General features: G+C 46.7%; 3 protein-coding genes, 2 long non-coding RNA genes and 2 pseudogenes across 25 annotated transcripts; 2 read left to right on the top strand and 5 right to left on the bottom strand.

Annotated features, from left to right (window-relative positions):
* Positions 1-18,980: 18,980 nt before the first annotated feature.
* On the bottom strand, positions 18,981-19,620 carry LOC144365902 (uncharacterized). Its single transcript, XR_013424631.1, has 2 exons — positions 19,380-19,620; positions 18,981-19,211 (listed from the first exon to the last, which is right to left on the bottom strand). It is a non-coding gene; the product is annotated as an uncharacterized LOC144365902 (long non-coding RNA).
* Positions 19,621-60,006: 40,386 nt separating this feature from the next.
* Positions 60,007-62,406, bottom strand: LOC144366289 (uncharacterized). Its single transcript, XR_013425308.1, has 2 exons — positions 62,291-62,406; positions 60,007-60,369 (listed from the first exon to the last, which is right to left on the bottom strand). It is a non-coding gene; the product is annotated as an uncharacterized LOC144366289 (long non-coding RNA).
* An 872-nt stretch (positions 62,407-63,278) lies between these two features.
* LOC144366288 (uncharacterized) lies at positions 63,279-71,477 on the bottom strand. Its single transcript, XM_078020372.1, has 8 exons — positions 70,020-71,477; positions 68,327-68,535; positions 67,885-68,090; positions 66,698-66,812; positions 65,275-65,390; positions 64,878-65,108; positions 63,955-64,069; positions 63,279-63,760 (listed from the first exon to the last, which is right to left on the bottom strand). The coding sequence occupies exons 1-8, from the start codon at positions 70,394-70,396 to the stop codon at positions 63,600-63,602; spliced, it is 1,530 nt and encodes a 509-aa protein (XP_077876498.1). The 5' UTR covers positions 70,397-71,477; the 3' UTR covers positions 63,279-63,599.
* Positions 71,478-75,161: 3,684 nt separating this feature from the next.
* LOC144365795 (thymidylate synthase-like) lies at positions 75,162-86,164 on the top strand. Its single transcript, XM_078018543.1, has 7 exons — positions 75,162-75,354; positions 78,853-78,926; positions 80,186-80,360; positions 82,965-83,066; positions 83,822-83,997; positions 84,376-84,447; positions 85,778-86,164. Exons 1-7 carry the CDS (start codon positions 75,162-75,164, stop codon positions 85,913-85,915), a joined length of 930 nt encoding a protein of 309 aa, XP_077874669.1. The 3' UTR covers positions 85,916-86,164.
* LOC144366287 (mitochondrial enolase superfamily member 1-like) lies at positions 85,547-120,467 on the bottom strand. Of its 20 annotated transcripts, none has more exons than XM_078020354.1 (10): positions 120,089-120,464; positions 116,055-116,234; positions 107,592-107,663; positions 105,162-105,275; positions 104,753-104,779; positions 103,130-103,202; positions 95,960-103,011; positions 91,075-94,158; positions 87,837-90,783; positions 85,547-87,316 (listed from the first exon to the last, which is right to left on the bottom strand). In XM_078020354.1, the coding sequence occupies exons 1-7, from the start codon at positions 120,170-120,172 to the stop codon at positions 102,962-102,964; spliced, it is 600 nt and encodes a 199-aa protein (XP_077876480.1). In that variant the 5' UTR covers positions 120,173-120,464; the 3' UTR covers positions 85,547-87,316; positions 87,837-90,783; positions 91,075-94,158; positions 95,960-102,961. The 20 variants fall into 20 exon arrangements, with proteins under 20 accessions (XP_077876480.1, XP_077876485.1, XP_077876481.1 ...); XM_078020359.1 differs by having other exon boundaries at positions 87,837-87,918; XM_078020355.1 differs by having other exon boundaries at positions 87,837-91,204; positions 91,902-94,158.
* A 3,625-nt stretch (positions 120,468-124,092) lies between these two features.
* On the top strand, positions 124,093-124,296 carry LOC144366412 (small nucleolar RNA U3; annotated as a pseudogene).
* Positions 124,297-131,081: 6,785 nt separating this feature from the next.
* On the bottom strand, positions 131,082-141,317 carry LOC144365794 (tyrosine-protein kinase Yes-like; annotated as a pseudogene). Its single transcript, XR_013424555.1, has 4 exons — positions 141,306-141,317; positions 139,975-140,146; positions 138,358-138,489; positions 131,082-133,632 (listed from the first exon to the last, which is right to left on the bottom strand). The product of XR_013424555.1 is annotated as a tyrosine-protein kinase Yes-like (transcript).
* Between the last annotated feature and the right edge of the window lie 1,055 nt (positions 141,318-142,372).

Genomic DNA, 142,372 nt, shown 5'->3' with positions numbered 1-142,372 from the left:
TGACCTCTCCATGGCTGACCCACAAGGTTCATTCCAGCCTTCCTGCCTGTGAGTCTGTAACCTCCTCCTACCAGGAGAGATCCAGCTCTCACCCTCGGCCGTTCTCTTATTTATTCCGCTGACAGTTTAAATTCCACAGTGTTGGGTGCTGGATTCTGTTGTATTCTTTTAAATATTGCTGCTTTGTTCTGGGATGTGGTCGAATTATTTGGAATTGGTTTGCTGTTGTCAAGGCTTTTGAGCTGCTTGGAAACAACTTGCAATTAGACTAGGCCTAATCCAGAAGGTTCCCCAGGGGTCGGAGGTCTTTTCTCTCACCCCAGCTCACAGGATCTCTGCATGTCTCTCTGTGACCTCCCTCCCTCCTCTTCATCATTTTGCCCCCCAGATTTTAGTTGCTCCACCTTCCTGAACTCCATTCTGTGTCCTGGACTCAGTGGGACTAACAAGCTTGACTGGCCTGCTCCCTCCTTCCTGGCGCTCTGGCCTCGCAGTGCTCTTCAGGCAGGACCCGGGCGGTCACAGGACCCTCGTCCTTTGTTTGCCTTCGCCTGGGGATCATGGTCCTGCACCACCTATCGTCCAATTCTGAATTCCATTGATTCATGCATTTTTTTGCTCATGTTTCTGGTACTTTAAGGGGAGAGAGTAAATCTGGCACTTGTTGCATCATGTCTGGAAGCAAAAGCCCCAACGCTGTTGTAAATGCCCGCAACATGGCAGTAAATAAACAGACACAAACTCCCTGCCTTGGTGAGCACGCGAGCTAGCTCTCTCTATTTTTTTTTTTTTTGAAAATTTTTTAGTTGTTGGTGGACCTTATTTTATCTACACACAGTGCTAAGAATCGAACCCAGCGCCTCACACATGCTAGCCCCAGCCCTGTCTCTCTCTTTGCACTAGGGATTGAAGCCAGGGGTTTGTATGTGAGGCAGACCCTTTATCATGGAGCACATCCCAGCCCGGGGACCTTGCTTTCTTTCTTTCTTTTTTTTTTTTTTTAATGGGCCAAGGACCTGAACAGACACTTCTCAGAGGAAGACATACAATCAATCCACAAGCACATGAGAAAATGCTCACCATCTCTAGCAATCAGAGAAATGCAAATCAAAACCACCCTAAGATACCATTTCACTCCTGTAAGATTGGCAGCCATTATGAAGTCAAACAACAATAAGTGTTGGCGAGGATGTGGGGAAAAGGGCACACTTGTTCACTGCTGGTGGGACTGCAAAATGGTGAGGCCAATTTGGAAAGCAGTATGGAGATTCCTGGGAAAGCTGGGAATGGATCCACCATTTGACCCAGCTATTGCCCTTCTTGGACTATTCCCTGAGGACCTTAAAAGAGCACACTATACGGATACGGCCACATCAATGATTATAGCAGCACAATTCACAATAGCTAGACTGTGGAACCAACCTAGATGCCCTTCAATAGATGAGTGGATAAAAAAATTGTGGCAGCTATACACAATGGAGTATTATGCAGCACTAAGAAACGACAAAATCATAGAATTTGCAGGGAAATGGATGGCATTAGAGCAGATTATGCTAAGTGAAGCTAGCCAAGCCCTAAAAAACAAACGTCAAATGTCTTCTTTGATATAAAGAGAGACACTAAGAATAGAACAGGAAGGAAGAGCATGAGGAAAAGACTACCAGTAAACTAAGACGAATGGGGGGAGAGAAAGGAAGAGAGAAGGGAAAACATATGGAAATGGTAGGAGACCTTCAGTGATACACAAAATTATAAGAGGTTATGAGGGGCAAGGGGGTGGGGGGGAAAAAGGGGGAGAGAATTGAACAACAGCAGAGGAGGTAGAGAGGGAAGATGGGAGGGGAGGGGAGGGGAGGGGGGATAGTAGGGGATAGGAAAGGTAGCAGAATACAACAGTCACTAATATGCCATTATGTAAAAATGTGAGTATGTAACAGAAGTGAGTCTGTATTATGTATTTGGGGAGTTCAAAACCCAATTGAGTCGAATGTATGAAAGATGATATGTCTTGAGCTCTGTAATGTTTTGAACAATCAATAAAAAAAAAAAGAAAAAAAATATTTATTTTTTAGTGTAGTTGGACACAATATCTTTATTTTTATTTATTTATTTTTATGTGGTGCTGAGGATCGAACCCAGGGCCTCACACCTGCTAGGCAAGCGCTCTGCCACTAAGCTACAATCCCAGCCCAAGGGGACTTTGCTTTCTGATGGTCAGCAACATTTTAGTGCAGGGGTCTAAAGACGTCTATAAGAAGCCAGATAGAAGGTATTTAGGGTTTGTGGGCTGAGAGGCAACGTGGAGTTACCACCCCGCACTGACATCTGCAGTACTCTGAGCAGCAATGAGGGTGCCACAGACAGTCCGTGGTGGCTGCTCAGCTCTACCATCTCAGCGCAAAAGCAGCCGCGGCATGTGAATGAGTGAGGACAGCTGTGTTCCAATAAAACTTTATGAATATTGGAATCTGGATCCCATGTCATTGTCACATGTCACAAAATATTACTCTTCTTTTGATTACTTTTTAGCCATTTAAAAATGTAAAAGTCATTCTTAGCTCCCCTGCCAAACACGAAGAGATGGTGAGTATATTCCACAGGCTACAGCTTGCCGACCTCTGATCCAGCGGAGGAGACAGACAGCAATCAACTCACAGGAACTGGGTGCATGGTGTTTAGAGAATAATAAGAGTCAAAAAGGAAAAGGAAGAGATGGAAGGAAGGAAGGAAAGAAGGAAAGAACCAGGCAGTGGTGCACACCTCTAGTCCCAGATGCTCAGGAGGCTGAGGCAGGAGGATTGCAAGTTCAAGACCAGCCTCCGCCACTTATCAAAGCCTTAAGCAACTTAGTGAGACCCTGTCTCAACCTACAAAGGGCTGGGGATGTGGCTCAAAGGTAGAGCACCCTTGGGTATAATTCTCAGAAAGAATGAAAGAAAGAAGCAAAATGAAAAGGAAATAAATTAAATGAAAGAGGGACCGTGAAACCTTCCACCAAGTATCCCAGAAACATCTGAGAAGGTGACTTTTCTGTCAAAACCAGAGGAAGGTGCAAGAAGGAGCTACATGGTGTTTACAGTAAGCAAAAGGTCTGTTTGGTGTCAGTCTAGACCACGGCCCTGACCAAGCTGAGCTTCCTGAGAAAACGGACACTGTCTTTGTCCTCAGCCCCAAAACACTGCCCTGGTGCAAAGTGGAAAGAAATACCTGCACACAGGGTGCCATACTTGACTGACCAGGTGAGTCCCTAGGCAGGTGATGTCAGCAGAGCTGGGCTGGGACACGACTCGGCCTTCTTCCTGCTGTGCAATCTGGGGCGAGCTCCTTCACCTCTCTGAGCCTCAGTTTCCTCCCCAGTGAAATGAAGTCCACCAGCGGCAGTGGGGTTTGTATGAAGAGGGCAGGTGGAAGGTGCCTGACCCGGCCAGGTGCTGGGTAACTGTCAGCTGCCGTATCCACAAGACAGAACCTCTGCCCTGGGGTGACCCTGAGTTGGGTGTGTGAAGCCATAGGCCCGAGTTCCCTGTACCACATCCACTGCCTCCTTCCTGAGGCCTTGGACTCTTTGCATCTGGACCCAGAGGACAGGGACCTCTCCACTCCACTGCAGGGGCCACCATGTGTGACTGTGTGGAGGGCGTGGAGTCCAGAGCCCCAACCTCCAGCCCTGAAGCCCGAGCGAGTCACGCCAGCTGCCTGGACAGAGACCCTCCAAGGAGGAAGAGAGCAAGGAGCGCTGTCACGGCCCCCGCTGAGCCCCGGCTGAGCACCAGGAGGGGAAAGGGGCCTCCCGAGTGGCCGAGCCCCAGTCTTAACCAGCTCGCTCGTCCACGGCCACCCAGCCAGCTTTCACCCACTGGCAGGGGCTGGGGGCCAGTTGACAGTCTCTCTGTTGCCACTTCCCAGGGAGTGACTCTCGATTATTGGAATCAGAGATCGCCACCCTCACAGAAGCCCTGGTCACTGTCACTGCACCTGCCCCCACGGCCCCCAGAGGCCCATTCCTGCCTGGTCTCCCTTCCTCGTCTGTAACCTCCACAGGGACTCGAGCCTCCAGAAGGCAGCACCCCCCCCCCGGGAGGGGGGTCCCATTTGTCACATGTCTGCAGCCTCTGGGACAGTCAGGGAGGTTAAGGTGCCCAGAATATAGTGTTAAATGGATGCAGTCACAGAACCCTGGAGGGCACTGGTGCCCTGGTGGGGCTGAGACCACGCAGGGCAGGGGCTGCTGAGGGCACAGGGAGCTGGAGGTAGAGCAAGGCTCCTACTCTGGGCTTGTTTCCCTGGAGCAGAGGACACATCAGGACGATGAGGGTGTCCTCTGCCCTTGTGGTGGGCTGTTGGGGTGCTGGGCTGCAGCAGCCACTCAATGGGCTGAGGCCGGAGGTGGCAGGGACAACCTCGTCAGAGCCACGGAGCCTGCCACGCGCAGGGGGCCTGCGGCCCAGCAGACCCAACTGACCCAGCGCCTGGCGCCCGGCAGGGGGCTGCCTTTGCTCTTACTGTGACTACGGCTCCGTTGGCCCTCGGGGTTGTTCTGGGGCTCAGGGGCCACCGCGTGTGACTGTGTTCTGCTCTCTGAGAGCCTACAACACAGTGTAAAAGGTGAGCGGCTCATTTTACTGCTGTTACCAATAACAATACCATGAATCTGTGATTTTATCAACCTCCTTCCATAGGGTAGAAGTGCCTTCCCATCCGTCCTCACTGGCAAGAGGTGGGAGGGTGAGGAAGACTCCTGCTGGCCCTTGCGCACCTGGGGAGGTGTCGCGACTCAGCCGGGATGCTGCCTGGTGCACTGGCCAAAGTCCCACCCAAGTCCCCCAAAGCTTGGCTCACTCTTTCAAGACAGGCCCAGGGGCACACGCCTGTAATCCAGTGGCTCTAGAGGCTGAGGCAGGAGGATCACAAGTCCAAAGCCAACCTCAGCAATTTAGAGAGGCCCTAAGCAACTCAGTGAGACCCTGTCTCAAAATATAAAAAGGGGCTGGAGATGTGTCTCAGTGGTTGAGAGCCCCTGGGTTCAACTCTCAATACCAAAAAAAAAAAAAAAAGAAAAGCCAGACCCAGGGAGGGACAAGTCAAGGACAGACAAGGCTGGTTTGGGTCTGATGCTGTCAAATTCACACGCCTGGCCATTGGCCAGCCCTTGGACCAGGCGATAGAATACAAAAGGGACTCTGTCCGTAGGAGCCACACGTGGCGGTTACATTCCCAGCCCCAAATCCTTCCTCCACTGGTCCTGGGCTGCAGCTGAGCCACCTCTGTCCATGTCCTATTGTCTCCCCTGGGGCTCAGCCAGTGTCCCGACTGCCAGGAGAAAGTACTGAGAGAGGAGTGGGATTGCCAACCCTGGACATCACAGGGCCATCAGAGGGGCCCAAAGTCAGCTAGGAATACCGGCAGGCCAATAAGTCTGGCATTTCCTGAGCACCCCTGAGCCAGGCTCTGTGCCGGGCACCTGGGCTGGAGGTAGGGGCAGGTCCCTACTCATACTGAGCTCAGGAGCGGTCTCACCCTGAGGCAAGACTCCAGCAGTTCCCTGTGGCCACTGAGGAGACTAGGACACCAGAGGACTGGGGTGACCATCAGGATGCTTCTGGAGGAGGTGACCACTGAGCTGGCCAGAAGGACAGGCAGAGTTACTAAGGGTAAGAAGAGGAGAAAGGAGGCCCAGGCAAAGCCGGTGCTCGTCTGTGAAGCGAATCACGGCCTATCTCTAAAGGTCGCTGTGGGTTGAAAGAGAAGGGAGGGGAAAGTTCTTTTTAAACCTCAGGACACATTTTGGTAACTTTTATTTATGATGCATGGGGTCCTCCGTCCCCAGCTTCCTCTGTCAGACCCCAGGATGCCCAGGACTCACAGTGCTATGGTTCATGCCCACTTGGAAAGTTGGGCCTGTAGGAGTCCTCTAGGCCACGAGGCTCAGCCCAGCACCCACACCAGCTGCTAGACAAAGGACGATGCCGAGTCCCCTGTGGCCAGACTTGAACCTGAGCCCTGTGCCTAACTGGCCCCAACTCTGCCCGCCTCCTGGCTCAAGGCCTTTTTGCTTCTTGCCCCATTTCTATCCTTAGCTTCATCATCACACTGGACACTTGTAGCCAAATGGTCAGTTCTTCGGCCTTGATGTTCCCCTACAAGCATGACCAGCATCTCTGCTTCCTGCCTTGAGACACGCAGGGAGAAATACTCCCTATGGTTCTGTTCAGCTGTCATCGTGACAGCCATCACCACCACCATCACCACAGCCAAGACCACCGACATCACCACAGCCATAACCAGCACCAGCATCAGAGCCAAGACCAGGATCTCCACACCTCCACCATCACCAGGGTCGCCTCCATCACCACACCATCTCCACAGCCCATTCCGTCATCATCACCGTAACCATAACCAGCACCGGCACCACAGCCAATACTACCACCAACACCAGGATCACTGCCCCAGGGAGCCACTGTCACAGGCCCGATCCCTGCTTCCTGGTTTCCAAATCTGAGACCAGTGCCACTGTCAGGACAAGCCTGTGGATGAATCCTTGCTTTCCTGCCACTTGTGCCCAAGCCCTGGGCTCCCCGCACCCCGGGTACATTTGCCTCTGAGCCCTCCTGGTTGGTTCCTTGGCATGGAGTGCACTTCCCCTGGTCACCTCCGTGGTGATGACTTCCACGAGGTGCTTCTTGCCCCCGTCTGGGCCGTGGGCCGAGAGGCCCTCCTCTGCTCCCCTCCCTCACTTGGAGCACCGAGGGGTTCACAGTCGTGCAGCCTGTCCCTCTGCCCCACTGGATGCTGGGCTCCTCGTCAGCGTTTTGCATCCAGGAGAACGAGTGCCCTCATTGGTGCAGGCCTGGCTCAGAGGAGGGGCTCAAGAAGCATCAGCTGAACCCACGGAGGAGTGTGAGGTAAATGCTCATGAAACACTGCAATTCATGAAGCAAGAGCTCTGGGCAGGGAAGAGACGGAAGGCTCTGCTCATCAGGGGGTGCCGAGCAGAGCCATGGGAAGCGGACGGTGGGGGGACCAGGGTGGGGGGCCCAATACGACTTCCTGGGGAGAACGAGCCAGACACACTGTGCCAGCCAAGGACGCATCTCAGACCACAGCCACAGGGGCCGGGGTGAGGGGAGTGGGGTCAGGGGTCAACTGCCCACCAGCCTGGCCCTCTCCTCTAGGACCCCTAACCTGGGGGAGGTGGAGGAGGAGGTGGACCAGCCCCTGGTGCCCGGCGCAGGGTGGCCTCTGCTCGACCCCTTTAAGACAGCCCACGTGGCTTCCCTTTGCTTGTTGAAACTGTTGGGTTTTCGGACAGGACAGGGGAGGGGGGCGGGGGGGAGGTCACACCTGTTGTGGAACTTGAGAGAAGGCTTATTTATAAATGTTCAGGGCTCGGGATTCTTGTGGAGCTGAGGTCCGGAGGGGAAGGTCACCAAAATGCTTGTTTATAAAAGCAACAGCAACTGGAGCACCATAAACGGGCTAAACGACGAAATTAACAAGCCAGCGATGCGGGGCATGCGCGGCAGGGCTGGGCCTCTGCTGGCCCGGGTGCCACCACTGGGCAGAGCCCCAGGCTGCCTCCAAGCCAGGTCCCTCCCTGCCCTGGCTGTCCTGCCTGCCCCCCAGCCCCAGCCAGGCCCCGGGGCCACCCCCACCCCAGGCCGTCCCCGTTGTGCCCCCACCCGGGTGCGTCTCAAGTGGCCACCCTCCAGGGCACAGTTCTTGCTGCGCCATCCTGGTGAGGGCTGCTGCTCCATCCCCCCCAGGTGGGCACTTCTGTGCCCTCCGAGACCCGCCAAAGTAGCAGGTTTGTGCTGGATCAGGAGTGGTTTTCTTTTTCTTTTCTTTTTTCTATTTTAGCTCACACAGTCCAGACTCCGGCCTGCAGCCTGCCCGGGGGCGGGGAGTGGGGTGGACGTAGAGGCCCCTGGAGTGGCAGAGGGTGGGCATTGCCCCTGTGCTCACTCCTTCCTGGGACTCTCTGTCCAATTCCCAGTTTCAGGAAAGCTGTGTTCTCCGTGGGTGACTGATGGCTGAACAGGTGGCTTCTGGGGTAGAGAGTGTCAAGTGAACAGAGCGAGAAGTGGCCCTTTTACGGTTCACTTTCGCTGCCGGCCCGACCTTGGCTGCTGACAGCTCAGGGGCCTCCCCCTGGCGAGGGCGTGTGTCAGGCCGCCCACCCCCAGACACCACCCTGGCCCTCTGGCCCAGCAGCCAGGGCAGGCTGCACACGTCCCCGGACGTGGGGACAGCTGAGAGGGAAACTGAGCCCTGCCCTCCTCCACACACTAACATGCATGCACACGCTGCCCACGTGGTCGCAGGCACTTGGGGACGGTCACGTGAGGAGGGCACTCGTTCTCCTGGATGCAAAATACCTGCCCCCACCTCCCAATCCCCCATCCATTCAACAAGTGTTGGCAGAGTACCCCGTGTCTGACCCGTGCGCAGGCTCCCTGGGCCCCAGCCATGGCCGCTCATCTCTGGCCCATGCACAGGGACCCCACCGGCTTGCACTGCTCTCTCCAAACCCTCCCTCTTGTTTCCAGATAGGCAGCTCTTTCTGTCTTGCTCTCTCCCTCTTCCTCTTTCTGTCTGTACCTCTCTTTCTATCTCTCCTCCCCCTCTGGCTCAGCCTCTCTCTCTCTCTCTCTCTCAGAACACCCACCCCAGTACATGGCCTCTGTACACTGGACAGCCCGTCCTCCGGCGTCAACGTCGCCGTCAGATCTATTTTCTGCTTCGGCCTCACCACTCAGAATTTCTGAGAGGAGCCCTGCTTCGCCCTGGGCCCTCGCTGTGGGCCTGTGAACAAGGCGGCCAGCTCTCTGGGTGTCTGGGGACCACAGAGGACTCCTTCCCCTGCCTGGAGACACAGGTTGGACCGCTCGGAGGGCTCCTGGCATGGGTCGGAGCTGCTGCCGGCCTCTCACCCTCTCTAGCACTGGGTCCCGTGAAGCCCTGGGTGGGAGATCTGGGTGACCCGGCACCGAGAGGATCACAGCAGTGGACCAGGGCTGCGGGGCGCCGGGGCCAGATTCTTTGTTGTCATCCTTGGCTCCTAGAATTCATGCCCAAGAGGATGTGCACTCTGGAAGCCTGCTTCACACCAGGGTCTGGGACCCCTTCATACAGAAGGGATGAGGAGGGCCACTCACTGCCCTAGGGACACTTCAGCTCTAAGGATGGGGGGGTGAGGCTGCCAGGAGGTGAGGAGTCCCAGGCACCTGGGTGGAAAATGGGTACACCCAGGTTCCCGTCAGCTCTTCTCACCAGGCCCTGAATCTATGGGGAGGCAGGGAAGGTCATTCCAGTGACTGAATGGGGACAAGACCTGGGCAGGGCAGGGCAGGGCTGGGCAGACAGCGTGTGACAAGTATGTTGTTCCTGAGGCTCAAGAAAGAGGCAGTGAGGGTCCAGGGGACTCTCCCCACCTGATCCCCAATTCACATGCTCTTTGTCCCCCACTCTTCTGCATGCACCCCATTCCATCACTTACTCTTTGGGCAAATATTTATTGAGCACTACTATGTGCCAGCACCATTCCAGGTACCCAGGTAAAACCCCAGTCCAGAGAGAAGGGCGGCAGTGACCCAGAAAACAAACCTTGCCTTAGGAATGAGGGTGCTGGAGGAAGCAGGGGCCAGCTGCAGTGTAGGTGGACAGGGCTCCTCAATGGAAGGTGGCAGAAGGCTCATGACCCTCCCTCCAGCCAGGATCACTGGCACATGATCCCAGCAACTCTGGAGGCTGAGGCAGGAGGATTGCAGGTTCGAGGCCAGCCTCAGCAACTTAACAAGATCCTGTCTCAAGATAAGAATAAAAATGACTGGCCTCCTCCATTGTGAAAGCACCTCCTCTCCAGATAGGAAGCCAGGAGCCCCCACTCTATCTCATCATGGACTGTGGGCAGACCCGTTGTGAGTTAACAGTTACAGAAGCTTCAGTGCTTAACTCGCTGGAAGATCAACCTGTCTCATACGAACCCTGACATTCACCTCTTTGTGTGTGATCTCATTTTAATGGACAGAACAATCTAGAGGCAGGCACTGGTAAAGCAAAACCTTTAAAGATGAGGAAACTGAAGCTCAGCGAGGTGGAGTGTTTGGTGTAATGTCGCAGAACTTGTGGAGCCAGGACCAGGGCTTGTGGGCAACCCCCTCTCCAGACTCCCTTTCCCCTTTCAACTGTCTCTGGCCCTAGAAAAGGAGGGCGCAGCCTCTGCCTTGGGGGTAGAGCAGAAGGAATTGGAGGAAGAAGGGCCCCCCCTTGTCTAGGGCACCTGTCCCCTGTGAAGCCGTGGACCACAGGCCACATGATTCTCTAAGTGTTCTCAGCTGGCTGTGACTCCGGCCCCCACCCCTTCCTGGCCCGTGGCCCTCCGGGCACTCTGGGTACTGGGAAGCCCCACCCAGGCCCCCTGCCATTGTCCTCTCCAGACGCCAACAGCACTCGCAGGGCAATTACTCTCAGCCCCCTGCCCGAAGCTGTCATGGAGGTCCCCATTCCCAGTGATTTGGGGGGAAGGGGGTTATTACAACTCACAAAACCTTAAATTAAGAATGAATAAGAGAAGCGTCGCATGCCACTTCTGAAAGCCTGCCAGCCCAGGCTGGGCGGGTGACGGGTGTATTATGCTCTGCGTGGTCGACAGAGGAACTGGTGGATGAGTGGAGAGCTGAGACGGAAGTCTCAGCTGGGACCTGTCCTGGCACGGGCCTGGCACATGCCCAGAGTTTTGCCTGCTGGGTGTGGACAGCTAGACCCCAGACATCTCCCACGGCTGTCGGTCTGCACAAGGCCCATGTGGGACTCCCTGTGGACTTGGGAGGGACGGTGGGTGTGGTCGGGGTCTCCCTGGCAGGTCAAAGCAGAGCTTGAGGAGCCAGCTGGGGCAAAAGCAAGAAGGGCAGGAGCCCAGGTAGAGGGACCAGTTTGTGCCAAAGTCCTGGGGTGGGAGAGTCATGGTACATGGCAGGTAAAGAGCGGGAAATACATCTGGAGAGGAGCGAGGAGAGGGCAGCCCCGGGGGCCATGTGCCATGTGGCTGCCTGTGTCTGTGTTCCTTGGTGGTGCTGGAGATGGAACCCAGGGCCTTGGCTTGCTTGGCAAGCTCTGAGCCGCACCCCAGCCCTGCACTGGTGTTAAGCAAGATCTCTCTGGCCGCAGTGTAGACAGCAGACTGGAGGCTTTGTGGACATTTCTGGAGGTCCATGTCGTGGGCCTGGAGAGATGGTGGTGGTAGCTTGCACGGGGGGGGGGGGCATGGGGAGAAGCAAACAGACTGGAAGAGGTGATGTTGGGGATGCATCTGTCATGGTGATGGGGCTGAAGGAAGGGGTGGTGGAAGGGACGAAAGTTGGACTTGGGACTCATGAAGCTTAGAGAATGGTGGGGCCACTTACCTGAATGGGAAAACAGGGAAAGGGACAGATTTGGGGGTGAAAGAAGATAAAAGGTTCAGGTTTGGATACAGACCCCCTCCCTTCCTGAGCCCACTTCCTGCCGGCCACGCCTGGCTCATGCGGTGCTGTGGGATGGGGGTCTGAGGCTTGGTTCTGCTGCTTCCCAGCTGTGTCACTGGCCTGTCCCTTGACCACCACAGGCATTAGTTCCATCCAGGGCAGGCCAGCTTGTGAGCCCTGAGAACAGACAGGAAGCATTCTGGGACGTGCAAAGCATTACACAAGTGTACTGTGCCCATGCAGCTGACCACTCGTTCTATGGCCCACAATGCGGCTCTCATCCTCCTCGGGCCTCAGTGTCCCCAACTTGGGTCTGGAATCAAAGACTCAAAACGGGCTTTGCTTCCCTTGGAAAGGTGCAAGGTCCCAGGATGTAGCCCCCCCCCCCCGGCCACCACCAGGAAAGAAAGGGACATCTCAGCCCAGGCTCAGGGGCTCTCCAGAAAGTCAGGCCCGGCCTGTCACTCATGCTTGGCTGAGCAGGAGGGTGCCACCCACGGGCCGACCGGCCTTCTCCTCCTTCAGAGCTTGGGGGGTGAAGGTGGGAGGCCTGAGCCTCTCTCCTCCCAAGCCCCTCTCTTATTCTCAGGCTGGCCCTGTGCCTCCTACAGCCCAGGTGAAGTGGCTGGTGGTCAGGCCAGCAACCCAGTCCTCCAGGGTCCTCTGCATTCCTAGTTTCTTCCCTCCTGCACATGCCTCTCAGGCCGACGACTCAGCCCTGAGCTGGGCAAAGCAGCGGCTTCAAGGTCAGTGGAGATGAGATCACAGGCATGGAAAAGTTGGAGACCCCCACCAGCCCCCAAAGGAGCAGAGGCCAGAGAGGGGTCCCCCTAAAGCCCTATGACCCTGTGCTGCAGGGACATGGGGGAAGGAAGGAGAGAGCAGCCCCCTTCCCCCAGCCAGCAGCCCTGGGCCGCCACTCATATATCTGTCCCTGGATAATGTATATCCAGCTTATGGAAAATATTCATAATGCTCCTTACACCAAACTGGCCCCCTTCCATAGTGCGTGATCTAAAATTAAATCCATTTCAAATATACAGTAGATCGAGTCAAGCTAATATAAATGAAACATGATTAATAGGTAGAGCACTGTCCTCCTCAGCAGGCACGTGGGGGCGAGGCTGGGGCCATCTCGCCTCTCCTTCCCTCACAACCCCCAAGACCCACCCCCCAGGCCTCCAAGCCCTGTCTTCATCCCCAACTCCCCTCCCTCTGAATCTTGAGTAAGGACCAATCCTGGGATTTGCTCAAACTGTGAAGGGCAAGTGTCAGGCGGTTAGACTAGGGTGGACTTCAGTCTCAACACAGCGATGCCCGGTCAGCGTGACTTCACCTCTCAGGCCCAGTTTTCTCATCTGTGCTATGGGCTGCTACAGGTCCCGCTTGCTAGGATTTCTGTATTAAGTGAGGGGAGAATGTGCATAAGGTGCCCCATGAAGATGGCAGGAACTGTTAAGTTCACCCCCAGAGGTCGGCTCCCTCTCCCCCTCCCCAGCCCCCATTAGGAGTGGGGATCTAATGCAAATCAAAACCACCCTAAGATACCATCTCACTCCAGTAAGATTGGCAGCCACTATGAAGTCAAACAACAACAAATGCTGGCGAGGATGTGGAGAAAAGGGTACTCTTGTACATTGCTGGTGGGACTGCAAATTGGTGCGGCCAATTTGGAAAGCAGTTTGGAGATTCCTGGGAAAGCTGGGAATGGAACCACCATTTGACCCTGCTATTGCCCTTCTCGGACTATTCCCTGAAGACCTTAAAAGAGCATGCTACAGGGATGCTGCCATATCGATGTTCATAGCAGCACAATTCACAATAGCTAGACTGTGGAACCAACCCAGATGCCCTTCAATAGATGAATGGATAAAAAAAATGTGGCATCTTTACACAATGGAGTACTATGCAGCAATAAAAAATGACAAAATCATAGAATTTGCAGGGAAATGGATGGCACTAGAGCAGATTATGCTTAGTGAAGCTAGTCAATCCCTAAAAAACAAATACCAAATGTCTTCTTTGATATAATGAGAGCAACCATGAACAGAGCAAGGAGGAAGAGCAGGAAGAAAAGACTAACATTTAACAGAGTCATGAGATGGGAGAGAAAGGGAGAGAAAAGGGAAATTGCATGGAAATGAAGGGAGACCCTCATTGCTACACAAAATTACATATAAGAGGTTGTGAGGGGAATGGGAAAATAAACAAGGAGAGTAATGAATTACAGTAGATGGGGTAGAGAGAGAAGAAGGGAGGGGAGGGGAGGGGGGATAGTACGGGATAGGAAAGGTAGCAGAATACAACAATTACTAATTGGGCATTATGTAAAACTGTGGATGTATAACCGATGTGATTCTGCATTTGGGGTAAAATTGGGAGTTCATAACCCACTTCAATCTAATGTATGAAATATGATATGTCAAGAGCTTTGTAATGTTGTGAACAACCAATAAAAAAAAAAAAAAAAAAAAGAAAAAAAAAGAAAAAATAAAAAAATAAAAAAAAAAAAAAAGGAGTGGGGATCTGTCCCCCGCGGGCCCCCATCAGCCGGCAGAACAAGGGCCAGCCAGAATTCCTGCCATTGCAGGGATACGCTGGGTGGGTTATTTTTAGTGGATTGGCAAGTGACTCTGTTACTGACCAAATGTTCCCACACTGGGGACAGACTCTGCTAAGAGGGCACTTGTGGGCTGATGCGAGGTGGGAGGGGTGTTTGCAGTCTGTCTCCAGGGACTTCATACGTGTCCTTATGACACACTCATGTGAACGCAGGTTCCATGGCCAGGGCGGGAGGGAGAACGGGAAGCCCTAGGGTGGCTCAGGGAAGCCTGCTCCCCGGGCCTTTCTCCGCTTCCCATCCAGGCCCTTGAATGTCTTGCACTTAGGATGCTCCTGGGTGTGGAACAAGTAACAATGTCACCTTCAGAGAGCTCTCCACGTCCCTCCTTCAGAAAAGCCCCCGGTTCCACTGGTGGGGTGTGAGCGCGCACACGTGTGTGCGCCCGCGCATGCGCCTGTCTGCTCCTGCCCTTCCGGCAATGTCTTGCTGCTGGTCTGGGTGCCCCTTCCTGCCCCCCTGGGCCCCTGGGTCTCAGGTTTCTGGCTCTTTCAGCTGCACACTACAGTGCCCATCGCCGTGTTCCAAACTCCGTGACCTTCCCCAACCTGGGAACCCCGGCTTTTGTGCAAGCCCACGAGAATCACAGGGTGTCGTCATCCATCCATCCATCCATCCACTCACCCCTGTGCAGTTTCTTTCCTCTCCTCCCCGAGATTGCATGAGGGAGAGCCCCGCGGGGTGGGAGGGCGTGCGGCTGCCTTTTTCCTCGCCATTGGCCATTTGCTGCCTGCTTCACCAGGCGTGTGGGGCGCATGTTTGCATAAAGTGGATGCGGGCTGCAATTCCGTGGTGAATTCTATGAATACTAATCTGCTACTACCCTTGACCTTGGGGTCACCGAAAGATCAAAACCAAACCATTTAATATTTTCCTTTTGCAGATCAATAGAAGCATAAATTCCCCCTCAATGACAAGTATAATTTCAAACAGATCTATAGAAGGCGCGCCTGCGTTTCAGCCGAGGACGCTCACCGCCGGCTTCGCCTTTTGGGGAGCAGACGAGGAGTTTCTTGCCTTTTCTCCCATTGAATTTCGTTTTGCCTTTTTTTTATGGCTCTGAAATGCTATTTTCAGCAGCTGCTGTCATATAAATATCTCTTGTTTTTCTTCTCCTCTTTCCCTCCTGGTGAAAAGGGCAGGGGACCTATTGAAAATTCCGCTTTATCTCTTTCAGTCGGGTTCAAGTACAGGTCGAATAATCGATCCCTCCTCCTTTTCTTTTTTAAGTTTCCTGTCGTTCTTTTGGCCAGATCAGCAGTGGAGAGAAATCAGGAGGGCAGCTTGCTTCATGTAGATCTTCTCAGAATGTCTCTACTGCTGCGTTTGTGGGCATGGTGGCGTGTGCAGGAGTGTGATTGCAAGTGTGTGTGTGTGTGTGTGTGTGTGTGTGTGTGTGTGTACCTTTGTGCACCTCACAATACTCATTCCAGTGCAAACTCTTGCACAGAACTTGAAGAGGGAGAAAACAAAGATCACCAAAAAGGAAAAAGTTAAAGGCTAAGATGGGCACTGTTAACCCTTGCAGGGCTCCAGTCAGAGTCAAGGTAGGGCTGGGACCACTTCCCAGCTGGACCCGCTGTCCTTCCTTCTGCCAACCACGTGGCCACTCTGCGAGCGCCTGCCCAAAGCTGCTGAGCCTTTTTTTTTTTTTTTAAATACAACTCTGAGAAGGGAAAAAAGATGTGAAAAGAAGAAAGAGGGGAAAACAGGAGGCGGGTTAGGAGGAAGCAAAAGAAAAGAGAAAGAGAATTAAACCATTAATCTGCCTGGATTTTCCACTTCACAGAGTAATCAGTTTGGAAGTGACTGAAATAAAGTGGAATGTACGATTGCCACCACTTCCTCCCTCCAGTCCACATTTCTTATTTACAGAGAAGCCAGGAGCCAGGGAGACATCCTCCCTGCCCCACACAAAGGCCCCAGTGTCATCTCCAGGAGAGGACAAGGACCCCAGCCCTCAGCCTCAGCTGCCCGCTGCCTCAACACCAGTGTGGCATCTGCCCTGAGCTGGAGGTGCAAAGCCAAGATGATTTAATTTATAGAAAGGACAAGGATGTCGTGTAGCAGATTTAATCATCGGAGAGTTAAAAAAAAAAATAAGGACCAGGCTAATGTCGTAATTTACATTTCAGGATAATAAAGAGAGAAAGACAGAAAAGGAAGGGGCCTATAGCCCGCAAGAGGGAGCGAGGAGGGGAGGCCGGCCAGGGGGCCATGGGAGCCCAATAGATTTGCCTGGAACACCAATAAATTTAAAAACAAACCCAGAAAGCTAAAGACAGCCCCTGGAATGCTCTGGGAGAATGCACCATCGATTTTAGACTTGATCTGCATTTTGTATTTTAATAATGCTCTCTCTGTCTTTCCTTTTCTCTCTCTCTCCCTCTCTCCTTCTCTCTCTCTCACTCTCTCTCTCTTTTGCAAAATATAAAAGCTGATCTGATAAATATTAATTTGAACCATCATAATGTATTTGAAAATTCCAGCTAAAATGTCACCACATGGAACATTAATGTAATATTTCAAGGCCCTGAGAGCAATACTCATATTGATTGCATTTATTTCACTCCAGGGAGGAGAGATAATTCTTCAATGTGGGACACATCTGGGAGCCAAGAAGGCAGAGGCTGAGGGAGAAATGCAAAATTATATATGGTCATAAAAAATACAAAACAGAAAATCTTCCCCAAAACTCTGTCCTCCCCGGTGGCATCCCACACCCAAACTTGCCGTTCTCAGTTCCCAGCATAGCATGGGGCAGCAGGAAGGGCAGTTGCCCAGGTGCCTCTGGGGCCGAGGTTGCAGGACAGAAGTGGAGCTGTCTCTCCTGACCCTACACATAGGCCCTGCCTTGGGGCTGTTGAGGGCTCATGGGAAGGTGCTGGGGTCCAGCTGGGCTGGACAGACGGAGGGACTGATCCAGCTGGGGCCTCTCCTGGTTGAGCTGCTGAGCTGTGGATGTACAAGAGCTACGAGGTCTAGAGAGTCGGGAGAGAAGAAGGAAGGAAGAGGAAGGAGGGTAGAGAAGAGGAGGGGAGGCTTCGAAGACCAGGAGGAAGGAAAGAAAGAAGAAAAAGAGGAAAGACTCCAAGACACGGGGAAGGGAGAAGAGAGAAGAGAGGCTGGCAGCATTGAGAAAGGAGAGGCAGGGGAGAGGAAAGAGGACAGAGGGACAGAGAGAGGAGACAGAGAAGGAATGGGAGAGGAGGAGGAGGAAGGGGGCGGAGGTGGGGAGGCACGGGTCTGGAGTCCCAGTTCCTCTTCACTGTCATTAAGGATATTGATGTGCTCAGGCGTCAACGAGTCTTTGTACAAGTGAAAGGAAACCCGATGCTGGTGGTGACCCTGAGCCCACGCCCTCTGTTTCCCCGGCCCCCCTGCCCCAGAGCTGAGGGCTGGGGGGTGGGCAGCAGCGCCCCCATTCAGGCTGAGCGCCACAATCCCAAGTCCCCCCAGCCCAGCGCCGGAAGCAGGAGTGGGAAAGGGGCACCCAGAACCTGCTCTCGCGTCCTGTGCCCAGTGCTCAGGGGTGGACTGGCACCGGCAGCACCTGTGGCCTACAGAGTGGCTGGGGGATGGGGTGTCACCATTGCCAGGCCTCAGTCCACTTTGGGCTCATCAAGACCCTCCTCCCTGCTTCTTGGGTGGGGGTGGGTTGGGGAAAGCTGACCTTTACAGCACCCCTAGAAAGGCAGGATGAGGCAGGGAGAGACCCCAGAGACCCAGGGACTAGTCAGGCTCATTTTTGTCATTCAGGTCCCTGCACAAATGTCGCCTTCTGGGAAAGCCCTCCCTGACCATCCGGGAGATCCCCACACACACACCAGAGTTTTATTTTCCGCAGAGCGCTCTTCCCTAGAATTATCTTAATTATCTGTTTGCACGCTTTTCTTTTTTTTTTTTTTTTTTTTTTTTTTTTTTATAAAGTAACTGAGAGTCTTATTTTATACAGAGATATTTATGGACAAGAAGGAATGTAACAGGATGCCTTGCTGTTATAAAATATATTAAGGACAAGCAAATCAGACAGTTGTCATCTGTCTTCCTCCCTACTTGGAGATTAAGTTCTGAAAGGGAAGGACCGAGCCTACCTTGCTCACCACCCGGTCCCCACATCGCACCCCTGGTGCGAGACGTTAGCTGACTTGGTGGAAGGAAGGAAAGATGGAGGATGGACGGACCGATGGATGGATGAACGGACGGACGGACGCTAAACCTCTGCCCTCACTGAACCAGCCCCTTGGCCAGAGCCCCCTCCGGGACGATGTGACCCAGCGTCGCCCCCACCCGGGGCCGCTCCCCGCCCCCGCCCTCGCCCCCGCCACCGCCCGAGGCTGCGCGCCCCCCGCCTCCCGGAGCCGTCATTCGCGGAGCTGCCACAATATTGTGAAGGCTCCGCGCTCCCGCTCCGCGGAGCCCGCAGCCCGCAGCCCGCGCGGGGGAAGGCGAGGGAGGCGGGCGGGCGCGGCGATGAATAATGCACGACCAAGGCGCCCCCTACCGGCGGCCGCGGGCGGCGCGGGACACGGCCCGCCGCGCCCGGACCCAGCCCGGACCGGGACCGGCAGGTGCTTCGCCCGAGGAGCGCGCCGCCCGCCGGCGCCAGCCCCGGGGACTGCCTCGCGCCCACCGCAAGGCCGAGTTCGGGGAGGTGGGGAGGCTGCGCAGAGCCCTGCAGGCCCCAGTAGCCCCGGGTGCGGTGGAATGGGATGGGGAAGGCCACCCGCTCTCACCAGGGCCTGGGGCTGGGCGGAGAGTGCAGCCTCCGGCGAGGACAAGCCTGGACAGTGCCGCAGCGAGAGGACCGACAGCGGGGCCTAATGCGTTTATACAAAGGAGTGCGAACGATTTCGCAAGTGTTTGCAAGTTTCTGTGGAGTATTTACAACACTGAGATATGTTTGGGCTTTTCTTTTTTTAAGTTAAAATACTCTACAGGAAAGCCCACTATACGTGGACATCTGCCATTTGACGTCCTCCACGTGTCTTCCCCAGGGCTTCTTGGGAGGCCGCCTCCCGGGAGGTCAGGTGGCAGAGGATGGGGTGGGGCTGATGGTCACGACCAGCATGCTTGTGATCTCCGGGGTCCATGGCTCCGATCGCTGCTCTCCACGCTGCCACCACCTCCTAAAAGGCGGGTAACAAGAAGGAGGTAGAGGTCCCACCTACCCTCAGGGGCTGTTTACCTCCCAATCCCACAGGTCCCTTAGGAAGTTAGGCTGTGGCCTTATGGCTTCTCAGTAAGAACAATTTCTAATGACACCCCCAACCCCAGTGGGCCCTGCTGTCACCGACCTGACCACTGCCCAGGCTTAATAAGTCAGTGGGGAGAGGTGACATCACAGAGGCTGGGAAGCCTCTCCAGGCCATCTGCTGAGCACCTGGTGAATGCTGGCTCACACTGGGATCTCTAGTCCCAGCAGCTCTGCAAATTAGGGCCCTGAGCCCTGGGATACAGGTCAGAAACCAAGGCTCAGAGAGGTATGGTCATGGGCTCAGGAACACACAGCTCAGACTTAAACAGGGCCTTCTCCTCTCAGAGTCCAAGGCTGGAACAGGAAGGAGGAATTCCATCCTTCCACACCCCCCACCCCCACCCCCCCACCCCCCACCCCCCCCACCCCCCCACCCCCCCCCACCCCCCCACCCCCCGCCCAGACTACTGTGTGTTGGGCCCTGGACCCCTCCCCTGGAAGTCAGGCCACCCCTCCACCCCTGCCCATCAGAGCAGCACTAATCTGGGTCACTAGAAATGAGATACAAATCCCACTGCCCTGGAAGCCAGTCTGACAATGTAAGTGCATACGATGGACCCCACACATGGGAAACTCGTGGTCCCCAATCATTTCCCAAATAGTTTTGCCTCTTAGGGAGACAGCCGTTCAGGTGATACCTGGCAAACACTTAGCAACCTTTGCCCTGGACTCCTGCTCCCTCCACCAGGCCTGGAGCCCAGCCTGGCTGCCTCTGCTCTGCTCCCCAGCTGAGACGGTGACCACTCAGAGCCTCTGTTTTGTCATCCTTGTACCTTGCCACTGGGGCTGCGGGGGCCAGACGAGACTTGGGATGAGCAGGGGCTCTGTAAGGCAGCCCAGGGTCCCCCCGGGTAGTTTTGGTGTAAGACAGGATTCTCACCCCTCCCAGGTTAAGGTGGCTTTTAAAATTTGAGTTTCCCCAAAGCAGACCAAGGATTTGTGGGTGTTTATTTAGAAAGGACCCCAAGGAAAATGGAGGGAGACGCCTGGCATGTCAAGCAGCAGTCTCAGGAGCAACGAGGCTTCCCTGTCCCGGGTCCCACAGGACTGCAGAGCACACCTGCAGGCTGTCCCCAGCCAGGGCCGCTGGATGTTTTCCCACCGACTCCCACCCGTCATTGGTTGAAGGTCGCAGGGGCCAAGCTCATGCTTATAGCTAGAGAGATGTCCTTGGAGTAGAGTCAGAAGCTGAAGGTAGCCTCTGGGACCAAACAAAGGACATGAGGGGGGTTCGTGCGCACTCTGGTCGCACCTCCCTGCCAGCTACCTGATCATCGCTGCACCCCTACCCCAGGCCTCGCACAGGCTCTGCAGCCTCAGCCCTGCCTGCCAGAAGGGAGGAGCGAACTCTCCTGTCCAGAGAATGAGCTGAGAGAGAGGTGGGCGCTGGCCTTTCAGCAGCCCAGGGACAGTGATTCAGTCTGGTGGCTGAGACAGCTTCCTGGAGGTGGTGACATTCTTTTTTTTTTGGCAGAACCATGAAACAGGGAGTCAGTTCTCTGTGCCTAGAGGGACCTCATCCCCCACCCTCCCCTGCTCCCCCAAGCTCCCCTGACTGTGGCAGCTGATGGGGGCCTGGAGCCAGGGGTGGGCCTGCCCAGGCCACTCAACCTGGACCCCGGGCTGCACTCATCCTGCCTCTGGTGCTTCTGCGCAGGGAGACTTTCTTTCCTGGGGAGGGCATTCTGGACCTGAGAGGCTACCTGAGACTAGCCAGCAGGCACTTTGCAGAATGTCCAGGGTCTTACTTAAAATATGGACACAGACCCATCCAGATCCCCCAACTCAGAGTCCCCAGGCAGGCGTTGGAGCTCCTGCACACCTAGCCAAGCCCCAGGCCTCCTCGGGCAGCCCGTGGACTTGGGTCCCTGCTCCAGCCGAGGTAGTGGTCACCCGGCACATACCTCACGGGAGGCACCACCAGACACTTCCTGTGGTTGTGACTCTGGAGGGCATCCCTACCGCCCTGGGCTTCCCTGCGGGGTCACCCTTAATCACCCCTCCCTGTCCGGAACCTGGGGAGCTGGGGTCACACTGGAGAGTCAGAGGAGGCAGCTCCCCAGCCGTCAGCTTCTGGGCGCTCCCTCCGCAGAGACCTAGGACCTCTGTTCTGAGAGCATGGGGGCTTCTCCACACAGTCTGTGACCTCCCGTTCATTCATATGCATGGATCAAATTTTGGAAATGCAATTAATTACCTGTTGTTGTGTCTGCTTTAATTATTATCATGTTTCCTGTGCACTTTACACAGCTGAATAAACAGTTGGGGAAACAAGCCGGGGGTGGGGTCAGGGCTCAAGAGGAGCTGCTGTCTGCCCCCAGCCCAGGGAAGCACCCTCGCCTGGCCTTCATGGGTGCGTCCCTTCATTTGCCCCTTCTTTGTTCATTCATTCGCTTGTCCCGTGAGTCACTGATCCATTCACTCGGTTCCTCATTCATCCAGATAATCATTTACTCATCCATTCATTTATTCACTTACTCAGGGAATATTTATCAGCAAACCAATGTGACCGGCTTGAGGACAGGTGCTAGGAAGCAGTAATAAACAAAAGGACAAGGTCTGACCATCTGGTGGAGAAGACAGACAAAAACACAGGCAATGGTTACAATAGAGCTGGGGCAGTCAGGGAGGACTTCTTGGGGGAGGCGATCTAGATGTATGTTTATTCATCCATTGAGCAGAGCAGGAGTAGGAAAGGACAAAAGATGAAAGGCTGGGTCCCAAGGAGTCGAGACCTAGGAACAAAACACCCAGCAGCCACGGGATCACAACTGGTGGAGAGATGACCCGAGGCAGGTGGGAGCACTGAGGCTGGAGGAATATCCAGGGAGGTTTTTCTGCAGAGGATGCATGGAGCAGATCTTCTAGGACCCAATAAGGCGAACAATCTGAGTGTCCCCGAGGACAGACTCAGGCCCTACCCCGGCTTGTCACAGGTGCTGGCCACAGTGGTGGGCGGAGGAAGTTGACAAGAGCTAGTGACTCAGCCTCTGGTTCTCGCCTGCTAGGGCTGGTGCTTGGTAAAAGAGCAGAAGTTCATCGGCTAGAGGGGGGCACTCTGAAATGAGCCCGCATGTGTCGGGGCAGGAGGGAGCCAGCGTGCCCGGGAGCAGGAGAAGCTGGCATCTGGCAGGATGTGGTGCCTTAGGCCCCCGGGGTGAGAAATGAGGCGGCCAGATCACTGTGGGGCCGCAGCAGAGGAGGAGCCTGAGCGAAATCCGAAAGCAGCTGGGAGCCATGGAGGGTCTGTAAGCTGGGGAGGCACCTTCAGAATCCAGCATCTGTCATTGTTCACAAATGCATTGCGGGGACTGCGCAATGAGCCCCGGCTCTGCTGGGCAGAACCAGTAACCAGGAGGGAGGCAGAAGGGCCTTGGGGCCAGACCCAATGGTAAGGGTCATCAGGGCGGCCACCCCAGGTGTCTGGGAGGCTGGGAGAGCAGGTTGGATTTGGGAAAGAAAAATTAAAAGCCAACAAGGCCTCATATTTATCAAGTCCTGCCTCTCCAGGTGCTCCGCCTGCGCTATCCCATTAATAACCGCAATAGCAGGAGCAGCGGCCGCTTAATAACCAACGCTTATTTTGTGCCAGCTTTTTTCTGTTCTGTGTGCTTCTAGCCACATTAATTCCTTTCATGGTCACAATGGCCTTAGGAGGTGGCTGTTAGGATCCTTATTCCCATTTGACAGAGAAGGACATGGAGGCTCAGACGCTGAGCGGCTTCTCCAAGGAACAAGTGGCTGCAGCAGGCTGTGAGCTCAGACCCTCCTACCTCTGTGGTCAATGCTGCCTCATTCCACCCTGCTGTCCATCAGAAGATGGGCGGAGGCAGGGAGGAGGGGCGGGCGTGGCCGGGGCAGGGCCTCCGTGGTGCCCGGCTCCCTTCTCTCCCCGTAGGCAGCCTGAAGCTGCTCCCTTCTCCTCCGCAGGCTGAGCTGGTGTTTTATGAACCTAGAACCGCAGCAAGATTCTCCTATTAATTTATTGGTATTGCTAATTAAACATCATATTCGCAAATGTAAATTTCCTAATGGCCTCCCTTCCACTTCCCAAGTTTCCTAAAAGAGCTTTCTAGTTATGGTTGTCAATTACATCTCACCCAGTGCTGGGTTGTGGCCGGTGCCAGGGTCACTGGGTCTGGATGGGGCCTCTGGACAGGGTCTGGCTGGGGCCTTTCTGGACCGCAGGGGAGAATGGGGACCCGGGGAAGCTGGGGAGGGAACAGCGGAGCCCCAGCCTGGCAGCAGCTGCGTCTCCCTAACACGCCCTCGTCAGGGACACACTTTCTTCTTACCTCTGACATGGCTGCTGGCCTGGGCCCGTGGCTAGTTGCAGGGCTGTGTCAGGGGGGCCAGGCTAGGGTGGGGAGGTGGGGGAGGACAGAATCACAGGACGATGGGAGAAGGAGTTAGTATCAGTGCTCAGAGAGGCCTTGGAGATGTTCCCATCCAACCCAGCTTTTCAAAAATGGGGACACTAAGGCACAGGAGGAGGAGGAGGTGGTTAGAGACTTTAGGACTGCCTCTGATCTCTTTCAAAAATATGATGAGCTGTGTCTCCTCACTCCAGAAAAGTGCATCATTGCAAGGCCCCTGTTCTCAGCCATAGTGAGCCCCTTCTGCAATTCGGTCACTGCATAGCGTTTGAAGGCCATGCTTCTTGGATCCAAAAATGTGGTTTTTGAATCCCACAGTCAGCAAGTTCTCGGGCTCTCTGGATCTCAGTCTCCTCATCTGGAAAATGGGGACAGCAGTCTGTCTTTCCCAGAGCTGCCCAGAGGATCACCTGGCAAAGCATGTAAGTTATCCAAAATGCATGGAGGACCCCAGGATGGGCCTTGTCACAACAGCTGACTTCTAACTCAGTGGGCAGAGGCACTCTGGCCAGTCCTCAGCCAGCCTACCAGGTGGACCCTGGAAGGGTGGGAGCCGGTAAGGCCGCATGGCCTGGGCTCAGCCTCATCCTAGGGAAAATGGTCACCTTTTGCTCTGCACAGCCCCGAAACATCACGTGCATCGTTTCCATAATCCAACAGGCACCCGCTGTCCCTGCCTCTCTTACAGATGGGGAAACTGAGGCCTCCTGAGGTCAGTGGCTGGCCTGGCCTGGGGCAACTGCTCTGCTCTGCCTCTGCTGAGCAGTACCACAAAACATAAGAACAAGCGTAGAGGAGCTGCAGGGAGCCAGTCCTGGTGGGCCGCGTTCCTGCCAGGAGACCTCCAGCATGACCCTGTGCCTCGGGCCTCAGGTGTCACCAGAGACATGTCGGCACTGCCCTTTCCAGACAACTACAGCCCATGTCCCCTCCCAACACCCAAGCACAGGCCCTGGTGAGAGGGCAGGAGAGGGAGCTTGTGGGGAGACCATGTCAGGGGGCCAGGGCACTGGCTGGGACCCTGAGGATGCAGAAGACCCTCCTGTCCCCCTGCCCCTGGTGGCTCTGGGAAAAGCCAGGGTGGGCAGCCGCGGGGAGTGAGGGCACCGCCCAGGACCGGGGTGTGCGCAGCCCTCGGTCCGCTCCTGCGGGAGTGACACGGCTTCTGTGTGTCAGTATCTTCAGGGAGTGGAGGGTCATCTGAGTGTTTTGGTTGCTGCCTGGGAATCTCCATTAGGGAAAGATTTAAAAATACACTCTGTTGTTGTTTATTATTCATGGTAATGACACGGAGCGAGGCTGGCCTTCAGCTCCCCGTATCCCGGGCTTGTGATGTGCTGGGACTGAGCAGCCGCCCCAAGGCCCAGAGTGGAGGCTGAGCCTGGCTCCTGGCACGTCACTGACCCCAGGGTGTCCTGACTTAAAAAATATATATTATTTCTATTGTGGAAAAACACACAGAACAACACATGGAACAAGTGAGCCAGCGGGACCATTTGAAAGTGTCCGTCTCGGTGGCACCGAGTGCATCCACGATGTTATGCAACCATCTCGTTCCAGAGGCTTTTCATCGCCCCAAAAGGAAACCTCGTGCCCACGAAGCGATCATTCCCCACCTTCCCCTCCTCCAGCCCCCAGGCAGCCGCTGATCTGCTTTCTGTCTCGGTGGATTTGCGTGTTGTGGAGACTTCACACAAATGGAGTCTACCACGCCGGGTCTTTGGTGTCTGGCCTCCTTCACAGCCTTCTGCCTCGGAGGCTCACTCGGTGTGGGCTTTGGGGTGTTGCCATATTTTGGCGACTGTAATTAATAAGCCTAGAGCCTCCTGGACTCTGGGCAGGGGTTAAGATTCTGGGGAAGCAGCCGGCATGAGGACACCCATGTATTCTGGCACGAGGTGTCCAGACTCCAGACCTCCCAGCTCAGGGCCTGGAGGACCCCCTGGCCACTCTCCCTGCCCAGGTGGGCTCCCAAGGACCCTTCTCTGGACCCAGTCCTGAGCCCCAGGGAAACCATCTGCAGCTTGAAAGGTGCAGACTCCTCAAGATGGGAAGAAGAGGGGCTGAGGAGCACCCCCAGACTGGCCGCCTGCTTGGAGGGCAAAGGCTGGGCGGGATGATGGTCCAGGGACTCTGCTCCGGTGGACGATCACAAAGGCACATGGCAGGACCTGTGCAGATCATCAGAGAGGCCCGAGGCCTTGCTGCTGTCCAGCTCGGTCCCCACCCAGGAGCGTTCCAGAGCTGGGGAAGCTGAGGCCCAGGAGGAGAACGCGTCTTAGCAGCACCGCGGCTTCACGGCCGCCGATGACTGGCGCTCCCCAGGTGCCCGGCAGTGTGCTCAGTATGGGCTCCGCAGGTGACACCACTTATGGGGGGGTGCTCTATTGTTACCCCCACTTACAGAACCTGGTGGCTCAGAAGTGGACCCTTTGTATACAGTGCGGGAGAGACACGGACGCTCTCAGACCTCACCAAAGGGAATCGGAGACTTTCGCGGCTCGGCCGGCACCATTGTAGCCGGTGACAGCTGTCCTCAAGGTCAACGCTGGTTATCCTCTCCTGGGGGTCAGCACCCCTGCACTCTCTTGCTGGATTCTCCAGCCCTACCCTGTTTATTATTCATGGTAATGATACGGAGCGAGGCCCGGCTGGCTGGGAAAGTGCACACACCATGACAAGTGCCCAGGCCTTGCTCCTTGGTAACTATCCCCCCACCGCGTGCCCATCTGTAAAAAGGGAAGTCCTGCTAACACCGACTGGAGGACTGGCCTGAGAGTCAAATGAATGCGGGGCGCCGTAGCTCATGCCCGTAATCCCAACAACTGGGGAGGCTGAGGCAGGAGGATCGCAAGTTCCAGTCCAGCCTCAACAACTTAGCAAGGCGAGACCCTGTCTCAAAATAAATAAATTAGTCAAAAGGGCTGCGGATGTAGTTCAGTAGTAAAGCGCCCAGGGTTCAATCCCCAGACCAAAAATAAAGAAAGAAAGTCGAAGGACCTTGTCTATGAGGTCAGCATGGAGGTCCATAGCAGCGAGCGCTACAAAAACTACAAGGACACACACATACTGAGCCTCCACCCCCGGCCTCCTCTCCAGCCCTAGGTCGGAAGAGCAGGACCCCTCCTTACCAGAGATCAGGGAGCCCGGTGCTGCCCCCTGGGATCCGCCGCCAGAAGCAGCAGCGCCCAGTGCCCGTGGTCTCCCTGGGACAATCGGAGAGGACTCCACCTTAATTCCACCTCCATCAGACCTCCACCAGGAGACACGACCCTTTCACCTCATCAATATTCAAGAGCTTAACAAAAAAAGCTATAACTAGGGAAGTCAGAAATAATGGAATGCAGTATTGATTATTTTATGGTGCGATTAGGGGTAATTACATCTCTCAAATTTTATTTTAATGTTACTTTCTACTACTTTTAGCCTTTTAAAATTATCCCAAACATCCCCATTTAATGGGACACACATGCCTTCAATTTCAATGTGAAATACTTTTTTTCTGCTAAAGTATGACCTCAATATATTTGAAAACATAAATTACACTATGTATAAACCATAAAAAATGAATGATGAATTTAATTCTGGTGAAGCGTGAGGGAATGAGGAGGCGGGCGGGCGGAGGCACTATTTATCCAGGGCGGAGGGGACAGTCAGAGGCAGGAAGGGACAGCAGAGCCAGAAGGAGTGCCTGACCTTCAGGGGCACTGGAAACCGGCCTCAGAGCTCTGGAGGGCACAGGCCGAGGGACACTCGAGGCCGTCCGCCCTAGTGCCCTCCCTCGGCTCTGGTGAGCTGGAGGCCAGCTTCTCCACCACCCTCCCTGGGGAGCGAGTGTCCGCTGCAGATGCAAAGCGCGGTCTGGCTCGCGCCCCCCAGCCAGACTCGTGTGCCCCTCATGGGCAGTGTGCCGAGGCCACTAAGGCACGACCGCTCCATTTCACAGATGCGCCAACGAAGGAGACTGGGTGACAAAGCGATGCAGTGCCGGGAGCCACAAAGAGCCTGTGGCAGCCACCCACATCCCTATGCTTGTCCCTGGGCACATCAGGACCGAGAGCTGTGTTGTTAGAACAGACTGGGAGCCAGACAGCCCTGGGCTCAAATCCTGACCCTTCTAGCAGCAGTTGGACCCTGAAGCCCTCCCCACCCCCCCCACCCCTTGTTATTTTTGCTCCTCCCCCGTCTGCCATCCCTGTGCCCGGGGCATTGGGGGTGCGTGGAGGGTTTGGACCCGGGATGGGTTTTCAAACGTGAGTAGGGATTTCTCCTGAGCCCTCTAAGCTGGGCCTCCAAACCTCGCCCCCTGGCTTTCCTGGTTGCTCCTCTGCCCCTTCCCCTCGGGTGACTGGGAGCTCAGAACTCAGGGGACCCTCCTCTCCCCTTACCCCAAGAGCCCTGGAGCAGGGCAGGGGTCCCCAGTCCTTGCTCCCTGTTGTTGAACCTGGCAGTGGAGGGCCGCAGGACCTGCTTCCCTGAGAATGGCTCGCTCCAGTCCTCAGCCCTCCAGCCGCCCCTGGCTCCTGCAGGAGACCTCTCCTGGCTGGTCTCCTGGCCGCCAGGCCCCTGCCCTCCCCCGCCCTCCCCCTCCCCCGCCTTTTCCTCCTCACCCTCTGGGATTTGGAGGACTTGCCCCTGGGAGTCTGGCCACTCACTCCCAGGGCGACCTCACCCAGCTCAGAGCTTCAATCACCACCCAACGCACACTCAGTGCGAGCCGCTTAGGCAATTAGATTTTTTTTTTTTTTGGTAGACACATTTTAAAAAGTGAAACTAACTTAAATACTGTATTTCATCTTGCCAAATGCATCCAAAATATTATCTACTTGTGATCAACATAAAAAATCACTTTCGAGCGACTGCACTTTTTTCCATCCTAAGCCTGTGAAATCCGAGGTGTGTCTTACACTCAGCGAGACATCTCCACCACCAGACTGGCTGCATTTCAAGTGCTCAGAAGCCACACGTGGCTCACAGCTGCCTTATGGGGCAGGAAATGTGACTAGAGTGACCCTTTCCAAAGCAGATCTGCAGCCCTGCTGGGCCTCTGCTGCCATCAGTTCCTGACCTCCTGCCCTTTCGGAAGTCTCCTGGGCCGCTCAAACCCCAGTTACAGAGCTGGGCTCCTGAGGACTCCTTACTTTTCCCCAAATCCAGTCACCCCTAGTGCAGTTCCGCCTTCAAAACCACCTAGGGTCCGCCCAGTCCCTTCCTCCTCCACTGCCCTCCACCTCTCTCCTTGACCTCCTCCTGGGCCTCCCCACACACATGCCCTCTTGCCCTCGGCTCCACCCAGATCCCAGACTGGTCCAGTGAAAGCAGAAACTGACTCCCATCACACCTCTGCTCAGGACCTTCCTGTGACCCTCAGGGTCAAAGTTCAAGTTCAAGCCCAAATGCTCCCCCCCCCACCCCCCCGTTCTTGACCAAACCACTTTGATTGGCGACTTTAAGGCACAATATGTCTCACCTGGTTGTCATGGACAGTTGAGTCCACGCTTTCAGCCCTTCCTCCGGGGGAACCTAACTGTTCCTCTGTCCACTAGGAGGGACTGGGATATGGAAGGTGACCCCGCAGAGTATCTGGTCATGCCCAAAGCACCACAGAATCCAAAATCGCATGGTTGTGCTGAAGGCCTTGATACAGGCACCTGGGTTCTGGTCAGCTGGGGGACGGTCTATACCAGGTGATGCTCCCACCATCAGCGTGACAGACTCCACTGCCTCTGGTGGCCCTGCACAGCCGCTGCAGAGGGGTGGCCTCCAAATAAACAGAGGGGTGGCCGCCCAGGCCACAGCCCACATGCTAGCCAACCGCACCCACAAGTCCACATGTTAGAGCGCAAAACACAGCCGCACAAACACCTCCCTTCTCTGGCCCTGCACTGTCTGCTCTGGGCCCCAGAGAGCCCTCCCACTTCTAGCCACAGGCCAGCTGCCCCTTCGCCCTCGAGTTTTTGCTGAAATGTCACCTTTTCTGACTATTTAAAGTGGCCGTTTCTCTCCCTGTCTCCCGACGGCTCCTCCATAGCCCTGGGTAGTGCTCAGAACTTGCAAATGTCACATAACTCAGCCACATACCTCCTGGGCCTGGAGGACCTACTGCCTCGGCAGCCAGCACTGAGCTCCATGAGGCCAGGAACTTGCTCTTTTGTCTGCTTTGTCCGCTGATGCATCCCAGGTCCTCATGCGTGGTGCCTGCCATGTGTGAGGCCGCCATAAATATTTGATAGATAAATGAATACACATTTTCTCTCTCTCAAGTGGATAGCCATTTGAACCAAGACCATTTATCGAATTCTTCTGAACTGCAAGGTCATCTTTGTCATAAACTAAACTTTGATATCAACATCGGTCTCTTCCTGCCCACTGATGGATGCATCTAGCCTCAAACACAGGTTCCACCATCTCCCTGACGTCGGCTCCCTCGTACTTACGTCCAACTGCAAGGAGTATTCTCCTTTGACAGAATTTTTCATTGCTTCTTTTTCGTAGGATCTACAAGCAGACTATCACATTTGATAAACATTTATGTGGGGAAATTCACAAAAAATTGCATTTGACTTGTTAGTTTAAGAAAAATTAACTTGCCAGGCATGATGAGACACACCTGTAATTCCAGGAACTTGGGAGCCCGAGAAAGGAGGTTCATAAGTTCAAGGCCAGTCTCAACAACTTAGTAAGGCCCTGTCTCAAAATAAAAAAGAACGGGGGGTGCATCTTAGTGGTAAAGTGGCCCTGGATTCAATCTCTAGTGTAAAAGAAAGGAAGGAAAAAAATTAGTTGTTCTATCTTAATATTGTTATTGCATCCTAAAATAATCTCTCCAGTTCTTTTCTTTTTATTCTTTTTTGGTACTGGGGATTGAACCCAGGGGTTCTTTACCCTGAGTTCATCTCCAACCCTTCCTATTTTTTTATTTTGAGACAAGGTCTCACTAAGCTGCGTAGGGCCTCGCTAAGTTGCTGAGGCTGGCCTGGAATTCATTTCTTTTTTAACATAAAAACATTAGAGGGCTGGAGCTGTGGCTCAGTGGTAGAGCATTTGCCTAGCACATGTGAGGCCCTGAATTTGATCCTCAGCACCACATAAAAAGAAATAAAATAAAGGTATTGTGTCCAACTACAACTACAAATAAATATTAAAAAAAAAAAAAAACAAACATTAGAGCCAGGTATGGTGGTGCACACCTGGAACCCCAGTGGCTCCGAAGGCTGTGGCAGGAGGATTGCAGGTTTGAGGCCAGCCTCAGCAATTTAGTGAGTCCCTGTCTCAAAATAAAAAATAAAAAGGACAAGGGTTGTGGCTCCATGGTTAAGCACCCCTGGGATCAATTCCTGGTACCCTTGACTCCCCAAAAAGACCATCCAAGTAAAATAATTTGCAATATTAAGCAGGAAAACTAAGCTACAACCCAAGAGTCAAATAGGAAAAGAGAGTCATGCTATTTTTTACAACATCAAAACTATGTAGCAACAGGCCATGGGAAAATTATTCTTCTCTAGCATATATAAAAACACGAGAAGATGGACTAAAGGTGAAAAGAGGGAAATCTCACGGAAATTGAAATAAAAATGGCCAATGATCACGAGGAAAAAATCTACACTCAGGAGCCATCAGGTGAACAAATATTAAAACAATGGAGTCTGTCTGTCTGTCTATCTATCTATCTATCTATCTGTCTGTCTTTTTGACTAACGAAAAATGTGATGGGTGCATGGCTTAGTGGTAGAGCACTTGCCTAGCATGTGTGAGGTTCACTGCATAGCCATGTGAAAGAGAGAGAGAGAAAGAGAGAGAGAGAGAGAGAGAGAGAGAGAGAGAGAGAGAGAGAGAGAGAGAGGGAGGGAGGGAGGGAGGATGTATCGTATCTAGTATTGGTAAAGACTGAATTGAAAGGACACTCTGGGACTGGGGTTGTGGCTCAGTGGTAGAGCACTTGCCCATCATGTGTGAGGCCCTGGGTTCAATACTCAGCACCACATAAAAATAAATAAATAGAATAAAGGTATTGTGAAAAAAATTCAAAAAAAAAAGGGGGGGGCCCTCTTGGGCTGGGGCTGTAGCTCGGTGGTAGAGAACTGGGTAGCAGCCTTTGAGGCCCTGGGTTCTGTTCCCAGTGCAGAAAAAATAAACAAGGACTCCCAAAGGAGGGGCCACTCTTCCACAACGTTGGTGAAGGTATGTGAGTTAAACTTTTTTAGAATAGTTTACTAATACGTGTGTGTGTCTGTGTGTGTGTGTGTGTGTGTGTGTGTGTGTGTGGTGCTGGGACTGAAGCCAGGGCCTTGTACGTGTAGGCCCCAGCCCTGTTCATAGCTTATCAAAATTCAATTTTTGATCCAGGAATTCTACTCCTAGGGCTCTCTTTTCCAGAAAGACTCATCTGGGTGCACAGAGATGTGTGTAAGGATGTTTATTATTTATTACCTTGTCTTTTTGTAATGGAAAATGTTTAAAAAAAACACACACACACAAATGTCCATCAATCAGAGCTTGGATAAAGAGAGCAAAGCCACACTGTGAAACCTTGAATAGCTACTTAAGAATAGCGAGGTAGATCTATAAAACTCAGAAAGACCTCTAGAGCACCTGGCAAGTGCAAAGACGCAGGGCAGAACATTAAATGTGCTGTTACCACTTATATAAAACATAATTAAGGTATCTGAAAAACGGGCAAAAGATTTGAACACTTCTCCAAAGAAGATGTACGGATGTCCAATAAGCACACGGAGATGTGTTCGACATCATTCATTAGCCATCGGGGAAACGCACAGCAAAACCACAGCGAGACCCCACTTCATACCCACTCGAAGAACTCAAATCAAAAAAACTATAACAGCAAGTGCGGGGTGGAGAGGGACATGGGACCGTCATGCAATGCTTGTGGGATTGAAGGAGGTACAACCACTTTGGAAAACAGCCTGCCTGGTGGTCCTTAAAACATTAAGTATTCGTAGGGCTGGGATTGTGGCTCAGCGGTAGAGCACTCGCCCAGCATGGGCAGGACCCGGGTTCGATCCTCAGCACCACATAAAAATAAAGGCATTGTGTTATGTCCATCTACACCTAAAAATATAATAAATGTTTTCCTTATATACATGTTCATAAAAGCATTGCTTCTAATCGCCAAAGCATGGGGATGACCCAAACACCCACTGACAGGGACATGGATAAATGCAGTGCATCCACAGAGTGGACAGGGCTGGGTAGGACTGGGGGCGGTGGCGCCCACCTGTAATCCCAGCAGCTTGGGAGGCTGAGGCAGGAGGATCACGAATTCAAAGCCAGCCTCCACAACTTGGCAAGGCCCTAAGCAACTTAATGAGATCCTGTCTCAAAATAAAATCTTAAAAAGGGCTAGGGATGTGGCTCAGTTCAATCTCTAGTACCAAAAACAAAAACAGGAGCCGACAGGATTTGGCAGCGTCAACACTGGAACACGGACACGTGCTTCAACACGGGGAACCTGGAAAACACCACACTCAAGTGCAAAAGCCAGGTCAAGACTGCACTGTGCACGGTCCATCTACAGGAAATGCACCGAGTAGGCAAGTCCGCAGGGACAGGATGGGTGTGCCGTTGCCCGGGACAACAAAGGCCATGGGAAGCCGTCCTGGGGATTCTGTGACAGGTGATGAAAATGTCCTAACATCTGTGTGTGGCCAGGATGATCCCACAACTCCCAATACACCAAAAACCACGGAATTGCGCACTTTGGAGAGGTGAACTGATAGTGTGTAAATCATATCCCAACAAAGTTATTTTTTTAAAAAAGGAGCATTAAGATGCTGACATCTCATGTGTCCCTGTGGTCGATCACAGTGGGGAGTGGGATCCTAGCACCCCCACCCGCCAACACCCTCCTTTAAACCCCAGGGTGAACCCTCCATGAGCAGCAAAATACCTCGAATTCCGAGAAGCCAGAACGCGTGTTCCTGACTTTGTCCTTGCTCCAACAGGGCTCAGCTCAGCAGTTTTGAAATTCTTAGGTACTTATCTTGAGTTGGTTCCCCCCGCGCCCCCTGAAGTTTGGGAGGGATTCATTCTTGCTCTCCTTGGGTCCTAGCCCTGGTGACAGGGCCAGCGACCGTGGCCTGGTCCCAGTCCGGAACTCCCGGGCTCCGCTGAGGTCCCAGGACCGCCCTGCGGGGTCGCGGGCTGCGCATGGATCGATGGCGCGGGGCAGCGCTTGCCGGCGCATTAGCGCGGGGCCTCTCCGGACGCGGCCGGCGGCCCATTAGACGCCCGCGCTGCCCCGCGACCACCCGCGGCCCGGGCCGGCTGGCTCCAGCGAGGCGGAGAGGCTGCAGCCCCTCGGTGGCCTGGGGTCCCCTCCAGCCCCTTCACTCTCGCCTGCCTCTGCACCTCCCGGTCGACCCCCAGCAGTCCCCCCACCCCCTGTGGAAGTCTTTGGCTCCCCGTGTGTCCCGGGGATCACAGACTGACCGCCCTAAGTGGTCTGGGAGCCCCAAAGGGCTGCTCCTGCCTCAATCTTCCTGGCCACCGGCGCCTGCGACGAGGAAATGAACACCAAACTGGTCAGGAGGCCAAATCTGCGGAGCCCAGCAGATCTCTGGACCGGGAGCTCTTCAGCCTCCCTTCTCCTTGGGTAGCAGGAGAGTGTTGGGCAAAATCAGGTTGAATTAATAGCTGGGTGACCGAGGACAGACCGTGTAACCTCGCCGGGCCTCTGTTTCCTCATCTGCAGGTTCATAAAGTCCTGGCTGTATCCTAGTTCCTGCCCCTGCAGGAGACCTCAGGGCTGCAAAGGGCCCCCAGTCTCCAGTGGGGGGTGGGTACAGGAAACAGCCCTTCCTTAGGTGCTGCCCCTTGGGTAGGTTCCTGGAAGCGGGTCCTTAGTACTGCCATCTCATGTGGGCACCTCCCCTGATGCCAGACCCTCCCCTCCTCTCCTCCTGAACAGCCCCCGGCTCACCTCAGGCGGTGGGAACTGCCCCCATCTCCAGGCCCTCAGCTCCATTTTCCTCCCTGCCCCTCCCCCAGCTCCCACCCGGCCTCTGCCAACTCCGTGGTCAACCCCTGGAAAACAGTGCCTGCGCCTGCTTCCCAGGAACCACAGGTCCTCCCGCCCTGGAGCATGCACCACGCAGCTGCCCACTGTGACACCCATGTCCCATGTTTTCACACAGCTGCAAACAGGGTCAGTTCCCAGCCCCTGGTTCACCCCCCATCAGCACGCTGGGCCCAGGGGCCACTCGGTCCTCCTGGGGACCTTCCTTCCTCATCTCCCAGCTGTCCCTTTCCAGTCTCCCCTGCACCTCCTCTTCCTAGTCCCCCATAAACACCAGAGGCCTTGGGAGTCTTCATCCTTCGGAGTCTGCAGCCCTCCCCTGGCCCCCAGAGCCTCGGCTCTCTAAACACCGGTATCTGTTGACAGTTCCCAAATTTACATCTGGCGCTGCAACTCCTGCTGGCCCCCGTGCTGATGGGCATCCCCTCTGGGACAGGAGACAGGGCTGCTCCAGCTCAGCAGCTCCTTGCTGGCTGGGACAAAGTGACTTCCTTAAGTGGAGCCAAAGCTGTTTTTAAAACGTGGTACTGCGTTTCATTGTGCCCAGCCTTAGGCAGATGGCCAGGAGTAAGCAGAGAGCCCCGAGGGCTCCCCAGCAAACTGGCGGCCCCAGGCCAGCCCTTGTGTGAAGTGGGCGGGGCCCTGGCTCTGGGGTTTGATCAGCGGCCTCCAGGCTAAACCCCACAAAATGACAGTTCCATCAATCAGCTTCTTGTTAAGTCCCAGGCCAGAGCATCCACCCCACCAGAAGCAGCCAGACTGCCGAGCATGGCTGGCCCCCGCTGCTGAGCCTCGCCTGGGCCTGGAGAGCTTCCTGTGAGGGGCATCCTGGCCAGACTCATCTCATGCACATTCGTGCTCACTTATACCCAGGCTCTAAGTCAACGGTCACGCTCCGAACACTTCCTGGGAGATGCTGTGGCAGGATTAGAGTTGGGTCAGAGTGGAAATCAGGCTCCCAAGAGAGGCTGGTGAGCCAGAGGAGCAACCTCAGGGGACCCTTGAGTGTGACCGCAGCAGAACAAGTCCTTCACAGGGGTGCAGGATCTGGAAGCTATTCAGGTCTATGAGCAGAAAGAAACACACTTGTGCTGCCCTTGTGCAATCCATAACCTGTGCAACCATACATGGAAGTCTATCAGGGATCCTGACAGCAGAAGCTGGATCACATCACTGCTCTGCCTCCATGGCTCCCACCTGCCTCAGAGAAAGGCTCAAGTCCTTCCAGTGGCCACAGAGCCCTTCTGTGTGCACCTCCTCCACCGTCTCTCTGGCTTCACCTCCTCATACTCTCTCCCTTTCACTCTCCTGCCCCACTAGCCTCCTTGCTGTTCCTTAGACAGTCAGCCATTGTTGCCTCAGGGCCTCTGCACTTACAGCCTCTCTGCTTGGAGTGCTGTCTCTGCAGAGCTGAGTGCTCTCTTATTATTTCCTTATGTTGTGTTCTTCGCAGGGGGCCCTTTATGCCTCCCTATTTTATTTTTATTTTTAAATATTTATTCTTAAGTGTTAGATGGACACAATATCTTTATTTTACTTTTATGTGTTGCTGAGGATCAAACCCAGTGCCTCGTACATGCTAGGCGAGCTACCATTGAGCCACAACCCCAGCCCCTGTCTCCCTGTTTTAAAGCGACACCCAGGTACTCCTGCATTCCTCTGCCTCTTTTCTGTTGCTTTTTTTGCTGGAAGACTTTTAAACAGTCTGAAGATCTGCCTGGTTGAGTTTTCGGTCACCTCCGCTAGAAGGTGGGCAGAGCTTTGTATCTGTCTGGCTCACAGCTGTACCCCTGTCCTCTGCAGCTGTGCCCGGGGCTATGTTAGGTTCTCAGTAAATATCATTGAGTGAATGAAGACACCGTTGGGGCAATTCACTTAATTTCCTTGACCCTCCGTTTGTCCATCTGTATAATGGAAATTAGATCAGTACGTATCCCGTGGACTTGTAAATCTCAACCACAGCTCTGCTGTCCCCAGAGCTGGCCAGGTGTGTGAAGTACCCACATTCCCTATCGCTATTTTATAACGTTGACTCTATAGTGCTGCTTCTTTCCATTTTTAGTAAAGAAATAGAGATGGTTCTGATGATGGGCAAAAATTTACATATAATAGTGTTCTTCCTGGTGTCCTTTTAAGAGTAAAAAGTTGGAAGGAATCTAAATTTCTGAGAAGAAGGGATTTGTTAAATAAAATATGGTCCACCCTTTGAAGGAACACCTGACAGACAGTCATTAAAATTCAAGTTCTCAAAGAATATTTAATGGCCTGAGAAAATGTCCAGAGCATACTACTAAGTGGAAAAGTGGAGTATAATTCTTAAATCAAACAGTGCACACCTGGCTGCTTGTTTTACGGTTATTCTTTAGGTTGCACATATATCCTTCTGCGTGGAACAAGTCATTCATAACAATGCAGGAGAAAGCAAGACAGAGCACTGTGTGATCCCAGTTCAGACTTACGCGCATTCAGGTATTCCTCTTGCACGTTCATAGGAAGAAAGACTGGGGCCTAGGGGTGCAGCTCCGTGGTGGGGCGCTTGCCTGGCGCGTGAGGCCCTGGGTTCCACCCCCAGCACTGCAGAAGAGAAGGACTGAGAAGTGGAGCGGTGCTGACAGCGAGTCTTCCTGAGAAATAATCTCGAAAGACTGAACCCTTCTTTTCTTTCCATCATTTCCCAGATTTGTTAAAATGAACATGGAATCTCCAAGGAAAAGGGAGATTTTAAGGACTTAGGTCAGCATTTTCCAAACACTAGTCCCCCAGTGCATTAACAAGATTCCCAGGGGACAGGGACGCTTGGCCATGGTGGGGTGAGGATGTGAGCCAGAGCAAAGCCAGGCCGTTAGAGACCTCCTTCTCCCACTTTTCCGGAATATTGCCTGAGAGCAGTGCAGTGGAGACAGTGACCCAGGGAAACTCACGCTTCCAGAAAGCTCTCTGGAAAGAGAATCCCCAGCAGCAGTAGTAGCCATGGGAACCAGCTCTAAAGAGAAGGGTGGAGAGGTTCAGCCAGTTGGTGGAAAAGTTCAAGACAAAATTCTCCTTCCAGAATTTGGAGACACTAGAGGAGTCCTACAGGACCCAGGGTATGTCTTAGAGATGGTGACGTTCTAGGAAAGTTTGTAGGTTGAAGTGATCACTGTTGAAATAGCCCCCTCTGAAGCTGGCCCTGCCACGGGCGTTCTGAAGCCTATCGACAGGTCACTGATTCCCACGTCCCCTGTTATAAGAAACCAGTGAGGCCTAAACTAGGAAGAGAGCAGAGAGGCCCAGAAGTTGGGTCTGTGGGCTGCTCTGACCCATCACTGCAGCGTCCACTGTGGCTCCCAGAAGACCGTGTTTCTCCCGAGCACAGGGAGGCCCCATCCCCTGCTGCAGAATAGCTCATGGGGGTTCTGGGAGTTAAGTGGCTGGGGATGCTTGGGTCCCACCCTTTCCAAGGAAGCGGCCGCTAGGGGCTGCCCTGGACTCTCCCGCCTTCTTTGGACAGCACTGGAGCGTAGGCCTGCAATTCTCTCTTGGGTCCCCTCTGCAAGCTCTGTCCATCCAGGAAGCCCGACCTCTGCACTGACCCCAACCCCAGGTATCCTCAGGACTGCTGGAAGGACGCTGGGCGCTCCGTTGAGCTCCAGCCACGTGCATGGAGTCTTCAGACGAGCCGGAGATGGGGGGCCTCCCAGTACCGCCCATGACCCACCATGAGAGCAGATTGTTTTGGATGCCTCTCTGTGTGGGTGATCTGTCCTCCCAGCTGACCTGTAAGGTCCCTGGAAAAGAGGCTGGCTTTGGGGACTTCCTTGGCTCTCCCACAGCACCCAGCACAGCCTGAACTAGTGCAAAGTCTTCATCTGAAACCCATGCTCAGGACCCCGTTCCTGCTCCAGAGGCTCCTCCCTCCCTCACCCAAGCCCAGGCCCCAGCTTCCCCAGACTCCTCACAGGATCCCACCCCCAAATTTCTGGTCTCCCCTACCCCAGGAAGATCTGCTTCTTTGGTGACCTGCTGGTCCCCTCCTCCAGGAAGCCCCCCGACTCTGGGTCAGGGCTGAGGCAATCCCCTTGTCCAGCATTGCTAGAAAGAGCTGCACCCCCTCACATGCCATGCCCCAAAGTGCAGGGACAGATGTGATCCACAGAGGCCGGGACCTGTTCTTCTGCGGCCTCCTGACTCCAGGGTGCTGGGGTCCTCCCTGAGTCATTCCCTTTCCTGGGTCTTGGGCTGCCCACCACTCCAGGAGGGATGGGAAAACGGTCCTGTAGTCTCCTGTCCTGCTGGAGCTGCTGCTGCCTGAGCTGCCCTGGGGCTGTCCTGGGAGGTATTTCCTGGTGCCCTGAGCTGACTGAGGCACCAAGGCCACACGGCACTCCGGGTGAGCTGCTCACTTGTGTGTCTTTGGGCCTGGAAGACCGGGTCCTGGGCGCCTATGAGAGAGAGCACAGGCATGCACCTGAGCAGATCCTGGACACACCTGGGCTATATGTCGCATGGCTCAGAGCTCCTGTGTCCCCTGAGTCCCTAGTGAGCTCTCTGGACCTCTGGGCCTGACACAACAGGGTTCCGGCCCAGTCGGGGGCTGCTCCACTCCCTGCCCAGGGGCTCTGCAAAACTCAGACCAAGGAGGACTGAGGCCCCTTCGGACACTCTCTCCCCTCCAGGTGAGCTGCCAGTCACCCTCTAAGGGACTGCCACAGCCCGAGGCGTCAGAGGCCCCTCAGTGCTGCTGGGCACCCCCAATGCCCTGATTCACAGCTCTTCCTGAGCCCCCTCAGCCAGGCCAAGCAGCCGGGGAACACCCCGCACGGTGCCCAGAGGGACCCAGCTTTGACTCACAGCCACGCGCAAATGGAGTGAGGAGCCCCTGGCGCCCGGCTCCCCACCCCCACCCTCGGGGCTGCTCTTCCCGCAAAATCAATCATCCTGCCACTGGGTTTGCGGGAAGTGGGGGGCAGGCAGGAGGGCTCTCAGGGTGCTGGATCCCGTGCAGGGTGGTGGCCCGGGTGGCTGGTGTGGATGGGCACCTGTCACAGCGCTCCCAGAGGACCCCCACCTGGAGCTCTGGATCCCTTCCCAGTTGGCTAAACCAGGCCCAGGGGTGGGAGGGTGGGGTGGTGGGAGTTCCCGGGGGTGCTGCCAAGGGTGGGGCAGACCCAGCCCTGGATGCAGAGCAGCCCCTGGGGGCAGTGGTGAAGGGTGGGAGTAACCAGCCCACGTTGTGTTAAGTGTCTCTGGAGCAGAAGGGTGGACTCCGCCCAGTCATTCACTGATCCAAGAACCTCCCCACGTCCTGCCAGACAGTGGAGTGCTAGGACCTGGGGCTGTGACTGTGGGTGTGGGTGGGCTGGGCCATGAGGAAGAGCCCCCAGACCTTCCTGGTTGGCAGCCACTGCCTGGCTTCCACCATTAGAGCCACCCCTCCCCCGCAGAGGGCCTCCTACACCCTCTGCCCCGCGCACTGTTGATAATGACAGCTAAGGCCTCATATTTGCACGGGGCTTTAGCAGGGAAAATCTGCCCATGAGTGTGGGCTGGGAGCATGCAGGCTTTATCATCTTTTTTTTTTTTTTTTTTTTTTTTTTAAAGAGAGAGAAAAAGAGAGAGAGAGAGAGGTTTTTTTAATATTTATTTCTTAGTTTTCGGCGGACACAACATCTTTGATCGAACCCGGGCCGCACGCATGCCAGGCAAGTGCGCTACCGCTTGAGCCACATCTCCAGCCCCAGGCTTTATCATCTTCACCACCATTGGACAGATGAAGATACTGAAGTTGAGAAAATTTGGCCTGTTTGAACCAATAAGCAAACAGCCACAGGCTGAGGCAGTTAGAGGTGCCCCGGGTAGGCGCTGGGCATGTGGTGGGAGCTGCAAGGTCTCCAGGATGTCCTGGGCAGAGCACTGCCCCAGGAGCCCTGCAGCCTGGCAGACCCTGGCCCCTGATGGGCCTTCGAAGCCAGCTCTGCTCTCCTGGGCCTCTACTTCCCAGTCTGTAAAATGGAGGTAACCACCCTTGCCCTGGCCCGCAGGGGTGTTGCGGGGTGCAAACCAGGGCTACTGGTTGGGAGCAGGCTTTGGAAACTGCAGGGAGCTGCCAGGGACCAGGCGTCACCAGCCCACGTCTGCCCTGCAGCGAGACAACTCCGTGCCAGCCCAGGAAGAGGCAGCCCAGCTGGACCCTGGGTCTAGAACCTGGCACCCTGCCGGACTCAGAGCTCCAGAGCCACACAGCTCTGGGCCCCATGGTGAGCCAGGCTGTGAGCCCGTGGGACCCGGGGACAGGGCCGGGCAGCCCAGGATCACCAGAGGCCCCACCCCGCCAGGATTGGGAAGGGGCGGGCAGGCCAGGCTGCCAATGTGCGTATTAGCCGGTGTGAAATAATTTGATGGTGCTGATAAAGGCTGTGCCGCCTGGGGCCCCTGAGCGCCACCCAGCACCCCCGCTCCGGCCAGCCGGGCTCCCCATTCTCAGGTGATGAAATCCCAGCTCGGTGGGGCTGGCTGGTACTGCAGTTACCAAATCGCTGTAATTGAGATTAATTTGGGGGCCAATTGGGTCAGCCCTTGCAGGCACCCATTAATTAGTGAAGGAGGCTCAGAGCTCCAACAGCTGGGCCCCGCACCCAGCGGGGCTGGAGCCACTGGATAGGGGGCGCTGAGATGCCCAGCTGGGTACATGTGCCAAGGGAGGGGGCCAGCTGGACAGAACCTCCCCCGACCTCCGCCTGCTCTTGCTGAGTGCCCCCTCCCACACCCAGGAGCTGAGCGGGCAGCCGGCCCTTGACGTGGGTCCAAAGGCGGCTCTGGGTCTCCAAGGGTTAAAAGGCTCCTGCCGAGGGTGGGGAGGGGGAGGGGTGCTTGGAGGCTCCTTGGACATCAAACAGCTCTTGCAAAACTTCTAGATGAGTTAAGTGCAAATGAATTTGAAACAGACAATGAGGTTCCCTTCAGAGACACCTGGGCAGAAAAAATGAAGGGGAAAGCGCCCCAGGGAGAGCTCATTTGGAGGCTTTATTTTCCCCCTGAACCCCAAACACCCAGAGAAAAACAAACCCACCCGTCTACCCTGGGTGCCAGAGGCTAGCGGCGCACCCTGACTCAGGGCTGGGCTGGCAGTGGGCTGGGCACACACGTGAGGCCTGGGCACACTCGTGGAGTAGAGAGAAGCAGCACATACCTGTGTGCAGAGCTGGAAGCTGGGCACACGCGTGCGGAGGTGGCACCAGTCCTGGGTGGAGCAGGGCCCAGCTGAGAGGCTGAGGGCAGTGGGCGTGGGCAAACGTGGAGTGGAGGGCTGCTGGGGGGGGCAGGAGGGCAGGGGCTACTTGGGGAGGCACAGAGCCTCAGGGCCACCTGCACCTCCTGGTCACCTACGTGCTCCCGTCCCCTACCCACTCCCCATCCCATCCTGCCGGTGGCCAGGCAGGTGAGGTGTCAGAGTTGGAGCCTGGAGACATCCCCCCCCACACTCACCCAACTTGCTCCAAGTAATTGCCCTGGTGTTTTATTTTTCTTCTGTGAATCTCACGAGGGACAAAATCAGGTTTCGTCACCAGGAACCGGCCCCTACTTCCACCCACTCTGAAGCCTTGCCCCACCCCACCCCAAGGACTGAGGACCTGGGGCCAGAGGCAGCTGGGGCCTGGTCCAGGGTGGCATCAGGAAGCTATGGATCCTAGGAGTGTCCCTATCAGTGACCTGCACCCCCTGGACCCAGGCATGTGAGGGGGGGGGGGGCCTAATGGAGCACCTCCTCACTGCCACGCATTTGCAATTCATGGCTCCGGCAGAGATTGCATTAGGGCCTGGCTGTCACTTGTGATGAATGTCGCTTGTTTTCCAGAAAAAAAACAGGCCCTGGATGTAGAGTGACAGGGCCTCAGGAGGCACCGGCCCTGCCCATCTGAGGATCTGAGCCAGCAGCCTCTGTGGCCACAGAACTTGATGCCTGGCAGTCCTCAGGGTCCCACAGTGTGTGGGAGATCCCTATCCTGGCCACCAAGCCCTCCATGCTCCTGTTCCACGGGGTCCTTGTGACAACCCTGCGGCGGAGGGAAGGCGAATGAACGTGTGTGGGCTGGAGGGGGACTGGAGAGAGGAGCAGGGGCCAAGGTGCCGAGAGTTCCTGAGGGGAAGGTCTGGGAGGTCACTGGGTGGTCAGTTGGAAGGGGAGCAAGGGATGAGGAGCAGCCCCAGGGATCCAGAGCTGCTGTCTGCCCAGGCTCTGGAGTCCCTGGTGTCTGAGACACTAACTTTGATGGGGACAGAGGGAGTGACTGGGACACAGGAAATAGCTGGAGATCTCAGCTTTTCAAAGAGCCAGTCTCCCCCGGCCTTTTGGAACAGCTGAGACTGGGTAGGCCTCCTCGGTGACCTGCATGGCTCAAGAAGCTCACAATGGCTCCCAATTTCCCAGTTTCCCAAATTTTATTCCTATTCCATTCGGGGGGCTCCTCAGGCCCGTTCACTGGAAAAAGCAGAATAGCCCACCTGGGGCCACTTTACCTGGCACCTTTTCATCTCTGTGGCTTCACAAAATTCAGGCAGAAGGAGGGGAAATAGGTGATGCTAACCCACTCGTCACCCATGAGGAAACTGACCTGAGGCTCCGTCCTCAGCTCGGGGCTCTGCTGCGTTCATTCCCTGAAACCCTGGGCCAGGCACCTGCTCGGAGGGCAAACGGGTGAATCTGAATGAAGGAAGGAGCCACCGCCTTGGGGTTGCAGAACCTGTGGGCTGCTCCAGAGGCTGAGCCCCCCGAGCTCCTTCTCTGGACCTCCCTGCCGCCCTGTGCCTGTTCTGGAACAGGCAACACACAGCCTTGTGGGTGATCCTGCTGCAAGCCTGCGTGAGGACCAGGGCAAAAACCTGGCTCTCACCCAACCAGAGCCCAGGTTCACGACACCCAGCCCCAGCCCCAGCCCCGCCGAGGGTCCTGGGTAACGCTGATCAGAAAACGGGTGGGAGTTGGACCCAGCGTGAGCTGGCCTGGATCTCACCTGCGCACCTGACAGCCTCCTAGTGAAGGCTTGGCCTCTGCTGTGCTCTTCCCTTTTTGGGCCACCCCCGTGAGGCCTCTCCCCAGTTAGAGTTCCTGTCCCATGTGGAAGTCTCATCTAGAAAGCCAGCCCCCCACTTCTGACCGCTGCCCACCCACCCATCTGTCCCAGGGCTCCAAAGGCACCCCCCACTCTCAGGCTAACACTTGGGTTTCCCCTAGCAACTAGTCCAGGGTCTAGCCCTGGACCCACTCGACTGACCCTCACACCGACCCTGCCCATTGACCAGGGACCAGAGAAGTTTCCAGAATCCAAATGTGCTGAGTCCCTGCCCCTTCCCTCCTAGGAGCAGATGTCTCCCTGGGACAAGAGCAGCTGAGCAGAATTCTGGAGCATCCAGAGCCCAAGGCTCAGAGCCAACATCTTGCCCACCCTCCAAGTGCACCTGCCCAAGCAAAAAAGGAAGCCAGACAACAAGAACATCCGTTCTACAGGGAGCTGGGTTCAAATCCCCACGTTATCCCTTACCAGCTGTGTGACCTTGGACAAACTGCTTCCCTTCTCTGAGCTTCAGTTTTCTCAGTTGTGAGATGAGCAGGACTATGTCTCACATCACACAGTGGCTCTGGGGCTCCTTGGGCTGAACATGAAGCGCCCGCCACCCAGTAGGTCCTTGGTAAGTTGGGTGGGTGACCCCATAGACTAGGTGTGCAGTTGGCTGCCCCGAGTCAATGCACGCCGACCTTCCAGTCCCCCTAGACCCATCCACTCTTGTCATCAACCCCGACTGCTGTGCCACCTCTGCCATCTGTCCGCATTGGCTGCCACTTGCCACCACCGGGGCACCGGGAGATGCCCCAGGGCCTTGCCATGCCCCACCACAGCCTGCCCTCCTGCCTTCAGGCTCCCAGAGGAGAGGGCTCCAGCAGCTCCCCATCCCCGACCGAGGGCACCCCTTTATCCTCAGGGCTGGGCCTACTGCACCCCAGGGGCTCCTCACAAAGCCCTGGGGCCCCCTGGGGAGCAGGCTAGAAACCCCTGGGCTCCCAGAGCATCGCCGCCCGCTCCCCTCCGCGGGGACCTACCACATCCTGCCGCAGCCCTGTGTGCATTTCCTCAGGCCAAGGATTGCTTTTTAAATAAATCTAAAAAACTCCGCTTTCTCCTTGGCAGGTTCATTTTAAGTCATTTTATCTCTTTCCCCCCTATATTTTCCCCAAATAATGTGATTAAGTGACTCAGCGCCGGCTGCCTCTGGCAGGCCCGGCCTCTAATTCAGTTTGAGGACGGCCACCTTTGACCCCACTCTACTCTGGCTAAGAGGACACTTAAGCGCCCACCGCTTCCTACCCAAGGAGCGGGTGGGGGCGGCGGGGGCGAGGGGGGGAAGCGAAACAAACTTTCACATAAAATTATGGTATATGGATAATTGAGAAGTTTAAAAACATGAATCTAATTGTACGGTCCCCAGAGAAACCCATATCGAGCCACCCTATAAGAGGCCTGGAATCTCCCGATGATGATTTATTGCTAAATCCTAGTATTTTTCAATACATTATAGTTTTTAAATTGTGTTTAAATTGAGTGTAGAGGAGCAGAGGCCATTAGGAGATGCAGAAACGATGATTATATTTAAATATTCATGCACGCAGTACCTTATTATTGAATCTGAACACTAACAAAATCAATATTAAGTGCGGTTTGACATGAATTTATTTATGAATTTCAACTTTCTAAGTACTGTATTTTTTCACTCAAAAATTGTGAGGATAATGTAGTAATGATATCAAAACACAGTGACAGGGAGCATTAGCTGGGGAGGTTATAAACCTCTGGATTAGGGGGCCCCAGATTGCCCTCAAAAGTGCTTAGTATACAAAACCCAATTCTTTTTTTTTTTTTTCCTCTCTGTTTCTGAATCGCGCTAACCCACATACACTCCGGAGAAGGCGGGCTGCGGAGGGTGGGGGTGGAAGCCAGGCTGTGTGCCGGTGGCAGGCGGATCCTCGGGCACTCGGCTCCTAGGAGGCTGGGGTGCAGGGAATGGGGTTCTCGGCCAGGTTCCCCCAGCTACAGCCCCAGAAGGGGCCCCCTCTGGCCTGGGGGGTCTCAGAGTCACTTCCTGATAAACCGGTTGTAAGTTGGAAATATCCCAAGCTGAGAACACGCCGCGTACCCAAGAGCCCAGCCAGCAGTGCCCAAGAGCCCATCCAGCAGCGCGACACGCCAAGAGCCTCAGTCCACGCGCTGCCTGGCAGGGGATAGGCTCCTACCTGGTGGGGGCCAGCGGAGGACCTGTGCGTCACTCTGTGCGGGGTGTGCTCCTCCCTGGGGTGACAGACAAGGCTGATGGCTTTCCCACAGCCTTTTTCCTGTCTGTAGAATCCTTTTACGTATTCTGGAAGGAATCCGTTGCTGGGTATGTGTATGGCCCACGTCTTCCTCCGCTCGCTGGCTTGGGTTCTGCCCTCTTCCTGGTCTTTTGACAAACAGAGGCTCTTATTGACGTCCAGTTGATCTTTTCTTCTTCTTGGTTAGAAGTTTTTAAGTTTCGTTTTGGGGAACCTCTGCCTGTGTCTAGACCCACTTCTCCGATCCTGGCTGCTTCTCCCTTGGTGGGTCCAGCCACAGCACTGTGCATTGGTGGCTCTGAAGTGGGGGACAAAGGCCAAGACACTTGTCCCCAAACGGAAAGCCCTGACCCAGCCTGGAGGGCAGAGCAGACCACAGACCTGGAACATGGGCTCTTCTGTGGCAGATCCCGGGCGTGCGTGGGGTCACATTCTGGGCTCTAGTTTGTCCCAGTGGCCTGTCCTTGACCTGTGCCCCTCCTAACAGCTATAGCTTTAGAGGAAACTCGTTGTCCTTTAGGGTGATCTTGACTATTTTTGTCCACATTCACTTCCATACACATTTTAAAACACATTTGCTATTTTTAACAAAGTTGAGTCCGTGGCCGTAGACACCTGTGCAGGTGACCACTGTCCTCATGCTGGTTATCTTCTCAGTCCTCAAACCTGGCACGTTCCTCTGTTGAAGGAGGCCTTTAATTCTCTCAGTGACCCAGGGACTTGGAGCCTGATCCTGCTGACAGCACTGGCTCTCACCTGGGCCTGGGGATGTCCAGCAGGGAGCTCGGCCCAGGACAGAGGCTGGCGTCTCTGCCTTCCTGCGCCGCTGTCCCCTTCGCTCTCGTGAACTTTGGGTCCAAGGCCTGCTGAAGTCTGCGTGTTAATCCCTCGATGACAGCCGGACAAGGTTGACTCACTCTGAATTCACCTGCTCTCCCTCCCTGCCCCTCAAGGCTGAAGATGCCGAGATAGTCCAAGTTTGACAGGGACGCCATCATTGAAGGACTATCAACCACCAGCCTTTACAATGTCTCGTCCAGACCTCCAGGCCAGAACTAGCGTCTCCAGTCACTGCCCTCCACCTGAAGGAGGACCAGGCACTGCCCCTCCACACTCGGCGTCCCTCCTCTGGCTTCTTTTCACCCCTAGTCGATCCCCTCCCGGCCCATCTCGGGTCTCAGGAGCAGCGAGCCTCGTAGGCATCATCTCCCTGCACCAACAAGAGCCCACAGAGCCAGAGGTCACCGTGGACCAGAGCACAGCACGGCCAAGATTGCTGGACACACGTATCTCGCGTCCCCCCTGTGTCCGCCAGCTAGCCACTGAGACCAAACACCTGAACAGGCACGCTCAGGGGAGACTTACCTGGCTCATGGTTTCAGTCCAGGTCGGTTGAGTCCACTGCTCTGGCCGGAGGTGAGGCGGAGCGTCTTGGCGGAAGGACATGGCAGAGGAAGGTGGCTCACCTCATGGCAGCAGAAAGGTGGGGAGGGGCCAGGGACGAGACGTCAAGAAATGCCCCTCCAGGGAGCCCTGGGAGAGCCCCTTCCTCCATGAGGTCCCACCTCTCCATAGTGCTGCAGCCGAGTGAGACAGGCCGTCAGGGCAGAGGGTAACTGAGTCAGGTCCCATCAGGAGGCCCGTTTGGCGGAGTCCAGGAAGTTAGAGACTGTCCCCTGAGGGACTGAATGACTCAGAGCCCTCCGCCACCCTCTCAAGACAACTTGCCCTGCTCCAACCTGTGGTAGCTGACCTGCCCCAGGAACGGCCCCTCCCACAGGGAGCGTAAAGTGGTGACATAATGGGCCTGGGCTGCTCCTTCTCCTCCCCCTTCAGCCCACCTGTGGCCACCTGTGGCCACCCACCCAGCACTCCTGGGCCTAGTCACAGGGAGAAGACAGGGGAAGAGGGAGTGGAACAAAAGAAGCCTAGGACATTTAAAAAGGCGGAATGCCTTCCTCCTGGGGACACGGGACACCAGCTATGGCCCCTTCTCCTACCTGGGAGAAGGCTGTGTGACCCCTTTGTGAATAAACCCTGCTTTATGAGCTTGCTCGGAGTGCTTCTCTAATGGGCGGACTTCAACACGTGAGCACACAGAACTCGTGGATAACCGGCCGCATCAGTGCCATCAAACGACTCCCTCGGTGGATTAATCCATCGATGAGGTCATCTCCCAAGAGCCCCACTTTTAAACACTGCTTCCTTGGAAATCAAGCCTTTGGTGCTGTTTAACATCCAGACCCTACAATTCTGTGCCTGGCCGAAGGCTCATGTCCATCTCCCAACACAAAATGCCTCTAGTCCCTTTCCTAGTCCTCGAGGTCTCAGCAGTTACAGGGCTGCTCAGAACTCCAAGTCCAAAGTCTCCTCTGAGACTAAAGGGAAGCCGCTATCTGTGAGCCCCTGGAGCAAGAGGGAAACAAGCCACAAACTTCCCACACGCAAAGTTGGGATGGGCACAGGGAAAACTTCCCCATTCCAAAAGAAAGAAATGGGGGCATTGAGAGGCGGACGGAATCCAAGCAAGAAAGCGAACGTTAATCCTGAGCTGCATGCCCAGCATCCAGCCTTGGCGGTGAGAGGCGGGTCCCAAGGGGCTGGGGGACCTCCATGGCCTTGCTGGCCGCCACCCACATGGCCTCTTCTCACTCTCTGCCCCTTTTCTTGGCGGCTGTCCCACATTCCTGGTGTCTCCAAACTCCTGGGATTTCCATTGCAGCTTCTGCCTCACCCTCACAGCTCCCATGATGTGCCCTCAAGGGCCACCCACAGGATGCTGGTCCTGCCACACACTGCCTGTCCTCCCAGGCAATCCCCTGAAATCCTGGTGGCAGCCCTCATGACCCCGTAAGACCTGCATTCTTCATGCCAGCAATACCAGCACCCAAGGACCACCCCAAGGCCCACTGCTGGCATGAACAGTCGCCGAGCCCCTTTGGACCACACGCTCTGTTGGGAGTTTCCCTAAGAACTCCTGGGCCTTTCAGATAAGGGGCCAATGTAACATGGCGGCGGGCAAATTGCCAGTGGGCGGATAACAAGTTGTTTTTAAAATCTTCTAATTGGCCCTCCCGTCTTCCGCGCTCGTGGACAGCTCGTGCCCCCCATGAATCTTGTGCAGGGCGGACGTGCGTGCACCGTAGGTGATGACTTGACCTTTACTGTGATGGGCCCTGGGGGCTTCCTGGTTTAAGATCACCGACTCTCACTTCCTATATAAGCTAGCACCTGCTTGCAGTCAAGTGCTTCATTGTTGTCACTGCCACCTATGTGTGCGTTTTAATCTCCGAGGACGACGAGCCTGGGCTTTTCACGCTTTGCCTGGGTAGCTGAGTATGGGGAGAAGCTTTCTGGGTGGCCATATTCTCCTCTCTTCTCAGAGCAAACTCTTTCAAATGAACTCCCATCTGTATCCCCTTGAGCCTCAGATGGTGGGGTCTTGCTGTTTCCTGAGATGACATCAGGCATCTTCCTATTGTCTGTGTTCAAAAAACTTCACTTTTTTTTTTTTTTAGTGGCAGTAATCTTTTTGGCAATCACACCCTCCTTTTCTCCAAATTTAAACATCTTCCTTTTCTGGCAACACTGTGAGTTTTTCAAAAATTTCTGCTCTGTTTTTGCTACCAATGATCACAGTAAAGCTGGCTAAAACCCACCAGCAATGCACACGCCTGCCAGAGTGCCGTGCTGCCTTGAAATTTCTTCCACCTGATTAATTGATCCGTCATCTTAAAGCTCAGCCTCATACAACCTAATGAAGTTGACAAGACTTAGACAATGTCCCCCCAGCATGTGGCACTGACCTCTAGTCCAATCTCAACGGAGTCTGCATTCCCATCTGAGACTTAATGAGCTCTGTCTTTACTGTCCATATTTCTATCAGCCTCTGGTCTTCCAGCTTCCCACCAGAATGGCCCACTGAGCTCTCCTACCACATTCTGGGCATTTTCTAGACTACATCTCCAGACCTTTCTAAATGTCTTCCACAGTCCAGTTCCAAACACTTCTGAGCAACATGGGTTGGGTAGAAGTGACTGCAGCCCCACTTCTGGTACCATCTTTGTATGTCAGTCAGTTTTTCATTGCTGTGACCAAAATATCTGAGGAGGAGGAGGACAATTAAAGGAGGAAAGATTTACTTTGTCTCATGGTTTCAGAGGTTTCAGTTCAAAGCTGGTGCCATTGTTTGGGACTGAGGAGAGGCAGAACCTTACGGTGGACAGGCATGGCAGAGGGAAGCCACTTACCTCATAGCCATAGGAGGCAGAGAGAGGTGGGGAGAGAGGAGGAAGGGGCCAGGAGGGCCCACCCCTGGAGGAAGTGGGTTCCACTTCCTATCACTGCCACCTCCTCTCAAAAACACCACCAAATCATGACTCTCTTAATGGATTAATCCACTGATGAGGTCAGAGCTGTCATTGTCCAATCACTTCTCCAGATTCTCACCTCTGGACATGGTTTCACTGAGTACCAAGTTTATGACATATGAAACACAGGTGGAGATTCCAGATTCAAATGATAACCCCCCCATGCCTTTGCTCTTGCCGAATGTAACCCCCAAATTTTTGTTGGCACCTTGGAGGCAGATTTTAGGTTACTAGACCCTGGTTTTCCATGGCGCTGGCCACGCTGAGAATGAACCCCGTGTTTCTTTTACCACCACTCACTTCTTGTTGTCCTTTTGGGACCCACAGAACCAGACTTCCGGCCAGTTCTATGATAAGGTCAGTGATATTTTATAGATTTTTTGTAGAGGTCATCGTACACTTTTTGTTAGGTTAATTCCTAGTATATTTGGTTTGTAACAGTTTTCACTTTCAACTTTATTTAATAATATGTTTCATGCTGTTATCCATTCTCACTTTTGATACTTTGGGCTTGGGATGTGGCCCAAGCGGTAACGAGCTCGCCTGGCATGCACGGGGCGCTGGGTTCGATCCTCAGCACCACATAAAAATAAAAATAAAAAGATGTTGTGTCCACCGAAAACTGAAAAATAAATACTAAAAAATTCTCTCTCTCTCTCTCTCTCTCTCTCTCTCTCTCTCTTAAAAAATATCGGTTTTATATATAGGAATTTGTAGATTCACTTTTGATTCCAACGATTTGCCTGTCTTTTATTGTGGATTTTTTTCTACATACAATGATGTCCCCATAATGACAGTTTTATTCCCCCTTTTCAATTATTTTTTGCATTGGATAAAATCTCACCACGTTTTCCTTTGTTCCCACATTCAAGGCAGAAGGCTGCTGTGACCTTGGGAGTCTGAGGATTTCTCCTCCAGGAAGCCCTCAGTGCTGTGGCCACCCCAGCGGGGGGTCCTCTAATTCTACTCAACTCTGACGCCGTCTACCTGGAGGGGCATCAAGTCCCACAGGTTGGGGGCTCAGTCCCAAGACTCCCACCACCTCAGGTGCTAAGGAAAGCCCAGTGGTTCTACCTGGGCTTCTAACTGACCTGCAAGTTGGGGTTCCTGCCAACCCCTCTTTGGATTCATCAAGTGGCTCGGGTGGCTCACAGGCCTCAGGGCCACACTTAGCTTTGCTGGTTGGGTACAAAGGATACGATGGAGAGGTGCACAGGGCGTGGCAGGGCGGAGGGGCTTGCATCTTCCACGCCTTCCTGGGCGCCACCCTCCAGGACTGTCCACCGACCCAGCTACCCAGAGGTTCTGCAAACACGGTCCTTTCAGTTTCCACGGAGACCTTGTTCATACACGTGACTGACTGGACCTCTGGTGTTGGGATCAGCTCCCTCCTCATCCTCCTCCCCTTCCTGCAAGACTCAAGCCTTCAGCCTACCCCTGGGTTAGACCCCATCCGGCCACAAGGTCCACAGAGGCCACCAGCTATTACAAAAGGCCACTCCAGATGTTTCTTTCTTCTGGATGAATGTCTAGGAGGGACATTTTTGGTCATGTTGTGAGAATACATTCAACTAACTTCTCGGGGACCTGCCTAACAGTACCCCACATGGCTGTGCCATTCACCACCCCTGCTGGCACCCCTCCTCCTGACACTGCAGGACATGGCGTGTCCTTGGTTTGATGAGGTGGAGCGAGCAGTGGGGCTTCACCTGGCCCTTCCCTGATGACTGGTCAGGTTGAGCTGCTTTTTAGGTGCCTGTAGCTCACTCTTGGGTCAGTTTTCAACATGCAGTGTCTGACCCTTGGCTTTCTGAGTCGGAGTGATGTTTGTGTCCTCCAAAGTCTGTCTGTCTGTGCCTGATCCAGGTGACAGCATTAAGGGGCACCCAGGTGAAAAGAGCGGGGCCTCATGGGTGGGATCCGAGGCCCAGGGGGCCGGTTTGTCCCTCTGCCTGTCAGAAAGCTCCTGAGAGATGCTGCCCACGAGGTGAGCCCTCTCCAGATGCAGGACCGGCCAGTGCTTGGCTCTGGCAATTCCTAAGTCCAGAACCCCAGGGACGGACCAGGGATTCTGTATACCAAACGGAGAGGACCGAGCCGTGTTGTTAAGGTTTTCTGCACACCTTTTTTCTCGTGATATTTCTTGATAATATTTTATTAATCATTAATACGAGAGAGGGGTGGAGAGAGAGAACGAGCTAGAAAAGAACATAACAATATTCATCTCCACACTCAAAGGGAGACAATCTTTCTTTTTTTCTTGTTTTTATTAGTGCATTACAGTCACACATAGTCGTGGGGTTTATTTTGACATAATTGTTCTCGCACGGAATGTCATTTGCTCCATTTCAAATTACTTCCCCTGCCGCCCCGGCTCTCTGTTCCCTCCTCTACTGACTGCATTCTGCTTTCCATTTGTGGCTTTTTATTTTATTTTTTAAAAATTTTTATTTTTTAGTTGTAGTTGGACACAATACACTTATTTTATTTATTTATGTTTATGTGGTGCTGAGGATCGCACCCAGGGCCTCACACATGCGAGGCGAGCCCTCTACCATTGAGCCCCAGCCCAGCCTCATTTGTTGCTTTTTAAACTGTTGCTTTACAGATAAACGTAAGTGTGCCCTTTCACAGGGCTGTACTTATACGTACCCAACATAATTCAGTCCGTTTCATCCCTCAGCTCCCCCTCCCCCAAGCCCCTCCTTCCACTCACTCATCTTCTATTTTTACGGGATCCCTCCTCCTCCTCCTTGAAAATGTCCTTACTTCTTTCCCACTTTCCTAGGAGAGAAAAAAATCTGACCCTCGGCTTCCTGAGTCTAGCTTATCTCACCTACCTCGATGGTCTCCTGTTCATCCAGCTATGACAAATGCCGTGGTCTCATTCTTCTTTATAACTGAATAAACCTCCATTGCTTTCTCTGAGGGGGTGGGGGTGCATGCCTGTAATCCCAGCAACTTGGGAGGCTGAAACAGGAGGGTCACTAGTTCAAGGCCAGCATGAGCAGCTTAGGAGGAGCCTGTCTCACAAAGTAAAATGTGCTGGGGAAGTTCCGTTCAGTGATGAAGTGTCTTGGGTTCAGTCCCCAGTAGAAACAACAACAAAAAATCAAATGCCAAACAAATCCAAGAACAAATAAAAAGCTACAAAACAAAACAAAAAACAACCCCACCCCCCAAACCTCCCTTGTGTAAATATAACACGTTTTCTTTATCCATTCATCTGTTGGCGGGCAGCTGGGCTGGTTCCATCCTCGACTGCTGTAAACTGCAGCTCTATAATCATGGGTCTGCATGTGTCACTATAATATGCTGATTTGAGTTCTTTTGAATAAATAGCAAAGAGTGAGATAGCTGTTAGATGGAGGTTCATTCCTAGATGTTTGAGGAATCTCCAGCCAACAATGGATGAGTGCAATGCCCCCTGTGCTCTCCAGCACGTGTTATTATCTGTGTTCCTGGTGATAACCATGCTAACTGGTGAGAGGAATTTCAGTGCAGTTCTATCTGCACGTCCCTGATTGCCAGGGATGTTGGGTGTTTTGTCATAGATTTATCAGACTCTTGTCTTTCTGGTTTTGAGAAATGTCTGTTTATTTCTTTTGCCCATTTATGAATTGTGTTACTTGGGAATTCTGGGCATTAGGTTTTAAGTTCTCTATGTGTCTGGCTATCAGTCCCCTGTTGGAGCAGTAGCTGGGACACATCTTCTCATGTTCTGTGGCCTCTCTTTGCACTCTGAATCGTTTCCTTTGCTGTGCGGAGGCATTTTTACTTTGATTCTCTCCCACTTCTGATCCTCGGTTTTGGTTCTGGAGCTCTGGGGTCCTCCTAGGCGGTCATTGCCTGTGCTGACATGTCGGGTGCTGAGCCTACATCGTCTTCCCACGGTCGCAGAGTCCCTGGTCTGTTTCCTAGGGCTTTGTTCTACTTTGAGTTGGCTTTGTTCAGGGTGAGAGAGAGGGATCTAGTCTAATTCCTCTACCCGTGGATAGCCAGTTTCCCCAGCACCATCTGATAAAAGGCTGCCCAACATCTGTTTGGGCACCTTTGTTGGGAATCAGATGACTCTCCCTGGGTGGATTTGTCCCTGGTCTTCTTGTTCCACTGTCCTCCTGTCTGTCTTGGTGACTACGGCTCAGGGGTAGGACTTGAGATCAGCTGTGTGACTCCACATTGTTTTTGGTTTTGCTTAGGATTGCTTTGACTACTCTGGGTCTTTCACTCTTCCATGTGAATTATAGAATCCTTCTTTTTTCTAGTTCTGGGAGAATGCTATTGGTATTTTGGTGGTGATTGCACTGAGAAGCTTTTGTTAATGCGGCCATTTTAACAATATTGATTCTGCCCATCCGTAAGTATGGCAGTTTGTCCATCTCTAAGGTCTTCTTCAAGTTCTCTCTTCAGTGTTCTACAGTTTTCATTGTCGAGGTTTTTTGCCTCCTGGGTGAGATTTATTTCCAACTTTGTTATTATTATTATTTTAGATTATTGTGAATGAAATGGGTTTTCTTGATTTCTTTCTCAGTAGATTCATTATTGGAGAATAGAAAAAACTACTGATTTTTCTCTGTTGATCTTGAATGCTGCTGCTTTGCTGAATTAGTTTATCAGCTCCAAAAGTCTCCTGGGGAGTTTTTAGGTCTTCAAATAGAGGACCATGTTATCGTCAAAGAGGAGAATTTGATTTATTCTTTTTCCATTTGTATCCCTTTAATTCCCTCTCCTGCCTGATAGCTCTGCTAAAGTTTCAAGTATATATTAGCAGGAGTTGGGAGAGTGGACATCCTTGTCTTGTTCCTGATTTTAGCGAAAGTGTCTTCAGTGATGTGGACTTTGGGTTTCTGGTAAGTAGCCTTTCTGGTATTGAGGCAGGCTCCTTCTGTTCCTAGTTTCTCCAGGGAAGCTGTTGTATTGTGATCCCCACTGCAGAATTCCCTGTATTGTCATTTTCTTAAAAAGGACTTTTGAAGGGTAGAAATTTGATTTGGAATAAGTCTTTTTAAGAATTTTTATTTTGAAAGGGGGTCTCACTTAGTTGTGCCTCAGCCTTGAAATCCTCCAGCCTGAGGCTCCATGGTAGCTGGGATTTATGATTCTGATTTATGCTTTTATTCTTTTTATGTAAGAAATTTTCTCTAGTTGATGATGATTTTCTTCCATGCTCTAGAAGTTTTTTAATTTTAGTCTTACATTGATCCGGGGATCTGTATCCAGTTAATCCACATTCTCACCAGCATTTGGCAGTTGTTTTTTTAGATTTTCACGATTCTAACAGGTGAATCACATTCCAATAGTGGTATCTCGTTGTTTTCATGTGCAATTCCCGTAACTCTTTATAATCAGGTGTTCATTTTCTTATGCTCAGGTTTTAAGAATTCTTTGCAGATTTTGGTCAACAGTACTTCATCAGATAATTTTTTCATTATTTTCACAGGCCTGTGGTTTGTATTCTTATTCTCAAAGTGTCTTCCACAGAGTAAAATAATTAATTTTAGTGAAATCCCATTTATCAATCACTTTTTCATGGAATTAGCTTGTGTTGTATCTGAATCTCATTCCAAGAACCAGGCCTCCGGAGCCTCTCCTCTGTTACGTCCTAGAGTGTGATTCTGTGACTCACAGGCGTATAATCCTGTTTGGGTTAGCCTTTGTGAAAGACATAGTTCTGTGTTCTGGGCTGTGTGGGTGTCCAGTGCAGCACCAGGAAGGACGACCCAGCCCCTTCGAGGTGCCTCTGCCACTCTGCCAAGTCTCCCTACGTGTTTGTGCAGGCCTGCCTCTGGGATCTCGTGTCCCGTTGGGGAGTTCCTTTATCACTTCCCAGTTCCACACTGTCTCGATGACTGTGCACTTAGAGCGAGACTTGGAGTTAGATGGCATTAGTCCTCCACTGTCCTCTTTTTCAGTGTTATTTGGCTGCTATGGCTTTGGCCTTCCTGTGTCAGCTTTAGCACGACTTTCCAGGGCTTTGGTTGAGATTGCATTGCACCTACAGATGGAATGAAAAAAAGAAGAGATAAACAAAACTTCAATACTGAGTCTTCCACATGAACATGAAAGATCTCTCCATCTACTGAGACTTTTTTCATTTCTTTTATCACAATTTTGTAGTTTTCCTTGTATAGAACTCATATATATTTGATTAGATTTATGTGTAAGTATTCTGTTTATTGAGTGCTAACATAAATACTGTTTTTATTTTTATATTTCTACGATCATAGATGAGATATTGAAAAAGCAGTTGACTTTTGTATATTAATCTTGTATTCTGCCACTTCAGTACAATCACTTATTAATTTCAGAAGTGTGTGTGTGTGTGTGTGTGTGTGTGTGTGTGTGTGTTCAGTTTTGGGGATTTTCCACCTAGATGCTCACATCATTTCTAAATGAAAACATCCTTATATCTTCCCAACGTACACATTGGCTTCCTTTTCTTGTCTTGTTGCCTCAGCAGAGATCGCTAGTTCAATTCTGAACATGAGTGATGGGACGGGACCTCCTTGCTTCTTCCTGATCTTCTCATCACCAACTTGGTGTTAGCTGTGGGCTTGTTGTACATGGGCTTTCTCAAGTTGAGGAAGTTCCTCTCTATTCCTAATTTGCTGAGAGTTTTTTTCTTTTTCTTTCTATGAGTGGTTTTGAGTCATCAGGTCCCTTCTCTGCACCTGTGGAGGGGACGATGCTCATATGGTAGGTTCGGTTCACTGAGCCGGCCCTGTGGGTCTGGAGTCAATCCCACGTGGTCGTGGTTTAGACTTCCTTCTACACGTTGTGAGATCTGGTTTGCTGATACTTTGTCGGGGAGTTTTACGTACATGTTTTAGCAGCTTCCTTTTCTTGGAAGGTCCTTGGTTTTGATACCAGGCGGTTGCTTCACAAAATGAATCCTTCTTGCATTTCCTGGAGGAGATTGTGGGGAGCTGGTATCATTTTCTCCTTAATTATTTGATGGGATTTGCTAGCGAAGTGTCTGAGACTGGGTTGGAATTATTGGTTCCACTTCTTTAATAACTCTGTTTGGATATGTATTTTTGTGTGAGCCGTGGTGGACTGTGTTGGAAAACAGGTCCATTTCACCCAGACCATCAACTTCCTGGTGTGCAGTGATCGTCATGGCCTTTATCATCTTTCACTGCGCGTGCTCCAGAACTGACCGCCCTCTTTTACTGGTGACTTAATGACCCGTGTCTGTCTTCAACTGGTTCCTTTAGAATGAAGAGTACCCCTTCAGAGATCAGCAGCGACCCAAGTCACAGGTCCTGGGCTGCTTGGCACGGCCAGAGGCCATACAAAGATCTATAAGCAAGTGGCAAGGGGGTGCATATGGGAGGACATATGGACCCTGGGCACCATGTGGGTCTGGTGAAACTTTGCATCTGGTCAACGGCCACCTGTGTGAGTGCTTGGGAGGGCTGCCGGTGGGTAGGAAGGGGTTCAGAAAAGGGGTGCTTCAGAACTGGGGTTCCGACGTTGGCCAGGGTGGCACAGTGGGTCTCACGTCAAGACAAGACTGTCTGCCACGGCAGCGGGGGAGCAGGGGCCCATCTCACACCTCCTCTCCCTCTGTCGTCTTGGTCCGGTGGAGACTCTTGTGTGCTAATCCTGTATCTTGCCACCTTCCTGAATGTGTGTTTTTGTAGCCTCCCTAGGGTTTTCTGGGGGCTTATGACTTACAAATAGAGATAGTTGTGGTTCTCTCTTCCCAACCTGGAGACCCTTGTTTCTTTTTCTTGCACAGATACTTTGGCAGCCCCTCTGGTGGTGACGGTGAATAGGATGGTGAGAGTCTGACTTTTTTCTGAATTCAGGGGGAAACATTCAGTCTTTCACCACTAATTCTAATGTCATCTGTGGACTTTTGGTAGATTTCCTTTATCTGATTGAGGTAGTTTCCTTCTGTTTCTAGTTTCTTGAGTTTTTAGCCATGAAATGGGGTTGAACGATGTCAAGGGCTTTCCTTTGTGTATTGAAGTCACTGTGCTGTTCTGTCCCCCCTTCTGTTCAGTTGTGTCACGTTAATGACGCTCCATGTTCCCACATTAAGCCAAGCGCGTCTCCAGGGTGAGTCCACCCGTTCTGACTAGGCAACTCTCTGGTTTTTGTCATGATTTTGACTCCCAATTTTTTGCTTCTTGTTCTTAGGAGTAACTTGGAATCTGACCAGCTGAGAAGGTCCGTTCTCCAAAGTCTCACTGACATCCATTTGTCACACTTGTTTACCACATACAGTTGAAGTGCAGGTGCCCACATGAGTGAACTGTTTTAGATCAATGGCACAAAAGCTTCAATGTGAAAGCATGCCTGTCACCTGTAAGAAGCAGTTTTGCTTTCTTCTAGCTCACACAGGAAAAACACCATGTGCCCACTTACAACAAAGTTAGTCCTGCAAGTTAAAACTGCTTGCAGCAAATGGCTTCCATTCCCCACTTGCAGCCATCAGTGGTTGACAGATGGCACAGAGGCTTCAATGTGAAACTGTGAATGCCAATCATTACAAGTGCTTCTGACACTCTAGTTCAACCAGGGACAGCCTAAAGTGCTCAACGAGAACACACTTTGTTCCTGCAAGTGGAAGCAGCTTGCACGAACTGCTTCAGTTAGAAAATTCCAAGTTCTCAGCAACCACATTCAGAGCACAGTTCTGGCCCCATGGAAAATGGGTCCTACCAAGAGGATCCCGTACCTATGATCACCTTCATAAAGTAGCTTCCCAACTTCTGTGTGGAAGTGTGTTTCTCCTTGGCCCTTACACTGTTGTGGAGACCACTAGGAGTTCAGCTTTGTGCAGGATCATCTGACCTGGACTTTTTGCAAAACCTGTACAGCCCTCACACATGCTCAGATGCTACAGGACTTTTCAGACCAGTCCAGGCAATAGTAGGCATCCATTCATTGTCTGCAGTCTACAAATTCCTAGATGCATGGCATTCATTACCATCAAATGCAGAATTTTCATCAAAAACTATATATATATATATATATCATTCCAATCTGAATCAAGAAAATCGGAAATATCCTCAAATCCAAAGAGTGGATCCCCATTGTGATGCTACCAGTGGAAAATTCCACAGCTGACCTCATGGGATGGTTCACAGTCAAAACACAGCTGCATGAAAAATATTACATGACATGACCTCCCTGCTATGTGAAAAGTGGCATGTGAAGTACACATGTATGTCTTCCTCAGACATGGGTTCATTTGCAAGATACCTTGGGCAATTAAAAATACCCCAAAATAGGAGAAATCAGAACCACGTCTCCAAAGTATTTCAGCAGGGACCAACTCCATCTGTCTATCTATCTCTCAGTGAGTGTGTGCGCTCTTGTGTGTGTTTGTGTGTTTTTGTTTGTGTTTGTACCATGATAGCTGATACTTCTTTGCCCTTATTGGAAAACTGACTCAGATAATGCCATCTGCCAAACTCCTAAATACCGAAGTTCTTGCTGATAGAATGAAACATTCCTTCCTGTTGGTTTGGATGTGTCCGTTAGGAAACACTGCTACATTTAGTATACTCAAATCATCAGAGTAGATTAGGTAACAAAAACATATATATTTTAAAATAATAATATATTAATGGAAACAAAAAATACAGGATAGAGTAACAACTGTGTTACTAACAAGGTCAAAGACAATGGCAAACTATAGATTCAAACTTTGAAGCAAATAGTAATCAATGTAAATATTCCTGGGCTGCCTCAGTGCCGCCCAGGCACACAGCAGCAAATTTTTGCAAGCATCCTCAGGAGGGCTGGAGCCTTCTTTGCAGGACGAGAGGGAGGTTGAGGCTGGATCCATTCATCATTCTTTTGGGAGAGGCTCCTTTTCCTCAGCACGAAGTTGGATTTTTTGTGAGGATTCTTGGCATAAAATACGTTGGCCTGCGCTGGAATCCTCAGCTCTGGGGAGAGAGGGGTGTACAAAAAGAAGGTGGCACTCAGGAGGTGCTCCCTAGGACACCCCAACATCTGAGAGCCTGTGCCAGAAAAGGCCAGAGCCACACACCTGAGAGCTCTCCAATTCAGCACCAATACCAACAAGACAGCCTCCACAGTCCTCCCTGAGGAATAACTAGGCAGAGCACTTCAACACACCTAATGTCTGTCCTACCAAAGGCTTTGGAATCCAGAACATCTCAGGTCCTCTTGCATCTGCCAAAGCACACCACTAGATTTACATCTGAAATCTCCCACAAAAGGCTTCTGTGCCGAAGATTCAGTCCCCACATGAGCCATCTTCATAGGTGGGTTTGGAGGGAAGCATTGAATGGTGAGTGCTCTGATGTCAACATGAAATTCTCATTCAAGATGAATACACTACTGGGAGGTGGGAGGGACTGGAAGAAAGGTTGAGCATGGTTGGAGGAAGACCTAAACAGGGTTGCGCCCTGGGCAACAGTACCTTGTTCCTGTTGGCTCCACTGAATCCTCATTCTCCAAGTAGAGGTCCTCCTCCTCCTCTCCATCTTTCTCTCTCTCCCTCTCTGCCACCCTCGTTCTCTCTCTCCCAGTCTATGCCTTTGTGGCAAGGGCTGAGGAGCTCTCCACTGCCACACACTAGAGCTTTATGGACAGCCTCAGTGCACAACCAAAGAGAAAGCTATGAAACCCAGAGAAAAGGCCTAGGATTCCTCCTCTGAGTTATTTTCCTCAAGTATGGCCACAGTGAGGACAGGCTGACCAGCACGGATACCACATTAGAGCCATGCTTCTGTGTTGGTGGAGCCTGCCTCCATGTGAACCAGGCTTCTGAGAATGGAGGCCACATTCCAAATGCTGCCCTACTGAGAACAATGGTTCCAAAGACCAGCAAAGGGACTGCTTCCCTCCAACATGGTGTATGGCCCAGTGGTGCCATGACCCCGAGTGGGGGAATACAACAGCCCGCTTCTCCTTCCTCTGAACACCTCTTTCCTGTCACCCTCCTCTAACCTAGAGCCTGTTATCCATCCCTTCTGGGTTGGATGTGGGGATCTCTGCTATGAATTTCTTAGGCTACCAAGGCCCCACACAGACTTCCTCTTCCATAGACTCTACTAACCTAACAGAAGGTTAAGATAGGAGACAAGTGATCCTAGAACTCATTGGGATGGTGGTCTTCAGTGTACATAGGCTGGGATAATGGATGCTGTGGTGTTTGGCTCACAAAAACCAACCAACCAACCAACAAAAAAGCACTGGCATTATTATCAGATGAGCTCTGTGGCTACGTGCTCAGGAAGCCCTCATCTGACTTTAGTTAGGGATCACAACCCGGCTATTGTGATCACTCCTTGGCAAGTGGACTCAGGTGCGGAAGACCATGGAATTTATGCAAAAACAAATGATTCAGGCTGTCTCCCAGGCTGTGTTTTCTTCCCAATTTCATCCTGTTACTGCTTGCTAGAATCCTGGCAATGCTCTGCCCAGGCAGTGGATTTCTGGTCACACAGAAGGCTTTCAATAGTACTGCTTCAGTCCACAAAATGCCAGTTCCATCGTTAGCCCATGCATTCCCACGTTTCTTTGAAACCACTCCTATCCCAGACCATGAAAGTATACTGCTCCTGGAAAGAGGCTTTCCTCCTCACTCCTCAATGATGTCAGCTTTGTATGCTTGTTTATGTCCTGGGCAGGTCACCTGGTGGGGAGCCGCAATATCCACTGGGGTACACTATTAGACCTCAAGAACTTCCATCAGCAGAAGTGCAGTTGTCTTTGTGCAAGAACCCAACACACCCTGTTGGAGTATTCTTGGGGATAAGAGACTACTCTTTGGTGCTAAGAGTTGACCTGAGTCCACATCCTGACCCTTACTCTCTGCCATTTGATTGTCTCACTTACTCTGACGGTGAGAGATGATTTGGCCCAGCTCATAATCCTCCGGTTTCTCCTGAGTAAGCAAGTGTAGGTCGAGGGCGCTGCAGATGACGACAGGAGCCCTATCCTGGCAGGTCACCTGGAGCAGCATGGGAGACAGGCCTTCAGGAAATGGGCCTTGAAGTGACTACTCAAGGGCAGTGGGCAGGGTCATTCTGGAGGCACCTCCACTCTAAATACAAGGGCAACATCCATGACCCTACTACCTGAGGGTGACCTCCTGCGCATCGTGTAGGCTCTTCCCATAGGCTACTAGCCCAATCCTTGTACATAGGACTTCCTGGGCTTGCCATTGCTCTTTGTGGAGCTGCACTCCTCTCGAAGTGAAAGGACTCAACTACTTGCATACAGATGCAATCTCATCCCACAAGTTGGGAGGAATGGGACAATAGCCTCCAAGATCCCAGGTCTGCCCGAGGATGCAGGCGGCATTGGGAATGGCCTAGGCACAAAACCTAGAGGCTTTGGTCTGGATTGCCAGGGCCAAAAACAGACCCAGGAACATGACCACACACAGGAGTGCTGAAACATAGCCAAAAGAGCTCCTGGCCTCCAGAGGCTCAGTGCTGGCTGGGATGTAGGAGGGCACCTCATCTGGCAAGGGTGGTCATTGGGTTACCTGGACATTTAGTGTGCTTGCTCCACATCCATATCGACTCTGCAGAGAGATTCTCTCAGCTCCTTGTTCAAGGAACATGCAGAACCTCACACTGCTGTCCTCCTCAATAGATGTCAGCATCCCATACAAGGGAACCTGCAACCTAGGTCCTATCCTATTCTCATCTGTCACCCATACCTGCCCCTGCCCTTCTGGACTGCATGCTACAACCTGACACACAGACTCCCTCAGACATGGCAGTGGACAAGCTGCTGCTCTCCCTCATCTCAGCTCCAGCCCTTCACACTGACCTCTCCTTTCTTGATTCCCCTCTATCCTCCTGATCATCCAGAAGCTCCAAATTTAAGAGGGCATGAGTAGTCTATGGTATTGGACCAGTGTCTGTTCCCCACCCAGGTGTAAGCACCAGGGGACACCCCTGCTCCCAGGCTTACCAAAACAGTCTTGGCCATCTTTGGACTTTGTGTTTCTAAGTGAACACGAATTAAGCAGGTGTCTCCCACCTGCTTGTGGGAAAGCGGCCTGGAGGACTTGCAGGTTGATTCTGAGAACTGTGGGGGATGGAACATCAACAAACCCAGAAACAGAAAGCCACCCCAGCCTGTCAGTTGGCTCTATGGGCTTCTAGCACATATGTCCAGGTGCTCAGGCTTCTTATATTCCCAGGTGGGAGTGGAATGGCAGCACAAGTACAGCTTGAATAAGGTAGGTGTTTACCTCCTTTCCCTTGACCTGGGGGCGTTTCCTCACGATGAAATATTTTATTCCCGGATTCATGGACAGACACACCAGTGAGTGGTCAGAGACCTTGATTTCTGCAGAGCAAAGTGGAGAGAATTGTTAGGTGGCACTCAAGGATTATACCACAAAACACCCACAACCCCTGAGAGTCTCTGCCAGGCCCACCACACTTTGGTATTTTGGGGACAAGGCCCACTTTCTCTTGGCTGTGAGTTATCCTGAGCCCACTGTGGATCATGTCTCCCCACTGTCTGATTTTCCTACTTACTCTCATCCTCAGACATCATACTCAGCAGCTCAAAGTTGTCCACATCCTCATGCTGCAACAAATTTTGGTCCAAGGCCCTGCGGATGAGGCTTGTCACCGTCTCCTGACAGGTCACCTGGATCAGGGTGGGACAAATGTCATCAGAGAATGGCTTTTAGAGGAGCTACCCAGAAGACTGTGGTCAAACATTCAGGAGAAAAAGAGGCAGATGCACTGAAAATTTTGGTCCTGACTGCCACTACACAAAACAGACTCAGATACAAGAGTGTGCACTTGAGTGCTTCATGAGAGCTTTGAAAGGCCCTGGCCTCTGGAAGCTCGGTGCGGGTCTGGTTGTAATGATGTACTGGACTCAGCACTGTCAGTCACTGAACATGTCTCCTCTGCAGCTGGACACCTGCAGCATTAGTGTGTCTACTGCACATCCATAGAAATTCTGCCCAGAACCCCTTTAGCTCCATATTTACATACATGCAAAGGCTAACATTCTGAAGCTTTGGCATGACCCCCCAGGTGATCCCGACCCCAAATTCCTACACCTAGTCATGCTAAGGAGGTTCTTTTCCCTGCCACCAGGAACACATTTCCTCCTACACATGTGACAAATCACTGCCACCTCCTCTGCTCCAACCTCACTCATTGAGAATACCAAGTTCTAGGCACTGCAGCCTACACCCTAGACATATCTCTGCCTTCATCTGTCCACAGCACTTCCGTCTGCACTTCTGGCCTGCAAATGCAAAACCCACAATACACAGGCCCACTCACCACTGGAGCTGGGCATGCTGATGCTCTCCCTCCTCAGGTCAAGCCCTTAAGACAGACCTCTCTCTTCTTTATTTCCCACCATAGCCCCAGGGTTGGCTGTGTCTCCTGCCTTCCGCTGTGTGGACACCCAGAGGCAGCCCTGCTGTCGGGCTTACCAGGATGCACTTTGTCTCCCTCAGGCTCTGTCCCTCTAGGAGGACGTGAACAAAGTGGCTGTCTTCCACCTGCTCGCTGGAGTGAAGCAGTGAGGAGCTGCTACTGGTGACTTTTCTCATGCAGCACTCATTGCTTTGGGTGGCCTGGGGCAATGATCCTGCAGCCACTGTAGAGCTGCTGCTCACAGCTGCTGGGGTCCTGGATGCCACTGCCACAGAAGGCTCCAAGAACTGTGGGGGATGACAACATCAGCAAAGCCCAGCAACTGCACCCCACCCAGCCTGGCAGTTGGTTCTGTGGGCATTCTACAACATCCATTTAGAACCTGAGGTTCTTGACCCCTTGGAGGATGTGGAGTAGCACCAGGAGTAAAGACTGAAGAAGGTGGCTGTTTACCTCATTTGGCTTGACCGTCAACGACTTGCTGGCAGCTGTTTCCCGAAGAATAAAGTTATAATCCACTCCTCCATCCAGGTCGTAATATACTTTCCCATCAGCAGGGATCCTCAGCTCTGGAGAGGCAGGGGCAGAGGCATGGTAGGTGACAATCAAGGAATATACTACCCAACATCCCCCACAACTGAGAACCTCTGCCAGCTCAGGTCTCACACACAGACCTGAGAGCCCCCGAATCCAGCTACTGTTCCACCAAAGACTCCCCACTGATTCCTCCCTGAGGACCCTCTATGCACAGGAGGTCCCCTACAGGAACACCTTTCAAGGAAATAGCCCCTTGTACCCCAGACCCTCTTAGTTCATGTTGGACCCACCAAAGACAAACAGCTAGACTTTGTATCTGGATTGGTCCCCAAAGACTCATGTGTTCAAGGTTTTCTCCCCACTGCAGCAATGATCACAGGTGGGTTTGGGGAAAAGCACTTGATGGTGGGTGCCTCCACCTTGCCAGTGGATTCATCCACTCATACAAAGCTACACTAATTTGAGGGTGTGGTTTGCAGGTGTGTTGAGCGTGGGTGGAGGATGTCCACAGCAGGGCTGTGCCATCCAGAGCAATATATTTCTCTTGAGTTCCCCACTTCTGCATTTCCTCCTCATGAGTATAATTCTCATTCACATTTTTAATCAATTTATTGTTATACTTCTTGTTTGGCTTGTGTTTCTCCTTCTTGTTCTTGTTCTTCTTCATCTTCTCCTCATGCTTCTTCTAATAGTCATCTTGACCTTCTTATTCATGGTCTCTTCCTTCAACTTATTTTTATTTTTCTATTCCTCCTTCTCCTCCTCCTCGTCCTCCTCCTCGTCCTCCTCTTCCTCCCCCTCCTCATCCTCCTCCTCCTCCTTCTTCTTTCCTCCCTCCTTCCCCCCTCTCTCTCTCCAAGAAGGGTTTACAAGCTGTGAAGGGTTCTATTCTACCACACACTTCTCTCTAGAAATGGCCTCTGGTCCTAAGTGGACTCAGTTTGCAAGGAATAGAAAGATTGGAAGCCAGAAATGATTGTTCATTGAACTGCTTTTCTCATGTACTCGTCTAGGTCAGGAAAGGCTGCCAAAGTAGGTATCTTGTGGTTGTCTGTCTTCTTTAACACAAGACAAAGAAGCCTGTGTTCTTGGCCCCTTGTGGATAATAGCTTTGCAATGCCTCCTCAGGCCAAGGAAAGAACACATGATAGGCAGGTCCACAGCCCCTGGAGAACATGAAGAACCTGCAGATTTATGCCCCATCATTACACTTTGTTTTGTGCACAAGTCCCACCATACTCTTCCTGGGCATTGGGTCAATGCACACTGTGTTTTGGCTCCCAGTTATCCTGAGCCCACTGTGACTCACTGCTCCCTACCCTCTGATGGTTCCACTTACTCTGATGGTTCGAGACAATTTGCAGAAGTTCGTAGTTTTCAGGATCCTCCTGCTGGAGCAAGTGTGCATCTAATGCCCTGCGGATGATGACTTGAGTGCTGTCCTGGCAGGTCACCTGAGCAGGGTTGGAGAAAGCTCATCAGAGAGGGAATTTGGAAGTAGCTACCCAGAGGACAGTGCTCAAGGACAATCAGAGACAAGAGAGCTCTCAACACAAGGGCACCATCTTGTTACCCTGCTACCTGAGGCCTTCATGTGATCATGTGGGGTCTTCCTATGAGCCTCTAGTCCAATCTTGGTACAAGAGTTTGCTTCAATTTGCTATGCCCTACAGGGACAAGGGAATAAGGACCAAAAGGCTTTGTACAGACACACTCTACTCCCATCAAGATGGGAGGAATGGTCCAGTGGATTTCCATATCCCTGCTCTGGTCTGGGATGCAGTTGCATTTTTGTGTGGACCAGGCACAAACCCTAGGTGTTTTGGTCCTGACAGCCAGGGCACAACACACACTAGGACTCTTTAATGATAGGCATGGAAGCTGCTGGGCTCGAGAGTGTCAGTGCTTGCTGGGGTGTCAGGAGGTTTGGACTCAGCAGGTGCCGTGGTTCAACATGGTTCCCCTGGAGGTGGACACCAGAGTCTCATGATGGATACTCCACACCCAGGAAAATTCTGCAGAGAGAGCCGCTAAATCTCTATTCACATACATGCAAACTAGGACACTAATGGGCCCCTCCTAGTCCCCCAGTTGTCTGTGACCCACACCTACCCACCCTAATCATTCTACAATGGCTCCCTTCCCTTCAACCAGCAACATATCCCCTCCCACACACAAGAAAATGACTGCCAACTCCTCTGCTTCAACCTCCACGGTTCAATATACTCCTCCTCAATACCAAGATCAGTAGAGGATGGCCTGTACCCTCGATATTTCTCTGACCTCCTCTGAACCCAGCACTCACTCCTGCACTTCTGACCTGCACACCCCAAAACACTCAGGCCCACTCGCACCCAGACCTGGCATGCTGCTGCTCTCCCGCCTCCCTCTTCCTCATTTTATGCTCTCCTTCCTGACCTTCCAGAAGCTCTAGTTCAAGAAGACAGGCCTAGTCCAAGGTGTTTGCTGTGGACTCGGTCTTCCCCACTGTGGGCTCCCAGGAGACTCCCCTGCTCGAAGACTCACCAGGATGCTCCTATACTGTGTTGTCCTTTCATTTTCCAGGTAGACGTGAATGAGGCACCTGCCTCTCACCCGCCTGTTGTACTGGGGCTGTGGGGAGTACCGAGTGGAGACCCCTGATGTCCTGGACTCTGCCTCTGCCCCTTCCCTGGAAGAAGGCTCTGGCTCTGGGGTTGGCTGAGGAGCCGTGACAGAAACTGAGCTTGTAGCTAGAGGAGAAAAGATGCCAACATGACTGCCTTGCCCTGACCTTCCCACAGACAGACAATACCCCTGCTGCCAGGAAGAACTCAGGCCCTTAGCCCACACAGGACCTCTTTGCAGACTGGGGTCACTTCCTGAATGGACAAAGGCTTATCCTAATTTCCAGCCCAACACCAGGCATACAGACTCCCTGCAGTGGGACAAGAGTCAGACCTCTCCTCATATACCCTTAGGTACTCACCCCGGTCCGCCTGGCTCTCAGGCGCTGCCTGGCTTGATATGCCATCTTCAGTTGTGGCCAGGAGGTGGTATGTTTGATGCTCCAGGTACAAACCAACCAGCAAGAGCCCCATATATGGCAGCAGCTGCTGCAGACTCAGAGAGCCTGGAGGCTGATGGGAAGCCTCGGTGTAGAAGTTAATCCAGGTCCCCAGGAAGGAAGGTGAGGCACTGTGGGGAGGCAGGTGTGGAGTCAGCAAAACCCTGGCCTTGCCTTCGCCATGGCCTCCAGAGAAAACCTCTGACCCTACACTTCTGAACTGTCCCTGGTTCTGAACACACCAGTCCACCTCAGACCAGACACAGTGGCTGTACAGGCAGGGACAGGACAGGTTGCCACAGGCAAAGAACCTTCAACGAAGGAGCGTTAGATCCATGATATGACCAGCTCTCCCCTCCTCTGGGCAGGCCTGACACTCTTCTTCCTCTTGGCTACGTGCTCTCCAACCTGGAATGCACCTTCCAGGAGTCTCTGTCCTCCTGCCCACTCTTCTCAGGGCTCAAGAGACACCTCCTCCCCTGGCGTGGGCTGCAATGCTACCTCATTCTCTGTGAGCTCTCACTGAGTCCCCCTGAGTAGCGGTGGACCTCTATTTTCCCATGAGTGCAGACCACATCTCTGTGGCCCTGGGGGAGAACAGGGAGGTGTGGTGTGGGGGGATCCATTGTCCCAGGGGCTTCCCCAGTGGACCATGACTACCTACAACTCCCCGCCTTACCCCTCCTACTGTTGAAGCCCCACACCTTACACTGCAGGCAGAACACAGAATTGGGGAGAGCAGTCTTTCCTCAGCCTTCCCAAGTCAAATCACCTTGCAGGTCCCTATTCTGGAAACAGGAGCCCACCCTCTTGACCCCAAGCCCATTCTATGTTGAAGTTGGTCCAGGGGTCCACCATAGTCACTTAAGAGGACAACGTGAAGTTATGCCTCATGGAGTCAGGGATGCAGTCACATGTAGGATATGTACTCATGGCACCTGCGGTTTTAGGCTGACCCCCATGAAAAGGGACACAATGGCGGTCATTTGCACTCCATTTTTCACTGAATTATGAAATGTGACTGGAAACGTGTTTTCACACAGTGGGTGCTTTCTCCATGTTCATCAGTGAATGAGCCCAAACTGCTGATTCCCACATCTCTCTGGGTGTGGGAGCTGCCATGTCCAAAGCCCCTGTCCAGCTATGTCCCAGCTAGAACGCTCTGTCCCACTATGTATACTAACATGTATTTATTAACCCAAAAGTGCTTTTCCCAAGGCCCGAGTTTTGAGACGCTTCTGGCACAGATCTACGTTCTTCAAGAAGCCAATATCACACCAGAAAGACCACCTGGCCTCGCTGAGTCCACCTGGGAATGAGCTCAGTGCACACCATTGAGCTGTGGTGCCAGGTGTGTGGGGACTGCTCCACAGACCTCTGTGGATCAGCTGGAGTCAGGATGGTTTCTCTGCCTAAGAGGGAAAGTTCACTCCCCTTGCAAGGCTGTGGCAGGCACCTCCAGGACTCGTCACATTCGGGGCTGAAATTCCACTATGAGTGTGGTCCTCTATCTCATTAGGTATCACAAACCTTTGGGTCCCTGAGAGGTACATGGCAGCCCCAAGACCCAGGCATGAGGGGGCTACACACTTGGGCTTGGTGGTCTGGTGCTTACCTTGGGAACAAGAGATCCAGCACCTGCTGGGTGGGGATGGAATCCCAGGAGATTAACCCCATGTTGCTGCTGAAATGTAGGTTCCTCCCACAAATGACAGGCACGAGCTCATTCCTAAGCTGGTCCTGCCTGTAAGGTTCAAGGCTCTGTACCCTGAAGGGCTCCTCCGTGTTCTGATCATTTTCACCCTGGGTTGGGACCAAGAATGGTGGGTTCAAAATGGAAATGGTGACAAACAGAAAAATGACTTGTGCCAATACACTAGAGTCAAAGCACAATGGGACAGTTCCCATCAGTACAAACACACACACACCACACACACACACACACACACACACACACACACACACACAGTCAGAATAGGAGTCCTGGGCCATTCATCAGGGATCAGACTAGAGGGCCTGCTGGGCTCACCTGCCCTGTGCTACTCACTGTTACTCTTGAGCTCCTCTGCGACAATTGCCAGAGGATCTGGCGTCTAAGTTGAAGCCTCATCCAGTGCATCCACAAAAGGGCTAGTTGGCCCCCCTGAGATTCCTGGGAGCCTGAGGCTCGGCATTGTTTGCAAGGACAGGGGAACATCCTTCTCACTCCAGTTTCTCCAACCAAATGAGCTCGGTCAGTTAAGTGGGTGCCTGGATACCAGGGTTCCATGTTCTGTTTGATCCATTGTCAAGGCAATGATGTCATTTCCTGTGCCCATACCTGAGCCTCTTTTCACATAAGATCACTTTCAAAAGCCCTATGGGCTGCTGATTTCTCCTCCATGCCTACCCATCTCAGGTGTGCATGTGTTCACCAACAAGTACCCAAATACCCCCACCAGCATCTGCCCTGCTTGGTGCCTCTAGAGTTCCAGCTTGGAGCCTTCAAAAATGCATTCACAACCAGTCCTTCCCTCTCAGCAGCCTTTGGACCCTGGTCCCATCATTGTGCAACTCATGGTGTGCCCAGTCTTTTCTAGAAAGTAGGGTAGCATCTAATCAGGGATTGGTGTCTCTGATTCATACATAGCATATGGTTTCTATGAAATCCAGTGAGGGAGCAGGAGTAACGAAGCTGATTGCACAGATGACCTCAGGGAATACTGACAGGCCAAATGAAAAATATGTTCCAGCTAACCATTGGTATTTGGGCTTCTCAGCCCAGTCCTGTTTTTAAAAAAGGTGCAGACGGGCAGTGTTCATTAAAAAAATGTCTACCATTTAAAAGTGGGTAATTTAAATGGCATCTAGTTACACATCTGCTAGAATGGTCTGGCAACATATGAATTTCATTCTAACAACAACAACAAAACATAGAAAAAAACATAGACATAAAGATAAAACCTTGTCTTCATCAGGATGCCTAGAAATAGGTTTTATTTGGCTCATGCAAATATCTTTCAATAGAACTTCTAATTTCTGAATGAACTCATTCAATTTTATAATGTCTGAAACCCTCTGTGAGCATGGGAAGCACTGCTGACAAGACACCAGAGGGCCAGAGCACTTGTGCCCCCTACAGGGGTATCTCTTGGCTATCACCAAAGACCGTTCCCCTCCCGGGGCAGCTGAGAGCAAGCTGGGCCTTGGAGCAAGGATTAGTGTTTAGGTATAGACTATGCAAGCAAAGGACAATGTCTTTAATAAAACTAAAATTAAAAAGTCACATTGAAAAATTTTTAAAAAGAAGAAGAAAATAAGGTCAAGTAGAGGAACAGGCAGAGGCATCCAGAGGAAGCCCATTTTCACAGGAGAAAATCCCCCAGTGAAAAGCATCAGAATAGATACCAAGAAAAATACCAACAAAAATAGTGTGCTCCCACTATGTATCTACTCCACATGCAAAAGTTAGAAAGCTAGATAATACAATCCTGGCCACAGGTAGAGCTATTCAGAAGAGCCACCTGGCAGTGCTTAGTCAAAGAAGTAAACATGCACACTTTGATCTAGAAATGCCACCTGTGTGTAAACCAGGTGGTGCTTAAGCAGTTTCACAAGGGGACATGCACAGGGAAATTTATCCTCAGGTTCCTTATAGAGTTGTCTGTGCTTACAGAAGGTTGAGGGCTGTCAGGGTGCCCACAATTGGGAAAGTGAAATGCTTAAAAGGTAATGGATGCCAACCTGGATATATTAATAGAAATCAATGAAAAACAATAGATTTACATGACAGTAAAATCCCTGAGTTCAAGTTCTTGCTAGCCTACCTACCAACAATCATGCTTGGTTAAGACACTGACATACTTCAAGGCAAAAAAAGGAGAAAATATAATGTCATTATTACTTTTCTTAAAAGCAAATAAGGAAATGGTAATATTTACCCAGCCATGACCTGTTATGCATAATATGTGAGATTATTGTGGACATGTTGGTAAATGATGATCTACTCAGATACGTTCCGTGACTCACCAAATGCAAAGGTCCATGAAGAATTACCGTCTCCACACATGAATTCATCGTCAAAAGCCTTGAGACAACAGGGGCTTCACAAAATGGCTTCTTGGCCAACTTGATGAGTGCGTCCTCGGACAATGCTTCCACCTGAAAGATGTCACCAACTTGTTCTCATTCACATTTCCACAGTGCCACAAAAAAGAAACAAAGTCTGATACTCTATTGAGTGAATCCTCAAGTGGACCAAACACCATACTTCCTTCCATATTTTAGAATTAACAAATGCAACTTCAACTCAATAACTTGCATTAGGCAACATGCAACCACAACCTTCCCCTGAGCCAGGGAAGCTGACCCCTCTCTGAATTCAGGAGGTCCTGGCCCCACCAGCGTAAACACGAAGTTGACACAAACCTGGCACTTTGATTCTGTGAATTATGGTCAGGACTGATGAGTCAGCTTTGTTGGGATAACTGCTAAAGGAGGACTGTGTATCCCTTAATTTTCTAGCTGATGGCCTCTGGAAAGAGCCATTTATCCTGGTTTAAGGCCTTACTTTTAACGTGTGCGGCCTATTCTCAGCCATAGTGGCCTCTTGTTTTCTTTACATTTAATGTTTCATAAAAGCAAATGGCTTTGAAGCCCCTGAGACAGGTGAATGTCCCTGTTAGCTGCCTGCATTTGGAATTTATCAAAGATCTTTACACGGAGACTCTTTTCTGTCAATTCCAATCTTGAATCACAGAAGTGCTCCTCACAGGGGAGGACACTAGGGTGGCCTCTCCATGCTGTCCCCTACCTGTGCGTATGGCAGGCTCCCTGGGGCACCTGAACACCTGGGGCAGCTGTGCAGGAGCTGGGAGGGGGAGCTGAAGCGGGGCTGGCAGGCTGGCTTGTTCACCCACTTTGTCTCCAAACTTAGGAAGCTAGACCTCTTATTTAAGGCTGCGATTTTTCCTGGGGACATCCTGGACCGAACCCTAACCACCTCCCTGCCCCCTGATTCTGCCTCAGCTTTCACCTGACCCAGGTGCTGCCCCCTAGGGGAGCCTGGGGAAGCTGCACCTCTCTCCCTCCTTGGTTCCTCTTGGGAAAGGAAGGCTGCACCAGGGTAGCAGAGGCAGATGAATTCCAGCTCTGCTAGAACCTTCCTGGGTGAGGAGTGGTGTGTGTTGGGGATGCTGAGAAATAAAGTCTCTCCGGTAGGGCCCTAAAGAGGATCGCACTCGTTTCGCTGAAATGCGGGTGACAGGGTCTCTCTCTCCCCCCAAGGCAGGATCTTTGTCTGGGTTTATGATGTCGTCATTCTAATCAACGCCATGTTAATTGCCCTGGATGAGAAGAACCCCTTCATCTCCTAGCCGAGTGGCTTTTCCTTTCTCTGTAGTTCTTGAGATCCTCCTGAAGTTGTACACGCATGAGCCCAGAGCCTATTTTGAAAGGAAGCAGTTCTGGAACTGGTGAGTGTGTGTCCTAGGGAGGGGACAGGGGACTTCCTGTCACAGTTCAGAGACATGGCTGCAGGTCTCCAAGCTCCACCTGTGTAGAGGCATCTTATAACGAGCTCTTGGAGGGGAACCCTCTGTGTGGGTAAAGGCCGAACTTCCCAAAGTCAATTTGAACTGTCTAATTAAAATGAGAACCACAGACCTTGACATCCTGGAGTTGGGAAGGATCTTTAAAAGAAGGAAGCCCAATATTTTTCTCTACTTTCTCACAATACTACTTTTTTTTAAAAAAATTTTTGTTCTTTTTAGTTATAAATGACAGTACAGTGTATTTGGACCTATACATACATGGAGTATAATCTCCCATTCTTGTGGTTGAACTTGGTGGTATGGAGTTCCACTGGTCGTGTATGCATATATGAACTTAGGAAAGTTACGTCCGATTCCTTCTACTGTCTTTCCCATTCCCAGCCCCTCCCTTCCCCTCACTCTGCCCTGTCCAACCTGGTGATCCACCCCTATCCCACCTATGGTCACTCACAATACTTCTGACACCAAGTGTGTGTTATTTTTTCTCACACCTACCAACTGTCCAACTCTCTGGTCGTCAATTTTGTGTCCTGCAATTCAATCAAATTTGGACACAATTTGTCCACAGTTAGCATCAAATACCACAGGTTGAGGGCTGAGCCAAGACTGAGGACAGTCCCCAAGACTGTCCTCTCTCCAGACACCAACTGCATGTCCACATTAACACCTGTGCTGCTGACTGATCGCTTATAAATCAGAGGTGACCAGAAAAACACTTCGGTTACTAGATTTCTGGTTGTTGTACAAGGGTACATCTCAGGTCAGCCAGACTGAGAGGTACAGGGTGCAGGAAAAGGGGTGTGCAGCTCCCATACCCTCTCCAGGTGCGCCCTTCCATGCCCCTCAGTAACCCAGAAGCTCCCCCAACACTATTGTTTTTTTTGTGGAGGCTTCGTTATGTGTGCATGACGGATTACACATTGGCCATTGGTCATCGACCCAATCTTCAGCCCCTCTGCCCTCCACAGAGGTAGGGGGCAAGGATGAGGGTGGGGCTGGAAGTTCTAGCTCTCTGATCCCCTGGTAGGTTCCCCTGTGGATTCACATCCCCATCCTGAGGGGCTTTCCCAGGACGACCTCATTAAGCTCAGGTGGGGTTGAAAAAGGGCTTGTGATGAATAGCAAAGGATGCTCCTTCCACCTCTGTCACTTATCACTGGAGGGACAGGGCTCTTAGGCGTTCAGGTCATGAGACTAGGGATGAAGGCCAGGCATCCTAGAACATCATGGCCAAGGAGGCATTTCCTTTGGCAGCTTCCTTGGCCTGCTCCCTAACCTCACTGTCAAAAACTCAGCCTGTGTGGCTAGTCAGCGGGCTGTTGGCCAGCTCTCCCCTGAGCGGTGGACATGTCTCCCACGAGCCTTCCCTTCTCCAGGCCGCTGGTCTCCACCCTCGGCCCTGGTGCTATGTGCCAGCCGGTGCGTCTTGAGCTGCTGTGTGTCGAGCTCTGCAGGGCACAGAGATGCAAGCCACAGGCTGACTTTGGTGGTGCACAGCTAGGCGGGGTCTGACCCCAGTGACCACTGCTCTTAGTGCCAGGAAACTTCTCCCGAAGTGCACGTGGCTGGGGGGGGGACCTGGTCGGTGTTTTCTTCTCCTTTAGCACCACTGTCAGGAAAGTCATGGCACGATGAATTCTACTTCCATTAAGTCGTAATGCACATAGTAAAATTAATACCAGGAAAGACCTACTGTGCATTCTGCAAGTATTCTTCACCGGATGGGCACAGTGGTGCACGCCTGTGTTCCCAGTGTCTTGGGAAGCCGAGGCAGGAGGATGGTGAGTTCAAAGCCAACCTCAGCAACTTAGCAAGGCCCTGAGAAACTCAGCAAGACCCTGTCTCTAAATAAAATATGGAGAAAAAAAAAAGGCTGAGGATGTGGCTCAGTGGTAAAGCACCCCCTGGTTCAATTTCTGGTGCCCAAAAAATAGAAAAATAAAAATGTTCTTCACCAGTATAGACTTTTGTGGAAGGCAAAGTAATATGGGTTAGTGATTCCTGCATCTCTGCGGGTGACTCAGAGCAGCCAATGGATGATCATGGGATAGTTCAAGCCTAGTGTTTCTTGCTTCCCATGCAGTGACCTAAAAGTTCCAGAAATGAATTTCAGCACTGGCTAGTTATCTCACATAAGCTGTTGGTTCAGTTTTCTGGGGACCCATCAGAGCCTGAGCTTGACATGCCTCTCATTTGATTCTTAATGGACTTTGCTTTTGCCATTACGTTTGACACGCTGATCATCATCACAGCCTGATGGCCACGGTGGCTGATGCCACCATTCAGTCAGGTCAGTGCCTCCAGCTCTAGGCTTCACAGAAGACCAGGTGCTTACTCAGTTCTCTGTTGAAAATCCACCCTGCACTGTGGAGATTTGGGGGCCAGAAAGGGGGACACCAGAAAATTATTAAAAGTGTTCCGTATTCAGGTTGGAGGTGTGGTTCAGTGATAGAGCACTAATCCGGTGTGTGGAGCCCTGGGTTTAATCCCCAACACTGGGAGGAAATATATGCCTCTATGTGTACACAAACACACACACACACACACACACACACACACACACACAGACTTATATCCAATGCTCTTGAGAGGGATGGTGCCTTTGTGTGTGTCTAGCCATGCAGTATTTTAGGAATTTCGCGTGTAGGAGTCCATTACACCAGATTCTTACCTGGTCATCTCTCCAACACTGGGCCGTGTCTCGGGGCTGCCCTCTACCCTTCCATCTCCTGCCTGCCTTGGCCTCCCACCCAAGTCCTCCCCACAGCAGGAGCCTGCACCCACCCTGCCCCCGCCTCTTCCTACCACACCTACCTCCACCCTGCGTGGGATTATTTAAGACTTCTTAAGGGAACTTGATGAAAAGAATTCTGGGGGAGGAAGGCTCGCTTGCAATGTGCTCTGTAGAACTGGAGCCACTTCCTGAGGACAGTCCATATTTGCTCACACAGCTCTGGGGCTGGGGGCTGGGGGCTGGGGACAGGGAAGCCTGGCCTCCACACTCACCTTGGCTCTGACTTGTAGGGATGGTTCCGGATTCAAGGCAGCACTTCTTCGTTGGTGCTCAGACCATTGCTCTCTTCTCTTTTCAGTGCTGGGCCTAGAACCTAGGGCCACCCACATGCTAGGCAAGCGCTCACCACTAAGCCCCACTCCCAGCCCCCTTTCCCATCTTGACAAGAAGTTGCATCACTGCCCAGGGACCCACAGTCCCAGTCCCCCCAGGGCAGAGACTGAGGAAGCGCATTATTAAAGGGTTGTGTCTCTTACCAGCAAGAAAATACAACAGTCAGCAGATCCTGGATATTGTCTTGATACCGAGCATCCTCTGGCTCCTAAGGGTCATCATCAGCATTCAGAGGTAAGGGGGCCGTGGCATGAGGTGGCTGCACTTGGGTGGTTCCCCAGGTCAAGCCGATGGAAAGCCGTCTTACGTGGGAGCTTCAAACACTCCCAACCTGGAACCAGGGATATAACTCATGTGAAGGGTGTGGGGTTCTCTGGGAACTGAGGAGGAGGGAAGCAGAGAGGAGCCAGAGGCTGGGTTAAGAGCACTCGGCTGTCAGCTCCCTGGGGACTCATGAGCCACTTTCATCCCTGAGCCTAGCCCTGCATGTGACAGCGTGAGAGTCGTCCTGCTGGTGGCTAATGCTAACCCAAGTGTGTTAACCATTCCTTATTAAATCCCACCCACAATCCTTGATGTAGGAACTTTCTCTATCCCTACTTTATAGGTGGTGAGTTGAAGCATAGAGAAGTTAAGTCACTCTTCCAGTGATGCACAACCAAGGTGCATACCCAGGAGTTGGACCCCAAAGCCCTAGATAAACCCCAACCTCAGTTATTATTATTATTTTTTATACTGGGGGTGGAACCCAGAGCCCTACACATGTTACACTAAGTTACATCCACACCCCCTTTTTAAAAATGCTATTTTTAAAAACTTTTTCTTAGTTGTAGAAGGACAATATTTAGTATTTAGTATTTTTTATCAGGTTCTGGGAATGAACCCAGTGCCTCATGTGTGCTAAGCAAGCAGTCTACCACTGAGCCCCAACCCCAGCCCTAAAATGCAATTTTTAATAACATTTCAGTAAGGGGCTTTCTAAATTGCCCAGGCTGGCCTCAAACTTGTGATCCTCCTGCCTCAGCCTCCTGAGTAGCTGGGATTCCAGGCCTGCACCAGCACACCTGGCCTAGCCTCACTTTTTGATTTAGGGCAGCTGGCCTTCTGGGGATGCCTGGCAGCCACCTCTGTCCAGGACTGGCCTGCTCCTCCAGGACAGCTTTAAATGGGGTCAACTTTGGTGGAGAAAAGCAGATGAGGCCAAGCAGCTCTCTATTCCTCGTCCACCTGAGTCTCACTGGAGTTCTAGGTTATTATTGCTGTGGGAAGCTGCTCGTGACACCCATTCTGAGAACAGTTGCTGGCTTTGGTACACTAAAATAATTGATGTTTATTTGCTTTACAAATATTGAAAAACTATTCTGAAGTTTTCACCCGTGTGACATCTGTTCCCCGCACTGAGTTAAGTTTATTCTTGACAGTGGTGGAATTGCTTGTTTCCTGGGAAACATTTTGAGTGTTGCCTTCACACCTGTGTGACAGGATTCACAAGGACTGGGTAGTGGGTGATAGCTCTTTCCCTTTTCTACAGGGGCATCCTCCATGTCTTTGTGTGGAACTGCTGTGTCCGGTAGTCGCCAGGGCTCAGGAGGAGCTGTGCCTGTGTGACTTGTGTCACTGACTTGCCTTGCAGCCTGGAGCTCCTCCCTGATCCCAGGAGTTGCAGTTTTCTGGATGTTCCTAAGGTCACTCTAGGAATTTATGTCCCAGGACAGTTTTCCTCCACAGGAAAGGTTGGAAGATGTGTTCTCTGTTCCCATGTTCAAACTGTACGGCCAACTGTTTTTCAGATGAATTTCCTCTGCTGACAACCAAACGTGTGTTCTGGAAGGGTGTTTTGGAGGAGTTGCCGTGGTTTATCAAGGTAAAGAAGCTGCTTCTGTTGAAAGTTGACGGTCTGTTTTCAACATACAGAGGGTTTTTAAGAGTCCGATCATGTAACTCTTCGGCCCACAGCCCTTAGACATTATCCCTAGTAGTTCTCATTTTATTCAGTAAAAAGCAGAGTCCTTATCAGAGCGCCTTCCAGCTCTGGGAAATCTGCATCTCTGTACCATCCATCCTAACCCTCTTGCTTATCTTTGAGCACACTAGGACATTCCCACAGAGGCCTCTGGGACTTGCTTCCCACTCTCTAGAACCTTCTCCTCCACCCCCGTGGAGTGTGACTCCTTCACCTCCTTAAGTCTTTGCTCAGTGAGTCTCAGCCTCCCAGTCAAAGACTATAATTCTCCCCTGACTCCTGTATTTTTCTCGAGAGGGAACATCTGATGTGTAATGCCACAGTCTTTCCTCTCCACCCTGCCCCCATTGTGGGTAGGGGGATAACAGACAAATAAATAAGCTCCACAAGAGCAAAGAATTAGTCACTTTTTTGCTGTTGTTCCCCCAGGACCTGGAGCATAGACTGCCATGTGCTAGTCACTCAACATGTTTTGAATGCTGAAGAGAGCAAAAGGTAGTAGGTAGTTTGGAAAAGAGCTCGAGAGCCATGAGATGGGTGGCAGTGACACCAGGCTCCTCCTTGTATAGTGTCCTGGTCCAGAACCAGTGATATTCTGTCTAGTACTGACCAGAACCCTCTGAAGAGATGGGCTTGGTTCTAGGACAAGCTAGACATTTGGATCCCATCTATAAAGCTCTTGATGTGGCTTATATGATCTTGGGCCATCCAGGCAGACCTAGAAAGGGTTGACATTTGGCTTCAGTTCAGTCTTTCTCAGTTCTGTGTTCTTGGGGTGGGTTCTGTGTTGGTTTTTAAATGTCAGTGAACTTCTAAAATGCATCTTCAGAAATCTCAGGTCTTTTTTTTTTTTTTTTTTAAACAGTACCGAGAATTGAACTCAGGGGCAGTCTACTACTGAACAACACCCCCAGCCCTATAGGAAAAGATTGGAGAGATGGATCCAAAGAAGGGGTCAGACCACCCTATCACCACCCTCCAAAAGTTAGGACTGGGTCCAGTCTGCTTACAGATAGTTCAGGCTTCACATGGACAGGATCAAGTGCCCGCCCTCCAGCGTGTCAGCATGGGCTAGAGGCTGAGCAGTGGGTGACTTTGGGGGCCTCAACCCAGATGGCTCAGAATTCACTTGTGTGCCTGTTATACTCTCATCTCTTTAGGGATCCACAAATGCGAAAGAACTATCTTCCAAGGGAGTGAAAATCTGGGATGCCAATGGATCTCGAGGCTTTTTGGATGGCCTGGGATTATCCACCAGACAAGAAGGGGACCTGGGCCCAGTCTATGGCTTCCAGTGGAGACATTTTGGGGCAGAATACAAAGATATGGATTCAGGTGAGGAGACAGAGCAATTCCTCAGATTTCTCAAATGTTCTTCCTAGCGTGAGTTTGCTCCATTGTTTTGGATAAAGTCTAGGGCATAATGAATCAGCGTCAGCGTTGGGGCCGGGGTGTAGCTCTGTGGTAGAGTGCTTGCTTAGCATGTGTGAGGTCCTGGGTTCTGTCCCAGGAGCTGATATAGAACTTTGACATTTTGAGAGACAGTGCCCCATGAAGGTCATATCACACTCTTGGTGATTTGCATTTATGGGGTTCTTATGAATTCTTGGAATTTTCCTTATCTGTGCCATCCTGTGTCATTTGTTGGCAGATAGCTGCAGGATTGTTGTCCATGTTGGGGAATAGGGTAGGAAGAAAGTTCATCTGTGGGAGCTTATTTCTTCAGCTAGAGACTAAACCTCTAGCGTGCAGTAGGTGGTGTTGGTGTGATCCAGCATAGCATTGGGGTCCCCCTCCCCCACACTCTGCTGGAATAGAGGAAGGATGAAACATTTCACTCCAGGATTTCCTGTCCTGTTAGTGGCACCATTTGCTTGAGTCACAGAGCCCAACCCCCCTCCCACTCCTGCCTTTGGCTCTTTCTTTCTAGCTCACCTGTTCTTAGGATAGGGGTGGCCAAAGCAAACACCACCTGAGGGTGTATTTGTGTGTGTGTGTGCACACATGCAGGAGTAACAATTTCCTGGCTGGAGGGATTTGGGCCTGGTGTTAATTCCTCAGTGAAAGACTAAGTCTGCATTTATGTGCAGTCATAAGGCCTTTTTTGATGTTGGCAGTTTCAAGAATTAAAAAAAAAATGCTGGAGGACTAGGAATGGGTGAATTTGAAGAGGGAGAAGGTAGAATGGTGGCTTGGGTTGTGGGGAAAATGGGAAGTTAGTGTTTGGGTACGCAATTTTAGTTTGGAAAGATGAAAATGTTCTAGAAGTGGATACTGTGTGGTTGTACAACAATAGGAATTACTTAATGCTGATGAATTGCATACTTAAAAATGGTTACAACAAGGGCTTGTCTAGCATGCGCAAGGCCAGACTTTCTGCAGGTGAATGATCAGTGGCTTCTTGGTATGTGATTGCTGACCTAGGGCTCCTTCCTGAAGATGTCAGGCTTCTCCCCTGGCAAGGGGTTTTACATCCTGCCTGGTGTTTCTTGTTGCTTAAGGGGCCAAGTCATAAAAGTATTGACTTAGTTGGATGAGTACAGGCTGCTAGATGTCAGCAGAGGAGTTTGTCATCTTTGATTCTGAGTTTTCATTTTGAAATAATTAGATTCACAGAAAATTGGGGAAAAAAAAGGTAGAGAGAATTCCTCTGTACCCTTCACCCTGTCCCCGCCCATAGTGATAGCTGCTGTTAATACTCTTACTTAAATTAACATTAGTACAATCCAGAGTTGATCAGTTAGAGGCCTTTATCCCACAAGATGTCAGAACTGTTGGTCTGGAACATTTCTCATCTGTTGGAATTTTAACTAGAGGACAGTCCGAAGCTCTCTGTCTCCATTAACAAATCACTTCTCAGCTTTCAGTTCCATCTCAGAAAGAAAGCAGGGAATCAAACTCCAGAAAACAAGATTGGGAGAAAAGAAAGATGATGTAATCATTATAGAGTTTTCCTATATTTATAGGAAATACCTGTTTAGCTGCTCAGTCTCGAGTATAGTTTGGGGTAGAAATGTGGCTAAGTTAGTGTCAAGGTCGTGGAAAGGAATCCATAGTCCCTTTTTAGTTGGAATGTGTATGCAATGCTATATTCTACTTCAGACTCAATATGTTCTGTGGGACAAGGATAAACCAGGTTGTGTCAGTTAAAGTGTGACAAGAAGGATTGGTGGGTTAGAAGCTGAGTCCATGGGAAACATTGGAAAAATCTAAGATTACTGAGATAAGTGTATATGTCTGTGAGGGTTTTGTTTGTTTGTTTTTGTTTTAACTATGAACAACACACCCGAAAATGGATAATATTATAAAGGTTTATTTAGCTCCTGGTCCTGGAGGCTCAAGGACCCACATCTGGTGATGGCCTTCGTACAGTCTGAGTTCTGAGGTAGCTGGGAATTGCATGGCAAGAAATGAGAAGAGCACATACGTGTCCCTTTTGGTTTCTCTCCCTCTTATAAAATAAGCCACCAAGATTTAATCGTGGGGACTGTGCCCTGTGACATTTTAGTTTTCGGTGGACACATCTTCATTTTTTATGTGGTACTGAGGATCAAACCCAGCGCTCCGCGAATGCCCAGCAAGCTCGCCACTGCTCGAGCCACATCCCCAGCCCAACACATGAACCTTTGAGTGACACACTCAAACCATGTTTAAACCATAGCACTTAGCAGTGGAGGAAGGGAGGAGGAGGAGGAGGTGACACTGTGATAGGACAAATATTTAAGGAATTCATGTATAGAAAACAGACTTTACTATGACTCCAGAGGACTAGAAGCTTAAGACCTCAAACTCAACCCAGAGAGAGATGAGAAATTTGCACAGAGTTCTGTGACCATGGGTCAAGAAGGGACATTGAGTGAAGGGTGTAATAGATGATGGCAGGGCCATCCCATGAGAGGCTCTGATTAATTTGTGTATGTGTCTTTAACAATTCTATAGATTATTCTGGTCAAGGAGTAGACCAACTGCAAAAAGTGCTTGACACCATCAAAACCAACCCTGATGACAGAAGGATCATCATGTGTGCCTGGAACCCAAAAGGTGAAACCATCCTGGTCATCCTCTTTTCTGTTAAGTGTATGGTCAGCACAAAACAAAGACATGTGACACTGCTGAGGCACCACGGGGAGGTGGGACCCGGAGAGGTGGGACCCTGGGAGCTCGTCCCAACCATGGGGTTTGTTGTTAACCTCAGCAAATCACAATTCATTTTCATTCTCGGATCATCAGGTTGAAAGCAGAGCATCTTAATTTGTGCATTTATACTTGTACTTTTTTCAAAAAAAGAGTTTTAAATTGCCTATGAAAATACACATAAAATCTTAACGTTTTATTTGGAGCAGATGACATTTCCAGTCACCACTACTCCTCTCTCACTAATAATTTTACAACACAATTGTTAAAAATAAAGTCTACCCAGAATGGGATTTTGGATCTATAATGAAGACAGTAGGGTCTGCTGAAGGCACCAATATCCTGTGGTCCCTGCAAATGAAGTAATTCATTCCTCCTGTATTTGCAGTCTGGTGCCATAAAAATAGCATAGATCCTTAATTTCAGCTCGAATAGGAGAACATTGCTTCAGCATAGATGAATCTGCACAAATTTTCAGCTTCAGGCCACTGCTGCAAGGGGTAGGACAATGGTCTGATTTTTGTATGATGAAAAGGTCTGGGTTGCAGACTTCCCTGGGGCCTGATGGCTTTTTTCATGATCTCCAATGGTTTACCATGCTTTTAGCTGTGCTCTTTAAAACCATATACCCCTCCTTGTTCTCCTCTGCGCTGGTTCCTCAGATCTTCCTCTGATGGCACTGCCTCCATGCCATGCCCTCTGCCAGTTCTACGTGGTGAATGGGGAGCTGTCCTGCCAGCTGTACCAGAGATCAGGTGACATGGGCCTGGGCATGCCCTTCAACATCGCCAGCTATTCCCTGCTTACCTACATGATTGCACACATCACGGGCCTGCAGGTGAGCTGCCCTAGGAAAGCGCTCTTATAGCCAGCCTATTGCACTGAGCTCTTTGATTATTTAATTTGGAAAAACTAGCAGGAGAATTCAGTCTCTGATTAGTATTAAAATCTGATATACGTAAGACAGATATAAACTGGCTTGCCTCGTGAGCCTTCATCGGGCTTTCCTGCCTTTGTTGTCTATGTAAACTTAAGTTCACGCAGGTTGTCTATATTGTAACTTTCCTAAATTAACTTTTCTCAAAAGCTGTACTGGTTAAATTCTTTATTTTTTTCAAAAGCCTTGAGATAGCTACATATTCTATAATGTGTTTTTAAGTGATGTGTTTAAAGGAATTGAAATAAAAACATTGATTGTTCTGAGGGATTTATTTAGCCAGGTGACTTTGTACATACTTTGGGAGATGCACATATTTACCTGAATCACATTGAGCCACTGAAAATTCAGGTAAGAATTATATCTAGTATAATTTTCAAAACTTGGTACTCAAAGGTTGATTTGTGGAGCATTCCTATATGACAGGCCCTCTGTGTGATGTCATGCTGAAGTAAAGAGGACATGCTCCAGTGTTTATGTGGGCAGGGATGATGTGATACTTGATGTGATAGGAGCTGTGAGGCACTAAGCACCTGTAACAGAAAGGAAGAGCCACACTCTGGGCAGGGAATTTGGGGCCTTCTTAACTCATTTTTTTAGTTGTCGATGGACCTTTATTTTATTTATTTATATGCAATGCTGAGACTCGAACCCAGTGCTTCACACATGCTAGGCAAGTGTTGTACACTGAGCCACAATCCCAACCTCCCCAATTCATTTTTACTTGAAGGGGAATTGAAGTGCATGTTTTCTCTTTATTTTATGCTAAATATAATGCTTAGATCTGAACTCTCAAAAGCCTAGTCTGTCCAAATCCCTATTACTGACCAACAGATGACTTGAAATGGAATAAAAATGTGACTGTGCCTTCATGAGCCCCAAGAAAAAAATAATTTTAGAACCCAAAACTTTTACTCTTATCCTATTCTAGATTAGATTGTAAGTTACTGCTTTTTCGGATCTTGGCCTAAATAGAGGGTGACCACAGGTTTATTCAGCTGCTTCTCTCTGCTGTCTGCACTTGTGTTGGACACAGATACAAAAGGTCATGACCTCTACATCCTCACTGCCACAAGTACTCATACTGGAGTCTGTGCTTGCCTTTTTCTGTAACTTGTCAAGAGATGCCATCTTTTGTTCCCCTTTCTGCCAGGGACATTTGGGTTAGGGACAGTGAAACTCAAGAAACTATACTGCATGTTACTATGAGGTATAGATGGAAAAGTAAAATAAAAGACTGTGTCATAGTGTTAATAATTACCATAACTCACACCTGATGGGCTACCAGGCACCTGGTGCTTTGTATTGGTACAAGATACCCTTTACACTTGATCTGTGCCACAGAAACAATTGGGCATGTTTCAGTAGTAGTGTATAACCAGGGTTAGGGCACCCACAGTACTAGACACTTGTAAAATAATATTTTGTTGATAAAAAAAAGAACACAGTATTTAAAGTATTTATTTATTTTTTAAGTTGTAGTTGGACACAATATCTTTATTTTATTTATTTATTTTATGTGGTGCTGAGGATCAAACCCAGGGCCTCGCACATGCTAGAAAAGCGCTGTACCGCTGAGCCACAATCCCAGCCCAAATACTGTATTCTTGTTCCATGGGAAGCAGAATTAAAAGCAGGTTGCACAAATATGGCAAAATAATGATCTGATTTTTTTTTTTAGCTTCAGCGAGAACCAAGACCTTTCCCAAAGCTCAAAATCCTTCGAAAGGTTGAGAAAATAGATGACTTCAAAGTTGAAGACTTTCAAATTGAGGGGTACAATCCACATCCAACTATTAAAATAGAAATGGCTGTTTAGAGTGCTTTCAAAGGAGTTGGAAAGGTTTTGTCACTTGTAGGGGTAGGCTGAATGCTCAGGTGAAAATTGTTTTTTTTCTAAAGAAAAAGAAACTAGGTCAAAAAAATCAGTTACTATTCATTAGCTTTCAAGTATGTTTCCATTGGCAGATATAACTGTGCTGTATGTTTTAGCAGTCACATTTTGTTGACTGAGGGAGCACAAAATGCTGAGCAAAGAAAGTGGGAGTTTATATACTTTTAGCAAAAATACATAGCATTTCAGTCTCTTGGCTTCATTAAGACTTGTGAATTTCATTGTTTGTACAAGCTATTTATTCCCTTCAATTTTGAAGTAACCCATCCATCATAATATATGTGCATTATGAATGCTTATTTCTTTTATGTTTTTATAATAAAGAACTGTTTGCATTTGTCCATTTTTATTTTCATTCTGTATTGTCATTTATCTGCTCAGTGCCTGCCTAAAAGAGATTCACCCAAACAAACCCACCTAAGCCAAGCAAGCGTGTGCTGGATTCTGGTTTAGATGCTGCTTAGAGGGTGAGAATATATATTAGAAATTCTGACTAAACTATATTTTGCCCTTTTTTTTCATGATTCATCTCATCCTAGACGTATTTTACATTAAAAGATAATTACCACTTAGGGGGCTGGGGCTGTAACTCAGTGGCAGAGTGTTTGACATCACATAACAAATAAAGGCATGCTGTCCAAAATAAATAAATAAAAAGATAAACACCACTTAGGACAGAGGTTTTTTTTTTTTTAAGGATTACAAAAATAATTCATGAAATACCATTTTGCCCCCATTTATGTTAGTGTGGTATGGATTCTCTAATATGTTTACTGATCAGGAAAAGGCTAGATCACATCAGGGCTAATAGTTTTTCCTTTGATGCAATAACAGATCCCCTGGAGTCCTGGAGAACTATTTTTATTCTGCTAGTTTATGACAAGTGTTAGAACAAATAAGGGATTGTTCCAACAAATTATGCAATGTGTTGCTTATTTTCAAAGTATGATTTAATGTCTGCAGACTGGCTCTTGATGGAAATTTTGGTAAGAATATCTTCCTGGGCTTTGGGTTAGGTAAATCTAAATCTACTTAAGGATTAAATAGAATATATATTGGCTTGTTAAAATAATCAAATTGAAATGATGACTGGGCTAATTCTTGAGTGAAACTTGTCTTGATTAGTAGGATAAGATTTTTTTTCTTCTCTATTTTTATAAAACTACCCAGGAAATTTTAAGTCTTTTCACTTAAGAAAAAATGGTGTTAGGGCTAAATGAACACTTAGTTTTCTTGAGCAGCGAGGAGCTTCTTCCAGACATCGCCATCTGGATATTGGTGTTTCCTTACAGAGTCCTCCTTCATTTCTGTTGAGTAGCTAGTGTCCTAGCAAAGACGACAGAGTCACTTGTGTGGATAACCACCAGGAACAAAAATATGTATGTTATTTATGCCTACTGTTCCTAATAGTGCCAGTAAGTCAGAAGCAATTCAATATTTTAAAAAGTTTTCAGACTGGGGGTTGGGGGGCATACTTTATTGGGTACTCAGTAGGATTAGTTACAGAAACTAATCAAATTTCCTTTGACAGCACAACCCCTATTGGTGAAAATAAGCCACAATCTGAACCTGACCAGGACAAATGGCCCAGGTAATACCGTCGTAGTCAGAAACTTTTAGGTCACAAACTTGTAGATGGTACCAATTTTTGTTTTTTTAAAGAATTCTTGTAAAGCTATTTAACCTCCATGCTAACCTTCCGGTCTTAGGAATTTGATCTGATCTCTTAAAAAGCCATTTGTTTCTAGATATGAAAATAAACTCTGGGGAGTTAGAGCTTTGTGCCCTATGTTCGTGGGCACATTAGTGGCTAGCAGCATCTAAGGTGTCCCAAGTCCCAGCTTACCTTAGGAGGCATGTAGAAAGCCTGCTTGATTACCACAGGATACTTGAAATGTTCATGCAGATGGTCCACATATTCACACATCCTAGAAGAGGGAATCAAATTGGGACAATAATGCCCGAAATCAGATAATGCTTTTCTTTTTTTTTTTTTTTTTAAAGAGAGAGTGAGAGAGGAGAGAGAGGAGAATTTTTTAATATTTAGTTTTTAGTTCTTGGCAGACACAACATCTTTGTTGGTATGTGGTGCTGAGGATCGAACCCGGGCTGCATACATGCCAGGCAAGTGCGCTACTGCTTGAGCCAATCCCCAGCCCCATATAATGCTTTTCTTAAGGCAGAGGGGGGACTTCCCTTAAAAAATGGACTCCATCATGGCTTAGCTGATTTCAAAGGCTTCTATGCAAAGCCCTTCTGTGCCCTGGATGCTTTTTATCTGTAAAATGTGGGGGCTGAGGTGAATCACAAAGCCCCTGGTAACTAAAAGTTCTGTGATGCCCTAAAAGCATCAGTTTAGATTCCATGAAGTATCTGGAATCACCTGGGTGCCTATATCCCAAAGTTAGATGAATAGATTAAATCACCAAGTGAGTCTCTTTCCAGCTATGTAACTAGTTTAGAAGAGTATAGGTTTGGGTCAGTCTGTCAGCCACTTTCTAGTTTTGTGGTGGGAGGGTGGGATGTGTTTATGTTTGGGGTGGAGGGGGACAGGTAACCTAAGCTGCTTTAGTCTCCTGATCATTAATAGCTGTGGCAGGCAGGCAGTGCGCAGCCTGGTGCTGGGACTGCATAAAGAAATTAGCAAATGAGTCTCATGGTTTTGGTGGACACAGGCACTAAGCCACTGACTGTGCTGTGTCATGTGTTAAGAACAGGTTGTGGAGGAAGACAGCCACATGAGACAGCACAGTTGGGCCTTGAAAGATAAGCAGGGAATAGTTGTTCCCTGCAAAGAAGAACAAAGCATGTGGGGTTGGCGTGCACTGTCGGTGTGGTGGTGTACGGGCATTTCCTCCAGCACTGCCAGTATTGCACCAGGAACTTCCTGCACTGAGGCACTGGTGGCACTCATTCTATCCCTCAAGATCCCTGGGACTTCTCAAGGTTGGTCTGGACCGCCCTTGTTCCCACGGGCAGGAACTGAAATGAGAGCAGTAAAAGCAACATAACCTAGAAGGTGGTTTTTCTGCATGCTAGAATCAGCCTATTCATTGGAGTGGGGATGACCTGGTGTCAACCTCCATCTTCCAGATGAACAGATAGGTTTAGTATAAAATTGTTTAGGCATATTAATAGGAAGTACCTGTGTACTCATTACTTTATTACTTATTTCTTTGGGAAATGCACTGAGGGATACTGAGGTGTCCCAAGTCAGCTACCAAGAGCTTACCTGAGTCACACTGAGCCACTGAAAATTCAGGTAAGAATGATATCTAGTATCCCTTTTTAAGCTTGGTACTCTCTTGATAAAGGTTGATGTATGGAGCATTCCTATATGACAGACAGGCCCTCTGTGTGATGCCATGTTGGAGTGGAGAGGACATGCTCCAGTGTTTAGGGAAGGGTTCTGGGCAGGTGGGTGGGGATGAGTATATAAGTATATAAATTCCCACTTTTTTTGCTCAGCATTTTGTGCTCCCTCAGTCAACAAAATGTGACCACTAAAACAAACAGCACAGTTACATCTGCCAATGAAAACTTACTTAAAAGCTAATAAATAGTAACTGATTTTTTTGACCTAGTTCCTTTTTCTTAAGAAAAAAACAATTTTCACCTGGGTATTTGGCCTAACAATATAAGTGACAAAACCTTTGGAACTCACTCTAAATATTAAAGAAAGAAACCATTACAATTATAAAGGACCCCTGCTATGTGCCCAGATAGATCCCTTTATTTGGCTGGGAGGGTTACTGAGGATTGGGTGCCACTGAGCCACATCCCCAGCCCTATTTTGTATTTTATTTAAATGAGTCGGGGTCTCACTGAGTTGCTTAGTGCCTCGCCATTGCTGAGGGTGGCTTTGAAACTCTGAACCTCCTGCCTCAGCCTCCGGAGCTGCTGGGATTAAAGGTGTGCACTACTGTGCTGGCTCCATTTTGGTGTTTACCTTTCCAATGCCTGTTTTCATGCCCTCTCTGTGCATCATGTTAATTGAGCTTTTTTAAGACACCTTTAACTCTAGGAGACCAAAAAGCACAGTAAGCAAAGCTTTATGGATGCAGTGACTGGAAGGATCCCATCTCAGTTTCACCTGGGGGCTGAGGTTACAGTGGAACACTTGTCTGGCAGGTGCAAAGCTTGGGGTTTGATACTCACCATGGCAAGATGATAAAGTTCCCCTGGGCATGCCGAAAAGATGAACTAACTACACAAAGCTGCAGCCAGGTGGTACAGGACTCCAGGGTCAGAAGAGGAGACTGGATGGAAGTGGAGAGTGCATGTGTGCTGAAAGCTGGCTTCAGAAAATGGAGCTGGTTTTGAGAGAGGAGGTCTGGATTCAAACTCCACCCCCAACACACTTACCAAAGTGAGTCAGCTACCAAGAGCTTACCTTTCAAGAAGGAACAATGACTCTGCTCCGGTGGGTCTCCATTGTTATTGCCCCATGTGGAAAGTCAAGCAAGACTAAAAGCCTTTGTGTTATAGTTTGTGTTCAGTTTATGAACACAAAAAGTAAATGCTACTATGTTTGTTCACTTTGGAAGCTGGCTTTCTTAAAGCCATTTTAGGCCCTTGTAACACTGCACTGGGTTCTGAGTATTTCTGGTCTTGAGAGTAGAATCATAGAAGATGTGGCTTGAACCAAGGGGCACTACTCAGGGGCAAAGTGAGTTAATGGCACATTACTGACTTGTTTTTAAGGCTTGCAGAGACTGATATGTAGTCAAATATAATCAGGTGCTGCACCAGTTCACAGAGGCCAACTCCACCCGCATGGGGGCAAACAGGAACTAGAAGAAATTTCTATTTAATGCCAAAGGTAGCACAGAGAAAGGAAGGAATGAAAGAGAACCCTGTGGTTTTTATTAATACCCAAAGGTGATTAAACCATTCATTAATACTGAATGAAATTCCAGGATGAAAATCATCAAAGATTCCTTGATTAGGGCTAAATGAAGAGTTAGAAAGAAACCAGCACAGCAAACTACAGGCTTATGTGAATTGCAAAGACCCCCAAGGGAACCATGGGGTCTGATGGCAGGAGAAACAGGTCTGGCCTGCAGCCTCTGCAGGGCTCTTACTTCCAAACTTCTTGGCCATCAGTAATACTGAGAGGTTTTCATTGACACTTCCCAGTCTGCAGCTATCAATCTGGAGAAACTGCAGGGCATTCACTTGTAGGAGTTGCTTAAATATCACTCTATTGTGGCACTGGAAATAGAATTAAAAATAACACAAAGAGTCAGCCTTAGCCCTCAGGATCCCTAAGCCTGGCAACATGGTGATTCCATGCCAGCTGTGACTCATCAGAGGTCTTCAGCAAGCCTGGGCTGTATTATTCTCACTTGGCATGTGGTGGCCCTGACAGTGCAGGCAGGGACTTTGGGCTCACTTCTTTACAAATCTGTGAATGTGACAGTGTGAGTCAGGTACAGATCGCATCAGCCCGCCATTTATTAAGGAATAACTGCTGTGTCGATTGGCAAGTAGGAGTGAAGTGGAGCATCAGGATGAAGTACAGAAATAGCGATGAGCAGGTGGCACAATGACAAAACGGAACCATGGCAGAGCAGTATTGCTCCTTTGATGGGAAAACTGAGAATTTGTTCCTCACACTGCTTGGCTCGTGGGCTGGCTGCAGCAGGTGTTGGGAGGCACTTGAGCTTAGTTTATAAGCACAGAAAGCAAATACCATCATGTTTCTTCAATTTGGAAGCTGGCTTTCTTGAAGCCATTGTTTGCCCTTGTGATCATAACTTTAAATTGCTGCCTTGTCCATTCTGATATGGAAAAAAATCAATGACCTGAGTCCCATGAATTATAGAAAAAGCTGCAACCTTTTGACTACATCTGACTGCAGACACTAAGGAACTGCTGATTTTTAAGATAACAAAAATTCCCAGCTCACAATGCAACAGGTATGGGAGCCTAATGTACAATGGGGTCCTCAGTCCGTGGTCAAGGACATGTCACTCATCTGCTCTCCAGTGGCGACGCCAATTCCTAATGGAACCAGTGCCTACAAGAGAAGCCAGTCTTGTGTCATTTTCATAAGATTTGAAACAACTCCTTGTGTTTAAAATATTTATAGCTGAAGAAGGAGACATCCTTGGGGTTGGACCATGGGAAGTTTAAAGACTGGCAAGAAGATATCCAGGGGAATGTGTGTGGAGGGACCAACGCATGTCCAGAGAGCAAAGGCAAGCGCTGCTCACAGTTGCTATCAGTTCCCTTCCTGGCTCTCCTGCTCCAAGGCCTGTGCTGTGGTGTGGAACTGGGAGAAGACCTGGTCACTAAGCAGTGGCTCTTCATGGACACACAGGGTCCAACCTCTTCTTCCTGCAGGTTACCTCTCCCTTTCTTCTTTTTTCTCAGTGGTTATTCTAGAACCCTCATGTGCCGCTGTCAATTCCAAAATCCTCTCCCTTCCAGGTATGTGGATGACTGAGATCCTACTTCACAGATAAGGCTGAGACCATTGCTCACTTGCAAACTTTTCACTTGGTGAGTTGCTGGAATCTTCCAAGACATGATGCTGCTACTCTATCCTCTTGCCTGGCCCTGGAAAGCTAACTCACTCACCAGCCACCAGGCCCTAAGCTGGTCCTCTGCACTGAACTAAGATTCTACAGTTGCCCACCTCAGACATCTTTGGCTCCTGTCCGGTCCCATCTCTTGATCACTGACACCCAGAGCCCACACTTTCTGAGCTCTTACTGCCTGTCAGGCACCATGTAAAATACTGACGTCAATCACTCCTAGTCACAACCCAGCGGGAGAGGAGCCATCAGTAGCCCCATTTTACAGGTGAAGAAAAAGAGGTGCAAGGTAAGAACTGTGCCCCCATCACATCAACTTTAGGCCAATTCCAGAGCCAGAGGAGGCTCTTTCTACTGCATTTGGCCTGAGATCTCACCCAACTTTCCTTTATGTGTGAATCACTAGATTAAGCCAACTTCTCAGAAGAAATAGCCCTTATTTTAGAAGGCAGTGTCCCTTACTCTAGCACTTGTCCTGCCTTAAGCAGGATGTGTGAACTTGGCCAAGTTATGCACAAGTCACCTGAAGCCTTGGCTTCCTAACTGCAGCAGGTCTCAGTTTCAACAAATGGGTTCTCAAGCGCCTTTTCACACAATATTTTATGCTTCCTGAAGTTTCTAATTTAAGATTGCTTGGTCCTTTTATCTTAGAAGAGAGGGAGAAAAGGAAAGGTAAGGAGAGAAAACCATTTGAGTTACTCATTCTACCACTCTAAGGCCGTCTATGTGTGGCACTGACTATGTACCAAGTTTTTGTACCTCCTTGTCACTAATTCCTGAGTCTGCTCTCTTCAACCTGCCCTACTCTGCATCTCCCCTGGATGTAGCAAGAGCCTCCCAGTTCCCATCCTATTTCCTTCTGCCCATCCTTCGCCTTCCACAAACCCACCCCCAATTCACTTCTGTTGCCATACCAGTCCACTCGCCCTTTCCTCCAGCCATCACCGTGCCATCACCGAGATCCTCCAGTGGCTCCCTCTGGTTGCATTCTCTTAGCAATGGACCCTATTGTCTGGCCCCAGCTACTGCCTTCCCAGCACCTCCCCAGCATGCATTCTGCATTCCCTTAGGTATCTCCATACCATCCCTCCCTTGTAGCTGGCTCATTTGCCCCCTTCCTCTGATGCCTACTAAGGAAATGACATCCCCACACCTGTGTAGGCAAAACCTGGGAGGATCAAATTCCAGAAGAGCTTCTAAGGAGACCCTCCAGGTGGGCAGAGGTGGGGGCTGGAGTGCTGGGGCATACAGCATACATTAGGGTGCAGCAACCCTTAAAGAACTCTAAGAAGCAAAGACAAGTGGGACTCAGGTGAAAAGTCTTGCTGTCCCATGACCTCTCATCCAGAGCTGCCCATTTCAGAACTATTCCTTGGAAAGTTGGGGTTTTCTTTAAATAAAGAGGCCCCAGTTGCTCCATGACTCTTGCTCTCATTCCCTCCCCTGTAGTGTGGTGTTCCCTACATTATCACTTCTGCTACCCACCCCAGCTGGTGAGTTAATTTTCTTTTTTCCTCTTTCACAAAGGACCACACTCATCATCCTTCTCCCACTTCTTTCTACTGCACTCGGCCCAGGATCCCATCCAACTTTACTTCATGTCTCAGGTTTTTCTCTTTCATGAGGCTGTAAGTAAGGAAAGGAGAGAATTCCTGAAACAGGTTTCTGATGAGTGTCCCACCTAAAGTAGATCATATGCTGATTTAGTGAGAAAACTGGAAGAACAGGTCTCTGAGCCTCTGACTTCATACACTTGTAAGACCTGTGAGTTTAGGTAGGATGCATTGAAGTGTTCCTCCCAGAACCTGGAACTAAGACTACTCCATCACAGTTAACTTTTTTGCAGGGGGCAGAGGTTACTGGGGGTTGAATACAGGGGGCACTCGACTACTGAGCCACACCTCCAGCCCTATTTTTGTATTTTATTTAGAGAGAGGGTCTCACTAAGTTGCTTAGCACCTCGCTTTTGCTGAGGATGGCTTTGAATTTGTGATCCTCCTGCCTCAGCCTCCCGAACCACTGAGATTACATGTGTGCGCCACTGCACCTGGCTCAGAATTAACTTTTAATGATCAAATCCTAATAGGGGAGAGCAGAGTTATGCAAAGTCACCTCAGGGAGAAAATGATTCCTAAGGGGGCAAGACTTGGCTGGAAACCAAATGAATGTAATAACTCAATAGCACAGGGTGCAGGAGAAAAGGGTTATCCGATGAAAACACAAGTCAGAGGCAAATGTTCCCAGGGGGAGAGACAAGGCTTGAGTCTCAATGTCTCTGCTGCCAGAAGCAAGTATATCAGCTTGGTGATAGCCATGCTGGGCCATTGTGGTCTGAATCCAGCACATCTACAAATTCCACATCCAGTCCTAGCCAGTATTTCATACTCATCCTGCAGCTCTGGCTTAATACAGCTTCTGACAGAGATTGTGCTGGTTTGAGGATGAAAAACCTAGAAGTTCTAGTTCTCTTTATGAATTAACCAACTGGCATTCTTGCAAAGGTCAATGCTATAAATCTGAGCAAGCCCTCCAAAACAGACAAAACTTCTCGGATATCCTTATGTATGAGTTGTTGTTTCTTTCTTTTCTTTTAATATATGAGGTTCTTTCAGAACCTGAAAGGGAGTGGGGCTGGCTACCAATTAGAGTGGATTTCTCTCAGGGGCTCTTGGAAAACACAGGAAACCTTCTCAGGGAGGCTTGACATTGACATTAACAAAGCACACCTTTCCTTCTGAGACATCCAGAGAAGTCTACACTTTTTGTTTCATTCTGGGTGAATGAGTGAGGATGCTCCTCACTTACAATAAGGATAATGATAAACCCCATTGTAAGTGGAGAGGATACTAAGTAGAAAACTCATCAAACACCACCCATGGAACATACTAGCTTGGCAGCTCGGCACACTGCAGAGCACTGGTTATTTCCCCTAGTGATCGTGTGGATGAGTGGGAGCTGCTACTTGATTCTGCTTGCTCCTGCTCAGCATCGCAGGAGTATTGTACTGCATATTGGAACCCTGGGAAAGGATGCAAATTCAAAACTTGAAGTCCAGTTTCTGCTAAATGCCTATCACTTTTGCACCATCATAAAATGAAAAAATCATATGTTGAGCCATTTTAAATCAATGACCATCTATATCTAAGTATCAGTCATATTTCTGTATGTATAAAGTGTGAGAACAACATCTATTAATCTTCAGATGGCTGGTAGCCTTTCAACTTTCAGCAACTGTCTTTCTCAAACAAATGGAAGTACAGTCTGCAGCTCCCATACTTACTTGTCACATGTTACAATTATTTCAAATATTCCATGAGGAAATGTAAAAGGGAAAATGCAAAGAAATTTTGGCCATCTTCCATGACCCTTCTGGAAAACTAAACAAAAAAATAAATGGCCAATGCAGCAGAAGCATCAGTTTACCCACCTTGGAAATGGCTGCGTGCCCCAGGATGTCATCAGGGGACGTTGGCTCTTCAATCCAGCTTCGACATCCACTCCACTGCCTCAGGCACATCCCAGTGCTGGTTGGCATCCATCATCTGTAAGGAAAGGGACTTCACTCTGCTGCAGGGGTGACTCCCAACAAGGAGACATTGTCACTCAGTACCATCAACTGCTGAGGAAGATTCACCTGACATTTCCTTTTTTGAGGACAAGCACATGCAGCCCAAACAAAAAGAACCAAAGAGTTGCCACTGAAATTAGAACTCTGGTTCTAGATACTGTCTTTTTTGAGGAGATGCAAATTGTTCATGAAGACCCTGGAATGTCTGAAAGTGCCCTGGGCTGGGTCACAAGAAGTACTTGCTAGGCCCTGAAGTTCAGGGCCAGTTTACATTGAGATGCCCCCACACTCCCACAAATAGGTGTGTTTTGCAGTGTTGGTTAGATTGTTGGAACCATTCTATCATTCTGAATCATATGCACAGTCAATATTGAGTTTGCTCAAGAGTTATTTATTGACTACTACCGACCATGTGTCTGGCACATTAATAAATAACTACTTAATGAAATACCTGCTTCCCTGGGCACTTCATGGATTTTGTTTCATTTAATCCTTATAAAAACCCTACAAGGCAGTACATATTAACCTATTATAAATAGAGAACTGAAATGCAGAGAAGTAACTTACTCAAGAACAGTAAGGTAAGTCAAGGGTGAATTCAGATCCAGGCCTCACTTTCCCAGCCCTGGATCTCTGTAGTGTGTGCTGCCACCCTGCCTGGAAGCCAGGGGCTGGGTGTGCAGCACTTGAGCAAGACCCTTCCACCCCGACTACCACCAGCCTTCCCATGCTTGGAGAAGACAGAAAAGGAAATCTATCTATAGAACGTGCTAAGTGTGTGAGCTCCCTCACAAGACGGTGAGAAGCAGAAGACAGTACACTCAGGATCAATTTTCATCATAAATTATTTGGACGAGGAAGACCTCATGAAACAAAAGCAGCTAAATTAACTCATGTATAAATAATGGGACTTCTGATTCTGCTGCCACTTCAAGGAATCCAAACTTCAATTTTAATGTATGAAACAAGCCTTTTATCTTTATAAAAAAAAAAAAGATTCGAGGTGGCTGGGGAGTGGCTCAGCGGAATAACGTTTGCCTCCCATGTGTGAGGCACTGGGTTTGATCCTCAGCACCATATAAAGTAAATAAACAAAATAAAGATACTGTGTCCATGTATAACTAAAAAAAAAAATTTAAAAAGAGATTCAATGGTGACCTCCTTTCATGAAAATATTTTACACATGATAACTGTTTCATAACAATAAGCAGTCAGGAATGACCAATCCTCACATTTATTTCTGCCAGAGTTTCAATACTTCTTCACACTAGTTCCCTGAGAGCCGCCTAGCTGATGAGCTACGTAGGGAATTAATGACTGACACATCAGGGCGCCAATGGGAGACCCATTTGCTTGAGTTTATTCATATTAGCAAGATGACCAATCTATCACCCTGGTATTATTTAGCTTGTTCTGCAGAATTCAAAAACGAAAAAGTATCAGCCTCCATTTTTTAAAAAGAGTTCACCTACTACAAGGCCACAGAATCATAATTCCTCTGACAGTAAGTTTTAAAATTCCCACTGTTTTTAATTCTTGCTTGAAATGAGTTCTTGCTTGAAATTTGTTTTGGCCCTGAACAAAGTGGCAAGGTGGTCACTTCTTAGTGGTGTAAGAGGATATTTATCAAAGTCTTCTCTGGGCCAATCATGTCTCTGATGAGGCGGCATCGACGCATGTCATCCTGGAGATCAGCCCTAACCTTTACTTTAAACCTATAAATACATTTGGTTGAGTAGTTTGGATCTGTCTTCTGACTTGGCAAAAGCTCCTGGATTTTCTACAGAAGTGACTCTCTATGTCCATAATACACAGACCACATTTTCCAGTAACCTTTTGGTATTTTCTAGTCAAACTTTAGACAAGCGGCTTGAAAATAAAACTGCAAACTGCATCTCTCAGTACCTAGGATCAGGGCAATGATTTTCAGTTACCTGCAGTTAAGGAACTGGAGAGAGAAGTTAAATCTCTAATATAATTAACTGAGTTTTTACTGTGTCATGAAAAGAAATTAAGAGCAAAAAGGAACAAAACTGGGTGTGTGTATGTGCTAAAGGCCGGGCCCCAGCCCCAGCCCCACTCTCTCATTCCACTCCCTAACTTTACCGCCACTACTACCTCCCTCCTCCCCGCTACCTTGTTGACCCAACACCACACCTCCTGACCTACCCAGCCTCACTTTCACTCTCAACCCTTCCCCTAGAACTACAAAATGTCACAGTCAGAATTGAAGAGGACAGTGGGGCTGATATGGTTTGCTAAGACAACCACCCTGAGAAATCACAAATCAAGAGTCTGATTTATAAAGCACCTACATTTGCTTGGCCCTTCCCACAGAGGGTCTTATCTTAAGAGAGGAAGGCCTTCGGGCTAGTCTGTTCCCTCTGGTCCAGGGGCCTAAGCCCCAGAGGGGAAAAAGGACTAGGCCACAGCACTGAGGAGCAGCAGAGTGTGGCCTCAGGCTCCCTGCAGAGATCTCCTTCACACCACATCTGACATTTGCAGGGAGCTCCCTAATATGTCTTGAGGTTCAATTATGCTCTTGAAATAAAAGCCTCTACATTTGTTCCCTATGACTTTGCTGTCAGGAGAGTGTCATTGACTGGAATGTGGGCACTGTCATGTGGAGGAGGGGACACATTGCCAGGCCACTGGCAAGCTCTCTCGCTTATCAACCTCTTCTTCCTGTGCAATACTGGCATCAAGGCTGCACTCAGAGCCAGCAATGGCTGCTGGATGTTGCTCCAGACCGAGCCTGGACTGCCCAAGCTCCTTCCTCTGCTTCCCTAAGTGCCTACAAAAATCCCCAGCTCACACGCACCCAGGCACTTATTGCCCGTTTCTTCCTGAGCGCAGTATCATACTCTCTAAAGACATTTCTACACACATTGGAGCTTGACTACATGATCTGTGGTGCTTGAGAGAGGGCTGCTGGCCACAGCCTCTGCATGTCAGGCTTCTTGTGTTGAGAGGCCCATGAAATTTTTCTGGAGCCTGGCCGACCTACCAGATTCACTGCTCTGGACTCCTGAGTCTGGAGGAGGGCAGGAAGCCTGCATTGAGCACCTTCTCTGAATCTACCTTATGCTGGTCCTTGTCACATATGGCAACTTTGAGAACCATCAATTAACATTATTTCCATTTTATACAGAGAGAAAATGCAGTGGAGCAAGAGTAAGCAATTTGCTCAGAATCACACAGGTTTTTAGGGAATGAGGGGGAAAGGCAAGATTTGATTCCAGCTCTATCATATTTTCTATTGCTTTATGCTGACTCTTTTATATCTTTAGCTGAGAAGTTTAAAAGAATCCACATTAGTGTGCACATCAATCACTTAGGGATCTTGTTATAATGCATTTTCAATGTAGGAGGACTGGGGAGAGGCCGGGACTCTGCATTTCTGACAAGCTCCCAAGCTCCCAGGTGCTGATGCTCCATGAACCACACTTTGGTAGCCAGATCAATCACAAGCCAGGTAAAAGGTGCCACCTTGATCTACACTCATGGGCTTATAGTGGCTGGATCAAGAGGGAAGACAGTCTCTGCTTCCTACTCTATGTAAGGATTTGGAGTTGTTGACAACCACAATTCATTCAGAGGAAGATTGTAGGCGTCTCAGGGGTCCATAGTCATATATGAAGGAGGGAGAAGTGCAGGTGTTCCATCTGATCAGGAGGCAGTCTGGGAAAGGGAGGTTGTCACTCCAGTGGAAGAGGAGAAGCCTGGCTCCTGGAAACTCCATGAAGAACCAGGACCAGTGGCAGAAAGTTAGTTGGAAGTGAAGGGTTGCCAATATTCAAGACCTTTCTAATACTTAATGGCCTCAAGCAATGGAAAGTGCTTTGTAAAGTTAAGCTGACTGCCTTGGGAGCTGTCCAGAAATGCTGAATCAAGTCTTGTGATTCATCTAATAGAATGGATTTCTATTCTCAATAGCTGCTTAAAGTGGACAGTCTCCAAGTTCTATTTTATTCATGTGATGTTCTAACATTCTAACTGGGACTTATCTTTGGAGAATGAGCCTGGTCTACATTGGAGCTTTGGTGTGCCTATGTGCCATATTGCTTTTGGCCTTGTTGGTGCTGTTTAGTCCCTGGCTCTTCTCCAATGAGTCTCTTCCTGCTGATGAGAAGGTCAAGTCCACTACCACACAAATAACTTACCTGGTCCAGCCATCCTTCAGTGCTGCTGCACAGAGCTATGGGGAAAGAGGAGTACCTGTTGGTACTGGCTCCTGGAAATGCCATGAAGAACCAGGACCTGGGCTGGGTTGTGGCTCAGCAGTAGAGCACTCACTTGGCACGTGCGAGACCCTGGGTTCGATCCCCAGCACCATATACAAAAATAAACAAGTGAAATAAAGGTGTTGTGTCCAACTACAACTAAAAAAATAAATATTAAAAAAAAACAAAGACCAGTGGCAGAAAGTTAGATGGGATGGAATAAGGTACTGAGCTCCCCTTGCCTGACATTAGGTACCTCAGTAATTTCTGATCTGAGTTTCATAAACATAACAGTCATAGCATAAATCAGAAAAACAATTATGTATTGTTAAAATTAAAAGGAGATGCAGTTTGGCCAACAGAGCATCATTCTTTCTAGTGGTAGTGCTCCTTGTCTCTATTTCTCAAGCTGTCACAGCAATCCTGGAAGGGGAATATAGTATGAATGACCCTCTTTTTAGCCAGGATTTTCTGTGACGGCCATCGAACTAATGGATAAAAAGAGCAACAAACAAAAGCAGACTCTGTCTGTTTCTCTCTCTCTCGACTCTAGGTGAGTACAATGTAATAAGAAAGAGTAGGGGCTGGGTTGTAGCTCAGCAGTGGAGCGTTTGACTCGCACTTGTAAGGTACTGGTTCCATCCTCAGCACTAAGTAATAAATAAATAAATAAAAAATATTGTGTCCATCTTTTAAAAAACAAAAGAGTAATAAATGAATAATGTGCTATCTGTATACCACACGTCAGCCATCGGATGCTAACCTACAGCTTTCTTCAAAACTGCCCCACTGAGACACAGGCTGTTATTTCCCTGTTTCACAGTGAGAAAACTGAGGCTCAGCAATGGGTAAGTCACCTGCACAATGGTACATGGTTCTATTAGTCTCTATTATCAATATTAGTCTCTCACCTTCTAGAATTTGAGCTGGGATGATTATGTCAGAGTCCCAGGGTCCGCAAGTGAATGGCTTTACTTTCATTCATATATAAGTACTTTCTGAAGGAAACCTTCGATTGAGGATTTGGAAAACCTAATAATAAAATTGTAAATCTCTCCCAGGGAAGCCTGTGTGATTTGGTATCTGCCTCTTCCACTTCCCTGCCCCATTTTTTGAGCATACAGCTCCCCCAAACCCTAGGGATCTCTTGAGTAGTGTCTTTTGTATGCTAATGACATGAATATCAGAGCTGATCACCAGAAAGACCAGGCCCTAATAAGGTGTTAGAACTTCCAACCCCCACCCTAGACCTCTAGAGAGGGTAAGGGATGAAGGTTGAGTTTACTGCCAATAGCCAACTATGTAATCAACATGCCTCCTAAGTTAAGCCTCTAGAAGAACCCAAAAGGAAAGGGCCCAGAGAGCTTCAGGGTTGGTCTGGGTGCCCCTGACACATATTCTGCTCTGTATATCTCCTCTGCCTGGCTGTTCCTGCATTATATCTTTTATAATAAACCAGTAAATGTACACAAATGTTTCCCTAAGTTCTGTGAGCCATTCTAGCAAATAATAAAATTCAAAGGCAGTGGAAGTAGGAGGTGGGTTGGTTGGGTTCTATAGAAACCTCCATTTTCTAGATGGTTGGTCAAAAGCTCAAGTGACAACCTAGACTTGCATGACTGGCATCTGAAGTAGGGAAGTCCTGTGAGCCTGAGCCAATAACCTGTGGAGTCTGATGCTAACTCCAGAGTTAGAATTAAGTTGTAGGCCACCCATGGTGCCCACGAGATTAGAGAATTGTTTGGTATAGGAGAAAACTGTCCACATCTGGTGTCAGAGGTGATGTATGACTGCAGAGGTGCGAGTGCAGATGGAAAGCCAGTTTACTTTTCCCCTTTCAGGTTGCCTGCAAAACCAGGTTAAAAAGCCCACCTGCTTTAGTGTGTCATCTGAGTACCCCAGCCAGGCGCATGATGTGGTGTAGGCAGGGTAGCCATGCATCAGCATTTGCTCTTTTTTTTTTTTTTATTGGTTGTTCACAACATTACAAAGCTCTTGACATATCATACTTCGAACAATAGTTTCAAGTGAGTTATGAACTCCAATTTTTACCCCAAATACAGATTGCAGAATCACATAGGTTACACATTCACATTTTTACATAATGCCATACTAGTGACTGATGTATTCTGCTACCTTTCCTAATTTTGGAAAACACAACACTTGTCAACATCTTGCACCTTCAGGGAACTTTGGATTCAAATTGTCTGCAGCTAAACTGTTGCCCAGAGAATCCAGCTCTTCTGAGTGCCCTTCACATGCACCCTGCCACAAGTTCAGCCAATTGGAGTATCAATTCCAGGTGATCAAGATACCCTCTCTGAATGCCCTACTCCCCAAGGGTCCCCCTAACCTACAGTAGAACCCTAAAGTCAAACTTTCTGTGAGCAGTGGCTGAAGTGAACCCTGCAGCCAGAGGTCATACCTATGTGGCTTCTTCACCTAGACCCACAATTCTGATTGGGGCCTTAGTTGCTAGGCACAGTGCATCTGGCTGGCCTAGAGTTTGTGATCCTCATGCCTTAATCTCCCCGAGTCACCCAGGTTGGCACAGTGCATCTGAGGATAATGTGTACCCATAGAAGACAGGGACACTTAAAAGTGAACAATGATAGAACAAGCAAGGAAGGAAATTTTCTTATAACCTACCTCTTTCTTTTTTACCAATTTTACCTTTCTTTAGTATTTCTGCAAAAAATAAAAATCATCACTCACTCTTTCATCCATCCAACAGGGCCTATGGCTGCTGCGTACACATTTCAGTAAACCAGGAAGCTTCCAGGCCCACTCCTCGCACATGACTCACCATAGGCATCCTCCTCAGTCAGGACATCAGTGATATACCTAAAATCAATGCAGGATAACAACGCCCTGGGATCCTGGCAGCGGGACAGGAAGAGGAAGGCCTCAATCAATTCACAGGCAGATTATGTTTCTAAGATGCTGCTTATTCTGATCTATCGGGCTCATCCTTTCCAGGAAGGGACCTTTGGGATTTGTGTAAAGTTGGTCCTGTCACTCCTTATGTGGAGTCCATCAGAGGCTCACTGCTGGCCCTGGCAAGCCCTCAATCCCTCATGCCCTGATCCTTCCTTCCCTGCTTCTGCCTTGTTCTTTCCAAAAAACATGGCTTCCCAGTGAGAGGCCCTGGCACAAAACAAACACTTGGCAAAACATAAACAAACAGACGGTACCTGACATCCCTCTATATACCTGTTCAACCCCTAGGCTGACTCTGCTGAGGGGATGAAGGTGGTCCTGGAGCAGGTTGGTATGGAGGAAAGAAAGCTGCTCTGAGAGCTGGGTCACCCAAGGTCATCCAAGTAGCATTGAAAAGAACAGGTTCCAAAAAATGGAAAGTTCTCAGGTGGGATCTCAGGCACCTTTCTGGTACTCCTCAGATCCTTCTGTTGTGGTGGTCACTAAATACACCCTGGATGAAAGGCTGACCCTTGAGAGGGCCCCCATGCCACCCTTGGCCATGTCAGGTGGATGTGACAGCCGTCTCTCTTCACATGCCTCCAGAGGGGAACAAAGTCTCCTGGCCCAAATGTCTTCAAGGCCATTGTGTTCTTTGCTTTTCATTAATTTTCCTGCTAAATAATAATTTGTGGACCACCAGACATCACACTAAGGCAGCTGCAGCTCACAGTGGCTAATTAATACACTCAGGGTCACTCAGCTAGTTAGTAGTGAAAAACACACTCAGAGCTAGGTCTGCCTGGGTCAGAGGTTCACTCCCCTTTAACCTGCATGGAGTTTTCCTTCTCAGCAGCCAGGTGTTCACCCTGCTATAAATAGGTCAAGGAGAAAGAAAACACCAAGTGTGTAACTGCAAATCAGTGTGAAGGTCCTTTCCTGCTGGAAATGCACAGCACAGGTTGCCATAATCTTGCTTTTGGGGTCAAAGTGACCAGATGATGTCTTTTTTTTTTTTTTTCTTTTTTTTTTTTTTATTGGTTGTTCACAACATTACAAAGCTCTTGACATATCATACTTCGAACAATAGTTTCAAGTGAGTTATGAACAGATGATGTCTTAACAGTAGTACCTGGCTTTCAGGAGTTTAGGAGGTGCTTCTTCTCATTTGGTCTTTAACTCAGGGACTTTGCAGAGGCTCTATGATCTTCTTCTCATAGTCCTCACAGGCAGTGGAGGTGGAGAGGATTTGCATCCCATGTTATATGTCCCCAGCAGGGGAATACCTTAACTCCCTGCCTCCTGACGTACCACCCCACCTACATAAGCAGAACTGCTACTTCATATATCAGAAAGGGAATATTATATTTTACTGGTTTTTGCTCTATCATCAGTAATCTATAGACTATAGATCCATAGTTTTGAACATACTTACTGATTATCAAAAGGCAAATAATCCATAAAATCTATTTCATTTAGAAATGATTACAACATTAAAAAAACTACTTACCATATCCACAAGTAACTTCCACAGAGGCTTGAAGAAAAAAAAGAAAAGATATGTAAAGCACATTCATAAAGTACCCATTTTTGTCCCATGTGCTTGTGGCAAACTCCCACTATCAGAGCTTCGGTTCCCCCAGCCACCCACTCACCTCTAATGCTACCCTTATCTCCTGCTGCCTCTTAACCTGTTCCCTTTGCTGTCCCTTTCCATCTTTCTTGGCCCTATATAATCTAATCCTATAATTTCCTAATTATTGCCAATATCACTCAGGGAAGAAAATAATCAAGTATCTCAGTATTTCCCTTTGGACACCTGTGTTGCACTTGACTTTGGTCTTCTGAGGCTGCTTATAGAGAAAGTCACATGTCCTCCTGTGCCACAGAGCTACACATGTGCTTCGGAGATGACTTACCTTTCCTTCCTGCTTCGCCCACAGGTCCCACACCACATTCAGAATGGCTGCTGTTGCCAGGTGCACCACCCCTTTCTCTGGACCAATCTGAGAAGGAAAACATAGCAGCATTTCCTAGACATGAAAAAGACACTTAGGTCCTTTGGCCAGGGACACATTTCAAGAATGAAAAGACAGCAATGGAAATTCATTTAAAGGTTATGCTTTATAGAAAACAATTTTTTTTAGTATTGATTTTTTAGTTGTAGTTGGACATAATACCTTTATTATTTATTTTTATGTGGTGCTGAGGATCAAACCCAGGGCCTCACATGCGCAAGGAGTGCTCTACTGCTGAAACAAATCCCCAGCCCCAGAAAACAATTTTTAACCAACAGAAAATTCGTGAAAGTATAAAAACTTGTCCTTTCATCTCTCTCTTTACTAAACCATTTGAGAGTAAAGTTTCAGACAGCTTGTTCTTTTACTCCTAAATACTTTGGTGTATAGTTCCCAAAAAACAAGGACATTCTTCTTCATAACCACAGCATAAGGGTCATATTCAGGAAATAAAATATTGATGGGATATTGGTATTTAAAAGATAGTCCATAATCATAATTCATAATCCATAATCAAATATCATCAATTTTCCCAATAGTACCTGATTTTACCTTGATCCATATCCAATCCTGGACCATGTATTATATTCAGTTGTCATGGCTCTTTAATGTCTTTTTGTCTGGAACAATTTTTTTTTCTTTTGATGATATTGACATTTTAGAGTAGAGGCCATTTGATATTATCAAGTACCCCGCTATATGTGTCAGTCTGTAGTAACTTCATGATTAGATTCAGTTTATTCTTTTTTTTTGGCGTAAATGCTGCATAAGTAATTATGTCATTTTGTTTTATTATTAGGGTTATTAACTTTCACCACTTGAGTAAGAAAGTGTTCATTTGGTTTCTATACTCTGAAGATACCAGTTTCCTTTTCTAAATAAGAAGATTACTATTGACCCCAAATTTAAGCATACACTTGTGACTCTAGCTTCAATTAACTGTGGCTATGATGGTTGAAATATGGTAATTTTCTAATGTTATCATTCATCTCACACTCGTTAGTTTATACTCTAATGATAAGTTTTCCTTTGCTTATTATCTGAATAGATTCATAGATTCTTATTTCACTCAGTAAGTTTAAATGACATTGCTATCATATTTATTCTAATGTTACAGTTGTTCCACATTTGGCCAGTGGGAGCTTCTTCAAGATGACACCTTTCAAGGCAAGATACACTTGCTTTGCAGAAAGTAAAACATAAAACCCAAGGCAATATGGAAAGTGCATTCTCCTGTGCCCTTCTCGGTGCATGGATGGGAGACTAGCAGAGTTTGGACAAGACAAACCAGTCATCAGGAGACAAGGGCAAAGTCTATATTACTGGCTTTATCTTACTGTGTTAAAAATCCTTACTCTAAAGCCAGACTCAGAAGGAAAAGAGTTGTATGTTTTCTCTTCTATGTGGAAGTTAGAGAGGAAAAAGGAAGAGAAAGGTATGAGGGAGAGGTGGGATCTCATAAAAATCGAAGAGAGAGGAGTAGAGGAAAGGGACCAGGGAGTGGGAGAAAGGGAAAGAGGTGGGAATTGCTGGGGAATGATTATTGGCCAAATTATAGTTATATCGTATGCCTGAATGAATATGAAACAACAAATTCCATCACAACTATAATGTACCAATAAGAAGTGTCAAAAGAGTAAAAAAAAAAAAACCTTCCTCTAGAAACTTAGTTTTTCATGCTTCAACAGTATTAAGCAGTCTAGGTACTATGGTCTTCTTTATTTCTCTCTCGCTCCTCTCTCTTTTTTTTTTTTTTTTGGTACTGGGGATTGAACTCAGAAGCACTCAGCCACTGAGCCACATCCCTGGCCCTATTTTGTATTTTATTTACAGACAGGGTCTGTAAATAAAAATGGGCTGAGGCCCAGCCCATTTTTATTTTTCATTTTGAGATAGGGTTTCATTAAGTTGCTTAGTGCCTTACTAAATTGCTAAGGCTTAGATTACAGGCATGCACCACTACACCCTATTTTTTTTAACTTTGCTCTTATTTTACTTCTTAATAACCTCTGCCACAATACCAGAACTGTTCACATTCTCTCTTCCAAAGAAAGGTTGCCCATTCAGCTCTTTATCCTCTAGACCACTGTTTCCAATCTAGGGAATGGAAACTGAGGTAGATAAGAGCCAAAAAGCTTTAAGCCTTACAGAAAGGAACTGATTGCCTCAAAATACTGATTATCTAAATGACTGAAGCCCTAATTTATTTGAATGAAATGCTTTACTTAGAAATTGTACAGCCATTACTATTTTCACATTTGCTACAATCAAAGGACATCTTAGACCGTAGTAACTTATTTATAAAAGCTTTTTACAAAATAGGTCTCTTACCCATCTGAGCTGCCCGTCACTGGTGAGCTGCCTGTAGAAGCCTCTGAAGTCACTGACAATGTCCTTGAGGTCCTTGTGAAGCACATGGTGGGCAAGGGCATTCACGGCACAGACAACAATTTTGAAAGAATTCCATTTTTATTGATGTTTATTAAAACATATTAGTATATCCAATAAATTGAGAGGAAAATACCACAAACTAATGTAGACATTTTATAAAAAAAATTTAAAGTACCAAAGGTAAATGTTTTGTAAAATTGCTCCAAAAATGTGCATGTCTTATTCTGTGCTTGTCATAACTAATATTCCCCCAAAGCAAAATAGCTGAATCTACATATTGAGTTAAATTTCCTGAATTCAGTAAATATGTTTGATTGATTGACATGGGCAAAACAAAACCACAGATCTGTAATATTAAATGATGTTCCAAAAATTATTTTCCTATTTACTTTGTAAGGTGTTCAATCAGATTCAAAGCCAAACCCAAGTACTTTATTGTTCCTAAGGAATAAGAACACCCTAATTTACAGAAACAAAAGAGAAAAAAAGAAAAGAAAATGCCTCTTCATTATTGACAAGTTTTGAAAATATCTTCAATTTATAAAATCATAATACACTACTGAAAATAAAATGAGGGCTGGGGTTGTGGCTCAGTGGTAGAGTACTTGCTTGTCATGTGTGAGGCACTGGGTTCGATCCCCAGCACCACATAAAAAAACTAAATAAACAAAATAAAGGTATTGTGTCCATCTACAACTAAAAATATTTTTTAAAAATTAAATGAATTTTCAACTAGTATAATATTTATACATACATAAACACTGAACTTCTTATATTGGCTTATTTAGGATATACTATATTTTTCATACAAAGTTTGAAGGTTAAACTTAATTTGGGTAAATAGTATCATCAATTATTTACTCTTGGTGCTTTAAAAAGCTTTGTTGTGGGGCTGGGGTTGTGGCTCAATGGTACAGTGTTCGCCTAGCACGTAAGGCACTGGGTTTGATCCTCAGCACCACATAAAAATAAAAATAGAGGGCTGGGGATGTGGCTCAAGCAGTAGCATGCTTGCCTGGCATGCGTGCAGCTTGGGTTCGATCCTCAGCACCACATACAAACAAAGATGTTGTGTCTGCTGAAAACTAAAAAAGAAATATTAAAATTTTCTCTCTCTCTCTCTCTCTCTCTCTCTCTCTCTCTCTCTCTCTGTCTTTAAAAAAATAGAAATAGAGATATTGTGTCTACTTTTAAAAAACTAAAAAATAAATATTGAAAAAAGCTTTGTTATGTTATTTAAGCTGAAGAGGGGTTGCATACAAAGTAGATCAGTGGTATAGGGCCTTCCTAGCATGTGTGAAGCCCTGTATTTGATTACTAGCATCATCAAAAACAGAAAAGATGAATAAATAACAAATTGTATAAGAAAGGCCTTTCTTATCCTCTACTCATTCTATAAAACATAGTTTATATGTACATCACCGAGATAATCAACTAAAGTCATCAACTTAGCCCCAAAGCTATTAATTTATTACAGAACATTTTGACCAGTTAGTTTGGTATTGCTCTGCTTCCAATGGAAAAAAAAATTAGGTCATTTAATAGGATAGTTGAAGGGATGTGGGTTTACTATCAATCAGACCTTATGAGAAAGACATTCTGAAAGTAGTACCACATGCTCTTAGGATGTGCCTGGCCTGTGTGAGACAGCTCTCAGATGACTGCACATTGCTAATGGATGTAGCATTTAGGGATGAACTAGCCATTCTGGGTTCTCTAGGGCTTTTGTTAATGGGATCCACAATAATTCCAGTTAAGATATTCCTTCCCTAGAATTGTAAGAAGACAGAATCTTCCTCATTCCTTGATGGATGAGGTTTTCAGATTTTAAAAAAATCTGAAGAGTAAGACAGTGACTCATAGTGAGGTATATAATTATCTACCTCAAACCTTGGCCTCATGTTTTTTATTGTTGCTATAATTCTCTGACTAAAGGAGCCTATGGTTTGCATCAAAACAGAAGATGCATATAACAAAACCTAAGGATGAGCTCATCTTTTATGGTTCTAAAAGATGAAGCCACACTGAAATATTCAGCTATCTATGTGGATTTTTCTTGTTTGACATAAAGGCACTGTAAGAAGTTAACTCAAACTTGCTGCATTCAGTAGAAATTTGGGTTGTGATGTTGCTGGCTCCCTGACAGTGCAATATTGCAGGAGACGGCAAACTTTGGAGAGGAGTGCTGCTAGAAGCAGCCTGCAAGAGCCAACGGCAGCCTAGTTGCCACCTGCCCTCTCCACACACCTCAAGAAAAGGCCTAAACACCAGGAGAGGGATTCCTTCTGGCCAAAGCAACCAGCTCAAAGTGAATCAAGTCTATACTAGCTCAAGGGAAGAATCTCTGTCTACACTAGGTCAAGAGGAGCCAGTCCCCATCTATACTGGCTTGAGGCAAGTATCTCAACTGAACAGGAGAGGGGAGGCACAGTGGTCCAGGCCTTGCAGAGGATAGCTGCTGGGCTCCTGCCTTTGCCCTGAAGCTTCTTTCCTTTTTTACTCTTTTTAATCTGCCTTAAAAAAAATCTCTGAAATGTCAATTTTACTATACAATTTGTAAGAAACATAAATTTATCAAGAAGCATCTTTGCTGTTCTAGAAGTATGGGAGAAAGGACAGATAAGAGCAGGGCAGGGGGAAGTGTCCTAGGGAAAGTCTCTGATGGGGCTAGGGCTGTATCTCAGTGGTAGAGCACTGAGCTACATGTGAGAGGCACTAGGTTCAATCTTCAGCACCACATATAAATAAATAAAGATACTGTGTCCATCTACAACTAAAAAAAAGTCTCTGATGCCTCTCCCAGGTGGGGGCAGAGGAGACTTCTAGTGGATCCAGATGTGCTCCTGTCTAGAACCTGTGCAGAGAAGCCTGAGCCAGTTTGCACACCACACTTCTGCAGCTGTTTAGTCCACACAGATGCCCATGCCATGATGTCAGGATCACAGAGCACAGGGTCTTCTGGCTGTCTGTTGGCTTTGTCTATCTCAGCTCTCCATTTTCACTGGAGCCCACTCTGTTCCTGAATCTAGCCCATTTCTGCCCTTCTTACATTGGAACCACTTTTTTTCTGAATGCTGGCCCACAAGGCAGTTGCTGAGTGCAGGTGCAGTTCTTGTTGTTATAGGATTGCCCTGTTACCCACCTACTTAGCATCATCCAGGGGTTAGGCATGTGGCACACAGGGTCGCCCAGGGAGGCTATGCTGGGAGTGGAGGTCTTTGCATATAGGCATGCTGGTTTTCCCATTGCCCTTCTGCCCTGCCTTCTTGGCCTCTGTAGGCAGCTGCTGCTCACAGGTAAGGTGAAGGTGGAAGGGCAGGCTGACTGGCATTCTTCTTTGGGAAGACACTGGAAGGAAAGTTCCCTGGGGTCCAGGCAAGGCCCAATCCTGTTGATGCACAGGCTTCACCAGGAACATGCAGCCTGCGCCCTGGGTTATCTGGTGCTGGAGTATCAGGTAGGAAGCTATCACCTCATCATATTTTCAATTTGCCAGGGACACTAAGGTATTTTATGGGTCATAATCCATGTCAAAACTGATGATTACAGTTGCAGAGTCTGGGTGTTAGGGGATTGGCTCACTAGAACAACTGGGTGAATATTCTTCACCCTGGCTCAGTCATGGGTGCCCCATTATTTGCTCTACGGTGGGCCTCTGCATGGAGTCCACTGTCAGTATTTGTTGACAAGGCTCCATGCTCCTGTGGAAATATGCTGGGGAATGGTGCACCTTACATGCATGATTACCTCCTTCAGCTGCTTAGCAGTAGCTCCATACATAAATGGGCACATTGCTGGCACCATCAAGTACAAAAGACACCCAGGCTCCAGATGTCCACCAGGGGGCCCCCATATTTTTTTTCCGCTAGATGACTTCAGCGGCAAGGTATTAGAGAGTGACCCAGAACTTGTTCAGCTTCTGCCCCGTCATGAATCTGGTGCTCAGTCTGAAGTTCAAGAGTTTGCTGTTGCCTCTGGCGCCCACTAGCATGTTCTCTGCATTCAGATCTAGGTGCTCAGTGCCCTTCTCAATCTCTCACAATCTTCCTGAATGGTCTCTTGGCCTCCTCCTGCATGCCATCAACATCCAGGATGAGGTGTATGCCATAGCTGTATGCCATAGCTGGATATTTTCAATGGTCTCAATGATCTTAAAGAGGTGGATCACACTTCGGCGTTCCATGGCCATCAGCATATATAGTTTGGATGGGATGTTTTGCTCTAACTTTGGCAGAACTTTCACCGTCACCTCTGTCCTGGTGAGGAGGTGGTGGACTAGTTTTATTTGGGCAAAGCCACCCTGCTCAATGTCAATCAGGACCTGATAATAGTCCACGAAGGTGGTCTTATAGCAGGAGCTGGACCCCGGTAGTACTACACTACTCTGACTGCTCAAACAGGAACACCAACTAATGATACTAGCTGAAACAAAACAAAACCAAGCCAAAAAAATAAACAAAAAACTACCAAAACAAAACAAAAAATATATATCTATATCTATCTCTCTCTCTCATTATATATCTATATCTATATCTATATATATATATATCTATCTATATCTATCTATCTATCTATCTATATATATCAAAAGACCACAACCACCCATCACAAACCATCAAAGGTACTATCTGGGAGTCCAACAGATTACCACCAAAAACTTTCTGTACTTGTGGACAGAAACCCACCACAGTCAGCCTCTTATATAACTGATGCTTAAAATTCCCTTAAAATGGCTCCTTGGGTAGTCAGGACAAGAAATGGTGCAGTCACAATTGAACATAACTGCCAGTGGGCATCTCACTTTTTGACCTACAGGACATTTTTGACTTTCATAACAAGTATAAGAAAAGAGTCTGGAAGCTTTTTGTGTCAGTGAGTTATGAAGATGGATATTTACTTGCTTAGAAATTAAAATCTGTGGGCTGGGGTTGTAGCTCAGTGGTAGAGCACTTGCCTAGTATGTGTGAGGCCCTGGGTTTGATCTTCAGCACCACATAAAAATAAATAAATAAAATAAAGGTGTTATGTTCAACTACAACTAAAATATAAATATTAAAAAATAAATAAATAAAATAGAGGTCCATCAACAACTAAATTTTTTAAAAAGTGTATGTATCTAATAACAGAAAAAAGAAAATGAACAAAAAAGAAATTAAAATGTGTAGGATTAAAAAAAACTATAGTTTTATGAAGCATCAGTAGTGACTGATACTGATGTACTCAGGCAAAAACACTAATAAAAGGCAAGAGGAAGAAAAAAAGAAACTTGGATTGTAGTGGTCTGACTTCATCATGGAGAAATTCAAGTTTGTGTGTCTAATGGGATGGGTGGAAATATCTGGAAAAACTGGCCTTTGAAAGGCAGCTTCTTGCTGACTAAACCCAAGGGTTTTCTCCTAGACCTTGATTCTGTGGCAACCTCCAGCACTGGAAGTTCACTCAGCAAAGCTTGTGGATGACCATGGATGTCTGAGCCTAAGTGGTAGAATGACTGTATTTTTGTTTATTTACACTTTCCTGCTTTGGGCTGGGGCTCGGTGGTAGAGCACTCGAAGGGCACGCGTGAGGCACTAGTTCAATCCTCAGCACCACATAAAAATAAAATAAAGGTATTGTGTCCACATATAACTAAAAAATACATATTAAAAACATTTCCTCCTTTTTAACCTCTTTCCTTTCCTATTTTTTTAATAGCTTGGTATTACATTATATACATCATTACACACTTATCTAAACCCACAGAATGTGCAATACCCAGTGTGAACCCCAATGTAAACTATATTCTTTTGGGGATCGTGATATGTCAATGTGGGTTCACTAATCATAACAAAGGTACCAATCACTCCAGCAGCACACAATGATAAGAGGGAGGCTGTGGGTGTGTGGGGCAGGTACACACAGCTTGATTTTGCTGTGAACCTAAGACCACTCTAAAAAAATTGTCATTTAAAAAAAAAAAAAATATATATATATATATATATATATATATATATAAAGAAAGCAGAAGACATTAATAATAATTAAGTAAATTTGATAAAAATGTGAGTTAAAAACCACCCAAGAAAAACAACACTGATCTATTCTATACATTATAATACAACCTTTCCTCCCTACCTCTCACACACATGAACACTCTTTATGGGAATAAGAAAAATACTTTTTTTTCCTTTTTGCTCTATTCTAAAAGAATGATTAGGCTGACTGACAGAGGCTGTGGAGAACGGAGATGAGCTAATGGAATTTTTCATCTTTAGTGCAAGGGCCATGTAGCTTTTCGAATGAGACGGCAGTCAGTCATGTGAAATATATAGCAAGGTCAAAGTTAAAATGGGTTCTGTCCGGCTGTGGTCTGAAAAAGGGGGAAGCCAACAAAATTAGCACATAAGAGCCATGCCATAAAGACAGGAGAGTTGACTCGCCACTGCCCAAGATGTCCCTCAGGACAGCGGGTGGGGCTGAGAGTATGGGGGGATGTCAGGGAACAAACACTGAGCTCAGTAACACCCGAAAAGAGCTTCTTATTATCCCTGTGCTCACGGTCCTTCCATTGTGCACCTACCCACAGTAGCAAAACTCAAAGTCTTAGCTGTTAACAGAGAATGGTTCCAGGGGCTTGTCCCTATTTTGTAAGTTTACTGTGCATTTTACAAAACCTTCAGGGGCCATGCTGTGTAGTTTGTAGTATGAAGAATGACAGTAGCTTCATAAAGCGCTCAATGTACAGATAGCGATGATTAAAGTTTCAGAGGAATTAAAATACAGCTTATAAATCTACCCTGGAACTGGGTTTGGTGGCACACACCTGTAATTCTAACAACTCAGGAGGCTGAGGCAGGAGGATTTTAAGTTCAAAGCCAGCCTCAGCAACTTAGTGAGGCCCTAAGCAACTTAATGAGACCTGTCTCAAATAAAATATAAAAAGGGCTGGGGATGTGGCTCAGTTAAGCACCCTTGGGTTCAATCCCTGTTATGAAAAACCAACCAACCAATCAAAAAACCACCCTGGTCAGTGGTCACTATCTTGGGGGAAACTTTTACACTAAATTGTTAATGGTGTGTGTGGAGGGAGGCAGATCATTGCCTGGTCTCTTCCATCTGCCTAGTAAGTGCCTATTTATTCTCAGAGCCTTTCCTCAAAGCATCACCTCTGCTCTGAAGCTTGCCCAAAGCCACCTGAGCAGAGAAAAGTAACCCCTTCACTTTACAACAATCCTCACTCTGTACTATGATCCTATTTTTTTTTTTTTTTGTAGTACTGGGGAATAAAACCGGAGCACTCTTACCAGTAAGCTACATCCCCAGCTCTTTTTATTTTGAGACAGGGTCTCACTAAGTTGCCTGAGCTGCCCTTGAATTTATGATCTTTTGTCTCAGTCTCCTGAGTAGCTGGGATCACAGGTCTGTACCACTGCACCCAGCTGGATTTTGTCTTTTGTGAGTGTTTTCTCAATAAATCTGTACACTTCTTGTCATTCACACACACGCACACACACTTCCTGCATCTGCTTGACAATATTAAAATCTTTCCATAGGGCAAGACTTTTATCCTACAGCTACCTAGAATGCTGATGGTGTAAATAATCATGAGGGAAGTGTAATATTGCCACAAAAGTTAGATAACCTGTTTTACCCCTTTCCCTGATAGTTACTCTTCACCCTATCATGATTTGGCTTCAGCCTCTAATGATCCACTGAAAATGATCTGGCAAAGGTCACCTTTTTGTACTTCTTGAATTTTATAGCATGTGCATGTATGCATACAAAAAAGTTGCATTTAAATGTTCTAGAGAACAAGTGCTTTAGGAAGAAGCTGATTAGCTCTCTGGGCCTTGGTTTCCTCATCTCTAAAAAAATAAGGGGGCTAAACATTGTCTCTAAGATCTTGGCCAGCTGAGAAAAGTTACATTATGTTCAGTGCCTTCAGTTTAGGAAAATGGGGGAGGGGAGAAGAATCACTTAAACATGGCTCAATATGCCCCACAAAGAACTGGCCCCTCAAAGCAACTTTGTGTAAAATATTTTGAAAACTAGGTAGACTCACAGTGCACACCACAATAAACCTAGCTGTGTGAACTTACATCTGCTCCCTCCACCACCCTTGGTCACTTTCCTAGTATAGGTCTTCAAAGATCTACAGAAGCCAAGAATTAAGAGCAGATGAATAGCATTCTGGTAGTCACCATTCAATACAGAGAAACAGATCCAGAGTCAAGGGTTTTCCCACAGTCTATAGATGGCTGTAAGAGGAGAGGCCAAATGCTGCACCTTTTAATTTCTCCCAGCAAAGTAAGTATTGTTTTTAATCCCTTTGAGAAGTGTAAATACAGAAAAAAAAATAGGTCAGAACTGGAGTCTAAGTGAAAAACGAAGCATTCTAGAATCTCAAGAGAATCATCAACTCACCAACTTCAGTGCCTTTTCCCAGAGTGAAGGTAATTCCATATCCCTTGAGTCCATCTCCCACATCAGTCTCCAGGACAACATAGGCAGACGAGTAGTCAGGGTCTGTATGCTGCAGGAAAGGTGACCCATACCCCCCAAATGCAAATGTAAGAAACCCAGAAATAACCATGACAATGACACCTGAAACAGAAAATGCAATAAGGGACATGTCAAGAAGAGATCCAATCTGATGGAAGAGTTGACGAACCCCAAAGAAAATGCAGGAGATCTGAATGGACCAAAGGAAAGTCCTGAATGGTTCGCATCTGTTCAACAAATACAATGTATATTTTTTTCCTTTGGTGCTGGGGATAGAATACAGGTCCTGGAGCATACTAAAGCATACCCTATACCACTGAGCTACACCTCTAGCCCCAGATGTACACATTTTTTAATGCCAATTTGCAATATAAAAAAATTGGTGTTCAGCTGGGTGTGGTGATGCATGCCTGTCATCCCAGTGGTTCGGGAGGCTGAGGCAGAAAGATCGTAGGTCAGCCTCAGCAACTTGGCAAGGCTCTGAGTAACTTAATGAGACCCTGTCTCAAAATTAAAAAAAAAAAAAAGGTTAAATAAAGGGCTGGAGACATGGCTCAGTGGTTGTGTGCCCTTGGGTTCAATGCCAGGTACAAGAAAAAAAAAGTCATCTGCTCAATTTCATATTATTATCATTGGCATTACCATTATTGTCATTTGTGGTGATGGTGATCAAACCCAGGGCTTCATATATGCTACCAAAGTGCTCTACCACTGTGCAATGTCTCCAGGTCTCAGTTAAATTTTAAACCCAAGAATTTCCAATCACAGCTCACTGAACAGAGTTATGTTGGCAAGTAGCTTAAAATTGAACAAGCTAAGGTTTCAGAAAGCTCTTACATAAAATTGGACTGATCTTCACTGCAATAGTTTATAGCAGGGATGATAAATATAACAGTGCAAGTTCAGAGACCACTGGCAGAAAAAGAAGTAAAGCTTCAAGACAAATTAACCCATGTTGTTGTTGTTGTTTTCTATTGTTTTTATTTTTTTATGGTACTGGGGATTGAACCAGGAGTGTTTTATCTCTGAACTACATACCCAGCCCTTTTATTCTTTTATTTTGAGACAAAGTCTCACTAAGTCACCAAAGCTGGTCGTGAATTTGCAATTGATCCTCCTGCCTCGGCCTCCCAAGTCACTGGGTTTACAAGTGGGTGCCATCAAGCCTGGCTAGAGAAGAGTCTTAATGGGAGTGTGCAGTGAGATGAGAAAGCCTTGGAGAGGGAAGAAGGGGGCCAGTGCAGGAAGGAGGAGTAGTCAGAAAGGCTGAGGCTGGGAGCTAAACAGATTCACAAGGAAGAGACAGCAGATGGTATGAAATGCATGGAGCATAAAGGTCACTGGAAGGAGAAAAAAACTGAAGGCAATTCCAAAAGAAGGAAGGAAAGAGTAGTCAATTTCAGATTAAGAAGGAAGGAGATGTAAAGGATAAGGCAACAGACCTAGAGCAGGAAGTTTGGGGATGAGAGGAAGAAACCAAAGGGAGCTAGAAAGGTGTGAAGATCAAATTCAGACTCTTCTAAAGGGAAATCTCTGTCCATGTGGGATGGAAGAGAACCGAAGGAAATAAGGAAGTACTGAAGGACAAAGGGATATAAGTGGGAGCCTTGAGAATAAATAAGGGAAGGAGAATGGATTAGCTTTGGAGCAGGACATGATAAAGAATAAAGGGAAAGAGGAGATGAGGTTAGTTTGGAGACAGGTTTGCAGAGATGGGGCCAAGCGTATGACTGTCTTCAGTCTTCTCAGTGATGCAGTAGGCAACATCTTCTAACTGCTGGGAGGACAGGACTAGGGATTAAGGGAGCTCACAGATAAGGAGCAAATAAGAGGGAAAATACTGCAAGGAGGTGGCTAGTGGGCAGCTGAGCTGAGATGCAAGCTCACAGCTGTGGGGCTTTCTGGGTGCTTGATGAGTGTTGGGAAGCAAGAAATCAGTAAATACATGCAGGCTGAGTGCTCCATGTTTCCAATAAGGGCAGAAAGAAATGATCAGGAACTTCTGCTTTAACAGATTTTGAAGAGAGTTTGAGGACTTCTTTATAAAAATATCAGACTTCTCATCAGGAAGTTTTGCTCTGCTAAATGCTGAAAAGAAGCTAAAGTGCTGAGTTCAGCACGGCCAGAGGGCAAATGAAGCAATCACGGTGGAGAACTGCAAAGCACCGTGCTCTGCTAAACACTTGAGAGTCAGCACATAACATACATTCTATCTCCTGAGGAGAAATGCTTATGTGTTTATGAAATTGCAATACAGGTATCAGATAATTTTTCCTCACCTAGGGGTCATACACCACTCAGTCCCAGAAACAAATGCTATTTCTTAAACTCTCCTATAATAAAAGAGTTTATCATAACACTTCACAAATTCAAAGCTCAGGGCTAGGTCAGAGCTCTTTCTGCTTTCAGTTTCCTCTTATGTAAATAGTAATTATAGCCAATTCTTATTGAGGACCTTCTCTCTGTCAGCTCTTTTCAGGTATCTCATTTTACATGCATGAAGTAGACACCACTGTACTCATTTTATAGATGAGAAAGCCTAGGCTTAGAATATGTGGTTTACCCACAGCTGTCAAGCTTCAGAGGGGCAAATGCAGTAGCACTCAATTAAGTGTTTGCACTTTAAATCAGTAAAATTTCAAATATTTATTTGGAGGTCCACAGAGGATCATCAACTGGATTTACAAAAAGTCATTTATCATAATATCATTTGTGAAAGGACTTGTAGGAATTTTGAAAAGCAGTAAGATGCTAATGCCAGAATAAGGAATATTTTTTTTAATAACATTATTTAGCATGTTTTGAGAGGACTGTTAGAAAATTCTTTTACAAAGAATTTCAGGTTCGTAAAGAGCAGAGAAAAACGTAAAGAACACCAATCTGCTGTCTACCCATCTTGGAAAGTAAAACATCACAGTGTGAATAAAGAGTACTTGGGTACCTTTCCTCACCCCATTTTCTCTTCATCCCTACAAGGAAACATTTTCCTAATTTTGGTTATTTCTCACTTTAGGGCAAGTTTCTTTACATTCCCTACATATGGAGTCAACTTTTTCTAGTGTGGCCATCTCACCAGAGGAGCAAAGTGGGGCACAGTCCCCATGAAGACCCTTCTCAGAGGCTGAGGATGTACTCAGAGGTAGAGTGCTTGCCTAGTATGCCACAAGTCCCAGAGATGGATTCCCCAGCACTGCAGAAGGAGGAAAAATCCCCAAAACAAAATCCTGCTCAGAACTTTTATATTTAGGAACACCACTAGAGACAGCTGGGAGGTGGGGGCGCTGGGATAGGGAGAGGGGTCCCACTGACATTTTCATTAAGGGGAAAAAGCCCTTCAATATTTTGCATAACTCCTTACAGTGACAAAACCTTCCTAACCAAGTTTCTAAGTACAGTAATTTCACGAGTCTTCTCCTATGTGACTCGAGTTTTTTTCGGTGCTTAGTTTCTCATTCCAACGGTGACCCCTTCGTTTCATAGTCCCAAAAGGCACAGAGAAGTTTGGGTCTTCTCCAAGGCACACAGCAAAGTTGTGGCAGGGGCAGGATCACCACTCCAGACTCCCAGCACCATACTTCCTGGTCTCTGTCACTTCAAATCCTATCAAGTTCTCCGTGGGGAAGCTGTCAGCACTTTTTTTCTCGGGTTTCCTTGGTGGGGACCCTACAAAACTCTTCTGCACTTATTGCATAATAAGCACTCTCCCCTTTCCAGGAAAACGTGAATCAAAAAAGTAAAACCAAGACATTTCAAACGCAGGCAAATAAAATACGATAAATAAGGGGGGAAAAATAAACCGGAAAGGTGGAGAGTTTCTGGCTGCTTCCTCAGAGATAGAAAAAGCGTCCACCTTCCCTGCGCTTCCAGTTCCCACTGTACTGAAGCCAGGTAAAGCCCGCGACTCGCGGGCCTGGGTGTTGTCCCGGCGGCGCCTGAGGGCGGTCGGTCACGCTTACCATGGCGTCTGAGCCGTGGCTCCGGAGCGACGTGGGGAAGCGCACGTCCCGGACCGAGAGGCGGGAGATCCTGCCGAGCGCCATGTTGCCGGCGCCAGGGAGCCTTCAGCTGCGGTCGCCCCGCCGAGAGTCGCAGAAGAGCGCCAGGGCGGGGCAGCCTCGCGGAGAGGCGAGCGCTGATTGGTCGCCCGTGGGGGGGGGGGTGCGGCCGCGCACGTGGACTTGGCCTCGCGGGCGCTGCAAGTTCAGCTCCCCCGGATTCGCCCGCTTTTCTTGGAGTTTGCGGTTCAGGCTGGCCCGCGGCCTATGCGAGGGTTCCCTTCCAGTCTAGATGGCGCCTGGGGGAGAAGGAGGTGCGTGTCCCACGGGCAGCCCGGCGCAAACCTGCCCCGCCTGGACTGGAAGGGAAGGGACTTGCCAGGAGCCGCGCCTAGAGGGAGAAACCAAGTGCGACCTGGAAGCAAGTGTGGGCCAGTGGCTCCGGCCCGCTCCAGACAGCACGTCCCCAGGAGGGTAGTGGACGAGAAAATACTATTTATTTATATGTGGTGCTGAGGATCGAACCCAGGGCCCTGAATGGGTGCTCTACCGCTGAGCCATATAACCCCAGTCCCCCTAGATCTCGTTAAACGCCCTCAGTCTTTTTGCCACCGGACAAATTAGAAGTTAGTAGGGATTACCTACTCCATTTACAGCTAGTGAAAGAAAGGCACCTGGTATTGGTTGTCAATATATATTGCCAACTCCAGGGCAGCTACTTAAAAAAAGTGGGGAAGAAAAGTATAACTGGTATGTTAGAATACAATTATGTAAAATCCTCAGTTCACAAAGGGCGGGAAAAGAATGGAAAGCAAAAATAGGAATAAAGAACAGAGAAAGGAATAAAAATAGTGACACATGTAGTAGATATTAATAAAAACTGAATATAAGTGGTCTACATGCACCAATTAAAAGACAGAAATGGCTATGTTAAAAAAAATATAGATTACAAGTAAATGGTCTGTGTCCCCCCACCATGTTGAAATTTACTGATATGATAGTATTAAGACATGAGATTAGGAGGTTGTTAAAATCATGAGGGCTCTGCCTTCATAAGTAGAATTAGTAACCTTGTAAAAGGATGGGAAGGAATAGCATTCACCGCTTCTTCCTTGTGAGGGCAGTGTTCAAGAAGCTCTCTTGGGGCTGGGGATGTGGATCAAGCTGTAGCGAGCTCACCTGGCATGTGTGCGGCCCGGGTTGGATCCTCAGCACCACATATAAAACAAAGACGTTGTATCCACCAATAACTAAAAAATAAATATTAAAACTCTCTCTACTCTCTCACTCTCTCTTTAAAAAAAATAAATGAAAAAAGAAGCTATCTTGGAAATAGAAACCATCGCCCTCTCCAGATACCAAACTGACTAGTGCTTTTGTCTTGGATTTCCTAGCTCCCAGAACTGGGAGGAGATAAATTGTGTTCTTTGTAAATTATCCAATGTATGATATTTTGTAATAGCAACATAAACAGACTGAGACAGGTAGACAAAAAAAAAAAAACATATTGGGCTGGGGCTGTGGCTCAGTGGTAGCACCACTTGCCTGGCATGTGTGAGGCACTGGGTTCGATTCTCAGCACCACATATAAATAAATAAATAAAGGTCTATCAAAAAGTTAAAAAAAATTAAAAAATTTAAAAAGTTACACCATATTAACTCTAATCAATCAAAAGAAAGCAAGTAAGGCTATATTAATTTCAGTTGGAGTAGACTTCAAAGCAAAGAAAGATAGTCAAGAATAAAGCTTGAGGCCAGCCTCTGCAATTTAGGGACACCCTGTCTCAAAATAATAAAAAGGGATGGGGATATAGCACAGTGGTAAAATGGTCCTGGATTTAATCCCTAATCCCTAAAAATAAAATTAAACACTCCAACAATGAATAAAAAGAATTACAGACCCCAACCAAGTAGGCTTTATTCCAGTTGTGCAAGGCTAGTTCAATACTGGAAATCAATCCATCATTTAACAGGCTAAAGAAAAAAAATCATGTGATAATAAATGTAGAATAAGCATTTGACAAATCTAATTTGACACTCATTCATAACAAAAACTCAGTAAACTAGGATTAGAGGTGAACTTCCATAAGTTGATACGGAATATCTACAAAAGCTCCTATAGCCAAAATCATATTTAGTGTTGAGAAGTTTTACCACCAAGATCAGGAAGGAGCAAGGCAAAAATGTCCCCTCTCATTGCTGCTTTCCAGCATAGTACTGGAAGACCTAGATAATCTAATAAGACATAAAAAGGAAATAGCAGGTATATGTGTTGGGAAGGAAGAAACAGAACTGTCTTTGTTCCACTGATGATGATTATCTATAGAAAAATTTGACTCAAAAAACTACTGGAACTAATAAATGATTATAACAGTTTTTTCATATAAAGTTCACATATAAAAGTCACTTTCTTAAACACTTGTCCCAATGAACAAATGGAATGTGAAATTAAATACAACACAATTTACATTAGCACCTGAAAATTGAAATATGGAATGTTTTAATTTCCCTTAAAATCCTCTGTATTCTGCTTATTTATCCCTCCCTCTCTGCTAATCCCTGGCAACCACTGAACTTTGTCTTTTGTTATGTCTTTTCCAGGTCATATGGTCGAACATCCAGTACCTAGTCTCTTTCAGATTGGCTTCTTTCCTTAGTAATATACATCTGCATTCACTCTGTATTTGTTCCTGGCTTAATATTTCTCTCCTTTGATTTTTAATTTTTTTGGTGGTTGGGATTCAACAAAGGCCCTTATGCAGACTAAGTGTGCATTCTGCCACTGAGCTATATTCCTGGTCCACTCATTTTTTTTTAACACTGATTAATAATTATCTGGATGTACAATGGTTTATCCATTCACCTACTGAAGGACATTGTGGTTGCTTCCAAGATTTGGTAATTATGAATAATGATACTACTTTAATCTGAACATGTACCTTCCAAAATTCAGATGTTGAAACTTAATGGCCAATGTGATGACTCCCAAGAGGTGGAGCCTCTAAGAGGTGATGAAGGTAATGAGGGCTCCTCTCTCATGAATGCAATTAAGGTCTTAACAAAGAGGTTTCATGCAGCATTTGGCTGTCATACCTTTCTGCCTTTCACCATGTGGGGACACAGCCCTCCTCCCCTCTGGAGCATGCAGCAACAAAGCACCATCAGGGAAGCATCGAGCAGCCCTCATCAATACTTTGGTCTTGGACTCTCAGCTTTTAAAACAGTGAGGAAGTACATTTTTGTTCTTTATAAATTACCCAGTCTGTGGTATTTTTTTATAGCCCCACAAACGGACTAGTACAACTGCTGTAAACATTCATGTGTCTGTGTTTGTGTGGATGAATATACATTTTCAACTCATTTGGGCTTCTCAGTATTCACCAAGAAGCAGGATTTTTAGAGTACATGGAAAAAGTATGTTTCATTTGCAAGAAACCACCAAACTGCCAACTTGATTCTACCATTTTATATCCCATAAGCAATGAATGAAAATTCCTGTTGTTTTACATCTTCACCATCATTTGGTTGTATCAGTGTTCGGGGTTTTGGCCATTCCAATAGATATGTAGTGGTAACTTGTTTTATATTTCTCTGATCAGATATGTAGTGAAGCATTTTTTGCTATGTTTACCTATCATCTTTATATCTTCTTTATTGAGCTATCTATTAAGGTCTTTTGCCATTTCTTAATATGGTTGGTTGTTTTCTTATTGTTGAATTTTAAGAGTTCTTTGTATATTTTGAATAACAAGCTTTTTATTAGATGTGTCTCTTGCAAATACTTTCTCCAAGTCAGTGGCTTGTCTTTTTGTTCTCTTGGCAGTGTTTTTTGCAGAACAAAGATTTTACATTTTAATGTCATATATGGTTACAAATCCACAGAAAGTACAACACTAAAACTGAATCCTAACGTAAACTGTGGAAAATACAAGAGGAGAGACATCTCATTTTAAAAAAGTGGTTAGAAGACAATACTTTCAGGGATCATTTCTACAGTTTGTTTCTAGAGAAATTTGAATGTGTAGAGTATGGGAAATGACAAGAAAGAGATGAAGTGTTCTTTTCTGAGTGTGAAGCTAGCCCTTCCTTTATTCCAGCTGCTATTTGCCACTGCTGACCATTGTTCTCCCTTTGGGGGAATAACAGGAAGAGGACACCATCTGAGTGGTTTCTGTTATGATTTTGGTAAAAAGAAAAAAAAAACAAAGTAAAAAGAAGTTAGTATATTACCCTGATACTAAAACAAATGTTACAAATAAAGCTACTAGAACTAATATTACGTTTAACAAGTTCACAAGATACAGGGTCTATTTATTTAGGGTTAGGGATTGAACTTAGGGCTTTTCCAATTTATATTTGATACACTAGTTATCAAGAATTGGAAATTGAAATAAGAACTTAATACATCAAGTCAGGTGTGGTGGGGTGTGTCTGCTGTTCTAGCTACTTGAGGGTTGAAGATAGAAGGATCACTTGAGTTCAAGGAGTTCAAGGCTAGCCTGGGCAACGTATTGAGACCCTGTCTTAAAAACAAAATCAAAACAGACAAAAAACAAAACCTCTTACAAGTGCATAAAAAGTATAAAATACTTGGGACAAATTTAACAAAAAAATATGCAAGATCTGTATACTGGGCTGGGGATGTGGCTCAAGCGGTAGCATGCTCGCCTGGCATGCATGTGGCCTGGGTTTGATCCTCAGCACCACATACAAACAATGATGTTGTGTCTGCCAAAAAATGAAAAATAAATATTAAAATTCTCTCTCTCTCTCTCTCTCTCTCTCTCTCTCTCTCTCTCTCTCTCTCTCTCTCTCTCTCTCTCTCTCTCTCTCTCTCTCTCTCTCTCTCTCTCTCTCTCTCAAAAAAAAAATGTGTTCCGTTCTTTCTCTCTTCTCTACTTTCTTCCTTAAAAAAAAAAAAAAAAGATCTGTATACTGAAAACTTTTTTTGCTGAGCAAAAAGAAGACCTAAACATGTGGAGAAATTTCATATTATTGGAAAATTCAGTATAGATTTGATGATATGATGCAATGTAATTGAATCTCCAGAAGGATTTTTGTTTGTTTTGGTGGTACTGGGGATTGAACTCTGGGGCTCAGGCATGCTGGGCAGGCCCTCTACCACTGATCTATATCCTCATCCCCTACCCAGGAGGGGTTTTAAACAAAGGTTGACATTTTAGTTAATTCTAAAATGTATATGGACAAAAATATGTGTGGAAATTTAAGTAGCCAGTTTTCAAAAGGAACAAAGCTGAAGAACTTAAGCTATTTGATTTCAAGACTTACATGAAAAAAAAAATTCTAAAAATGAAATACAAACTAAATCTAAGAGTTAAAATGATAAGACTTGTAGAGAAAGCATAAGAGAAAATCTGTGAATTTTTGTAATCCATGTTTTTTTTGTTTTTTTTTTTGTTTTTTTGTACTGGGGATTTATCCCAGGTGCACTCAACCACTGAGCCACATCCCCAGCCCTATTTTGTATTTTATTTAGAGACAGGGTCTCACTGAGTTGCTTAGCACCTCACTTTTGCTGAGACTGGCTTTGAACTCTTGATCCTCCTGCATCAGCCTCCTGAGTGGCTGGGATTACAGGATGCACCACACAGCCCCATTAAGCCACATTTTCTTTTCTTTCTTTTTTTTCTTTTTAATATTTTTTTTTGTAGTGCAAGGTGAGCACTCTACCGCTGAGCCATAACCCCAGCCCTAAGCCATATTTTCTTATGATACAAAAAGCATAACAGGAGAAATATGATAAATTAGACTTCATCAAAATTGTTTTCTTGTGTAAAAGTCAGGGTAAAATCAAGCTACAGATTGGGATAAAAAGATTTGTAAAACATAATGTGACGAAGGACTTGTACCCAGAATGCTGAAATGACAACTCACTACCAAAAAATGGGTAAAATGTTTTAGAGACACCCCATCAAAAAAGATACATGAATTTGGGCTGGGGTTGTGGCTCAGTGGTAGAGCACTTGCCTAGCACCTGTGAGGCACTGTGTTCAGTCCTCAGCACTGCATGTAAATGAATAAATAAAATAAAGGTCCATCCAACAATTAATAGAAATATTTTTTAAAAAGATACATGAATTCAAAATATGCTTAAGACTCTTAATATGTTAATCATTAGGGAAATTCACACTAAAACCACCATAACAATACTATCTCTAGCAGAATGGTAACAATTAAAATGGCTAGCAAAAGCAGGTATTGACAAGCATGGGCTCTCATACATTGCTGATAGGAGTACAAAATGGCAGACTCTTCAGAACACAGGTTGGCAGTTTCTTAGAAAAGTTAAAGTTAATTGCACCATACAGCTTGGCAATCTTACTCCAAAGTATTCAAGAGAATTTAAAGCCTACATTTACAGTAAAAACTTACACTTGAATATCCATAGCAGCTTTATTCATGATAGCCTTAAACTGGTGAAACATTCACCGAGCATATGGATGAACCTCAAACGTATTATGCTAAGTGAAAGACATCAGACATAGTGATTACATATTATTCCATTTATCCATAGTGACAAAGTACTCAGTGGTTGCCAGGGTTCAGAAGTGAATGGAGAAGACTCTAAAGTGACATGATGGAATTTTCTGGTATGACAGAAATGTTTTATATCACAATTGAATGGTAGTGGTTTTGTGACTGAAATATTTGTCAACTTATCTAAATGTGCACTTAAAATGATAAGTTTGGAGCTGGGGTTATGGCTCAGCAGTAGAGCGCTCGCCTCCCACATGCAAGGTCCTGGGTTCAATCCTCAGCACCACATAAAAACAAATAAACAAAAGTTATAAAAATGGTGAATTTTATCATATATAAATTATAAAAAAAAATTTAAAGTTCTCTTAAGGATCCCTCAACCTCTTTGAATTTGCTGATTCTAAGTTTGAAATCTCTGGAATTGTACTTGAAGAATTTCCTCTTGTATTTTCTTAATACCTTTTTTTTTTTTTTTTTTTTGGTTCTGGGGATTGAACCCAGGGTTACTTTACCACTAAGGCACATCCTCAGCCCTTTTTGAGACAGTGTGTAACTAAGTTGCTGAGGCTGACTTTGTGATCTTTCCTGCCTCAGCCTCCTGGCAAGCCATTCCAGGCAAGCATCACTGCACCTGGCTTTTATTTTCTCTGGACTAGGTTTCTTTAGGCTCTAAGAGTTTCTTAAAATTTCTACCAGGCTGGTTCTACCCTTTTCTAATTTCTAGCAAGTTAAGGACTACAGAAATAACCAATTATTACAGTTCAGATATGAAATGTCCTCCAAAGGCTCATGTGTTGAAAGTTTGGTTCCCACTCCACTACAGTGGTGGAACTTTTCAGAAGTGATTGGATCACAAGAGCTCTAATCTCATCAATAGATTAATCCATAGCTGAATGGACTACTGGGAGGTGGTGGAACTTGTAGGAGTGGGACATAGTTGAACAGAATGGATCCTTGGGAGTGTGCCCTTGTGTTCTACATCTTTGCCCCAGTCCCTTCCTCCCTCTGCTTCCTGTCATTGAGGTGAGCAGCTTTGCTCCAGCATACTCTCTTTACCATGATGTTCTGCTTCACTGTAAGCCCACAGAGATGGGGCCAACAACTGTGGACTGAATCTCTGAAACCATGTGCAAAAATACATCTTTCCTTAAAATTGTTTTTCTTAGGTATTTTGTCACAGCAAGGCATATATTTACTTGCCATCAGTTCCATAGTATATTCCCTAGTTTTAGGAGACTAAAGCTTCCTTGAAAATAGTACAATTATTAGTAAATGGAATTTGATAATCTTTAAGGAACACATCACTTTAAATATTAATTTTTATTAGGATAACTGTCAATCATTTTGGCTGCCAACTTTTACCTCTTATTTCTGCCATCCATATTATTAAAAATTGTCTAGAGGCACTTTTTTCCTTTGCATTTTCTAAGTCCTCCAGCTTCCTCAAATTAACTTGACCTTTAAGGTTTAAGTGAAGCTCTTCCATGTATGAGTGTTATCCAGTGTTCCATCAAGGATCTCTGAAAAGTACTTAATGAATTTCTTTTTCTCATACTCAATCAGCTTTTCTCTTTGCTGAATTGTTTATTTCTTCACTGCTTTTAAACTACGGCATGAAATCTACCCTTTCTTGTACTTAGTAATTCTGTTCCTGACCCATAACTTGTGTACCCCATTTGAAGGAAGGAGTAAGAAAGACCCAGCATGAATATTCAGCATCTCTTTCTAAGAGATCTGGGGCCCTTTTTTTGACCAATTTTAAGGGGCCCATTCTTGCAAATAATTTTTACACAACAAGATATATTTTTTCTTTTTATACCATTTCCTTTTCTTATCACCTCTACTTCCTATTCCTATTGTTTTCATCCATGAATTGAATAATTCATTCATTCTTTAATTGGAGTGGTACAGCTAATCAAATACTCTAATGGAGTTTTATCAGATTAAAAAATACATAAATGTAATTGAAAAATACTTTTTTGCTATTGTACTGAAAAATTTGCTGTTTTGTTTAAATTGCCACTTTTATAAAAATTGAGTTTTCTATTTTCTACTGATACCTGTGACAAATACCAGTCATGGATTGACTGGAATAGATGGCACACTCAAACTAAGGTAAATCAAAGATATTTATAAAGAGGTGGGCAGAATAGGGGAACAAGGACTCATGCAGTAAGTGTAGTTAGTAACAAAAACACTGTCAGATACAGAACTGTAGCTACCAGTCTCCAAAAAGAGACTGTATGAGAGAGGATGTATTGAGAGGAATCTTCAGCATTCCAAAAGGAGACTGTATGGGGGAGGATATATTGAGAGGAATCTTCAGCATTCCAAAAGGAGATTGTATGGGGGAGGATTTATTGAGAGGAATCTTCAGCATCAGCCCAAATTTACAGGAAGGGAACCAGAGGAATAAATACCTTGACCTTTCTTTCTAGCTTCCTCTTACCTTCCTCTTGTTGACTTGGCACAACAGGAATCCAGAGAGCAAGGAAATAGCCTAATAAGTACTGATTAGCCTTCCAGAAGTAGGGCAGTCCAAATGGTGAGGGAAAATGGATGAATTTGACACACGTTGCAAATTTTTTTCCCTTGCTTTTGGTACAGGGGATTGAACCCTGGGGCACTTTTTACCACTGAGCTACATCCCATCTTTTCTTATTTTGAGATAAAGTTGTTGAAAGTCTCACTAAACTGCTGAGGTTGGCTTTGAACTTGTCATCCTTCTACCTGAGCCTCTGGTTGCTTATTTTAATCATGAGTATACCTTTCTCTACTAATAATTTGAATCAGGACTATGGTTGCCAGTGACAAAAACTCAACTTGATGTAAACAAAACAAAACAAAACACAAAAAAAGAGGAGAGTATATACTCTGGAGGAAGGGAAGAGAGGAGCTGATTTTGAGGAAATAAATACTATTGGGCCTTATGCACCATCTCTGCATGTTGGTTTCTTTTGTAACAAGATAGGGATCTGGCTTTAGAGCAATGTAGTCAGACACTGGATGAGATTCTTCTTCTAATTCCTGAAAGAAAACTTGTAGGACTTAACTATAAGTGAAGATTCACATAAATGGGTTGGAAAGACTGAGCTGGAAGAGGCCAATTCTTATTAAACTAGTTTATAAACAATGCAATCCCAACCAATATCTCACCTGAATTTTTTTGGAATGTGAATAAATGAAGTCTATACTTTATCAAGAATTTATCAGGAAACCAAGATTAGAAAAAAAAAAAGAAAAATGAATACAAAAGGGAAGCTGCCTTACTGATTATTCAAATGAACTACCCAGTGAAAGTAATTAGAGGTTATGTGAAAGGCAGAAATATTAAGTTAATTTGATAAAAAAGATGTTGTAAATATGTATATATTCAAGGAAGAAAGTCAAATGAGGTGTGAATAGATGAACAAATAGATTAGTGCTGGAAAAATTAATTATATGGGAAAAAGTTGTTAAATCATAAAGACACATTTTTAAACTTAAATAACTTCCACAAGAATTGAAATTTAAAAAAAAATCATAAATTATAATATAAATGACATGAACATTTAATTTGGGGTGGATTAAGTGTTTTCTAGCATAATAAATAGCTTTGACAACATTCAAATGTACAACTTAAATGTCAGAAAGTACATGTAAAATTAAAAGGCAAACAGCAAACTAGAAAACATCCTTAAGCTGAGGAACTATTACATATTACAAAAATAATGAATGTTTACTGAAGGAAGCATGTGTGCTGATTTAATGTTATTTTTTGAAAATCAGGAAAAAGGCCAATAACAATTTTTGATGACATGATAGTAATGGTAATTAACACAATTACAATACTGAAAAAACATAAATGCATTTGATTGGCCATTTACAATTATATAATTTTATTTTTGTTAAACCTGTAATAAAATAATTGCAAAACACACATGAATATACAGATTTTAGATTTTTAGAAAATTAAGACCTTTACTGGTCAAAAGTGGTCATTCTGTTCCCTTCACATAGGTTGTAAATAGCTTCACTCAAATTACTTAACATTTTTCTATGTAATACACTAACTGGGAATTGAATCCAGAGGTGCTTTACCACTGAGTTACATTCCTCAGCCCTTTTTATTTTTTATTTTGAGAAGGGATTTTGCTCTAAGTTGCTGAGGCTGGTCTTGAACATGCAATCCTCTTGCCTCAGCCCCCTAGGGTTGGTGGGATTTACAGGTGTTCCCCATGCTGGTACTATTTTAAAACAAGAAAATATTTGTAAAAATGTCCCTCACCTGACATGGAAAACTAACCACATAGAATAGGTTCAGTAGTATTCTAAACTTAACAAAGAACTGATTTAACTCTGTTCAGGAATTACAAGTAATTGAACATTTTTTCCCCAATGGAAGAATAAATTCAGAACATATCAATTTTTAAAAAATTAATGAGAAATATGAACAGCAATTGAAAAGATATGTAGGTGCATTCAACAAGAATTTTTATTTCATTTATCCACAAAACAATATTGCAATACTTTATAAAAATATTAAGTTTTAGGCTACTATTTATTAAAAAAAGTGTTTGTGCTAGAAGGCTGTTTTTGCCAACTCCTTTTTTTTTTTTTTTTGGTAAGGGTTATATTAAGACATTGAAGATGAAAGCTGTTGGAAAAAAAATTTTTCAAATGTACAAAACTGGTTTTCTTGGCAATTTAAGAATACATAACAATTTAAACTGAATACACATTAAGTTAGTGTTTTATCCTTACTATATAACTGTTATCATTAGGAACTATTTCATTTAGTTAAAATCTAATGAATACCATCAAATTCCTGGCTTATTTTTCTGATCAGAATTAGTACATGATTTTTGTTACCCTTTTTTAAAATACTTAGAAAAATTACATCATAGTTCACATAAAGCCCTTTAAAAAACAAGTCACAGGTTGTTGATGTTAAGGATAATAATGAGGGCACTCTTCGCAGGAATGCCCTCTAGACACAGGGATTAATACTAAATAGGTTATGTCAACAGAAAACACAACCATAATTTTTAGTACCAGAACTATTGCCAACTTGCATGAAATTCATTTGTCACATTTTAAAATGATTTGAATTTGAACATATAAACCATGGCACAGAATTTTAAATTTAATGATTAAATCAGGTTAAGTGATGATAGTTAAAACTAAAAATATGGGAACCTGATACAGTGTTTTAAAGTGAAACTATAGTACAGTATTTCAAAATACAGATACTAGATTTCTACTTATCAGATTCAGTTTTTCCTTTGTTAGACTCTTTAGCCAGTAATGCTGCTATTGAAATTCATTCTTGGGAATTTTTTTACAAGTTAAAAAAAAATCAGCTTTATTTTGTATTTTCACTTCTGCACTTTAAATGGGCAAAAACTGTCCCCTTTTAATGATTGTTATTGTGCAGAATAAATTTTCCTCACCAAATCAACTATATTCTAAAAGGAAAAATTGATAATCATTAAGTATAATTAAAAAGTGGAGATTTAAACATGGATTTGAAAACTCTAAAATTGTTCTGCATAAAAATTATGTCACTAGAATTAGTGTGAAGCCTTAACTTCACTATTTTGAGGATGTAACTAACACTCACTTAATGTGTATGTTAAGAAAATTAGTTTTACAGTCATACTTTATAACTCTTGAAGTCTCAGAAACAGCTAAGTGAGGAGCTTTGAGTGCCAGCAAAGCCATTTTGCTACTCCATACAACAGCATTAAATATCACATTCCACGCCTCTTCCTGTAAAACTTTCACATTTTCTTTTCTTATATTTTTTTAAATACATTTTCCTCTCTTAGTCTATATTCAATACAAGCAAAAGTGCGTTCAAGTCCCTGATCTAGTGATATTTTCTATTTGTCGCACCCATCACCATAAGAACATATTAGCAAATCTTACAGTACCAAGTCTATTTTTAAAAATGGACTGCTTAAATTCTGGGTCTCACTTTTCATGCTAAAGATTAAAAGATTTCCCCTTCGATTGGATAATAAAATTTCAATTACATATTGCCTTTGGGAAAAAATGTAACTTTACAAAAGATGAGTTTACAGTTACTTTCATTTTCCTAAATGTGAATTATTTCAAAAATGAACTGAGAAATTTCTTTTTCTACTTTCCAGTTCCATGAATCTGAGTATGAACATAGTGCATTAATACTTTCAAATTCCACTGCTGAGGTCTAACATTTAATCAAATTTTAGGTGTTAACCTTTTTGCTTTTGAAAATTATGGTCTATTTCCAAGCAAAAGGAGGCATATGTTAAGACTTATATCGACTGTTTCACATAGGAAAAAAAAAACAACCTTGAGAATAATAAACACAAAAAAGTCTTCAAAACTGGAATGGAATCATTTGGTCCCACAACGTTCCTTATAAGATTTTACCGTATAAGATTTTACCTCTCAATTTTTGTCTATAACAATAAATAATTTTTTTTTTTAACAATCTGAGTTTGGCGAAGAAAAGAATAGCCTTGTTGTGCTTCCTTACCATGCTATTACCCATTCTGTTCAGTATATTATCCCTAGATTTTCTTTGGACCCTGAAATAAGTTGGAAAATTCATCATTGGTACTTTAGAGTTTAACACTCAGGGGAAAAAAAAGTGGTTTTGTGCAACCATATCTGGAATTCCAGCTTACCATTAAAACATGCAGAGTGAAGATTTTCTTCTTTTGATTCCTGTACATAAAGTGAGGAATTCTACACAAGTCTTTACATTTTGGCAGACTTATGCATATAAAATAGGCTACTAGGATTATAATCCCCAGATTACAATCCAGATTATAAATTTTCTCCTGGCTGGCACTGTGGCTCTGCAGCAGTGAAGTAGTCTTCCCGGAAGGACTGGATATATTCAAATGTTGGACTTTCATCAGGGTCCATCTTCCAGCAAAGATTCATCAATTCATGCAGAGATTCTGGACAGCCTTGAGGGCAGGGCATCCTATATCCTTGTTCCACCTGTTCCAGAACTTCACGGTTTACCATACCTAACACACAACATTCAAACGTTAAAAAAAAAAAAATCCTAAAAAAATGATCCTAACCATCACTAGCAAAACAGAATAAATCCCCTAATCACTAGCTGTATATCAAGGTATGTTAAGTTTATTTAGTAAAAGATTCTTTTAACAAAAAATACAATTTAGGCATCAGAGTATATCCAGAGAAACTTAGAAAATGCTAATCTATATTTAAACATGTTCAATTTTTAATTCTGCCTAAAATTTTATTTTCAACACTAATTTCTTCAAAAGCCAATCCCACTTGGTTAATGAGAATTCAGGGTACCATTTTGAAGTAAGATAATTTCTGATATTAATGTTTAACAATGCCTAACTTGGGCACACTTGAAGAATGGAGGCCAGATGGTGTCTGAAAGAACTTTGAAATAGGAATTCCAAGAATTTCAGTCCTGGTTTTGCTAAATATACTAACTAGATAATTATATTGAGTCACCTCCCTGAAACAGTTTCCCTTATCTCATATATCTGTTTGACTTTCTTCTTGTTATTACACACAGTTCCTTTCTTCTACTCCTTTGTAAACTTCCCTCTTCCACCACTGGCAACTCACCCCGTATTGGCAGAGGCTTGGCTGTCTCACCACATCAGCAAACCCATCATTCCTCCTATCTCCCATATCACCCCCTCTTTTCTGCCTGTCCACAAGGCAAGCTATTCCTCATATCTTCTGCAATATTAAACTGACTGTTAGCAATGAGATTTTTCATAGACTATGATTCCCTTAAAACAATGTAATGAGATTAAATTATTATCTCTATTTCTATTTATAGTTATAATATGAGGAACAAGTGATTCTTTAAAAAACTCTAAAAAAATATTAAAAGAAACTGCATAACTATTACTTTGGGGTCCAACACTTGAAAAAGAAGTTTTCTGTGATTTTCATCTAGGTAAGCAGATTTTAATAATTGAAATCCACTATATTTTACCCAACACAGAAATATAAGCAGAAGTTTTTTGGGAGGAGGAGAAAAGGAGCAGGTACTTAACATTCAAGGAAGGCTTACTTATAATTGGTGAACTTTTCCCCTACTTCTATGCCTTTTTAAAAATTTTATGCTTAACAGATTATTAAGATTAATCAATCTAAATAAGCCTGAACCTATACAAAAGTAACCTTCCATTACTAATAATTCTTTTTTTGTCAGGTGCTAAAGAATAAACCCTGGACCCTGCTCCTGTTAAGCATGTACTCTTACCATTAAGTTATATCCCCAGCCCTAATTATCAATAAACTCTTTCATTCAAAACTTTACCCTTCAGAATTTTCTGACAATCACAACTAATGAATTATTTTATGACAACAGTTACATAAGTACAATATGGCAGAAATGGCCTCTGGTAGAAATACTATCATCTTCAGGGGCCTGGGATTGTGGCTCAGAGGTAGAGTGCTCACCTAGCATGAATGGGGCACTGGGTTTGATCCTCAGCACCACATAAATATAAAATAAAGACATTGTGTCCACCTATAACTAAAAAGTAAATATAAAAAAGAAAATACTATCTTCAGGAAGAGAATTATTTCCTGTAAAGGAATTTCTGAATTTCATAATGAAATACAACTCCCTGAACATAGCACAGAGTTCTTTCTCCCTGATATCTTGGTAAAAAAAGGAGATAGGAAGATTCTAAGATTGTTAATATTTAAAAGGAAATATTTAGCACTCTGTCAATAAATTTAAATATTTCATACTTGTTTGCCTTTGCCACGGTTTATTACAATCCTACAACAAGATTAGCAAACAAGCTATCACTTTACAATGAACAGTCTGCTTTGAGAAGAGCCTGCAGTGGATCGGTCTGTGTTACACGTGAATCCTCTTCAAATCATCCAAGACAATTATGCTTATATAGTGTCTTTTGCTTCTTTTTAAAGGCTGGCAGGCTGAGAATTGGGGTGTAGCTCAATGGTAGAGAAAGTCCTCAGCATGCACAAGACCCTACGCTGATCCGAAGCACCATCAACAACAACAACAACAAAAAAAGACAATCTACAAATTGTATTTCGATTTTTGTCTGAACATTTAATTTAACCAGGATATCCCAACCATATTAATTTTTTATTATGTATTTTGTAGCTATGTAGTCAGCTGCAAACTCATCGTGGATTTTTATTCTTCCTTGTTGACCCTTTTCTCATCATGAATGCCCCTTTCTATCTCTACTAATATTTCTTGCTTTAAAGTCTACTGCTACACAGGCTATCTTTTGCTTAGCATTTATTTGCACAGTATATTTTTTTTCTGTCCTTTAAAATCCAGGCTTATCTGTCATTTAATTAAAATGTTTAGTGTACTTACACGTTATGTAATTATGGACATAGGTAGTTTTAATTTTACCATTCTGTTATTTATTTACTTTTTTCCCATCTATTTTTTCCTCTCTTGCTTTATATTTTGAGCAAGCAAGCAGTTTTCATATTTCCTTTTTACCCTCTTCTTCTAGCTTTTGTTTGGAGCTAGGAATTGAACCCAAGGCCTGGTGCATGCTAAATAGTACTCCATTACACCCTAGTCCTTTTCCTAGCTTTTTACTTTACCTTTTATTATTATATTAGTGGTCACTGTCAAGATAACATTTCTTTGGTTTATTATTCTTCATTCTAAATAAATACTCTGATGCTTTCCAAACAATGAAAGAAATTAGAAGACTCACCTGTTATTCCTTTACCTCTGCCCTGCCCCCTGTCCTCTGTGTGGTCATAGAATATATTTTTTCATGCATTATAAAATCAGAAAGATACTTTTATTGTTGGTGTTTTAGATCAGCAGTTTTCAAATACTTTGAAGCCATCATTTCATTCTTTCCTGGTTTCCATATCCTGACAGAGTTAGCTGCTGTGTAGATAATATACCACACATCTCTATGACTGTTTGGCTTTGATTTTAAAATTGGATCATGATATAATTATTTGAAGTTTACTGAGTTTATTTTAATTTATCCTGCTTAAGAATGACTAAGTTTATTAAATTTGTGGGTTGTGTCACCCACCTGCACTATCAGATTTATAAAGTTTTTGGCTATTATTTTTTCAAAAATTGTTCTTCCACTTTTTCTCTCATCTCCTTCTGGGACTCCAATTACATATAAATTAGACCTGAAATTTCACTATGCCCCACTTTATTTCATTCACTTTGTTCTATTTTTTCCAAGCAGTTTATCTATGCATTACTTTGGATATTTTATATTAATGTACCTTCAAATCTACTAATCTTGTCTTCTATGTCCATCTAATGTGTTTTTAATTTCATAGATACAGTACTGAAATTTCCATTTGAATCTATAAGAATTCCAAATGAAACTACTTAACATGCTGTATTTTTTCCTCCAACCATATTGCATGTAGAGAAAGCAGAGCTAGATTTTATCTAGTGTTATGATTTTACCAACAATACTGAGAAAAGGCAAAGGAAAAAAATTGTAAATGTAAGAGATTATAATGCTTGACCATTAAATTTAAGGGGTATAAGGGATAGCTACCGGGGTGGTAGACTTAATGGATTGAATATCCTGGTAGTATGAAGAAATTTCTATGGTTGAGGTAGAGACAGCTGGCAAAATGTAAGTTGACAGTAGACATATTAAACTTCAATTGAGAGGTGAGCAGTTACTGGTTATGTTGAACCTTTAAGGTATGAATAGTGAGAAGATTACAGAGGAGGAGGAGGAGGAGGAGGAGGAGGAGGAGGAGGAGGAGAGTTTAAGCTGCAAGAGACTAGGGCAACTGACATATGTATTAAGATGGCCATGAATTAAAGTATGAATGGAGTTTTAATAGAAAGAGTGATGGGGAGTCAGTATTAAGTGAGGAGAACTTGAATGGTATCAGCAAATAATAGCAAAAGGGGAAAAGTGGGAGATAAAATTTGATGGCATTAGCTCTAAAGTTGAAAATATTAGAAAGGAAGGATATATACGTAAAACCCATAGGAGTAGCATAGCTATTTTTCCTGAAGATTGGATTTTATATACTTTCACTCTCAACTATTAGAATATTTCAGTAGAAAAGTTTAAGAGGCAACAGAATAAACAAATATTCAATTGTCACTGAATTTCAAATAAGCTAAAATTTCCTCTTACCCCAAAAGCTTATTTTTAAGAGACAGCCATTTTAATTTTTTCTCCTTTAGTAATGACAGATACATTTATTGTAAAAAAAAGTCTATTGAAGAAAATAGGGCAAATATATACAAAAATACATCAATCACACTAATAGAAAAGAACAATTACCTGGGGTACAGCAGGATATTTGTGATATGCTTCTGATCTGAGATAATGGTATGGATAAAAGGCACTTGTGGAAAACATTCTAAGGAGAAAGCTAAGATGGACCTCAGGCACACCTCCCCTGCCCTATCTCAGGATTGTGACTCTTATGGTTGCTCTCCATCCAATGTCAAAATAAACAGATGGGGACTTGGAAAATGAGAAATAAAGATCCTCCTTTTATGTTTTAGCTCCTAACATACTCCTATTAAAGTCGTGATGGGCTGGGTGTTGTGGTGCATGCCTATAATCCAAGAGGCTTGGGAGGCTGAGGCACTAAGCAACTTAGCAAGATCCTATCTCAAAAAATAAAAAGGGCTGGGGATGTGGTTCAGTGGTTAAGCACTTCCAGGTTCAATCTCTAGTTTAAAAAAGAAGTCACTGATGGGATAACCAAGAGCAAATGAGATTCAAACTTACCTGGATATCGCACTCTCCCCTTTGTTACCAATTCTGTCTGTAGAATTCCGAATGACCACTCGTCAGACTTTATTGTAAATCGACCATACAGTGCAGCTTCAGGAGCCGTCCATTTGATTGGAAATTTTGCACCTAAAAACATATTGGCAATCTTGTTTAACTGTTTATTAAAAGTCTATCTTTGTGGGCTGGGGATACAGCTCAGTTAGCAGAGTGCTTGCCTTGCATGCACAAAGCCATGCGTTCAATCCCTAGCACAAAAACAAACAAACAAACAAATAAATAATTTTTAAAAAATCTACTTTTATAACTATAGTAAAAGCAGTGCTAATCCTTTGTCAATATCCTTACTATATACATCATCAGTGTCAAATTCTAACAATAGAAGAGACATGAGGAAAACTCTTTAATTTTTGAAATTTATATTAAAATGAATCACATTTCTTCCTTATAGTACTGATTTTAAAAAGGAAGTTAGTGGAAGGAACAGAAAATCATTCAAGAAAATACAGGTAGAGGCTCTAGTAAGTAAAAAATATGGATCATAAAATCTGTAACTTTTAAGTTCAGTCTGGCACCCAGCAGTTCTTCTAATTATGTGCTGATAAAGGAATATTTTATTAGATTCTAATGGCTACTGATTTTCAACCATAGTTTCTTTTCAATTTTATAATATATTTCTGGAAAATTTTATTGTGCCATCACTTTTAAAAGCTCACATTAATTTACTCCAATATTTAGTGCATACTTTTATGCACAGGCATTATACTAATCATTATGGGTACATAAAAACATGAATTTATACACTTATAATGTTAATAAGTTTATGGGTATCTTGAAGTTACTTATACATGTATGCATAGCAGTATAAAATAAGTTCTTTAGATTGTTTGGCAAACAGAAGATCAATTTTCACTAGTACAATCACAAAGGTCTTATTAAAAGATGCTATTGGGGGTCCTGTACAGTACAAGATGTTTAGAGGCCTGGCCTCTACTCACTAGATGCCAATAGCAGCCTCCACATTGTAATAGCCAAAAATGTCTACAGACATTGTTGGATGTCTCTTGGGGCTGGAGAGTGACTGTCCCTTGATTGAGAACCATTAAGCTAAGGTAAGAGTTTCAAAATTCATGAAGTTTGTTAAAGAAAAGAAAGAAATTTTTAAAAAAATTTTATTTGTTGATATGCTAAAATAAATATAAAGAAGCTATTATTAATTATTCTTCAAATGCAAAGAACACCTAGCCAAATCCTTGCAGGAAATAACTATCAAAAAATCACAGCAGTAGGGCTGGGGATGTGGCTCAAGCGGTATCGTGCTCGCCTGGCCTGGCATGCTTGCGGCCTGGGTTCGATCCTCAGCACCACATACAAACAAAAATGTTGTGTCTGCTGAAAACTGAAAAATAAATATTAAAAAAATTATCTCTCTTAAAAAAAATCACAGCAGTATTCATTATATATAATTTTATGAATAAAATCAATGTTTTTGTGACTCTTCTGAGAGGACCTGTAATTATTCTTACTCTATAAAACTGCATATTGAAAAGAGTTTTAAGTGAGAAAAAAACAAAGGACAATAGATTACAAGCATTTAAATAAAAGTACTCTTACCTTGTCTTGCCGTGGATTCATTGTCTTCAATTAATCTTGCTAAAACAAAATCTGCTATTTTACACAGAAGATTTTCTCCTACAAGAATATTAGCAGCTCAAAGATCTCTTTTTATTCTCTCACTGCATTACCAGTTATGTCAACTGAGTTCAATAAAAGGCCCTTCGAACACCTAAAACATATCTGAATAGAAACATTACACTTTAATAAAACAAAAAATTCAGAAGAGTTAAAAAAGATTTTTTTGGGGGGGGGAGGGTTCCAGGGACTGAATCCAGAAGTGCATATTAACCATTGAGCTACAATCCCTAGACCCTTTTATTTTGAGATTGGGTCTCCCTAAACTTTTGAGGTTGGCTTTAAACTTGTGATCTTCCTGCCTCGGCCTCCTGATTCAATGGGATTATGTGTGTACTACTCTGTCTAGCCTAAAGAGACTCATTCTTTTTTTTTTTTTTAATATATATTTTTTTTGGTAAGGAGCATGATATTTAGATGTTTTTTACTTTTTTTTAAGTTGTAGATGGACACAGTACCTTTATTAATTTATTTTTATGTGGTGCTGAGAATTGAACCCAGGGCCTTGCACGTGCTAAGCGAGCACTCTAACGCTGAGCCATAACCCCAGCTCAAAAGACTCATTCTTAACAGCATATTGCCATTTTAATTCTTGTTTAGGACCATAGTAAATAAAAAATTCAGCATACACTTTAGATTTCTAATATTTTCTTTGGAAGAGTAATCATCCATTTTAATTTTTTTGCTTTTTTTTTTTTTTTTTTTTTTTTTTTGTACTGGAGATTTAACCCAGGGCAATTTACCACTGAGCTACATTCCCTGAATCCTTTTAATTTTTTCATTTTGAGACAGGGTCTCACTAAGTTGCTGAGAGGTTCACTTAATTGCTAAGGCTGGCCTGGATCTTGTAATCTTCCTGCCTCAGCCTTGAGAGTTACTGGGATTACAGACATGAGCTACCATGCCCAGCCATTTTAATTTTCTCAGATTTATCTGTTGAAATATAAATAGATTTTGTATCTGTGAAAACGCTTTCTAAAGGGTCATAATATATGGGATAGCACTGAACTGGGAGTTCCATAGCTAGTTTTAATATGTTCTGCTGTGAACAAGTTTTGTAAATTTTAAATCCCTCTGGTCTTTAGATACTATATTATTTGTAATACTAGGAGCTCACGCTGGATTATCTCCAACATTCCTTTCTGTTCTAAAATTCATTTACTTTTCTACATAAACCATATTATTTAGGTAAGATTATTCTACATATTAAATGTTAACTTTCAATTCAAGTTGATATATCTATATGCAAATACCTGAGCAGCCATATCGACCAGCTGTGGAAGCTTCAAATATTTTCCATCTTCTTCCTTAAGGAAATCTAATAAACTTTCTGTAAGAGACAGTGAAATATCCATGGAAAATAAGTAGATTTTACATTAAGATTGACATAAATATTCCTCTACCCCAAAATGACCAAACTCTAAAAAAATTTCTCAACTTTTTATTTTAAAAAAAGTTTCTTTCGTAGTTTTGAAATTTCTGAATAATTACCTCAAAGATTCTAGAAAAGACCCCTAAACTGAAATTTATTCTCTTTATAACACATGAAAAAAAGGAAAAATGTACCATTTTCCCTTTTCCTACAGAAAATGTCATCAAATTGGTGTCATTCTTTCCTGCTTTGATCAAGATTTTAAGTTTAATATCCCAAAATATATTTTTTAAAAAATACTTTTTCAGTTGTTGATGGACTTTATTTTATTTATTTTTATGTGGTTCTGAGGATCGAACCCAAAGCATCACATGTACCAGGAAAACACTCTATCACTGAGCCACAGCCACAGCCCTCAAATAATGTAACATTTTAAATGGATATGATTCAAGAATTCAGATATGGTTATAACTAAATAAAGGCAGCTAAATGAGCTGCTGTGGAAGTGCTGGCTTGACCAATGTCTCTTCATTTTAGCAGAAATTATAATGGAACAGCAAAATATTATGAATACAGCAAAGTGAAAAGCCAGGAAGAAATGTCTATTTGTTGCCTCTCTCTATCACTAGTTAAAAACATACACATGCTTCAGTTTAGTAAAGAGAAACCATCAGACAAATCCAAACTAAGATTTATTTTATAAAACATAAAATTGGATTGTTTTCTTAAACAACAATGCTGTGAAACAGAAAGTCAGAGGAATGGCTCCAAGCTCAAGGAGACAAAGAGAAATTACAACTGAATGTAACAAATGGCCAGGAGATAGGAAAAAGAAATTCCAAGTAATGGAAGCAAGGAATGAAAAAAATCTATCTGTCCAAAACAGTGGGTTTACACATAAGGCAATGAGTCTGGATGTATTATAGGGGCCAACTGCTAAGCTAAAAA

The sequence above is a fragment of the Ictidomys tridecemlineatus genome, chromosome 8 (assembly GCF_052094955.1).
Source record: "Ictidomys tridecemlineatus isolate mIctTri1 chromosome 8, mIctTri1.hap1, whole genome shotgun sequence".
NCBI lineage: Eukaryota > Metazoa > Chordata > Mammalia > Rodentia > Sciuridae > Ictidomys > Ictidomys tridecemlineatus.
Note: the sequence above shows the minus strand (reverse complement) of the source record. Positions and strands in the feature narration are given on the sequence as shown.

Excerpts from the sequence above, each read along its gene's own strand:
- LOC144366288 (XM_078020372.1), bottom strand. The coding sequence starts at position 70,396 with ATGGCCCAGGACTCCTATTCTGACTGTGTGTGTGTGTGTGTGTGTGTG. Across the intron at positions 68,536-70,019 it reads CTGGATCTCTTGTTCCCAAG|TGCCTCACCTTCCTTCCTGG; the intron begins GTAAGCACCAGA and ends GCCTCCCCACAG. Across the intron at positions 64,070-64,877 it reads GGGAGACAAAGTGCATCCTG|GTGACCTGTCAGGAGACGGT; the intron begins GTAAGCCCGACA and ends ACCCTGATCCAG.
- LOC144365795 (XM_078018543.1), top strand. The coding sequence starts at position 75,162 with ATGGCCAAGGAGGCATTTCCTTTGGCAGCTTCCTTGGCCTGCTCCCTA. Across the intron at positions 75,355-78,852 it reads CTGGTGCTATGTGCCAGCCG|ATGAATTTCCTCTGCTGACA; the intron begins GTGCGTCTTGAG and ends ACTGTTTTTCAG. Across the intron at positions 83,067-83,821 it reads GTGTGCCTGGAACCCAAAAG|ATCTTCCTCTGATGGCACTG; the intron begins GTGAAACCATCC and ends CTGGTTCCTCAG.
- LOC144366287 (XM_078020352.1), bottom strand. The coding sequence starts at position 120,172 with ATGGCGCTCGGCAGGATCTCCCGCCTCTCGGTCCGGGACGTGCGCTTC. Across the intron at positions 103,203-104,752 it reads GGAAGTTACTTGTGGATATG|GATCCCAGGGCGTTGTTATC; the intron begins GTAAGTAGTTTT and ends TCCCGCTGCCAG. Across the intron at positions 103,012-103,129 it reads GACTGAGGAGGATGCCTATG|AAATACTAAAGAAAGGTAAA; the intron begins GTGAGTCATGTG and ends TATTTTTTGCAG.